Source organism: Tyto alba, unplaced genomic scaffold (assembly GCF_018691265.1).
Source record: "Tyto alba isolate M040663 unplaced genomic scaffold, T.alba_DEE_v4.0 Super-Scaffold_23, whole genome shotgun sequence".
NCBI classification, from domain to species: Eukaryota; Metazoa; Chordata; class Aves; order Strigiformes; family Tytonidae; genus Tyto; species Tyto alba.
This window is the reverse complement of record NW_024881297.1, coordinates 845,110-983,699: the sequence shown is the minus strand read 5'-3', so window position 1 is coordinate 983,699 and position 138,590 is coordinate 845,110. Positions and strand designations below refer to the sequence as shown.

At 48.0% G+C, this 138,590-nt stretch overlaps 3 protein-coding genes across 7 annotated transcripts; 1 reads left to right on the top strand and 2 right to left on the bottom strand.

Annotated features, from left to right (window-relative positions):
- Positions 1–14,002: 14,002 nt before the first annotated feature.
- On the bottom strand, positions 14,003–21,105 carry CCNG2 (cyclin G2). Its single transcript, XM_032992568.2, has 8 exons — positions 20,831–21,105; positions 20,524–20,664; positions 19,488–19,625; positions 18,239–18,489; positions 18,013–18,091; positions 17,832–17,930; positions 16,729–16,934; positions 14,003–16,201 (listed from the first exon to the last, which is right to left on the bottom strand). Exons 2-8 carry the CDS (start codon positions 20,632–20,634, stop codon positions 16,069–16,071), a joined length of 1,017 nt encoding a protein of 338 aa, XP_032848459.1. The 5' UTR covers positions 20,635–20,664; positions 20,831–21,105; the 3' UTR covers positions 14,003–16,068.
- A 16,586-nt stretch (positions 21,106–37,691) lies between these two features.
- CCNI (cyclin I) lies at positions 37,692–71,389 on the top strand. Its single transcript, XM_042796906.1, has 7 exons — positions 37,692–37,846; positions 55,566–55,722; positions 64,697–64,831; positions 67,842–67,916; positions 68,085–68,225; positions 69,155–69,385; positions 69,622–71,389. Exons 2-7 carry the CDS (start codon positions 55,609–55,611, stop codon positions 70,078–70,080), a joined length of 1,155 nt encoding a protein of 384 aa, XP_042652840.1. The 5' UTR covers positions 37,692–37,846; positions 55,566–55,608; the 3' UTR covers positions 70,081–71,389.
- On the bottom strand, positions 70,381–136,192 carry SEPTIN11 (septin 11). Of its 5 annotated transcripts, XM_042796902.1 has the most exons (11): positions 136,082–136,192; positions 106,340–106,454; positions 102,434–102,629; positions 99,765–99,951; positions 97,555–97,716; positions 95,647–95,743; positions 93,667–93,835; positions 88,695–88,827; positions 87,467–87,654; positions 85,105–85,167; positions 79,943–83,471 (listed from the first exon to the last, which is right to left on the bottom strand). In XM_042796902.1, the coding sequence occupies exons 1-10, from the start codon at positions 136,106–136,108 to the stop codon at positions 85,134–85,136; spliced, it is 1,308 nt and encodes a 435-aa protein (XP_042652836.1). In that variant the 5' UTR covers positions 136,109–136,192; the 3' UTR covers positions 79,943–83,471; positions 85,105–85,133. The 5 variants fall into 5 exon arrangements, with proteins under 5 accessions (XP_032848282.2, XP_042652838.1, XP_042652836.1 ...); XM_032992391.2 differs by lacking the exons at positions 79,943–83,471; positions 85,105–85,167 and adding an exon at positions 70,381–73,603; XM_042796904.1 differs by lacking the exons at positions 79,943–83,471; positions 85,105–85,167 and adding an exon at positions 77,169–79,228.
- Between the last annotated feature and the right edge of the window lie 2,398 nt (positions 136,193–138,590).

Sequence of the window (138,590 nt, the reverse complement as noted above, 5' to 3'; positions counted from 1 at the left end):
TCATTCTGCTTACACGTTTCCAGTGGCCCATTTTACACAGCCTTGAGGGTTGAAGGGACTCTGCAGCCAGATTTCTCCTACTTGTGTTTCAACACAGATGCAGCCCTGAGCTTGTTTTTCCCTGGCCACGATAAGGAGGATGCAGATTGCAAAAGAGGTAATTTCTCACTATTTCAGCCATTTTGTGGCAGGCTACCCAGAACAGCCCTACAATAATGCAGTAAGAAACACAGAGAGAGTTCAGATAACTGATTAAGACTGACATTGGGTACTGAAAAAATTCAAACTGCCCTTATTACTTCCTTCGTTTTTTTCTTGAAGCCTAATTCCCTGAGAACGCTAATGAAACCACAGGATAAAACATATGACTTCCAGGAGATTATTTTATTTCCTAGTCTCAAAAGGCTTTGTTTTCCTTAGTACAGATAACACTCACACCTAAAGAAAACTTTAGGAAGTTGGTGATAGGAAAGCCCTACCACAGGATTAGCCATGTTCATAGTCACCCACTCCATCAGTGGGCTGCTGGGCTTGGATCACATAACATTTGTCCACAGCACAATACCCCAGATAAAAGCAATGCCTTGGTTTAAAAAAATCCCCTTGTAGTCTGCATGTAGCTGCTTGTCAAGCCTCAAGTGCCCTGCAGGCTGCTCTTTAAAAACCTCTGTCCTAGATGATTTATCTGTCAGGTGGGTTCTTTTTTCCCCCGTGGCTCTCCTTATTCACAGGTTGTTTTCATCTGTGGAAGTTTAGTTTCTGCTGATGAGAATGAAGCTGAACCCTAGAACAAGAATCTGATTTCTAACAAGCCCACAAAGTCCCTGGAGAGCTGGTGTGAAGCCACCTAAGAAATCATTTCTCTCCACACCAATTGTCTTCCTACAATTTCTTCTCTACACGCAAGCATTTCCCTGCCATTTCCCACCAACTGCACACAGAAGACTACCATTTCTTAATCTTTGCCTTGCCTCTCTGCATTTCCACCCGGCCTTCCCTCAAATTAGCCCCCACCATTTAAAAATTACAAGCAGACACAGCCCCCTTTTTATAGGGTAATCTCTTCTAAATTTAGACACGTGAGATGGCTGGATGACTTCTCTTCACGCCTTCCTCCCCAGACAGGCTGCTTTATAGACTAGTGACAGCTGTCACTCAGCACTTCTGCCCTACGCAGCCACTGGCCCTGCAGAAGTAGGTCTATCACTCTCCCCCAGCCTAGCACGAAACATAAGCAAACAGGGAACGTCTGCGTCTCGGCTTCACCAAGAGGACATTGCAGGCATCCTTTGGCCAGCTCTCAGCTGGCAGAAGACGCGCCTATCTATGCCGTTTCAAAATCAGGAGGATGGATTTGGCTGACTATCGACGTGAGATCGCAGCAGAACGCCTGGCCTCCGGGAGGGACTGGCCCTGCGGTCTTTGCTCAGGTTTGGAGCTGAGTTGATGTCGCTGGTGTCGATCTGGGTAAGCAACACACGTGCAAAGGGAATACGACATCCTCTAAAGAGCATTTTGTGGTCGCACCGTCACCCGCTCCTATGAAGACAGGCCAGCCCACAACACAGCTGGCAAGGGGGTAGGTATGGGTGGCGGAGTCAAGCCATCTATAAAACCCCAAGAGAGGTTTGGGTGGGTGGCAGATGTAAACTTGGAAGCAAGGAGGAAAAGGAAGGCCTCCTATCTTTGTAATACACTCCTAATAAGGGATTGGCTTGCTTTTGCAAAGTGGCTGCATCTGAGTTATTGAGGGTGCTTGAAAGAAAGGGCTTGGAAGGCACCCGGCTACACTGGGTTGGATCTTTCCCAGTTGTCAACAGCAATTTCAGTGGAATACTGTCAATGAACAACCCTGGAGAAAGACACCAATCCCTCTAGGCGGCTGGGCACAGGCACCACTGTCCACGTGAGACACAGTACGTCTTGTTTGCTTCCATCTTTCTGGCTAAGGGAATAGCAGTAGCCCATAGGGTTGTACCTGCTGCTGCAAATTTATCTGCCACAGGCGAGCAAGGGCACATTGATCAGAAACTGCCTAGCGCGTTGATCGACTTTAAACTACAAATTCTACCTCTAAGCTTGGATTTCTGCCCAAATCTTTCTCACGGAAACAGTCGGATAGCTTATCTGTGGCAAGTGCCGGTATTTTGCCATTGTCAAGCAACCACATAAATAGCAAAGGCATCCTCTGTTGCTTTTTTTGTCATATCAGAACCTGTCCTTCAAGAGTTTCCCAACTCCGGGAAGGTAAAACCGCACCAAGTCCTTGTTCCCAACTCACTATTGTTTCTCTTCATTTGGCAAGATGAAAATGTTGCTGCCCTTAATAACTTAGAGCATTTTGAGAGCTTCAAACCACTGGCAGGGACTTAATTGTCCTGATTGTTTACTCAGAAGATCATGGCAGTGCTATCAGCAGGTTCAAATAAGTAATCAGTTAGCTGTCTTTCCAAACATGTACCAAAAAGATCTGCATGCCTTATTTATGTTAGAAATGGGGGAAGAAGCGCTCCCTGCGTCTGGGTTTTCATATCCCATAGGGGCTTCTATAAACCATAACAAGCCTGTTGCTCAGGTAAGACCTTACCTGGTGAAGGCCAGGGAAGGTGACAGGGAGCTGAAGAAGAAACACTGTACCAGAGCCAAAGAGAAAAAAAAAAAAAAAATTACAGCCGAGGTAAAAGGAAAGTGGAAACCACTTGCTAATACTCCATTATTAGGACACAGCAGACTACGTTGCAACATGGGACGACTGACCTCCTTCACAGGGCTCACCCGATCAGCCCCAAGTAGAGCTGGAGACCAGACTCAAGGCTGTTCCACAGGGGTGTTAACCGGGCTGGTGTAGCTTGTAGTGAGTTAGCTTTTCGCTGGGCTGGGATTTGGAGAACCAGCCACTAGCAGAGCGGATGGCTGCGCGGCACAAACTGTCCCAGCTCCACGGTATGGGGGACTTATGTTTCAAAGATGGGCCTGGCTGCATGCCAAACTGGAGATGAATCACCAGACAACCTTCATCTTTTAATTTTTTTTTTTTTTTTTTTTTTTTTAATGCTTCTCAAAACAGTTTTTTTTTCAGTCCTGTATTGAGAGAGTCTAGTGTCCAGAATCAGACATACCTTCTCTGGTCTTGCTAGGGCATGGGAAATGGCTTCTCCTAAGTCCTCACTCTCTGGAAATTGTGCTCCAGCCTAGATCTTCCTTCCTGCACATACACACAAAACAATCAGCATCACTAGTCAGCTCTAAAAATGCTTGCGACTAAAGATAAAGTGGTAAAATAGGTATTCTCTGTCTTATACTTTGTGATCTTTGCTTATATCTGTCTCTGCTCAAAACTTTCTGTTAAGACACTGGGTCTAGCCAATTAATCCCGGCTCAATTTACTGCAGGGTATTTCCACTTCTGAAATGGAAATTAAAAGACTGGCCCCGTCTCAAAGTGCAGATTTGAATTTCAGACTTCCTGAAGTTTAGGAGCATTCTTTGTTTTAATTCAGCCCACAGTAATGCAGGACAGTTCTTCTTGCTTGCTTGTTTTCAAAAAACCTGTTACTAAAGATAAGAACTTACTCGAGCAAGCATTTGCAAAACTCGGGTGTTGATTAGGTAATTTTATAGAGAAAGTTTTCCCTCTGGCATAACCCTAGGATGTACGAGACCTGAGTTTCAGAGCTCATTAATCTCTTCAGCTCCTTCAGAAAGTAGTGGCTGATGGAGGTGTTCAGCTACTAGAAAAATCACTCTCTGCACACACGTAGAAAAATGCTGCTCTTGTTTCACACCCAAATAGTCTCTGTAAATCTCTTCACCTGGGGACGTGAAGAATACTGCTCAAGAGGTTACACAGAACACGCATGCATCGTGTTGAAGGAGCAGTCTCTGCTTCAACAGCAAGCTCTACAGTTACGGCGCAGCCCGTGTTACGGCCGGAGGAGACAGGCAATCTGCCAGCCCGAGTTGGGCGCTTACGGGATCCGATGGAGGAGAACCGGCAGCCGGGTCGCAGACTGGCCGTGCTCCAGGCTTAAGATTTATTGTGACCGTGTTACAGGAACAGTTGCAAAAGTCCCTGTGGTTACCTAGCACTCCTCCTTCAGCTCCTCCAGAAATAGTGAAACCTGGGTCTCCTTGAGTAACACAATAACGCAAGGACTAATCCATTCCTTTCACTATTTCATAGCCAAGATGACACTACAAGACTGAGCCTGGCACGCACAGCACTGACAGAGGCAGGAGCCCAGGGACGTGCAGCTTCTTTCATACAGATCTAGTTGCCTTGCAAACAACCAGGCCAAATTCTGTATGCAGATGCGTGGGGGTTTCCAAGCAGGCAGGAAAGTGGCTTTACTCAGCTGGGCAGATTTCCATAGCATAAACATGCTTCTCAAAAACCAGCCTCTTGAGGTCAGGTTTGAAGCACGGACAAGAGGAAGTACAGCGAAGTGTATGCTGCTGTTAGCTACTTGAAAAAGGACTTTGATCTCCAGAACTGACAAGCCAACACCTCCAAGAAGCAATACATTTCACACGGCATTTTATTTGCCTTTTATATAATGTCAGGCACACAGGACATCAGTTGAGGGGTAAGTACCAGATACAGAGCACTGTCATCTACTACTACTTATTAGAAAAAGGAGTTATTTCCTGCTCACAGCTCAAGAAATAATGCCAAGAGATATAAACTGATCACATAGCAACAACGTCAAGCTATGGCCCGCGCAGACCTAAATGCTCCATACACCACAGCGTCTAAAAGATTGGCCTGGAATGATCTAAAGAAAGCAGTAATGTAAAATCTTGGACAGCAGTGAAGCAGAAATTATTTATGACCAGACCCTGCATGGCTTTAACCCTCTGAGGACTGAAAGCTAGATAGAAAAAGAGTTCAGGGCTGTGACTTCAGGTGGACCTTCTGTAACAGATGAATCACAGGGGCATTCAGAATGGAGGCTTCTATAACAACTGTGGTCAAAGCCCATTAAACAGAGCAGGAGAGTTAACACATTCTCCATGACACAAAGTCTCTTGCCAACATCTGTAGCAGTACAAAAAAGATTCCAAATAAACACTGTTTAAGTGCACACCAGTATACTCAGCATAGTGTAAACAGGACTTTATTTATCAGTCAAGTCCTTAAGCTGCTTTCTGGAGAAATCTGAAGCCGTGCTAATCTTTTTTTATCGAGAATTGCAAGCCAGTTACAGGTTGGCCTCTGGAGCATCCCAGATTAAATGCAAACCCCTTCCTAACCTTCTTGCGGCTGCATTTGTGTGTGATGGATACGCAGCCAAGGGGTGCATTTCTGATGGAGGCAGAGTTAGGCACGTAAAGGTGGGACCTTCCAGAAAGCCCTCAGTGGCATTAGCGACAACAGCCAGGCACAGGTTAGTGCTCAGCACCTGGGGAGAGTCCAGCCCTGCAAACGTCACTTGAGCTCATTTAGACACAAATACAGCTCACTCTGAAGAACAGTGCTCTAACAAGAAGGCTAGCTGAAGATCCTGCCCAGGGCAGTCAGATTAATTCCAGAAAAAGGAAGGCTGAAAGGCTTTGCTCATCACATCTTCCAACATTAAAAGGGAAAAGAATTACAGGACTGACAGATTTTAGAAAATTAATTCAGCGCTACATAGTTGGGAGAGAATGAATGTTGTCCCCAACTGTACAGCAACCTGCTACTCTGAAAGTCATTGTAAAAAATGGCAAAAAGCAGCAGTAAGCAACCCAGGTTCCCCCTCAGGCCGCACCTGGCAAAGCCACCTCAGATGCCTCCTTGCGGGTTGCAGCATCGATCTACCCTTGATCCTGGCACAGTCCAACTTCCCTAATGCTAGCATCAGTCTCCATAAACTCCTGAGAAGGTGACCAGGCTTCCTTCTCATTCCAGGGGCACTTTGAAATATTGGCTACTGAGACCTTTCTCCAGACTTCTGATTTGCAGAGAAAGGCTTTCCCCACTGCTCATGTCCTTGATACGGTCACACTGGTGGCTCGCGCTTCTCCCCACCGCTCCTGGGACTCCAGCACGGCGCTCTCGGAGCTGCAGCCGCCGCCCACTCTTTCCTTCAGGCCCGGAGATGTACTGATTGCTTTTAATAGCAGGGCTTATCTGCAACATTGCACACATCCAGCAGACTCTGCAACTAAAGGTCCTCCCTAAAGGAACCAAAGGTCACCCTAAAGGAACTAATAGGACCCAGATGAGCCATTTGCAGTCACTGTCTCTGACAGACACTGTCTCTTTCTGGAGAGACTAAAGAGAGGAATCCAAAGTGGTTCATTCAGGAGGAGAGAGATAATATTCTCAAGAAGAGTTTTCTAAACCCAGACATTCCATATCAGCATTCTGAACAGGAATGCCTGCTCCCACTTCCTGCTTAACTGCATCTAGCTCCCCATACTTATCTTTGGGAATATGTGCTTACTGCATGTGCAGCTGCCAGCAGCCTATCTGATCAGTCAAGTAGGAAGAAAAAGGTCCCCTTTTTCCACAGTACCCTTCTCTGATCATCAGACAGGTTAATTGCCTGCTTTTTCTTCAACTGCACATCTGAGATCCAATGTTTTTTCTGCATTGTAACCAGAGCCTGGCGAGACCAAAGCTTATCACCAAACACCCTGGGCCAAATGCCCTGCTGAGTGAAAGCTGCCTGCTGCACCCATCTTACCATAACATTAGCTGAGCTGGGCAGCAGGCTTGGCCCTGTTAAGCTCATAGTCAGATGTTTTGATCTTGCCCTCTCTCAGGTCCTAATGTCCTAGGAGCGCTGAAACAGTCCTTGGGGAAAAAGGAAGCAGGGGACAAAAACCAGAACTAGCCCCAACTCCTGATGTCTTTGGTAGCTGAATCTGGCTGGACGCTCTGGGCCAGTGAGCGGGAATGTTCACCTAGACCGAGATATTTTTGCCTCCAGGACCACCTCATGGGAGGAGCTGAAAGGTGGAAGAGAGAAACAATGGAGAACACACAGTGACATACAGCTGGGAGCTGTGGAGGAAAGGCTCTGCTGCTAAATCAACCCAGAGAAGAAAAGCTGAAGCACTACACTTGACCATAGGTGCTCAGGAGTCGGGCGTTGCTGCCAGGTTACTTGAAGAAAGCAGGGAAGCAGAGGCACTGTCGCAGAGGTGAGACACCGGTGGAAATTAAAGCCGCTGTTATTCCCCTAGAAGGAATTAATCCATATTCATCCTGGACATCTGAGAAGAGTACTAAGCTACCACTACAGGTAAGTTCTTGTTTATTAAATCAGCTAGGAGGTGAGAGGATAAGCAGCCAGACATCATTATAGCCAACAAAACAGCCCTTAATTATAGTGATCTTTTGTATTTAGCTGTATCTGAAGATACCAGGTGAGACTGCTATATGCAAATGGAAATAAGATACACTACATACACAGCAAGTAAATACACAGCACTTGATTCACTGCAATAACATGCCAAGCATGCACACACAAAAAAAAAGATAGGGAGAGATTGTCATTATAATTTTGAAAATGCGACTACGATTAGGTACATTTCTATAGGGTGGGACAGCAGCTACTCAAAAGTCATGTTGGAAACCAAAGACAAAGGTAGGAATCCAGCTCTTATCTTTACGCCAGCCAAACACCTTAATCAACCTTTCCAGTCTGTAGAAAACCACATACCTTTTAACTGCTGTGGATGACAGCAAAAAAAAAAAATGAGCTTTTCTAGAAAAGCAAGGCCACAGCCTTAGGAAACCTATCTGCAAGCAGTGACTGCATCAGTACACAACTGGTATATAAACAAAGATATTAGAAGCAAGGTCCAACACTTAGCACAGAAGTCCTCCTTCTCCTTCCCTCTTCCTTTCTGTGCGTGCAAAGATGTATAGCTGCAGAGTGGAAAGACAAATCCAAGCCCCCCCTGCCTCTAAAACCCTCCTCTAGAAAACCAAAATAATCCTATGGGAGGGGGTAGGGGGTGGTGGAAAGTTCTGTTCCTGTTAGAAACTTGTGGAAGTTCACCAGTATTCAACCATTTTCTGTACCGTCTCACTGCAAACGAGGAAACCTCAGAGTCGTGCTCATCACTGGAAGAGCTCTCTTCTGCACCGACCCTTGTCTTTACCAGCTCCTGAATGAATGTGGAAAGAAGAGTGGAAGTGCATTTTCCCTCACTTGGATATCCAAGGCATGGTACACGCTTCCATAGGCTGTCGACAAATCCAGAATGCCTTGGTCTTCGCCAGTTACCCCAAAATCAGCCTTAATAGCAAGCAATGGGAATGTAAAAACCAAAGAAAGAATGTTTTTTAGTACAGTCCCAATAGTAATATTACAGCTACCTTATTTGGAAAGAGTTGGAGAAAAGAAAATGGCACTAATTTCTAACTATACTTTTGAGCAAATCCATCAGATATGCTCTGTTCATCCAAGTAAGAACATCTCAGGACCCAGACCCTCAGATGGAAACCACCCCTCATGCCAAATGTTCACACCAGAGAACATGTTCAGAGAACACTCCCCCATTTAACATACCTTAGGCAAAGGCATCTCCCATCCAAATGATAAAACATAGATAATAGCTGCCTAGCACTCAACTGCGAACAAGCACTTGACGTGTTATATGACTGTGCATTCCTCTCTGCTTGGCAGGATAAGGTGCACGTGGGTTTTTTGCATTGAAAAAGAAATCCGTGTTTTCACAAGCATTAAGAGCCACACAGTGTACACACATACAGATCAGAGCAGTATGTGTCATCACCGTCCCTTGCTTGATGCTAAAGAAAACAGCAGCCTGAGAACTAACGTGGCATTAGAGAGCTTGGGGTGCAAGAGTGAATCTCTATCTTGGGCTTGTAAGAATACTAACAGCAGCTATTCCAGTGGCAATGGCAGGCTGTGGAGGTAACGGATCAAAGCATGCATCCTGTGAAGAGAACCAAACCAAATTCCTTCAGTGGAGCCACATTTGATTTCACAGCTGATAGAAGTAGATCGCGTTGCATTTACAGCATTGAGTGTGTGGCTTTTCCCGACCGCCAGCCAGGATCAAGGTGGCAGGATTACTTTTAACGGAACAATAAAAGCTCAGGAAAATCAGACAGATGACCTCTGGATGCACTGGACAGGGCCTCCGGTAAGATGGCACAGCTGAATTTGCCAAGCGGCATTCCAAGAGGAGGAGGGCTCGGCCTCCTGAGCAATCCACTGAAATTGCTTCTTGCAGTGTGGTGTGGGGGACAGCACAGCGCTGCTGCAGGAGCACAGGGCACCGGCTGGGACCTGCGGAGTCCCTTTGCTCTCCCGGTACAGCAAAGGGAGGAACGCGCTGCTCTGCTCTTTGTCACAGAGCAGCTTTCCCCCTCCTGTTTGCCTGCCACCATGCCAACATCTTGGGCAAGGAGCTGGCACGTAAACCGCACCCAGCTTCTGATTCTCTGTGGCACAAACCATTAGACTACCGGCCTTTGCTTCTGTAATCTTGGCAGGACAGCAAGCCAAAATCAGGGATCACCTCGAGCCCTTTTGCTCCCTAGCATAGTTAATAATTGAGCTCTGGATGAAAAAGGCTTTCTAGATCCCTGGCTCAGTCACTGTACGTGAGGAGACTGCTATTTAGACCGCAGTAATGTTTTCCAAAGTTCCTTGCAGATTTGGGATTATAAATGCAACTCTAACCTTTGAAACATTTTACCCACAACTACATGAAATCCTCAGAAAGTAAGCATGCCGGCCCTTGCAAAATAAACAGATGTTGCATTTCCACCCTGGCGTAACTTGCAGGACTGCAACTCTCTTTAGCTTGGTCCGTGCATCCACCTGTAATGCGCAGCAGGCAAAGCTCCGGGCGCACACACAGCGCTGTTCAAGGCCCGGCACAGGACCTCCCCAGCAAACGGGGGGATCCGTGCACGGAAAACGCCGAGTACATCCTCCCACAGCAACGGGGCCAGGGGGAGGATGTTACCAACCGGTCAGAACAGCAGTCCTGCCAGGGTACCAAAGGCAACGTTACATTTGAGTGGAAATCCCCAACCGGGCACATCTTTATATAGGAACACTGAAATGCTGGGAAGAAAGAGGTGGCCTAGCTCTGCTCCCACCGAAGCACGCACGCCCTACTTTCTCAGGGGCCCGTACACATCCCACCTCCCCACAACAGCTTCATAGTTCTCTGTTTTCAGCTGATTTATCCCTGACAACTGAGAACTACAGCAAGAAGCTATTCTTATCTTTGTTCTACTGAGGGGGAACAAAGGAAGCAAGCGATTCAGAAATAGAAGGTCAAGGAGGAAGCATGTGACAGAAGGAATTGCATTTGCCTTTCTAGGTCCAGGACAAAATTTCTGACCATAGGCTAGCTCTCCCGTTGACTTCATTGGGTGGGAATGAAGCCAGCACCAAGCGTTCTGGAAGTCCCATCACGAATGCCTCCTTCATTTAGATGTTTTAATGGTGTTCCCATCTCTCCGATGAAGACATACGTGCTGCAGCCAAAAAGAAAAAACCCACCAGCACTCTTTGAAGGAGAAATGAAATACTTCATTAATTCCAAACTCGTTGAGATTGCAAATCAGGAACAGAACATACAGGTCTAGAGGCAAGATTACTAATAATTCATGAGCAAAATGCTATGTTTATGCAACACTAAGGATGAGATTTTAATTGCTTATTACTCTAATTGATTTCATTCAGTTGTTATGGCAACTTTCTCCTGTTGGCATATGCACTACACTAGACAGTTAGAGGCTTAAGCCATGAAATAAGGCTATGCGACACACCACAGTTGCAACATTTAAGATAAATAATACTGATTATCTGCTCATATGACACACAGTAGACGGTGGCCATAGTTAGAGCTGCCTAAACGTTTTATTATTATATGCAGCTTCTCTCGGCTATACTGACTGATGACTTCCATGCTTATCTCCACCACTAACTATTCTTGGTTTATACAACTTGGCACTCTGCTTAAGCAACAACAGTGGCCATTTTGTGAAGAATCCAGTTAGTAATGGCAGTTTTGTCAGCACATGTTAGACATTATCTCATCTATATTGACCCTTTTCCAGAAAAGCTTTTACACAACGGGAATTCAGAGCAAGAACTTAAAACCTGACAGTTGAGACGTGAAGTTAAAACCATGCCTTTTCCTGCTTAAAAGGTATGCAGTTAAGCAACAACACCCGGCACAGGCTTTGCTCAGCTGTAGTTACACATCCATTCCTATTTATCTCCCCTGCTCAGTCTCTCCCCAGTGATGATGAAACTACTGCTCATGTGTAAACATACCTACTAACTTCTGCACAGCAAAATGGATCTTGTTCTCTGAACGTGTGTGTCAGCAAAGCACATTTTGCTGGTCCCTTGAAGCACATCCTTAAAATCTCTTTTGAGTCATCCGTCTCACACGCATCAAGATTTTTGGAGAGCTGAAAACAGCAGCTGTGAGTTCGACATCATTCAGAGATGGAAGCACCAGCGTATTCCCTTGTTGAGGGCCCTATGCAATGTACACTGAACTGGGAAGCACAGAAGCTGGTTTCTGGTCTTGCCCCAATATCTGCTGATTCACATTTCACTGAGCTCCAAAGCTGCCATAGCTAACTGGTATCACAGGAACAAGGCATTCACCCAGTATTCCAGCGCCTTCACAAGCAAGCGAAGAGACGGTGTGAGATTGTGCAGGCAGCACCGTCTTTCAGATCAACTGTTTCCTTTGCTGTTCAGCCTTTCACTCTACAGTCAAGCACAGAGCCAACAGAAACATATTGCTTATTCCACCAGAAAAAACTGGGAGCTGTTAAAGATCAGGGCCTGAACACACTGACTGATTTACGCTGAAAGATTTTATTGCTTCATGTCGCTTGTTAAGTAATCAAGTGGTAGAGAAGTCAAGTTTCCTGTTTAAAAGGCCATTATCATTATTTAATTATGGAATGAGAATTCACTAGAAACAGAAGCGGTTCCACTACCAATCCCTTGCAGCCCAGCTCAGCCCCAGCAGAGCAGGTGAGCAGCATGATAACATCTCGAGATCCTCTCAGAAACCAGGGCTCATCTTACACCCATGCAAACCTTCAGCTCCACACTTCAAATAGGTTAGGCAACGTGCTCTCTCACAAAGGCATGGGGAGGAACATCCCAGAGCTCGCACTGAAACCATAGGGCTAGGGGCTGTCCCAGGGGATGCCTTCCCCACAGCAGCATTCCCTCTCAGCCCCCACCCAAACCAGTCTTACTGACAAGGCAGTTAGGAAAATGAGCCCGTATTTAAACTCTTGAGACCGCAAGTGTTCCAAGTTTCACCTCGTGGTACAAGCAAGCCCAAAACAGCATTTAGAAATAATGTACACCTCTGCTATTAAAAACAAGTCAACCACCAAAAGTCCCATTCTTTGAACAAAGCCAGGCAAACCTCCTTTGAGGGATACACAGCTATCTGACCCGGCAAAAATCAAAGTTGAGCCTAAATTATCTAACCACAGATGTAAACCTGACAATGTTCTTGCAAGCAAATTTCTTTTCATGCTGGGACAAACTTGAAAGGGGCTGAATGTTACACCTCAAGCTTTATTAAACAATACTCATCTCACGAGCTGTTAGTAAACCCAGGGACATTGCCCATGGCTTCCTACCTTTGTAACAGCCCACCTACACAGCACACGCGCTACCTGCCGACTCCCGAGCGAGGTGGTTGCTGTACCCAAGCGACCCGAGTGGGCACCTTTGAAGTAGAAGCTGAACATCTTTGCTGCAGTAGCTTTCATGTTCAAAGCGGTCACAACAGACAGCAAGGAAGCCATGGCTCTTAAAACATTACTGTGCATGCTTCAAAGATGAACAGTTCCATTATAAAATTGACTTTTGGTGGTACATGTCAGTTAGAAGGGAATTGCATACAGAACTCTGTGTCCATCCCTCATCTGTCATACGTGGGAAGTAAGAAGCCTTGTAGTGTGTTCCTGCATTTAAAAAGAGTAGAGTAGCAATGAAGGCTGTAAAAAAAAAAAAAAAAAAAAAAAAAAAAGAATATTGTTATTACACTCGGGATTGACAGTAGCAGTGGCCCTACTCTTCCTACACATGCTCCCTGCCAGCGAGTGACAGCACTCACCGCAGCCTCAGCACCCTATTCATTCCCAGCACACACATGCTGCCAGCCCTGGAACACCCGAGGCAGATTTCCCTTCGCAGCAGCAGCCGGAGCTGCACAGGCTTCCCTGGCAGAGGGAGCATCTTCACACCTTCTCTCACTCCCATCCCTTGCATGAGGGGAGGAAAAAAAAAAAAAACAAACACACACACAAACCAAAAAGGGTCAAAGGGGAAGATCTCTATCAAGCTACTGCAAGATACAACGAGCAGGTCTATCATGATGCTTACAGCCACCTCCACAGGCAGCTGAGGGCAGGTCCTGGCTCTCTCAGGTTTTCTAGGGCTGGGTATAGCTTTCCAGTGAGAAACACTTACAGCCCTTTATTTCTTCATTTTTGCAACATAGGTGCCACTTAGAAATACTCTGGCAGGATGAGACGAAAAGGAAACCAGCTCAAGTTTGCCTTTGATGAGTTACTGTAAGTGTTTTGGATTGCCAAGATGCAGACACATCCCCAGACCAGGTTTCACTCCGAAGACTGGGAAAAGCAGCAAGCACTAATCCAGCAAAACCCCGAACACTTTGCCCAGAATAACCCCTAAGTGAACCAGTAGTGGGAGCTCCGATTTGCCAGATGGGCAAACACACCATTCCCAACGCTCACCCCAGCAGGACAGAGCCCAGCTGCAGCTGGGTGAGAAGCAGAGGATACCCCAACACCAGCTCCTACAAGTGACAGGAGCAAAGCTGAGACGAGATTCACATCCAGTAGCAAGCCATGCAGAAGTCTCTTTTTTCTTTGCAAACTGCCTACTAGAACTTCTGGGGAACCTGGAAGACAGCTGCAGTACCACACAAGCAATATAACACCACCAAAAAAAAAAAAAAGAGCAAGCCAAAAGCGTCAAGTAACCAACCGTAACTCACACCAGTTAACAAATACAGCACTTGGTTTATTTTTGAACCGAAACAAGACTCAGTAGGTTTGGTACCTGCGACCAAAGTACTCCATTTCAGAAGTGAGCTTCCAGGCACAGAGACTTGCAGTAAGAAGTCTTCAGATGTACAGTACTTATACAGAGTACACAATAAATTACTATCTACATGCAACATACCTACAAAAAGTTACATACAATGTAAAAAAATACAGTATTTTCTGTTCATTTTTTGTTTTAAATTTTTTTCTGTACATTTTTTAATTTACATTTTTATATACATTTTTGTAAACTTTTTATTTTTATAAAACTGAAATCACATAACAGTTATGAACTTACGGCATCGCTCTTACCATTCTAAAACAATGCTTGCATCTACAGAACAGCCTTTAGCTTGTTTGCTCCTTCATTTCTACTTTGGCACCAACACACTTCACACCATTAATCTGAGCTAATTATTCCGCTTGCTACCTAGCCATGTTCTCAATATTGGAGAAACACAATCATACTTCAATTTGTGCTTCAATAACAAAGTTCAGAAAAAAAACATTAACTACTTCATCAACATCACATTTACCTGATATTACTGCATAATATCAACTTTTCCTGCACTGACTGCTTTACATAAGCATGCAAACAAGTCTGATTATGACTCAATAACATGAATATACTGAAAAACAACTACAAGGGTTAAATATTAAAAGGAACGTAGACTTACCACGATTTACCATGTTAATAAGTCTAAACTAATAGTATGGATTGACATGTTAAGATTTTAAACCCACTGAAGTATACAATGTGAATTTCAGTGTAAAAACATCTGTATTAAAGAAAATATGAAATTACTCCCTGCCACACGCTTCCTACTTATCCTTTAGTGAAAACTAGTATTAAGTAGAAGCCTCCTTCTTGCCATGCATACTCCTGTTGTGACATAGGGATTCCTGAAGTCTATAAAAACCAAGCTTTAGGAAAAAAAAAAAAAACACAAGAACTACTTGGAATACACAACTCAAGATCCTGCTGAAAAGGAGCACAGCACACGAAGTGTTATAAAGCAGTTTCGGTGTTTGGCCCATTTGACAGTAAATAACTTCAGCCCGGTACTATGCATGCATATCATTCCACGTCACCTGCTCTGCCAATTTGATCTAATCCCAAAATACTAAAGAGTAGAGGTACCCTCGAGAGGGCTCTAGTCCAATTTCCTTGCTCAAAGCAGGGTTAACGCTGAATTCAAACCAAGCCCAGGGTTTTGTCATGTTGAATCCCAAGAACCTCCCAGGACAAAAACCGCACAGCCCCACTCCTGGCCCGCTCCCACGCCTGATGGTCCCCACAGAGCAAACTTCTTCCATTAACCAAGAACTTGACATTTTGATGAAAGCCTCTCACTCTTCCTGCGTGCTTTTCAGTCAAGACCCTGAAATTATCATCTCTTTCAGCAACCTCCTCTTAGATGGCTGCTGTTCAATCCCATTTTCCCCCCACAGGCGCTGTGTCAGGCTGAACAAATTCATTTTGCTTAGCCTCTCCTCACAGGACCTGTGTCCCAAATCACTTAACCGTCCTGGCAGCTTCCCATTGGACTCGCACATGTTGATCAACCTCCTGAGTCCAAGCTGGACCCTGTTCCAAAACGAGAAGGAATGCCAAGTAAAGGGCAGAAAAAAAAAAAAAAAAACAACACAACCTACTTCGCTCAGTCTATTGGTTACACTTCTGTTCACAGAGCCTAGCGTGCCATCAGCCTTCACTGCTGCCAGGGCACACTGCTCCTGTGTTCAGCTGCTGAACGCTTTGGACCACCAGGTACAGGACTACATTAATGCCTGTTGACAACAGAACTATACATGAACTTCTTTGCTGAACTAGGGACCTCAATGGGATTTTTTTTCCTTCCTTAAAATTACAACAGAAAAACCAAGGCAGGCATTCAAAGCATTGCTAGACCACAGCAGTTCTTGCCTTAATACAGTATACAGATTACCACCTCCTTTATTATTGCCAAAGGACTCTGGTGCATTAAAAATCTCAGCCTAATACAAAATCAAGACTTAATGCTAAGACCGACAGCTAAGAGTTTGCCACTTCGTTTTAGGTTTGAGTTCAAAGAAGAAGGCGCCTTCCAGATCACTCGGAGGAGAACTGCTAAGGCTCTCTTCTCCGCTGCTCATATCTTCGCAGGAGTCTTCACTAGAAGGAACAGTAGGAAAGGTAATTTCAACAAAGCACATCCCCTTGAAAATGGCAAAGTCCTCCCCAAGCCTGTGTTTTCTTGCATGCTTTTCGGTTCCTAGTATAACATCCCATCTAAATGCTTCTCAGTACTACAACTTAAAAACAAGGTACAATTTCCTTTCTTCTAATGTCAAAAATCTCCTACCAACCAAGAAACCAGTATTCAAGACATCAAATATAAATTATTTTAGAAGACTTAAAGGCTTTATAAGCCACCCTACCTTAAAAAAAACAAACCAAACCAAAAACAACCTCCCCCCACCCTGCAAAGCACTTGGACTTAAAATATATCTTAAACAGAATTTAAAAAAAAAAAAAATGGGAACTGTCATTATGGTGTTCAAAAAGTCCATTAGTATTTTCAAAGCTAGTATTTTTTTTCCAACTAGTGAAATAAGCCTAGATATACAGAGTTCCCCTTAACATTTCTAGAAAAATGAGAATTCCCAACAAATTAACCACCTGGTGTAAGTTCTACCAACCTCTCACTTTCATTGAAACATCCACCCTCTGGTATTGTTGGCAACTCAGGAACACTGTAGTAACTGTTTTGTAGATTCTGGGCTGTACGTCTTGAAACAATCCAAACTAGCTTTTTATGATCAGGCTTGCAACATTCAGGAGAAGAATAATCTGCTAGGCATTTCGAGACCAGTTCCCTCCAGTAAAGTAGGTCACTATCACTTATCTGAAAAGCAAAGAAAGAACCTATTCAGTCTACTACACACAGGCTCGTAAGATAACCCCTCCCTCCATTTTACCTTCTTGGAAGTTATTTGAAAAAAAAAAAAATCAGTCAAGATATGAGTCATAACCGATACCTTTGTCAAAGTTGGGGTGCTTTTGAAGCTAAACTCCTATACCCCTCCTAGAAACGTCCATGTTGAAGTCTGAGTTGACAGTTTGCCTATTAGTTGCTGTTATCATTTTCATTATCACTTTCAAAGGAAAAATGGAACCAAGATAATTCCATTCTAAAATAGAATAATCTCATACTTTAAGGAACTATTTCCAGTCCTCAAGAAACTGGGTTAGTTCAATTTGACAATGAGCAAAAATCTTGTTCTAGACCATCAGCTGATACAGCATGAAGTTAGAAGCTGTAAATCCTATGGTAGTTATTCAGGCAAAAAGAATAACCAGCCCAGCAGTCATTGCAGTCCTACAAACCAACAGGAAGCTTCTCTAGAACATACAGCTAGAACTGTACAAGTTCAATCAGCTGCTCGTTAAAGTATGTATTGTGTAGGCATTAGATCAGCATTTCTTCCTATTTTACACATTTAATCTAGTTTTTTTTAAACCAGCCAGGCAGCTGCCAAGATGTGCCAGTACAAAATGACTACCCGACCTCATTTCCTAAGCAGCAGTTTTTTGCATCTGGCATTCTACCAATGAAACCATATTCGTTACAAGAGTTGCACACAGACACCTAAAGACCCACTGCACTGCTTATTTCAGCTGATGCCAAACAGTACCTGTAAACATTGTACGCTGACAGCAGGGGTCCCTTAAATGTAACACTGCACATCATTAACTGTGCCAGTCCCAGCAATGTTAAAAACAATCCGCAGAAAATACCTACCTTGGAATGCTTCTGAACACGCAGAAGGATCTCAAACAGCTCAACAGATTTCAAAGTCTGAACTTCTAGAGTGAGAAGGCACAAGGCCAAGACAGATGGCTAGAAGGACAAAAAAAACCACCACTCAACATAACATGAATCAAAACCTCCACAGAAGTCAAAGAAAGCTACTTCTACTTACTTTTGCTTTAGAAAAGACTAGGCGACAGTTACAAGCTTTTAGCTGTGCTTCCAATTTGTCGAGATTCAATACTTCTTTCCTGTAAGACACCCAAGAGAAAAGCATGTGTGTCAAAAAGCACTTGTTAGGAAGTAGAAACTAAGGCGCTGCCTCGTCTAGAGCCAACGCCATAATCATTTAAGAGTCAAAGAGAAAAAGGGCTTATCCAACATGCAACTCAACTCACCTTTCTGAGGTATGGCAGAGTACAATAGTATGGTACAAGTGCAAGAAGGTTAAGGCAGTAGTAGCTTTAAATTCAAAGTGCAACTTTTCTGAAATTATCTTTTCCATCCGTTTCAGGTCAGACACAGTGCATTTACATTGGCTGATCCGGATGATCTCATGGGCAGATGGAATATTGCATTCTTCTTCAACTACTCGGGCAGCCAGCTGGAAACAACAAACTCCAATGCAAGATAAATGCTTCGGTTTCACCTAAAAATAAGAGGAAGCAGTATGAATACTTTCTCCCCTCCCCCCATAAACACCATGCTTATCAAACAACAGCGCCAACAGCTCACCCAGCCCTAGGTGATCTGTTCTGAATATTCACAGTTCAGTAGAAAGAGATTTGCTTATCTCAGCTAGACCTGATGTCAGTCAACTCATACACTTCACCTAGTCATAACTAGTTTCATCACTTAAGTTTCAGTGTAACAGAGCCAATAAAACAGTATCAGTCAGTCATAGCTAAGTTAGAGGAAGTGAAATTCAACAGCTGAGCACCCTCTATTGAAATTGTTCCACATCACTACGCAACAAAAACTGCAGTGAGAACTGCAATACCTCGCTTCTCCAAGCGGCAGTGCTCGCTTACCCTCATTTAAAGCCTATACAAATCCAGCCTGAGCCTGTTCTAGGCAGTCCTATCCCTCCACAACTTGTTCTTACCTCTGCTATTCTCTCCTGTATACCAGCATAACGTTTTGTGCAACCTCAAGGTCAGGCCAACCAGTGAACTGATGCAACTTTAGTTTTTATGCGAACTTAATAATGTCAAACAGGTTTAGGTTCAAATTACCTGCCATGAAGCAGCACAAACACAAAAAGAAAAACATCCAGGAAATGATAATTTGGTAGTAGTTCCAGGGCTCAGCTAAGCTTTAACACAGTACCTAGAAACAGTCTGTAACACACTAAATTTTATTCCTTTCTAATTCCTCCTTTCTTTGCCTTCTACATTTACTTCCTGAAGGCTACAGACTATTAAAGGAAATAAACCACACTGCTACTTGCCTTTAGAGATGAAAAGAACTGTACCCAATGCCAGGCTTACAAAGGAGGACTTCGGAAGTGTTGCTAGCATAGAATAAGTAAATAGTCACAGTTATGCCCTAGATCACAACCTTCCCATTTGTGTCAGACAAGAAAGTTCATAGGAAGCTCACATATTCCCAGCTGACACTATGGCAGGTCCTCTCCCCCCAAAATACCTTCATAAGAGCCAAGAATCTGTCCAGAATGTTAACAGCCAAAACAAACGTTTCAGTTGCAAAACCAAAAAAGTTGGTCAGACTCCAAAGATCTTCCACCTTGGCATTCCTTTGTCTTGGACACAGAGTATTTTCATGCTAGGGCAAGAGAAGCAAAGTCAGAATTATTCAGTGGCAGCAGTGATGACTGACCACTCACTTTGTAAGTCATCATTTACTTAGATCAAAGGGGAGGAATTATTTTTGTTCCTTAAATACTTTATTTCTCTTCACTTAAAAAAAATTAATTTAGATACTTGAGACTCAAAACACACCCCAGGTGCATGTATTACAGCCAGCTCCTGAGTCTCACTGGTGCAATACCCAGCACAACCACATTTCCAAGTACGCACTTGTTATTTTAAGACAATAGTTATCAAATTCGTGACTACATACTGACTCCTGACCTTACGGAAACCGAGATGACGAAACTCAGCTTATTCTCCTCTTTGCCTGCATGTCAGCATTTCAGTGACAACATTTCTGTTTTCAAAACAGAGACTGATCTCGGGTATTTTTTCTGTTAAACGTTAAGGCCTCTTCCAAAAAACCTCACAAAAATCTGAAGGAATGTAAGCCTGCCCTAAACTCTGGGAGGATCGCTCTGGTCGTTAACATGGAAATGTTTATGCTTATTTTTTTGCTGTTAAATACTAGGTTCGCTCCCCCAGGTCTTGCTAATGAAAAGCTGCTGGTCATTTCCCAATTTCTTAATTGACTATTTGACATTCCAGCTTTCCTTCAGTGGTACGACACAGTGCTAGGAAGCTCCCAAGATGAAAATGAAACACTTCTCTTGGTTCTGCGTTCACTCGAAGTATGTTAGTAACTACAGATGTTAAATCAAAAGACAAACTGTCGGTTATAGACGAGAGAATTAACTTTTAGAAGTTAACGTACACCTCCCTTGTAGCTCGGAGCTTTATTTTTTTAAAAAAATGCGCATTTCCTGCCCTTCCCTCCCTCCGCGCCCACCCCAGCCCGGCTCCCCCCTCACCTCGGCGGCGCACTCGATGAGGCTGAGCCCCTTCTCGCGGGGCTGAAACCTCCCCTCCTGCTCCAGGTGGAGATTCAGCTGCTTGAAAAGCCACAGCGCCTCGCCGCTCATCTTCTCCCCTGCCTTCGGATCCTCCTTCCCCTTCACAGCAGACACACCTCATCAAACACCGGCAGCTCTCCCTCCCGCCGGACAAAGGCGGCCGGGCGCACCCCCCACCCCCCCCCCCCCGCCTCCAGCAGTGGCGAGGAGAACAAAAGGAGCCGCCTCAGGGAGAGGGCGCGCCCGGCCGTGCCGGCACACTCACCGGGGGAGGTGGTGAGGGGGTCCCGGGCCACCCCCCGCGGCCTTCACCGCTCAGCTTCCTCTGCGGCGGGCAGGCGGGGGGTGGAGGCGAGCCCGGCTCCCGTCACCGCACGGACGCGGGTGGGCTCCGCCGCTGGCCCCGCATCCAGGCAGGGCCGCCTGCGCCCCCGGCCCCGCCCGCCTCCCCCGGCGAGTCACGGCGCTGCCCGAGGCAGCGGCACCATCCCCGGCCCTCAGCCACCGCCCCGAGCCCCGCACCAAAATGGAGGCGGCGCGGCCCCGCCCCCTTGTTTTTGTTCTGGCGGCCCGCAGATGGCCCCGCGCGGAGCGCTCCCTGCTAGGCCCGGCCGGTGAGGCGCCCCGGGAAAGTAAAATAGTCCCTCCCCAGCCGCCCACCCTCTGTAGGCGCCCCGAGAGGGCTAGGGGAGATGACGACACGACGCGACGCGACGCGACCGTCCCGCGGCACTCCCGCCCGGCGGGAAGCGGGGGTGGAGGAGGGAGCCGCGCTCGCCCGCAGAGAGCGCTCGGCACCGGCGGAGGAACAAACCCATCTGCCGCGTCGCTCCTTTAAAGGGACGCGAGCGCGGAGCCGCGGTGGCGCCTGACGCATTTTAAAAAGTCCGCCCAAACCCTCCCCTGCCCTGATTGGCCCGCGCCCCCCAGCCGCTGATTGGCCGGCGGCGCGGCTTCTCTCCTCCCCTTCCCCGCCCCGCGGGGGTGTTTTTGCTCGCTGATTGGTCGCTGACCAAAGACGAGTCTCTCCGGATTGGCCGGGCGAGCTCTACCTCCGGCCCGCCTACAGCTCCGGGCCTTAGCAACCGTGACAGGGCCGGGCGCGCGGGGTGCCAGCCGACGCTCGGCTTCGCGGCAATGGCCGCCGGGCTCCGCTTGAGCCGGCGACAAACACCTCCCGTCCCCACAGCTCTCTTGCGGTGTAATAAAGATAAACGCTGACCTGCTGCCCCGAGGAGGGGCGTGGGTGGTCTGAGGTAGCTCGGCTCCCATGGGCGTAACTCCCGGGTGCCTGTGTGGGACCTTTCTCCTCATGCTGACTCGTGAGGGTTCAAGACGCCCATCTGGATTTAAAAGCCTAAAGAGTCAAATTTATTTACAGTCTGGTGTTTTCACACTTTTTAGGACGTGCACTTCCAAGCTGCTCTTTATAGTCACAGCCCATTTGTGTGGAGTGTGAATCCAATCGGGGTCTGATGCCTCAGGTAGGAGACGGCTAACGCCTTAATATATAAGGCGCCTAATATATAAAGTGTATATAAGCTGCGCTGGTGCCTATCAAGCTCCTAGCAGATTGCAAGTCAGAGGTTGCATCAAAGGGCTTCTCAGCCTGCAGCTTAACATAGCCCGAATGACAAGATAAAACAGGATCTCACAAAATAAGTCATTGTCTGGAGGATTTGTGGGGCTGTTTCAACGCGTTCCATGTTCTATTTTTTGTGGCCAAACACAAAGGAACGAATGCCATAGGACAAAACCAACGAAACCACAGCAGCTCGTGCTGTGTACATACTGGAGACAAAAGTCTGTGGTGGCGACTCAAGCAGATTAGCATTCAGCTTGATCTAGTGAGGTTCCACAGTCTCAACAAACAGAAAATGTTTATTACATGTCACAGTCTGGAAAAATAAGCCGCCTTCTCTACAAAACACTCAGCAATGTTGCTATGCCGATTTCTATTTCTAGGCACAGTTCCTGTCTGCTGTGCCAGTGATGATGGCCAACAATTTCTTCAAGTTTATTTTGATGACAAGCTCTCTTGGATTTACCTAAACATGCACAACTTTTCCTCGGGATATTCCTGAGACGGGTGAGTGCTCTTGTAGGTACTGTCAGATACACCTGAGCGCCCTTAAACACAGCGTCCCTGCGAGGTGAATGAACTGGCATGGTGACTGATTTCTGTATGAGGCATACAACCAGTTTTAGGCTCTGAAGCAAGAGCTGTGGACCTGGTCCAGCTTGAACACCACTGGTTACTGTTACTGGAGTTGACTTCAAGCTGACTCTGCAGTGGCATCATCTAAGCGATGTTTATAGGATGAGGCTCTGAGCTCCAGTCTCTGTTATCAAAATGCCCTTGGCAGTAGCTGCTTTTTCCTCCCCCCCCATTCTGAAGTGCATCTTGCCATCACAGAGGTGGAGTATGGATGTTGTTCTTCCTCCGATTGTTGTATTAAGCCACATAGCAGAATATGTTTTGGCTTACCTAAAAGGCAAAAAAAGATTGATTTTGTAACCACATAGCATGACAATTCTAAAAATGCTAATTCTGACATCTACTTGAACACATACATTGCCTTCCCTTTACTAATTAAAACCTAATAGAACACTCTGCAAAACTGTCATTCATATATCGCGTAATTTGAGGGGGGGAAAATCCGTCACAGGAGCATGGCTGAACAGCGCTTTCTCTGCAGCCTTGCAGCAGCAGGACTCATTTTCTACAGTGGGAGAGAAGGATCCCTGCCCCATCTTTGTTCCTCTATAATTAACTGATCTGTTGCAAAGAGCTGAGTAAAACAGACACAACAGCATCGTGCAAAAAAAAAAAAACAAATAAAACCCCAAGAATCCTTACTATAACTGATGCACTCACCAGCTTTGGGGTTTTAGACAGGGAAAATTAGTCTGCTCCCTATGCTGTCAGGACCTGGCGGAATAATCAAATGTTGTGGTCAAACAAGGAGTCGTGGTAAGGTCTAGAAATAAAATTGTGGGTTTTTTTTTCACTTATGCAAGGAATAATTTTTGTTCGATGTGGCATTTATTTGTGATTAAGGGAAGTGTGTATGTCTGGGAAGAAACGAGAAACATTTGCAGTATTTTGAGGAAACACAATTTATCTATTCTGTAACATGCTGTGTTTTACAGAATAGCGGCTCCTTCCTGACAGTCTTTGGTAATGTAAAGATGCAGTAAGTGAAAATAAAGTTATAAATTCCATAGCTACAGATGCTATAGCACTCATTATTTAGAAACTGTGATGATAGCCTTTGAGAGGGGAATTACAGAGTTACAGCGAACTAGAAGGCTGGTGTGAAATCAACAAAAAAAGGAATTAGAACTGGAAGAAAACCCATCTGAAATCTTTTGGGATCCTAATAAAAATGAAGATTTATACCGAAAACCTCTGCAAGGCAAATTTTAAACTAAATAAAAATACTTGTTGTGATGTGAGCCTTTCCAATGCTGTCAAATTAAATAGGTATTATTTTCACTCGCCTTGCTAAACTATCTTCCAGTATGGTTTGGCAAAACTTGTCCTGGCACGCCTGCACAGCAATTCATTGGTAATAGTTATGGATGGCTAATAGCTGTGTATTGACTAGCAGGTGATGATATCAGAGATCTTAATTGGGCCTTGCGGCATGTGGATTTCCAAACTGAAATGGGATTACAAACCTTCATGATTAAGGGACACGTGGTAATTAACACTCTAGACAAGCAGTCTGCCCGCACAGCAATTGGACACCCAGGTAAGAACAATAGGGGTCACTTAGAACAGGAGTTTCCTTTGAACCACTTAACCAAAGAGCTCCACATGCTTTACAGCCACTAATTAATCTAAGTGCCCCACTGCTATCCTATTATACCTGTCCGGAGGACAGCCACACCAGGAAAGCAACAGTGCTGGAAACTGGAAAACAGAAGTCACACAGTTGTGGCTACTTCTCTTCCCGTAAGACCAAGATGCTGCTCTATGATGATTAGGGACTTGGCACCTAATTCTGGGGGAAAAAAATGTGTCTAGTTTGGCCAACATCCTTGTTTTCTGCAATGACGGAAGAGACAACAGCTCATGCGTGAATTAGCATTTTCTTCAAACATAATTCAAGCCTATTTGAGAATATGGGTGAAGTATCAAACATCAAGAGAGCCTGGTTCAAATGAGATTAGCCCTAAGAATCCTTTCCCCCCCTGAGAGCTGCTTATTCTTTCATAACTCCTTAAGAGGCATCATATGAAAAAAAAAAAAAAACAAACCCTCTGTTTTAATTAAATGGGATGATTTGACAGTTGGGTGTTTTCAGTTTAACCGAGGGAAGTAAAAGTATGTTCTTTAAGCAAATAATATTACCTCAGTGTGTACATTTTTATACAGAAATACACGTATTAGAAAACACGTATAAAGGCTACATACGTATGTATATGTACACACACACACACACACACATACATGTATGTATCTGAGAAATATTTTGCAGATTCTGTTGCTTTTAGAAGCAGTGGGACCAGCACCTGGTGACAAAAGCTATCAAAACTGAAGCCATTGCACAGGCTTTCCCTCACTGGGCCCTTTGTGAGGGAACAAGTCTAGGAGATGAAATGATTTGTAAATCTGCCAGAATTTAAAACTTGTTCCCCTGTCAGAAGCCCCTAAAGGAGAGTAGCATTTGATCCTCTAGTAGCCATAGGAGTAAATGTCCCCACTGGTAGAGCTCCTGTCTCCAGTACAGAGGAGTGTAATTTCACACTTTTCACCTTGTGCTCGTGGAAGCTGGTCAAGTTCAGAATTCATAAATAAATGAATTTATTCAGATTTATTACGTGCTTCCTAAAAGACAGGAGGAGAGCAAGGCTCGCCGATCAAGGATTCGTTTCAATATGAGGTTGTTGTTGGGGGAAAAGTTCACTGGCAACACCAACAAATCTACAAACAAGCAATGACAGTGCCTGTATGTTTGTCTCGGTGACCACACCCCGAGTTCCAAATAGCTGTTGAAATTAGGAAGGGAGGCTGCAGAAAAAAAAGAAACCCAGCTTGTTTGCTCAGGAGAAGGGAGCTATACTTAGCAGCAAATATTTTGAGCTGACAAGACCCAAACACAAATCAGTGGAAACTTAATAAGTTTAGGACAGACTGTAAGCTGTTAGAGACGTGATTTTTGTCTTGCTGCTGCAACATATGGCAAACCAGCACAGGAATAGCATCTAACAGTGTTAGTGGGTAGGTGTGGGTGAGTGGAAGGCACCTCACTCAAAAGAGAGAAGCAGCAATATGTTTTCTTGAGGTAAAATAATAATTTGACAGATGTTAAATTCGATGGAATTTTACAGAGCTTAACAGGGGTCTACCAAGGTTCGGTAAGTTTGGTGGCAAGGTTTACCTTATTAATTACTGCACAGAAGAAACATTAAAAGGAAAATTTGAGTTAGAACGGTGCACAGAGGCTGCAGATGCAAAGGGTAAGGAAGACCCTCCCATTGAGTCATGAGGTTCAGAGTGGACCTCCTTGCTTTCTAAACTCTTTATGGAACCTAGGTGCAGCTAGGGCCAATCTTACTCTCAGACTCAGGCAACGGTTTATGTCTAATGGAATTATCTATACAAAGTTTATAATAATTGAGTAGCTACATGGATCAGCAATGTTTCATTCGTATTAATTCAGCATGCTATCAGTCACTCGCCAAGGACCTGTCACGGGTAGGGGACCTCTCCGCCTTGGGCAAGGAAGGATCTCTTAGTCTCAGGTAAGGAATTTCAGACCTTGAGAGGCGTCGTGGCTCAAGGGGAGAGTCGCCTGGCGTGCAGTCCTGCTGCAGCTCAGGGAGAGCTCAAATTGGGCCCGTCCTGATGGTAATATTTATAAAGTTAAGTAGTTGCCTGCTAGTCAATAGTATAGACAAGATAGATGTCTTCATTTAGCTCTGGTATCTTGTTCTGTATTTTGGTTATCTTGCATTTTGGGGCTCTAAAACCACCTTTTGAAATATTTTTTCTGAGGCACCTTCATTTTGTATGTGAGCCAGGAGCTCTCCAGCTTGAAGGTTCATGGCAGGGCGTGAGGTCTGTTGCTCCTTAGTGAGCCCAAACCAAAACACTGCTAGGGGTCAAGAGTATCTGTCACATTAGGAGAGAAGAATTTCCATGACAAGAGCAAGCCCACCATAAAGGAAAACTCAAGTCAGCCTACAGAAGAAAATTTGTAACAGCACATCTAGGCTGTTTAGGTGTATTGCTGATTTGCAAAGGCAAAGTTTGCCTATTTTTTTGATGGAATGCTTCTCGGATGCATCCAGAGAGTGAGCCTGGAAGTGCCGTTTCTTCGTTGGGATCTTTATTAAGCTGTGAGGCCTGCCACAGGCGGCTGACTGCAGGGCACCTTCGGCTAAGCAGCTTGCATTTTTGGGACAGGGCAGATGCAAAGAAGCCTGGTTGTATACTGAGCTGGTTATATGTACCCTAGAAATCCAGTGTATATTTAGAGGAAGCACATATCATTCTTGTATGGGTTATAGATATTTACATGCACATAAAATTAGGTATGCATTTAAGCTGCTATAAAGCTGCCATGTACTGATACGACATACTTTGTTTAGTGAAAAAAACCCCTACTGTATTTATACCATAATATCAGTATAAGTACCCCTATACCAGCACAGCTGCATCACAGTCCTGGGACAAGAGGAAGTGTGTCTATATAACTCAAATTCCAAAACTTCCTACTACAAAGAAGGCAAAACTACAGCTAACTGCCACGGGAGCAGCATGAGACTTCTAGAGGAGATGAAATATTGATGTGAAGTGCTGAAGAGGCCTACTTCTGACCTCCGTTTTCCCTGCCTCAATTAACATTTGGTCTTTTTTCATCCAATTCATGCTGTTTTAATGCAGTGTTCTCCTGCCCACCCATTTCAACTGGTTTCATCAGAGATACTTTTGACGTTAAAGTGTGTCAGGAGGCATTTCTGAATCCCCTCTGACAACAGAGAAACCTAAATCCCAACTCCCAAAATGAGGTTACTAGAAGAGAGAGATCAAAAAGTCTACTGGAAACCAGATCTCTCCCAGAAAACGTTCTTATTCCTTGCAGAGTAGCTGGCATAAAACTTGGAACAACACAGCTAAAAATTGGATTGCTTGTAGTGTTAAAATCTTGATTCATGAAGGAAATTCCAAGTCTTCATTGAGAATTTTCACCGATGCGAAGGATTTTGTTCCAGAAATAACACCATGGATAGGCCCCTGTCTATTATTTCATGGCTCTGAGCAAGTCCATGTGCAGTATGCTGGTAACCATAGCTATCTGTGATCCCTGCTACCGACAGAGCGTGAGGAAATGGCTGGAGAGTGAGCGGCATTCTTCGGCAAGCTTGATTCTCTGCCTGTGTTTTCATTAAGACCTCTCTACACAGAGCTGAAAAGATCTAGAGTGGTGTTAAGGAGCTAACTGCCACGCTTGCAAGCACAATGTCCAGTGCAACCTACTTTTGTAACATCATCAAATCTCATTTTGGAGGCCTTGAAAACGGCTCTGGCATGAGAAGAGGAAAGGAGAACTACCCGCCCACAGCTGTGCAAACCCTCACGTAAAGACAGTGAGAAGGGGAAGGCACTTGCGGATGACTTCACTGGTGCAACGTCAAGAGTATTTGTTACTCACGAGTTGCTGTTGCCCCACCTTGTTCAAATTCCACTCTCTGTGCACTGAGAAAAAGGAAGGAACCAGGAAAGGCTTCAAATCTCTGACACACTTCATAATTTATCCAGTGAATACAATTATTATTCATGATTTCTGCACCGGGTGGGTTTCGGTACCCTTTCAATTGGTTCCCTTGCAGCTTCTTTGTGAGCTGGCTAAGTCTCACTGTTTTCCATTACAGCTATTGTCAGAAACCTATATTGCCTCTTCAAGTCTATTAAAATACTGCTTCCGGTCTTTTTTAGATAATAATATCAGATTTTCTGCAGGAAGATGTTGAAGGCATTATTTGGAATGGCAGCCAAAGATGCAGACCCAATTCTGATTCCACTGACATTGTTGTGCAGCAAGCGTAATCTTTTAGAAGCCAACAGAATTACACCAAAGGCCTGTGCAACGTGCTTCGGTGCTTTTATGGCAATAATTTGCCTTCAGTGCAAGTTAAATTGTCTGAAAGGAAGCCGTATGTTTCAATAACCTTGTGCTTGTCTAAGCATGACCACGTAACTAGCAGTTTGCTTAAAGGTCTCTTTTAATAATGATTTGTTACCGGAAAGTACGTTTCATTCACTGTGTATTTTTGTCACTTATTTCAAGTGGGTTCTTTTATTTAATTGACAAGATAATTCTAGGCAATGTTGTACTTAAGGCTTTTTAAAGTATTTTTTTAGAAAGGTAGTTGTGCATAATTTCAGAAGGCATTTTCAAAATCATAGGGATTCTGCATAAATGGAATTTAAATTAGACATTAAAAGTTAAACCAAGAAAAGAACAATCACCTTTCTGACTGTAGAACCAGTCAGCTGTTGAATAACATGATTTGCTAGAAGGCATTCGGTTATGAGGACTGGGAACGGATATTTCAAATTTATTTTCAGATTTAACATGGTTCAAATCTATTATATACAGTTTGGATTAGACACTAAGAGGCTAAAAGACCATTTGTACAAGCTTCCAGGAAACAAGAGGAAGATACGTCCATCTTGAGTTCTGGTTTTTAATCACGCAATGCAAGTAGCATGAGAGAAAATAGGTAAAATAGCAAAGTATAGGTGTTCTGTCCCACAGAGGTCATACATGGCTAGTGGGAGAGAACATGACGGGTCACACATTGCAGCTTATGCCTCATCAGCTTTCAGCAGAAACCCTGCCTCAGTAGCAGTCAGTGACAAATTTCTGGCCACCAGTCAGATATCCCCCCTCATTTCTCACCGTGCCACACTCTGCTATGTTACCGATGACTCCTTACGCACTCGCTTTTCATAGATTATTCAGTCTGAGTTCCTGAATACAACAGGCCATTGCATTTCAGCAAGCACACTTTCTAATGACCCAGGCTTGATCTGAAAACCTCAAGAGAGAAAAAGTCCCTTAATTATCTAAGGTGCTGTAAACAAAGTAGATCTTGTTACCCCTTCCCAGGGTTTCTTAAATTTACCTTGTTGCATGTCTTTTGCTAAAATTGAGTACTTTGGGGCAATATCTTTTATACTTTGCATAGGGATAACCATTAACTGTAAATAAGAAATTATGTCAACCTGTATCTTCATCCATTTATTAGGCCATACAAACACAGCCTGTCACAAATTATCACAGATGGAAGGTTTTTTTCAACTGTAAGGAATGTCACCCCTCAAGTCTAGTAGATTGGTTGTTCTTACTCAAATACCTAGCCGGTGGAGTTCTCTTCAAGTCTCACAGAGCCTGCTGATCTCACTGTATTTCCTGTGCCAGCAATGGAATATTCAATTTTTTCCCCCTCTCTTTCCAAATGATAACTACCTTTAGTCATTTCATGTCCATTGGTGCATAATGTCCTTCTCGTATTTCCCAATAACAACTTATACTTAGTTTCACAAGATTAATTGCTCTGTGCTCGTGTGAACAGAGATGTACAAATTTCCATGCACAGTACCACAGATGTTTTCCAAGTAACAGCTGCAGGAACATTTCCAGCATACTTCTATCTTAAGCTACCATATCCAGGCACATTTCATTAACATATTCTTGATAGCTGCCAGAAGAAATAATTCAGATGTACTTTCTCAGATGTACAGTCAGTAGGTAGCTCTGCCTGTCTGGAAATATCTGGGTCTAACTCAAGAGTTCAAACTGCCTAACCTTGTACTGAGGCTCACATATCACACGGCTCCCTAAATACTTAAAGGGTGTGTAAAAAATCCTCCAACACCTTGCCTAATCTGTGTCTGCTCTACTCCTGCTCTCACTGCAGTCCGTGGCAAAGCTTCCATCTCCTTCAGTGGGAGAAAAGCCAGGCCCTAGCCGTGAGCATAGGAAACGAAGACTGTGGTATCCAATTGTGCTGCCAGGCGATTTTTAGCAAATGCAACTGTATGTCACTTTTATAAAATCTGCAACCTTTCTTCTATCCAAAGAAGTGTCAGTCAACATGGTCCTGACCCACACAGAAAAGTGCAAGTCACTATGTTACTGGGCAGCAAATTATCCATTTAAAAAGGCATGTATACAAATGTCAGATACACTATTCATTTTTTCAATATTATAAACGCCTACAATGCTGTCCAGGACATAAAATATCCAATTATAGATGATGCTGTCTGCAGTGAAGTATAACCACAGTCAAGTAATTAACGTCAACTGTCTTTAAGTAGTCACATGGAGAAAAGAAACAAAATTTTTATCTTCTGAAAGGGAAAAATATAAGAAAGCCTGTATTAAATGAGCCAGAGAGAATGAATTTTTAAGGTACGGTTACGTTTTCTCCCTTCCTGAAGACAATGATAAAGTTGCTTTAGCTGAAGCCTTGTTTGGAGTAGGCATGCTCAGAGTACACAGCTGTCGTCGTCTTGATTTACCTTGATGTCTGTTCCCATGCCCTTACCCATTGGCTTTGTTATGTGCAATGTGGAAAACTATCCAGCCTCATTTAACTTTGAAGTGGGTCCTGCTCTGAGCTGGAGTTTGGCCTAGAAAACCTCCAGAGGTTACTTCCAACCTCAGTTACTCTTCGATTTTATGACTATTTATTGCAGTTAACTCCTTTGCGTTTATAACTCCTATTTACACATTGATCTTGGGTTACAAAAGAAGGTTGTTTTCTGCTTCTCCTGTATTGCTGTATTACCACTGGTTTGCTTCTAGCACTATTAAGAAAGGGCATAAGAAATTATACTGTAGTTTAGAAAGTGATTCAAGAAAACACATCTCTTCAAATTATACAAGAATTTAACTTAATGGCAAATGATGACTCTTTGAAGAGAGCTTTTAGAAAATCGGTCACTCTTTTATCCTTTAGAAGGGTGGGTCAAGAAGGTTTGGATACAGACAGTTAAACTAAGAAGGATTTTTTTTTCCCTATAGTAATTTGGATTCAGGCACATAGATCATATACATGAAACAAAATCAAGGAGAAAGGTGCATGAAATATTACTATCAGCTAGCTATTCCACTATATCACTCACACTGCGAATATTAAAAGGGTAAAATTGGAAATGCTGTCAAAGAGATACATTCCTATATGCTGCTGGCATTCCTGTGTGTTGCAATATGTGTTTCTGACCAGTTGTCTATTTTCTGGGAAGAACGGGAGATTTACAGGTGTGATCCCTAGGGTGAGGGGGGCAGTCTGAAGGTTTTACTGCTACAGAGTTAAATGGAATAGATTCGTTTTCCAAATAGTAAAGCGAACCACAGAAAATATCTGTTCTGGTTGAGAAAATTACATTATGGGGCTGTTTACTTAGTAAATCAGGTAAAAAGTTTAATTTAGTGCCGGCAGTCCTCCTCTCCGAATTAATCACTGAATGTGGAAGAGGTACTTAATTTCCTAAATATAAGCATGTATTTTGCTGTTCTGGATGAAAGCAGAAGTCTCAGTGTTTCAAGAAGTTCTGTGGTGGGAAGAGATAGTAAGGGAATCTTCTTCAGCTCCAGTAGCAGGCTTTGTTTTCCTAGTAAATAATTTATATTCCTGCCGTTAGGAAGCAGTTGCAAGAGACTGTTGGAAAGCAGCGTGGTAAAGCCATGAAGCCTTAAGAGGCTGTGAAGATGTTACACTTGATCTGGTGCTCCTGGGATTCAACCTATGATGATTTCTCATGGCAGTAGACTTCTTTTAACATGTGATTCTGCAGACTGACAATCAAAACTGAATGGCTACATACCTGAGATTGCCTCTCCCTGCATGACAGGTGATAGCTTCTGATAAGGGAGAGCACTAAAACGGACAATTGATTTAAGAGAGACAGAACAGATTGCATGCTTGCACAATTTGTTGACTATGCATGCTACACGCAGCCATGGCTGCTCTTTATTAAAAAATGGATTTAGGTATCTGAGACACTTAGTGTGCAAGCCATTTTATTTTTTTGTTAAACTTTTTTCTTCTAAAGCTGACAAGTATTTCGATAGGGAATTTACATTGCTTTTTTCCTCATCTGTTTTGGAAAAAGTAAGCCAATGTAGAGTACTTTGGAAAGGGGGCTTGCTTGCTGCTAGTCTCTCTTACTGCCCAGATACTTGTTCCTGTTCCATGCCAGGACAAAAATTTAGCTTCAGTTTCATGCATGGAACAGCTGAATTCTGCTTGTGAAACTGAAGCCAGGGTTTGTCTGTCCAGCTGCAGTGGAAATCTACATTTTAAGCTGAAAGAAATGAAGAAGCCTGCATCTAGTTTCTTTTTTTTTTTTTTTTTTTTCCTATGCCACATACTTCAGGAATACTAGATCTTTTTTTTTTTTTTTTCCAAAGGGCAGTTCATTATTGCCTGTAAGAACAAGCATAGCTAATGTACTTATAAGGTAGAACAGTCTTATATTTTGAAAAAATAACTAGTGATTTTGGATAGTTCAGTTTTCACAGAGGTTCAGTGTTCAAACCCATTTCATTCCTCTTTGAGAGTTCCTATGTGCTGATGATTTTTATTTGATGAACTCTTACTCCCAGGAAGCTGGGCAAAGTCTTGGTCGCAGGTAATTTCACCAGAAACTATTTGCTAGGATTCTCCTAATTTCTTTCTGTTGCTTTTCCCAGTGTTTGACAATATGGTTTTGCAAACTGTGCCTCTAGACAAAGAAAACAGAGTGTAACTTTCTCGGCAGCTTTTGAAAAATCCCTTCCTGAGAGCCTGTTTCATTCTAGTCTTTGAAAAAAGGAGCTCCCTCCATGAAGTCTTTCTGAGCCCTGAGTATGGTATTTCTTCAGTGCTATCAGCGTACACATCTCTCCTGATTGCTCTGGTGGGCACTCAGATCCTCTGCAAGGGCTTCCTCCACCAACGGCCCAACCTCAGCCTGCCTACCGGCAGGCAGCACAAATGCTCCAGGCTCTTCCTCTTTCATGAGGAGCATGACTTCTGCCGAGAGCTCTGCTGCTCACCAAATTTTATGTCTGAGATTGGTTTGGAAAAGAACAATAGGACTTTTTAATTCATTTTTTAAGGTTTTGTGTGCTTTGTTCTCTAACCCAACACCAATATTGCCTTCTCTGGGCTGATCGAAACTGGCTTGCTATTTTAAAGATCTCAGGTTAGCAATAAATATAGCTGAGTTATATAATGGCTGGAATCAAAGCACAAACACAGGAATAACTAGGCTTAGTCTGCCACACTACACTCAACTTGACCAGCTAAATCCAAACAGCAACTATTATTAAAAGTCTGCATGTCTCTAGCCCCTCGGGATATTCAGATGCTTTACAAAATATTTTAATTTAGCCTCACAACCAACCTGACATGAGGGTAAATTTAGCCTTGTTCTGAAGTTGCTCTCTGCATACATATATGAACTCATCAAGCTTGCTTGCCCATGCTGGACTTTGTGTGCGTGTAAGTTGGGTGGATATGAAAATTAGTATTAACCTTTGCATCTGTGGGTTTAACCGACTGGTCAAAAGTCATACAGTGAATAGTGCTTGCATCTCCAAAGCAGAACACAGAGCCAAACCACAAGACCATCTGTTTTTCCCTCTGAAGGGTGTTTAAACAGCACAGATAGAAATGTCTGCTGCAAGGATTCACGTCCTTCCCTTTTCCACATACTGGGATTTGGCTAGGAATCCTGTAGCGTCCCTTCTTTCCCTTCACTCAGTGGTAGAAAAATCAGGCACTGGATGAGCACTACAAATGCCTTACATGTGGGATTTTCTTGTTTCCACCAACGTGTATCTGGTCGAATGTTTACTGGTTTGTCACCTCCCTAGAGCCCAGCCTGCATTAAGAGGGTAGACCAAGTGTAACTAGACCAGCGGCCGCCAGTCTAGTTACACTTGTGCACTGTCACACTGTCTTGGGAGCCAGGCTGGGACACACTTCGTTTGGCTATGACCAGAGCAACCCATATTGCTGTAAGCCCCCGCACGCCTGGACAGCGAGTCTGCCGTACCTGTGACAATGCAGTTGTCCCCTCGCGTCTCTTGAAAAGAGACATGCTTCATTTCCCCTCGCCCCCGGGATGAATAGGCCTTCTCCCTGCTACCGAAGTGCACCCCTCCCGTGGCTGACACAGCACTTGGGCTCTTTACACTGTTCCAAGGCATCAGATTTTTGTGCAGTGCATCTAGCCCCTACATGCGGAACAACTGCTTGTGATGGTTCAGTGGCCTTCCTCCAGGTGCCTTTCATTACACTCACCAGGTTAATTTTTTGCCTAGGTTTAATATGGTCTCTTTTGCTTTCTCCCCAGGCCACAGGCCCAAACACACAGAGTTCTTGCTGGTTGCCTCCATCTCTTTCTCAGCAGTCTCCCTAAATCCCTCAGCCTTGGCAGCTGCTTATGGCAGCCTGCCCACCATAACCCTCCGCTGCTTTGGGCACACGCTGTGACTTTTTCTCAGAGCGTGTACAACTGTGCTGCTATTTTGACCCCTGGGTGGTTGTGCCCAGACTTAGGCCACTGCCTACAGAGGCTGGACGTGGTCCTGGGAGACCCTCGCCTTCAAGTGACCACCCTGTGAAGACGACCAGCTCCGAGGGCCCTCCCATGCCAGGTGACTTACTCCTCAGTCTCCAGGATTTCCTTGGGAAGGAGGATAGATCCGGTAGCTGACTAGTTTATTGAGCTACTTTCAACTCGGGTGCGGCCTCAACTGTCCCTTCCTAACGTTACTGAGGACAAAGGACTGTGATCCTACATATCCAGCTGAAGGCATATTCAGCACAAGACGAATAAAAGGAGCTCTGTTGCGGTATGTTAGCACTAGAGGTTCCTGCCAAACCATCAGTTCCACAGTCTTCTGGTCTGAGGATGTGCCGCACTGCCTCAGGCTCCCGGTGCTGACATGTGAAATATTCTGGGAAGGGCCCTGATGGAAATCCCTTGAGCAAATAGTCAGAATATGCAAGAACTGTGGGAGTGGAACAATCTCAGGACAGTGTTGGTCAGACTTCCAGCAAGAATTCCCCAGCCAGGAGCATCAGCTCAATTATCTTCCCTTGGTCACTGCCACAAACTACCAGTGGGCCAATGGATTTTGGGAAACCGGAACAGCTTTACAGACTTCATGAACACTGATCCTTAAACAACGAGACCCAGAAGAATTAGAATGAAATTGGGAAAGCTAGATAAAATTCCAGTGGGACCCGCCCTTCTCTGTACCTTCATAATTCTAAAAGGCATATCCTATTTCAAGATAAAAAATAAGAAAAATGGAAGGCAGCAGCACACAGCAAGCTTTGAATCACAAAGCAGTTCACCCTATGCATAGAGGAGTTTGGCTGCTGCAGCAAAAATTAATTTCAGTCTTATTAGTGTGGCCTGATAATTACTGGAGAAAGGGTTAAAAATGCTTATGACAGATGAATTTTTAGCAAACTGATTCAGAGTTCATTTGTCAGGAAATAAATAGAAAAAAAAAAAATCTATGCTCTCTCTATGCTTGATTTATGTCACTGTGCTTATTATCTCTCGAGGAAATCCTCCTTTGTGTGCTGTCTGATCAGCTAATAAGTACAGATCCTGGAAGAAGTTGAAAGAAAATGAGCTGCCTTTGCTCTGAACTTCTTTCTTTTATCTGTTAATTCTAACCTCAAGTGGTACAGCAAGGTTTTGCCACTCGTCTTCACAGCACCAGGATTTTCATGCAAAGTCTTTATTCTGTTCCTGGTCTCTACTGTACAGTATTATAACAGATCCCCAGACTCCTTTGGAAAAAAACAACCAAACAAAAAACAACAAGAACAAAAAACCCTCAACTTATATTACAAAAAATTTGAACACTCACAAGTTTAGTTGTCCAGTTCTCAACTTGAGCGGACAAAAGGAATAAATGGAGCTGTGAGAAAACATCCCGGCTTCCCTGGCACTTGAGAGGCATCTCTGGTCTCTCTGCTGTCGGCAGGACTGCCAGACAGAGCCTGCCCTCTGGAAAAGAGAAGAAAAAGGACAGTGAATCCCTCCTGCAGGCCACTCTGCTGGGGGAAGGCCTAATTAAATAAAGCAAGTTAAGGGCAGACTCCTGTTTACATCTTTCACGGCAGTAAATAAGGAAACTCTAGGGGTGGGCAGGGAGCTCCGGCCCAGCGAAGGGAGGGCGGGAGACACGGGAACTTGGCGCTTCTCCTGAGCGTCCGCACCAGAAGGTGTTTGTAAACAAACGCCTTGCGCTTCCCGTTTCGCGAGTGTTTTTAAACGCAACTTTAAAGCTTTAACCTGCCCGCTGCCAAAGCGTCGCCCAAGCTGGGGGGGGCGAACTTCAATCTCCTTTGGCGTCGGGGCTGCGGGAAGGAGCGGAGAGGCGCGGCGGGCGCGCACACCCCCGCGGGCAGGGGAACGGGGGGAGCGCGGCGGTGACAGCCCACCAGCTCCCGCTCCCCGACCGCAGCCACCGCCCGGGCTGCGACCCGCGGCCCCCTCACACCTGAAACCGGAGCCGTGTCCGTGTGAGGGGGGAAGAAACACCAAACACCGCCCCCCCCCCCCCCCAGCCGCGCCGCGGAGGGACAGCTCCCCACAGCCGCGCAGGCGCCGCGGAGGGACGGCGGGGAAGCGGTTTCCCCGCGATCCTTCCGCCGGGAGGCCCGAGGGAAGGGAGTCCGCGCGCGTCCTGTGTGTCTGTCGGTCCGTCCTCGTCTCCCCCCCCCCGCCCCCCCACCGGCACCGAGTCGTGTGCCCGCGGGCATCGGCGGCGGGAAGCGCCTCTCCCCGCGTGTGTATGCGGGGACGAACCGAGCAGAGAGGCGGCCCCCGCCGCGGCGCTGCCCCGCCCCGCCCCTGCCGGGCGGGGGTGGGCTGAGGGGGGGGGGGGGCCGGCCCTTCTTTCCCTTCCCTGTTCCCCCCCGGGAAGCGGCTGGCTGCGGGCTGCCTCTCGCTCCCCCCCTCCCCCCCTCCCTTTTAATTTTTATTTTATTTTATTTTAACCCCCCCTTCCCCTCCCCCCCCCCCTCCCTCCCCGCGGCGGCGGCGGCCCGCCTTTTCCCTCCCCTTCTCCCCCGTCGCCGCGGCCCCGCCATGGCGACATGAGCCCGCCGGCCGCCGCCGCCCCGGAGATGGGGCCCGCAGGGTGCTGAAGCGCCGCGGAGGAGCCCCCGCCGCCCCCCCCCCCCCCCCCCCCCGCCATGGGGTGCTGATGGCCGGGCACCCCGCCGCCACGCAGGGGAGGTGAGACACGGGGCGGGAACGGGGGGTGCGTGTGCGTGTGGATTCCCCGCGGCGGGATCGGGTGTGCAGGGCACCGGGGCGGGGGGGTGAGGGGCGGGGGTGTGTGCAGTGCGAAGCCGCCGTTGCGTGTGCGCGGCCGTGGGTGTGTAAGGCGCGCGTTGCACGGCGCGGGGGGTGTGGGGGGTGCGTGTGCGGCGAAGCGCGCGCTCCTGTAGCGCATCGCGACAGCGGTGCATTGTGCGGGCGCGTGTGCGTTTGCGCGCGCGCCAAGCGCGCAAAGCGTTGTGCAAAGCGTTGTGCGTGCAGCGCTCCCGGGCCCTGTTGCAGCCCTTCTCTGTGTGTGTGTGTGTGTGTGTGTGCGCGCGCGCGCGCGCACAGCGGGCGTGCAATGCCCTGTGTGTGTGTGTGCACAGTGGGCGTGCAATGCCCTCTGTGTGTGTGTGTGAGTGTGCACAGCGGGCGTGCAATGCCCTCTGTGTGTGTGCACAGCGGGCGTGCAATGCCCTCTGTGTGTGTGTGTGCACAGCGGGCGTGCAATGCCCTGTGTGTGAGTGTGCACAGCGGGCGTGCAATGCCCTCTGTGTGTGTGCACAGCGGGCGTGCAATGCCCTCTGTGTGTGTGTGTGCACAGCGGGCGTGCAATGCCCTGTGTGTGTGTGTGCACAGTGGGCGTGCAATGCCCTCTGTGTGTGTGTGTGAGTGTGCACAGCGGGCGTGCAATGCCCTCTGTGTGTGTGAGTGTGCACAGTGGGCGTGCAATGCCCTCTGTGTGTGTGCACAGCGGGCATGCAATGCCCTCTGTGTGTGTGTGTGCACAGCGGGCGTGCAATGCCCTGTGTGTGTGTGTGCACAGTGGGCGTGCAATGCCCTCTGTGTGTGTGTGTGCACAGTGGGCGTGCAATGCCCTCTGTGTGTGTGTGTGAGTGTGCACAGCGGGCGTGCAATGCCCTCTGTGTGTGTGCACAGCGGGCGTGCAATGCCCTCTGTGTGTGTGCACAGCGGGCATGCAATGCCCTCTGTGTGTGTGTGTGTGCACAGCGGGCGTGCAATGCCCTGTGTGTGTGTGTGCACAGTGGGCGTGCAATGCCCTCTGTGTGTGTGTGTGAGTGTGCACAGTGGGCGTGCAATGCCCTCTGTGTGTGTGTGTGCACAGTGGGCGTGCAATGCCCTCTGTGTGTGTGTGTGCACAGCGGGCGTGCAATGCCCTCTGTGTGTGTGTGTGTGCACAGCGGGCGTGCAATGCCCTCTGTGTGTGTGTGTGTGCACAGCAGGTGTGCAGTGCTCTGTGTGTGTGTGTGTGTGCACAGCGGGCGTGCAATGCCCTCTGTGTGTGTGTGTGCACAGCGGGCGTGCAATGCCCTCTGTGTGTGTGTGTGCACAGTGGGCGTGCAATGCCCTCTGTGTGTGTGTGTGTGTGTGCACAGTGGGTGTGCAATGCCCTCTGTGTGTGTGTGCACAGCGGGTGTGCAGTGCTCTGTGTGTGTGAGTGTGTGTGCACAGCAGGTGTGCCATGCCCTGTCCCTTGTTTTTCTCCCCCCCCCGCAGGGCTGAGCAGCCCATCTGTGCCCCGGGTGTGACTGCTTGTCACACCCCTGGGCCGGGTGACACGGCGTGGCGCACGTAATTTGTTTTTTGGTCCTCTTGTCTCCGTGTACTTTGCTTGCAGAAACGGGCTGCATTCCCCTCCCTTCCTCCTTTGCGCTCTCACCTGCAATGGAAGAAGTTTTCTTGAAAGAAGAGTGGTGTTGCATTCCAAAAAATCTCTCTCCAAAGGGGTGAACTTATCTGATGGGAACCTCACTCCTTTATTTCATGCTGGGGGTAGAAAGCAGACTTGCAAAAAATCTTCCTGAAAACTTGTCCATCGAAGAGAGAAAATCCCATTCCCTTATTCTCCTCTTTTGAGCCTGTGAAGGAGGGAAAAAGGAGCAGTCCCGCATTTTCCCCGCTCAAAAAATAAGGGAGTTAAAAGGCAGACTGTTTCTAGCCCGAATTTAAAAGTGCTTTTCAGCACCAGTCTTTGTGTGCTCCTCAAACATTCCTTCCGTGGTGTGCTGCAACAGCTTGTACGTGGCGCAGCCCCTTCTGAAGACAGAAGGCTGAGGTTTTTATATTAACAAAATGTTTTAAATTGAGCAAAAGGCACGTGGTTGCAAAGCTCCCCTTTCTGGAGTGTCTCTCACCTCTTCCCTGCAGGGGTAGCAGATGTGGCTGTTGCCCTCCCCCGCCAGCTGGGGCTGACTGCTGCCTCTGCCCCAATTTAAATCTGGGGGATTCGCCTGGAGCCCAGGCTTTGCCAGGTAAGGCTGGGTAGGAGTTTCTCTCTCAAAAAGCAAATCTCAGCATCTTTTCCTTGTCTCGAGGGTTTGATTTTGGATGATCCCTGCAGAAGATTCAGTTTTGGTTTTGAAGTCGTCAGGCTGGCTCGTAGGGCTGGGGGACGGCTTGATCTCATCCGTGCCAGCACAGACCTTGCCGTGGGATGTGGGAAGCTGATCTTTTGGCTTCTCCCCAGCAGGAATTGAACTTTCACATGGTGTGTATATATATATATATATATATATATACTTTTAATTATCCTTCACCCCTATTTAGAGCTTGTGTGTAGTTTGATATGTCAGAACTGAACTTAGATGCTCCTTTTACTGTGTCCATTCTGGATTATTTCCGAGTCCCGTGCTTTGTTTGCTCTGAGTCCTTATTTAAAATTACTCTGAGATTGCTTCTGTCGTTGCATGATAAGAGCTTTGCTCTATCAGGACCCTCTCCACAAAAGTTCCTGCTCAGTGGATGACTGCTGGGGCCGGCCTTTCCCACTGTTTCACGTCGGAGGTGTCCCGGGGGCTGCAGCGGGTGGCAAGCAGAGCAGTGCTCCTGCGGGGTGTTTCTGCCCTGGTCTTGCTGTCAGCAGCCATTCCTGGATGCAGTTGAGGGCACTGACATGCCTCTTCACAGCTCTCAGGTTGGCTCGGCAGCCCTCCCCTCTGGACTCTTCTGCACAGTCAGGTGCTAAAGGGGAATTTGGGTTGGTTCAGGAATAGTTTTAGGGAAACGGTCGTTGCTCAGTGGCCTGTATCCCTATCCCCTCGAGGCCTTGGCATCGCTTTGAGGGAATGGCCAAGTCTGGTATTTGGACCTCTGTTTTCCAGGGCAACATAGTATCGAGAGCTACAGGTCTGTCTTCTTATATTAACACGCTGATGCGATCAACATTTACTTTCTAAAATGTGTTTTCCTATTTGCAGATTATTTGTTATAGTAATATTTACAGACCTTTATCAATTTAAAGACTTCAGGCCAAGCATGAGGCTTCTCAATGCCACTGCCTTTGCTTGTGTCATTGCCCAGGGATAAACTTTTCAAGTCAGTAGGTGGACCTAAGTGTTTAACTTTTACCAGCTTTGAGCATCTCCCCTGTAATTATAGTCTTGTCCGTTTTCCCTTCTCAATTTCTATGTGCTCAGCTGCTTCTTAGCATACCTCATGCAGGCCACGGAAGTGAGAAGGTGAATGGTGTTCGTGCAGTGGAGCATGCCTTCCCCCAGGGCCTGGGTGCAAGATGCTTGCCTTTGCACACCTGTAGCAGTGCGCTGGTTAAAGCGGTAATTAATCTTGACCTCAGGCTGAACTAGCTTTTTGGGAGCACATATATTTGCAGGTTTGATGTTTGTGTCTTCACGTGGCACTTTTTAGGAAATAAGATTTGGTGCAGCTGTCATGCTGATGTAAATTATCCATCTAAACAGGGTGATACAGTGGATAGATACACAATCTGCAGTTTACTTGACACTGCTCCGTAGCCTGCCAGAGATAGATTTTAAAAAGGCTGGGCAGGGCCAGTGGCTTCAGGAAAATTAGGCATCATATTTTAACTGCCAAATGATAACCCTTAGGACTCAGTTGCTCAATCAGGGAGCAGAATGTGAGTAAAGGAGAAGAGCTGTATCTCCAGATTGGGTGAAACACGGTTGTGGGATCTGAAGGTCTTCCTCTGCAAGATCTAAAATGGGTGTCTAGAGCTAACCTGCCAAGGAACAAATTGTACCTGTTTTCCTTCTCTCGTGTGACTTTCAGAGGTGCTAGAGGAGGTACAAACCCAGGTACTCTGATGAAGAAGCAGGAAATCCGGGTTGGCCATCAAGAAGGTGGATTTCAAGGGAGATTCTGGTTCACTGAGAATAGAAAGTAGGTTTTTTTTTGAGAATTCAGCATAGCAGTAGCTATTTTCAAATGCCAAAAAACCCAGGTGAAGTCATTCAGATGGAGGGAAAATCTCAGGTGTCTTCCATCCTAGTATGAAGCAGACACTGAAATTTTCCCTTCCTGTGTGTTTGCTAACTGCAATATTATCAACACTGATTTATTAACCATAATGGGTATTTGCACTTGCTATGCAATAAACTCATCTAAAAGCTCACTCGGGAACAACATGTTACTGCAGATACTCCATTTTGCTCATCGGCCCAGACATCAAACATTTTCTTTACTGGGATGATGGGATGTGCTGGATGAACCCATTTGCCAGAGGCTTTTGCACCTTTTTGGTGGTATTTTGCTGTACACAGCAAGATCCTATTTCTTGGCTGGGGTAGCTCTTGACTACAGTTACATGAGGACTTCAGTCCCAAAAACTTCAACCTTTACCTTCCTAACAGTTTTGACTGTAAATCTTGGGGTTTAACTGCTCCTAACTGCTCCTATGCAGCTGAGAAGCCTGCTTCCTTTAGGGATGCAACTGCTGTAATAACATGACCAATAACATGCAGCTTAGTCTCCATTTATGAAAGCACATCAAATGTGCCTGTACTTGTGTTGATAGGAGCAAAGGAGGACTTTGTACAACACACCTTGTGGAAGCAGTAGCAGCACTCTAGCTGCCATTATTACATACTGCCTCAGACATACTGTTTTCTCTTTATCAGTACCCTCACCTCCCAGAGTTTCCTTCCCTGAGTTTGTTTTATTTTAGGCTGAGGACTGTGTTTCTGTTGTCTGGAACTGGGGGTATCAAGGCTGTTTCATTTGTACTGGTTGGGGAGGAGAAATGAGTATGTAGGGAAGAGCCAGGACTGTGCCCATGCCATCCTGTTTTTGCAGACAATTGGAATTAGGTCCTTTTCTTTATTGTCTCAACAAGAGGCTAATTAGTCAGCAAGCTTGAGCTCCTGGAGGATAATTAAGCATTTTAACTGTGGGTTCTCTTTGGTTGATGAGAATGAGGAGACATTACCCTCAGAGCCTAAGAATGCTGCTCTACAGCTACTGTGCTGTACCTCATAATTGATCTATTGTTTCAACAGCAGATAATTCCTCATTTCCTCATAATTATCTCTTTTTAGTGCCTCACACTGTATCCTGATATTAGCTGTAATCACTGATAATTTACCCTGAAGCCAATTGGAATCTGCAAAGCAAAATGTTGGCCTTGGTGAGCATTTATGCTTTCATATAAAATTCTCTTTTGTTGTTGTGAAGAGGAATCAAGCCATTTTAGTTACACGCTTTTTGGATGAGGGTGTTGTACTGGGTATAAACTTGTTTGGTTTTGTTGCTGTTCATTTATGTTAATGACTGAGTACTGCCGAAAGACAGAAAGAACTACTGCTGAATCCTGTTTCTGTGTTTTTGCCCATAGAGCCATTGTATTTATTTGGTTTCAGGGGATTATATTACTCAAAAGGTGGTGCACGATGCTTTAAATTCTGAATGCCTGTTGGCCCTTGCTTGTAGAGACTTAGCTTTTATGAGCTTGAAAGCCTCTGGCCCTATTTTATGAAATTACTGCTCACTCATACTTTCTGAGCTTGATTTTCCTCAGACTTCCTTCAAGTTGCTGTTGATTTATAACAAGTTATATTGGTGATGGGAGAAGTGAATCATACTCTACATGTGTTGCTTTTAGGAGACTAGCAGTGAGACATTACATAATGCCAGGTTTGGTTTGCCTTTTTTTCTTTTAAAGCCTTCCTGCTCTGCTTTCAGCGTTTGCTGCCTGAAGAACCCATGAGCTGCCCTGGGCCTGCAGCTGAGCCCTCACAACTGTGCTGCTTTGAGCCTAAAGCCCTTAAGACCATAGAGTGGTTGAGGCTGGCAAGGACCTCTGAAAGTCATCTTGTCCAACCCCCCTGCTCAAGCAGGGCCACTTAAAACCAGTGGCCCTGTACCATGTCCAGGTGCCTGTTCAGTATCTCCAGGGATGGTGACTCTCCAACTTCTCTGGGCAGCCTCTGCCAATGTTCTTTCACCCTCACAGTAAAGAAGTGGTCTTGAGGTTGAGAGGGAACATCCTCTTTTTCAGTTTGTGCCCCTTGCCCCTGGGCGCCTCTGAATAAAGCCTGGCTCCATCTTTGCACCCTCCCTTAAGCTATTTTTATATATTGGTAAGATCCACACCACCCTACCCCTCATCCCCAAACTTTCTCTTTCCTGGCTGAACAGTCCCAGCTCCCTCAGCCTTTCCTCAGAGGAGAGATGCTCCAGTGCCTTCATCACATTAGTGGTTCTTTACTGAACCCTCTCCAGTCTGTCCATGGCTCTCTTGTTCTGAGGAGCCCAGAACTGGACACAGCACTCGGGTGTGGCCCCACCAGTGCTGAGGAGAGGGGAAGGATCCCCTCCCTCAGTCTGCTGGTAGCACTCCTCCTCATGCAGCCCACAATGGCATGCACTTTCTGTGCCGCAAAGGCACACTGCTGGCTCACAGTCAGCTTGGTGTCTGCCAGGATCCCCAGGGCCTTTTCTGCAGAGCTGCTTTCTAGCCAGAAACACCCCCCCACCCCCAGCACCTGGGGTTGTTCCTCCCCAGATTCAAGACTTTGCACTTACCCTTCGTGAGGTTCCTGTCGGCCCATTTCTCCCGCATGTCAAGGTCCCTCTGGATGGCAGCACAACCCTCTGGCATATCAGCCACTCCTCCCCATTTGGTGTCATCCAGATCACTAATGAAGATGTTGAGCAGGACTGGGACCCAGTATTGACTCCTGGGGTGCACCACTAGTCACCACCTCCAGCTAGACTTTGTGCCACTGATCCCCACCCTCTGGACACAGTCATTCAGCCACTTTTCAATCCACCTCACTGTCTGCTTTCAGTAGTGTGCCCAGATTTTCCCCGGCCTTCCTTTTGTTACCTATGTACTTACTCAAGCCCCTGTTGTCTTTGACATCCCTTGCCAGATGCAATTCCAGCTGGGCTTTGGCTTTCCTAACCTCATCCCCGACTGCTCAGCATCTGGGTGTTCCTTCCAGGTTACTCATCCTTGCTTCTGCACTCTGTAACGCTTACTTTTTGTGTTTGAACTTTGCCAAGAGCTCCTTATTTACCCACACAGGCCCCCTGGCATTTTTTCCTGACTTGTTACTTGTTGGGATGGAATTCTTGAGCTTTGAGGAGGTGATCCTTGAATATTAACCAGTCTTTTTGAGCCCCTCTTCCCTCCAGGGCCTTGCCCCATAGGATATTTCCAAGAAGACCTTTGAAGAGTCCAGAGCCTGCTCATCTGAAGTCCAGGGTTGTGAGCTTGCTTCTGACCTTCCCCCTTGCCCTTAGTATCTGGAACTCCACTATCCTGTGGTCACTGCAGCCAAGGCGGCCTTTGACCTTCACATCCCCAACAAGCCCCTCTTTACAGGAGAGTATGAGGTCCAGAACTCCTCTCCTTTAGCTTCTCTGCCACTTGGGTCAAGAAGGTGTCAGTGCACTCCAGAAGCCTCCTGGATTGCTTATGCTCTGCTGTGTTATCCCTCCTGCATATGTCAGGGCAGTTGGAGTCCCCTGTGAGGACCAGGGTCTGCAAACACGAGGCTGCTTCTAGCTCTCTGTAGAAGGCCTTAGCCCCTTGTCTCTCCGCCCACTACAGTGTCACCCTTACACGTTTTCCCTTTAATCCTCACCCATCCCCAGGCATATCTTCTCACATTCCAGCTCTTCTCTCACATCAGGAGAAACTTCACCACCTTCCCTTTTCCAGCACGTCTTCCTTATAGAGCCTGTATCCTTCCGTTGCAACACTCCCAAGCATTGCAAGTCGTGGGAGCCATCCCACCACATTTCTGTGACCCCAACAAGACCGTAACCTTTTTTACGGCACACAGGTGTTTCTCACTGTGTTTATCCCCCACACTGTGTTCATAAGCATACATGCACTTCAGAGAAGCACCTCAACATCCTTATTTCCCAGAAAGGGTTTGGGGGGATTTCTTCATAATGGTACCCCACAGGCGCATCCTTGCTTACACACAAATGCTGGAAGTGACCCCGCTTAAACCTTATTTTTCATTGATTTTGTAATCCCTTCCTGTCATACCACGCCAGGCCCTTTCCTCATCAACCCTGGCCGTCGCTCTCACAGGGCTCCTGGTAACTCCATCCCTGCCCTATTATACCTAGTTTGAAGCCTTCCTCACAAGGTCAGCCATCCTACTGGCAGAAATACCTTTGCCCAGCTTGGTGGATCCCATCCCACCCAAGCAGATGCTGCTCCACAAGCAGGGTCTTGTGGTTGTAGGGCCCAAAACCCTGTCCCCAACACCGGTTCTGCAGCCAACTGTTGACCTGCACTGAGACCATCACCAGGGACCCCAAGCCTTTGACTGCTACCCCCAGATCTCTGTAGTCACTTGACACTCTCCAGGTTGCCCCAGATAGTATCACTGATGCCCACATGGAAGAACAGCAGGGGTAGCAGTTAGAATGTTGGATAAGCCCAGGCAGTCCCTCCACACCATCCCAGATCTGGGTCCCTAGCAGGCAGCAAACCACTCTAGATGATAGGTCAGGTTGTTAGGTGGGTGCCTGTTCCCTACAGCAAGGAATCACCCATTACCATCACTCACGCCTCCTTCCTAGAGGTCTTTCATGGTTTAGGGTTAGGTGGCCCACATCTTTTGCTTAAAAGCACATCTGGCTCCTCTAACGAGTGTGGTGAAACTTTTGTAGTTCAGTGCCCTTAGGTGAGGCAGGAATTTTCCTTTCAGTGCCAGAAGAAACAAAAACTCCATCCTTCCCCTTCTCCAGAAGTTTCACTTATCTTGATGGTGTGGGTAGACACTGCCTACTTTTCTGTTGCAGGTGGGAGCTGAGGCTCTTCAAGCTGCTGAGTCCCAGAGAAGGTTCTGTCTGTCTCCCATTAAACTTCTCTAAAGGTGCACAGCCTGCTCACTTCCCTTGTAACTCCTTCACTTGGCACCACAGCTCCTCCAAGACCACGTCTCCTGCAGGATAGAGGTCATCTCTCCCATCCTCTGAGAGGCCCTCTCTCCAAACCCCAGGGTTTGGAGGGCTGTGCCTATTCTCCAAAGCCCTATCTGCTTCAAAACTTCGACCCTAGCAGGGGCAGCTGCTTCAGCATCTGCTGGGGGAACTGCCCTGCAGTGTGCCACCACTATGTCCGATACTGTTTATGCTGGAACAGATGGAGCTGAGCACCACCTTCACAGCAGCCTTCACATAAACTTCAGCATTTCTGGGTGGTGCCTTGGGCCTGGCTCTTACATAGACCTTGCCCAAGCACTGGCTAAAAGGGTGCTTGACTCTCCCTAATTAGGGAGCAGCTGCACCCTATGTCAAGTGCAGCAGATCATGCTTGTTAGAAGCTGCTAGAGCTTCCTTAGGCCCACAGCCTTGTTGGCTGCCCTTACCATGTTCTTACCTAACAACTGTGCCAACCTTGGCTGGTGGCCTCTGGGAGCTGTGCTCGTGCCTTTGCCAATGGTGTGCAGTTTGGTACAGAGTTCAGCCGTTGCTTTCTTGGATTTACCTGTCATTTGGGTTGGAAACAGCACGAAAATAATAGGCATCATTTCAGCAAACAGTCATTTGTAGTTGCTTTATGCCCGTCCCATGCTTCAGTTCTAAACAAGGAGGTTACACCATCTTTTCAGTGTATGACCACCAGTTGTCCCATACGAGGGCTGTCTGCCCTTGTTGTGATACCCCAGTGCACACAATAAAGGCTCACGTTCCTGACATGGCAGCATGGCTGTTTCTGAGCATTGAGATCTGTGACCCGAACAATAACAGGGCCCATTCCTACCAAAATGTTAGCCCGAGTTCCTTGGCTGATTTTAATAAACGTTGTGAGGAGTTTACATCTTCAGGAGGCATCTTGCGTGCATGTCAGCAGCCCAATGATGAGCCCACAGTGTTGAAAGAGTGTAAAATATAAGCATTTCTTTTGCAAGTGTTCATAAAATGCCATAGAGGGGGTTTTGGTTTGCAAGGGTTTTGTTTTTGCTTAATTTAATCCATGCAAGCAAACAGCCTCCATCAGTTAATAACTTTTCCTTTGATTTTTAGGTTCAAATAAACCAAAATCTCAAAGCAGAACTCATTAAAGTATATTGAGTTTCATCTCCTCTTTGCATCAAACGCATACGTTATGCAGCTGGAGCTGGTCTCCTAGGGCTGAATTTTGAATTTACCTTTTATCCACAGTTTACTTGGTATGTTGCCACACGCTGCCTCAAAAGGGAAAGGAGCTGTGATTGAAATGGCTCGTTTGCATCACTCACGAGCTGTGGCGTGGAAAATTTAAGCTGTTGCTGACCAAAGGCCTTTCTGGGCAAATGCTGCTTGGACAGACTCATCCTGGCAGTTGCCGAGACAAAAAGGAAATGCAAAACCTCCTCTGGCATTTCCAACCGGAGCCATTAGAAAAAGGGGGTAGGGCAGGCATGGGTCTGGAAGCATGCCTGTCTCGCCAGGAGGGAAGAATGGTGACATTGTCTGAAAGTTCAGTCAGTAGTTCATCTTCTACCTTGTTTTTTAAAAAGTAGCTACTTTGGAAAATACCATTTAAGCTTCCCTTAAATAGCAAACCCTGGTGTCAATCAGGAGGCTTGGAGAATGAAGGACAGCAGAGATTTCTTGGCACTAGTCTGGTTTATGCCCCCCCGGTATAGGAGAGAAAAGGGTGGGCAGCAGGCATAGATTTTACAAAGTGGTGGCTGCAGTAAAAAAAAGAAAGAATGGCTCAGGCATGTGCCTGCAGAAACCCCCTGAGTGACAGCCATCATTCAGCAGCTTTTCACCACCACTGTCAACAGTGGCTCTGTGGCACCCTCCCTCCTATTTAAAAATGCCCTCATCCAGACTGCTTTTTTTTTTTTTTCCCCTGAATTATTCCCCCTGTTTTCGTGATGATGTTTTTTTTTTGCAACCCTTAGGGAATAGCATGAAGAACTGCAGATGTTTATGTTTTCTACCACACTGCTCTACAAATCTAAAAGTGCTGTGACAAATTCCATTTGAGTGTTCCTTTTTGAATGGCACAGAAACAGAAGATGGCCGTGAGAAGAGTGCAGTGCTGCTGGTCATGCTGCAGTCCTCTCCAAGGGCTCCTGCTCCTCCTCCATAGTTGCTAAATAGGCCCTGGGATTTCTCTGTTTCAAAACAGACTTAAAAATGCCTCCCTTCCTTCCCATCAAAACATTGCTCTGCTTTCTTTTTTTTTTTTGCAGTTGCAGGGCCGTGTTTGTAACTGGCAGGTTTCTTTAAAGTGTTTGGAAAAATTCTTCAGTTTGGAAAACCAGCACTGAAATGAGGTCAACTTTATTTGCACTCCCAGGAAAAATCTGGTTGGAAGAAAAGAAGTGGCGAGTGTGTGATGTACACGAGCCTGCCTGAGCGATGCTGCCAAAATATGTCACAGACTTGCCTTTGTAGCAGGTTGTGGGAGTTAGCCCTGGGTGAGTCATACAGACAAATGGCAAGGGCCCTCTTCATTTCCCAGCCTGCATAAAATTACCCCTTTCTGAATTTAGGTCTGTTGGCTGGCTTACACACAAGTCAAATATACTGCATGTTAAAGGTGCAATATCATATGCCTACCTGTGGCATGTTTATTTTGATACTGATGCCTTTCTCACGGGGAAACGTGTTCTTATTTTAATCTATACTAGTATTCATTCCACAGAAATCAGTTCATTGCTTCAAGTACACTCGCTTATTTAGACATTGAAATTTGAAACTGTATTCCCAAACATCTTTTTCCCAGTCATTTAACTTGAAAAAGATCACATACTGTCTTTCAACTCTGTCAAGCTATTGCCACTAACCAGGCTGCAACACAATTTGCTTTCTACAACTCAAACCAGTTGATTTTAGCCCACACTGGTCCTCTGCTTATCTCTATGGCGTCAGGTTGCGCTTTGGCAAGTTGAAAAGATGTAGAGCTAGGCATTGATTTCCCATAGTGAGGCACTCAGGGGAAGTCTTGCTCTCTAAACCACAGAAACATTGTTCTCTCCGAACTGTTTTGTGGCACAGGAATAATGTAAAATTGTAAAAATAGGTTATGCCTGCTGCTTTTTCCTTCTCACATGTAAGCAACACTGTAGGCAGTTACCTCTGTCTGGCATAAGTTTCCAGACTGCTTTACTGGCATGGGGTGAGGAAAGAGTTAAGCTAAGAGAAAGCCCCAGATACTAAAATTAACATCCACCCCATTGCCTGCCCACAGCTTTGAAATTTCTAATCACAACTTGCAGTTAGACCATTTCTTCTAGCAGTGCAAACTGTGTTTTGATCATCTGAAATCACAGATGGCTGGCTGAAGCTTGGAGGCATTCAGTCTCCTTCCTCTCTTCCTTCTGCTTCGCCTTCCTCCCCCGCCCAGAAAAGTCTGTTTTCAGGTCATCTGTAAGATTGTATTATTGCTTGCTAAAGCCGAAGCGGAGTTGGCTGCTGGTCGCTGAAAATACTTACAAGGTCTGCAGAAATGCCTGTGGTGGTTAAGCTCTTTTGGCATTATCCCTCTTGTCCAGAATACCCACCTGGATTTATGCACAATATAAAGATAGCAGCTTTTAGACTGTCTCTAGTCCTAGAAATGTTGCTAATTGTTTATGAAGTGATCTATATTTAAAAAAAAACAAAAACAAAAACAAAACAACAACCAAAACACCAAAAAAACAACCCACAACCAAAACAAAAGAGGTTTTTATTATTGCCCTGAATGATTTCAGTGATCCTATTTACAGTGCAGTTGTACAGGCACAGCTGCATTGCAACTGGAGGCAGGGGAAACTCAGGAACTGTGCTGTGAGCTGCTTCTGCCAGTGGATATAATACTTTCCTGTAACTGCATCTTTTGTCTGCAGGAGGCACTTCTTATTGTCAGTGCAAGTGATCACAAAGCCTAAAAAAAAAAAAAAAAATCATATATTATTTTGCATCCTACAAAAGCGCACACCCCTCCAAACCAGAAAGTGTTTCTGGCTAGGTAGCTGTCTGCCCCAATTACTGCAAACACGAAACTTCTTTTGAAAACCATAGCCTGCAGCACTTAACAGCCTAAAACTTCTCTAGGGAAACAGAAAGTCTCTCTTTAAGTAAAGTCAGCTATAAACTTAGATCAAAAAGAGAGATCTTTATGAGATGGGTTACATTTTATGGGCCAGTTCAGGGTATTTTTAATGGATAAGCAGGTGATTTTTAATGCCTCTTACAAGTGAAAACCTCACACCAAAGTTTTGCCTCTCTAATTTCAGAGCAAGATTCAACCTGAAGCTTGTGACCTTGCTCAAAGGAGATGTCAAAACAAAGGCAATGCGTTGACTTGTCTCACTTCTCTTTTACTAACTTTTCAACTGTTCTTTAAGAAGTTTCAGTGCAGCCAGTTGACCTTCCAGTAAAGATTAAGAAACTTTAGGAACTGTTTGAACGGTGGTTTAAAAACTCCCAAAGTGATCATGGTGGAGGAAAAAAAGAAAAAACCCAACCCCCAAAACACCACCCTGGAGCTAAGTTTCATTTTAAATCAGGGAAACAGAAGCAGAAAGCTAGGGTGAGTTAGTTTATGGTGACTGTCACAGCTTTGGCAGTTCCTCCAGCCGTGGGTCTCGGGCTCGGTTGCAGAAATATACGTGTAAGTTTTTGGCTGGAGCAGATCTTTGCTGCCAGGGCATGCTAAGCTCTCCTGATGATTCTGCTGTTCCCTGCAGAGGTGCCTGCTACACTGACAAGTATCTTTACTGCTGACGGGAGCCTTGATGTCACTTCCCTGCAATGCTCAGGTTTTGTCATCTTGAGCTGAGCAGAGAGTCCGGTCCCTCCGTGGTCTTCGCCGCCTTCTGTGCGCTGGATTTTGGGAAGCTGTGCTGGCCACCCTGTTTCTCATCCTCTCTCTGCTGTGTCTCCCTCGTGTTTTGTGGAGTGCTCCATACATGTAGAGCATGCTGGCATTTTTTTAAAATGGCGTGCATTTATCTGATTAAGAGCTATGTAAATTTAGATGCAAACTCATTTCAGCCCTCGGGGTGCTTGGCGAGTTGCCTGGCGTGCTCTCAGTGCTGGAAAAGTCTGTGCACCACTGTTGCTCCAAGGGAAACTTTCAAGCGTGTCATTCCTCTTTCTTTTTTTCCTTATAAAGGTTGTTGTGCCTCAGCCCTCATTGAATTACCTCCCTAGTTCAGAAAGGAAAGGTTATTTTTCCCTCTCTTTTCCCCTTGGCAACTCAAAAAGAGTTGCCATCACTGCTCACTAAAAATGTCCCTTGCAGGGCCACTGGTGTTTAAGGGTGCTCCAGGGACGCCCCTGAGCTCTCTGCTGGGGTCTCTGACCAGTCCAGGCAGTACACGGACAACCTAAAAAGGGATCAGGGTAACTAAAAGATCTTTTGTAGGCCCAGAGGCCTGCAAAACACACTAGTGATATAAATAGGGTGGGAATGTTTTGCCAGTCACAGCAGAAGAAAAAAGGTGCCTGAGGATGCTCACTTTGGCCTGAAATTTTTCATGTGTTTTCTCCATTGACTTGAAGAGTGGCTAATGATCCTCTCTTTCCTGCAAAACCAAGAAAGGACCATCAGTATTTCATATTAGGAGACGTGGTTGGGCTAAATATAGCTACTGCTTATCTCTGACAAGCGTGCAGCAAGGAGCTCGCTGCCTCCCGGCTCTCGGTGCTCAGCTCTGGTCCCGGGCTCTGGCCCCTCGGGTGGCTTGGCCGAGCTTTGCAGCTGGTCCTACCCTCGCTGCTTCTCCCCACGCATGTGTTTCACCTTGTGCAACGCTGAGCGTTGGCCCACGCCTTGAATCGCCGTCTTCTCCAGGTGTGGTCTGGGAGACTGTAGCTGATACCCTGTTGGAGGTTACCCGGTTAGCGTTACTTGGTATGTAGCAATTGACAATCTGCAGGCTCAGCTAAATAAAAATAAAATAAAATCACCCATCCTTTGCTCTGCGCAGGCCTGGAGAAAGCCCTTTCCTGGGGCTCTTGAGTTGCAAGGTGGGAAGGCTGCACTCCCCGATGCTGGGGTTCCCCAGCTCAAGCCCTGTCTGGTCCCCCGTGCACATTGGAGGGGACAGAATATTTCACCTGCAATTTGAACTGCTTTTGCCCATCGGTGCGGTGGTGCAGCCCTCCTTGCTGCTGTCCTCATTTCCCAGGGCGTTATGCTTCCTTTGGAAGCACTGACAGCTCTGGAAATGGTGGGTGATCCGGCCTTTGGGAAACCAGCCCAGCCCACATGGAAACCTGTAGTGCCTGATGAGATGCTAATGAGATGCTAATGAAGCCCCCCCGAGGGAATGAGCTTGGAGCAGGGAGGCGGTAAATGTGCATCCCTGTTTCCCCTTCAGCTTCACTGGCATCCCGGTTTACAGTGGTATGAGTGTCCCAGGGTTACCATGAGGTTTAAAAAAGAAATGCAAAAATTGAGGCAGCTCACATCAGCAAGGTGTGGTTTAAGCCACAGTTCTGTTTAGAGGAACGTGGTTTCACCTCCTCCCAGGCAGAGTCTCCCTCTTGTCAAGTGCTGAGTCTTTAATAGGGATTTTTCACTCCACAGAGATACTCAGTGAGCCATTTGGGGGCTGTTGGAAAGTGATTTTGGGCCCATTCAGCAATCCTGGATCCAAGGTGTTCCCTCCAGCCAGAAAATCTGTACATGGCCCCAGTCACCTTGGGTCGTTACAGTGACCGGCTGGAAACCTTGTGCAGGGGTATGCCAGGCCAGTACAGCCTCTCCTTTGTTCATGGAGAAGCATTTGTTTTATAAAAATCTAATATAAAAGGAGTTTCTGTTCAGGACTGAGAGGCTTGTCGTTTATTTGCCAGTTAAAACCTGCTTGGCTGTAAGTGGGACTTGAGTGCGGTTTTATTCCTCGTGCAGGTTCTGTGTGAATTGTGCCCATTAAAATCTTCCGTAAATTGATAAAGAAAAATATTTGTTCTGCAGTTCCCCTTAACTCCCAGAAAGCACTCTGAAGCTTCATTTGTTCAGAGCTGCTGTTGTTACTATTTTTAATAAACTGCTTGGTTTTGCCGTGAAATTTGTTTATTTTTTTCTGATTCGGCATGTTGCCTTATTTCCTGTAAATACAGTATAAGCTGTTGTATTAACAAACTGGTCTTTATAAAATAGCCTGGTTAGCGTTTGGCTGGTATCCACCTGTTGCAGATTTCACAACAGCTCGCAGAAGGAATTGAAAGTTTAAATAACTTTCCCATGGATTTACCCTTCAGGGCTGAATTATTTTGCCTAAGTGATTTAATACTGTCAAGAAATTTGCGGCCAGTGTAATGGTAGGCAGCAGTGGAACAATTTGAATAACCTCTTCAATCAGATCATCTTCTAAATTTGAAAGCAGATGGTAGAATCTGTTGTCTTTAAAATAAATAAAAAGAATCTTGCCTGTGCTTTGTTTTTCATTTCAAATTTACAAGTTTCTTGACACATTGTTACTGCTGAGTGAGGCTGCGGTAGGGCCAGGAGAACCCCTTTTTTCTGTTTTGTGTATAGCAAAGTGGTTTGCTTTAAATTATGTGACTTTTATCATCGCTTCTGCCAGTGGGAGCAGGTGTTTCTGAATACTGCAGGCCTTGCAGAAATTTTCTCCGTCACTTACCTGGCTTGTAGTCAACTCGTGCTTTGCAGAGGCTGACACTGGGTTTGCCACTTTCTACCTCCCTTAAAATACGTTTCCTAAATCTCTAAAATTAGAGATGTGCCCTAAAGTTTTGCAGGTCTAATGTATTTTCAGAGCGATCAGACTCTAGAGGAATGTTCCTGAACTCCCTGGTACGTTTGCATTGCACATGAAACAGGTCGCAGCTCCTGTGGGAAGGTACTAACAATACTGTGCAGAGAGAGAAAACATTGATCTTTTTGTTGGGCTTCAGCCTGTAAATCATTCAAATTCTCAAACAAGCGTTCCTCTGTTTTGCACAGAACTTCCTGTTGCTGCAGAGAGTACTGGGGTAAGGCTGGCACGAACCGGACTCCGAGGCTGGGATTTTTGAAAAACGTTTGTATGTCAGTTTTAACTTCCCCTGAAGTCACAGATAGACTGGTTTTTGACTTCAGGAAGCTTTGGGCCGGGGCAACCGACTTACTGAAATCCCCTTTATATTTGCTGTGTAACTCCTCCCTTTTCTCCAGGATTTTTCCTAAAACACCCCTATGTGTTAGCCCTGCTGAAGTGGGAGAGGTCTTGCCTGACTGCCTACATAACAGAGGCGGAAAACCTCACAAGTGGCAGGACTCTCCAGCCCACGTAGGTGTTGGAGACCTGTGGACGATTTTGGCCCAGCTTCATCTGAATCTGAGCCGACTGGTTTGGGTTTCCTCGCGTAGGTTTGCCAAGTAGCCGATCCCTGTGTGTTACAGATGAGTCTCTTCTGGTTTTTGCAGCTTCAGTCACCTTTGTGCTCTCTTTTGCTCAGTTCGCTGACAGGGGTGGCTCAGTATTTCACCAGGCTGTCTTTGGTTTTGCAGGTAGCTGTATCCAGCTGGGTGGCAGGTGGATCCAAGGGTTACCATGAAGTTTTCAGGACCCCTGGAGAGCCAGAGGTTGTCCCTCCTTCTTGAGACGGCAATCTCTAGGGAAGCTCAAATGTGGAAAGCACATGTGCTGAAAATTCAGCCCAATCAGGTAACGTCTCTTCTTCACATCACTCATCTTAGTAAAGGCGTGAGAGTATCCTCTGGTGTATTTTTATGTGAACAACCGAAGCTGTTGCATGAGGAGTTACCTTCTGCTTGAGACCTGGGAAATTAGCCTCTGAAGTAAGTGGTTACTTTTTTATTTGAGGGACATCCCTGCAAGCAGGGGTACAGAACACACAAGCGACAGCATACAGTGTTGGATCTCTGCTGTTGCTTGTGAAAGCACGTACATATATTGCCTTAATTAAATTAATTTAACAAATTGCGTGGACAATTTCTAGTGGGCACCAACTCTGCAACAGTTCTTAAAAACAGCTTCATTTTCTGGGACTAAGTTCACTAATAACAGCGTGGAAATGTCGGTTGCTTTCCACGTGAAACGATGTCTGCTCACTTGAGCCGTTACTGCTGGCTTAGCCCAGGCCTCCCGCTGAAACGGCGTATTCACGGCGAACGCCTGGCTTTGTCGCCTTTTCCCATTCTGAGCCGGATTCTTCCCTGGTGTAAATCAGCCTAGTTCTGCAGGGTAGGCTGTAGTAGCTGTGTTGGCTGAAGTCAGATGAGGATCTGACTTGATAAGGCTCTGTCTACTTGGGGAAGAACACCGCTGACTGGACTAGGACTATTAATGAAGCAGGGTGCAAGCTCGGGTCAAGGGAAGCAGAGCCAGGCGCTGGCCTGTTCCAGTGAGGAATGTTCTCATAGCACTGGAGGAAAATTCAGGGTGGAAGGGACCCCCGGAGGTCCGTAGTCCGACCTCGTGCTCAAGTTTTGCAGTGGGGCCAGCTGGGAGGTTGGAGCAGGTCGCTCACAGCCTGAATTGGGTTTGTGCTCCTTGTGGAGGAGGCGTCTGTCTAGCATGTGCGCTCAAAACCGCCTGTGAACTCCACCAAGTTTTGTTTAAAACAAAACGTGAAACATGAGGACGGTTGTTGTAGAGTTTCTGGTACTTTGTCGCTGGGTTGGGCAGGAATAACCACACTAATGGGCTCAGAGCCAGTCTTGCTGTTCAGGATTCGTATAAAACGTTCACGCACGTATGCCAGCTGTTGTCAAAGCTAATCACTGTGGTGTTTGTTTTTTCTGTCTGGTGAACAAGACGCTGCTGTTGTTGTGGGGTTAAACCACGACAAGGAACAAACAACGTTTTGAAGGGGCTCAGTATTAGTTTTGTTAATGCACATTTAAGCTTCCAAGTAAGTAAGTGACCTGGTTGTCAGAGGTGTGGCGTATATTGTAGCTGTGGCATTTTTGGGGCACATATAACTTAAGACCCTGGTTTATGGTAAACCAGCCTCTTATTCAGTGCTGGCAGTATTCCTGGGGCTAGTGATTATAATGTAGGGAGATGGGATTACAGGATAACAAGATAGGCTGGGGACTCGGAGTGTAACCGAACCAGATTCTTGCGTGCGGATTCCACAGCAACAAGGCGCTTGCATTTTCCCCTGGGTGAAGTCGTTCCTGGTGGCGCAGAAGCCACCGCCTCCATTGGACAGTCTTCCTAGCAATCCCTCCCTGGCAGGATGGCGTTGATGCCCTTTGAAGATGAGGTTCCCCACCTTGTGCCACGTTCGAGTGGTGGCTGCAGCAGAGGTGCTAACCTCAGCCCTGCTGGCGGTGAAGAGCAGCTGTCCTGCTGCCAGGGACTGTGAGGGGCCTCCGTGTCGCTGCGGCTGGGGTTTGTAGCAGCTCACGAAGCGTTGTCCTCGGCGGTAAATACTTGGAGAAGCTAACGGGACTTCTGACGGGGTGCCGAATATGAAACCGGGGAGGCAGCTCTGCTGCCTGCTGTGAGAAAGCAGGGTAGGATTGAGTGTGGAGACAGCCCGATGACTAAAGCCAAAGTAAAGTTTGTGCCCGATAGCAGAGCCTCGGGTCTGGCCTGGACAAATACCAAGTTTGTCCTTTTAGTGTGCAATTACGTCATGATGATGAAGGATCTCTTCCCCCCGCTCCTCCCCTGCGCTTCGACAGTGTCACTGCAGTCCGTGCTTGGGAGTGTTCCCTGGCCCTCTGTGCTTGTCCCCTAGGGTTTCTACTCTGGAATTTCCACCCCCAAAACTCTGTTCTCTTTGTAACCTTTTTGTTTTCCTACGTGTCCGTTCTGACATTGACTTTATCAGCTAGAATGCCATACTATTAAATGTTTTCTAGCAGTAAATAATGATTAAATTGGATTGAAATCTCTGTGTGCGTGTGTGTAAAATGTACAAAGGTCAGATTTAAAACAGAACATAAACACAGCTGTCTGCTCTGGGGAAATCCTGACTTACAACGCCATGGTGCAGCTGAAAACCCTCTATCTGTAGTCACGTATTTCTGTTCCTACAGTTTGTGACACCCAGTTTTTCAAGCTGTCACATGTTCTTCCACTTCTGCAGCGTTCGTTTTGTCAATGTTGCAGTCACGGACGCTCGGTGTCAATTATCCAATTTTCTGTGATATCTAGAAAACGGTCTTATTCCCTAACATCTACTGCCTTCTCCTGAAAACAGCTGCAGTAGCCTAAAACCTCACTTCTGTGAAACTGTTGTTTATTCCCCAGGACAGTCAGGAAATCTGCATCCGTCTGTCTATCAGATCTGGCAACTGGAAGCCTGTGTAACTTTCCATTCCTCGCTACAGAGGTAGACTGACTACAGGAGGGGTTTTAACAAAGTCATCTGGTTTGCAAATGAGAAAATGGGAGCACGTCTACAAAGCTCTAATGATCAGATTGGAGGTACAGTGTAACTATTTTTCAGGAGTAAACTTTCAGTGTTGACTCTTTCGGAGACGTTTTTGATTCTAATGTTTAAAACCAGAACAAATTCCGTTTCTAAATATGTCAGAGTTGAGATCTTTGAAAGGAAGAAAGAAACTAATAATTACAGAAACAGGAAGACTTCACCTTTTTAGTACAGGATGCAGAATCTGTTGGGGACTTTGGTCCTGATAATTTAATGTCTGTGATTTTTCTGTTTCATTTTTACTTTTTGTCTGAAAACTCCCATTTCCTACTGGCATGTATATGTCTTTTAGTTTCCCTTCTTTAAATGTAGGCCACTGGCTCGTGGTATTTGCAACATATCAAAGCCAGATCTCACAAGGGCCTTTCAGCCTGAAAAAATAGGTGGGCTGAGTTTGGAACCCTCCTAGTGCTTCTGAATGTATTTGGTCTTTTTTTTAATTCTTTTGGGTTTTTTCCACTCTTGGGTTATACAATACACAGATGACATTCAGGAGTTTTCATGTGATTAAGGCTTGAGAAATCAAGCAGTAAAGACTGGTCAAAGGTTGATTTTTGTACGTTACCAAGTAACTTTGCAGCAGAGCGGTAAGCCAAGGTATTTTTTTTTTGTTTTTAGTAGAAACAGAGTGTCACTTCTGTCATTTCTCCTCTCTTGCCTGTTCTGGCTCTTTCTTTCTGTCTTCTCATTTGTTCTCTGTAACTGCTGAAGAATCAGGAGACCTCAGCTTATTTCCAGGTTTTCCCCTGTCTCACTGCATGACCTTGGGGCAGCCCTTTAACCTTCTGTTTCATCCTGCGGGCGAGTCGGAGACCGACTTACCAATTTTGTAAAACACTGCGAGGTTAATGCCTCCAGCTCTTCTGCTTTGCCGAGCAGTAATCTCTCTGCCCAGTGTTTGTGCACGTTAGTGTGCAGATGGCAGAGGCTGTGCTGCTTGAGCTCTTTGCCGCGCCACTAAACCTTAGGCAAACCCTGCAAAACGCCACTTCTGCAGGGTATCAGGAGAGCACCTCTCATTCCCAACTGCTGCAAGTGAGAAGCGACCCAGTGGGCATCAGTTGGGGGTTGCTCTGGCATAAAACAAGCCCTCCTGAGACCCAAGGAAGGACTGATTCGGCTGCGGTGTTTACAGCTGCCCTTCTCAGATAAAGTCCTCGTCATAAAGTCTTGTTAAAGGTCACCTGCTTGCTCCCCAAGGAGCCCACAGCAGGACTGGGCAGAAACAAATAGGGGAAAAAGCAAAACATCTCTGCCTGGGACAGCAGACATTAAAGAAAAAAAAAAATATCAGTTAAGGTGTTTTTCCTAGATTAGGCAGCAATAAAATTGAGTCACGTTTGAGTTCACGGATATTTTTTTTTTTTAGACTGCATTTTCTGAAGGCCTCAAGGTATTGTTAGAGGAGACTCTGGAGCCTGAGTCAGGTCTTGGGCAGCGAGCGTGCAGCGGGCCCTGCGGCAGGGTTCCCGGGACAGGGAACGTGGTTCAGCTCTCGGGAGGCGAGAAGCACAGCAACAGCTCTGCGTGCCCCTCCCCAGCACCACGGCCTCACAGGCAGCTTGCTGGCAGAACGCCTAAGAAATGGCGTTTGGGGCTCTGGTTTGGGAGCTGGACAAACAAGGTACTAACCACGGTGGAGGCGGCGGGGCTTGGGGCCGTGTGTTTCATATGGGGACACTGCAGCCCCTCCCTGGGGCAGAATTACTGACCTCTGCAGTTGCTCGCTTCGGTATGGTAGAACGAGAGACGCGGTGCCGTTATTTGGCATAGTCACCCCCCGGGGCCATTGTGTTGACTGGCCTCGTGTTGTGCTATTTAAAATAGCTGTCAGGAAGCTTCCTGTTCACTGACAGCACGCTCACCGGTAGAGTAAGTGACAGACAGGATGTTGCTTGATAAGGAATTGAGCAGATAATGGCAGGAAGCAAGTCAAGGTGATGAACCACCTGCTTTACATAAGGAAGAGAGAGAAGGTGATGTCCCTCTGCTTCCCCATTTGTGTCCCAAACACATTCTTTTAGCTCCATAGTTCCTACAAGTTCCTTATTTGCGTTCGTGCTGAAACAAAACCGATGGGCTTACACCCACCGTTGTGCTCTGAAAAAGCTGGGGGTTCGCATCGCGTCCCTCGGGTGTCCTGTGTCGAGCTGGTGCCAGCAGGGCTTGCCGAGGGCCCACTGCTCCCACCGGCCTCCCGAGGGATGGAGGAATTCGTGCGCTCCGTGGGCGGAGGACGGGAGAAGAGATGCAGAAACCTCTTCCCTTATTTTACGGAGGTGCCGAGCAGGACTAAGCAGGCTGGAGAGGGAGGAGTGGTTGATCCTGAGCTCTGGAGGAGCACTGACACGTTCCCCTGTCAGCCAGGCTCAGGGCAGACGAAGAAATAGCTGCAAGCAAACGGGTGTGAAGGGGGCAGGTAACACCCGCAGCGGCACGCGGGGCTGCGGCTCGCTCGGGCGGTTGTGCCGAAGAGCTGGGAGTGCCGTCGCTTTTCTGGTGGCAGGGGTCGTGGCGGCACGTCTGCTAACCTTTGGTGCTGGGACAGGCAGCCCGATCGGTGGGTCAGGCCTTGCGCTGATCTGGCCTCCCCTCCAAAAATTTAAAAAAAAAAAAAAAAAAAAAAGCTGGGGGGGAGAAGCACCAGCCGGAGGAAGTGGATTGTCCTTGAGTCCCGAGGGTGGTTGGTAGGTCTGTCTCAGAGCAACCTGCTGCTGCTCTGTGAAAGTGGAATCTGCCGTTGCCGGGCTTGGGTTAATTTTCCCTAATTAAAGCCGTTATGCTAGGCTAGTGTGCTCTTCCACCCTGGGGGTTAAGTTCTGCAGCGGGTGGATTTGTGGCAACAGGACAAAGAGCTGGCCACACGCAGACACGGCGAGCGGCAGCAGGTGACGCAGCCCCCAGGAAAGCACCGCCGCACCAAAGAGGAACCTCTGCTTTCCAGCCCACGGGGACATTTTTACTTTCAGCCACCGTAGCGCCTCATTTTTGCTTTTAATTTTACCGGGACTAAGGAACAGTGACCTCGCTGCTTAAAATTCTACCGCGCTGCATTCCTTACTCGTGCTGCTGCGGTGAGACGGGTACACCTTGGCGGGAGAGCGCCGAGCGGGAAGCTCCTCGCCCTGCCTGGCAGCAGCAGTGGGGTTCCTGGGTGCGGTGGGAGCCGCTCTCATTCCCGCTGCCCGGCTCGCACCGAGGAACTTTCCCAGTGCTGATGGGGGGGCAGCCGAAATGCACCTCGGCTTTCGGTGGCAGGGAACTCTCCCCCCCGGCCCTTGTGCTCCTTTTGTTGCTGTTCTCTGTGTTACAGCCTTGCCGTTTAAAGCTAACTCCCGAGGCTGAAATTCTGCCTTTTGGCCTGGGGATGCCCAGGAAGGGTGAGAAGAGACGAGGACAGATCTTGGGAGGGCTGAACACTGAGAGGCAGCGTGGAAAGACGCCGTTACCCTTCCCACCCACGCCGGTTTTAGGAGAAGGCCTAACCTTCCGCTTGGGCAGGCCCGGGACAGGCAGCGCCAGGAGGGGTGTGCCAAGAACAGGAGGGGATGGGGAAAATCCCCCCCCGTGGCACTGAGGCAGGGCCCTGCCCCCCCAGCAAGGAGCGGGAGAGGTGCCGTTGTCACCCCCCTCCTCCAGAGCAGCCGAGGGGCTGCGGCGGGGAGGAGACGGGGGCTGGTGCCCTGAGCACGCGGCCTCCCCCTCGCCGGCTTCCCCGTAACGCTGCGGCGGCAGGGCCGGGGCGGTGATGGCAGAGGCAGGGGCAGGTTTTTAAAGTCAAACTGATTTGGTTGGATGGAGTGGTTTCAGGCTGGCTGTCAGCGGGTAGACACAGAGCTTATCTGCTGGCTTCACCCAGGGGCTGCGTTTCCAGAATTACGCTGCTTGAAACCTTTTAAGTCCACAATATCGTCCCAGCCTGGCTGTGGTTATAAGCCCTTTTGTATGGCTTTGTCTCCTTCCATGTAAAACCAGGCACAATTAATAAAGCAGTAAGGAACTTCATCTTAGCTATCGCTCCTCCCTTTTCTGCCTGTTTTAGGTTCAGCTGTGCCGGCCTCGCTTTGCTGCAGAAGTATGCTCTATTAAGAACAGCCACTGTTTAACACAGCCTTTCTCTTTTTTCTCCCCGTTCTCTAGGTCCCTATCCCACTGTCCAAAAGATGTTTTTAGCAGAGCATTTAATAAAACTCGTTGCTGCTGTGGGGTGCATTCATTATACTCCCGGTGCGTGTCAAACTAGCGTTTCTGGAAGGAGTGCAAGGCGTTGCAGGCACCGGCTGTCCTGCCCCTGGTGGGGCTCGGATTTCACCCTTAAATTGCAATAACGATTTTCGACAGAATCCTTATTTCTTAGAATTGAGAAAATTAACTTTCTCTTCTCTCCAGAAAAACGGTAGGGGCTTTTTAAAAAGCCACGCTATAATCAAGTGGCGGCCAGAGGTGTGTCTGGATCAGAGCCGGTCCTGCTGACGCTGCTGCACCGGGGCGGCTTCGGGAGAGAGAGAGAAGGAGGCAGGGCTGTGTTCTGCTGGGGGCAGCACCTGCTAGAGCGCTGGAGGCACCTGGTGCGGGCAGAGGTAGTATCACTTTATCAGCCCAGCTCGTACAGCTGGCACCGACGGCTCTGGATTGCACAACCCCGTGTCTTTAGAGCCCATCCCTGCCACAGCAGCTCCAGGACTGCTGTACTTCTTCTGAGGGAGGGGGAGCGGCTGCATTTTGGCGGCCACGCAGCCCGGAATTCAGCTCTGGGGCTCGAGCTCTGCCACCTTCCCTGCCACTCCCGTCCCCCTCGGCGGGGAAGGTGGAGCTCGGCACCGGGGAGAGAGTTAAGCACAAAGACGTCATACTGCAAGTAACAGCGAGAGGTGTGAAGTTGGTGTCCTCGTGGGAACCCCGGTGTAATTACAGCTCTGCCTACAACGCTCTGCTTTTCACACACGTTCTTGACTCCGAGGCAGGACAGGCAGCAGAGCTCTAAGAAAGCACGTTACCGTGTACGGAAGGCAGGCAGTAGCTACTTGGGTGATAGATGTAGCCCCAAGTACTTATTTTGCATTGATGGTGGGTATTTTTATTTGCCAATTCTGCTACTTTTCCTCTCCCCGTGTTACTGTTGGGAGGACAGCTACAACCCAGCCCACCGGTGATGTTTGCTTACGCAAATGCTTAGCTTGCTTTCACACAGTAACAGGTCAGCCAGGATTTCATTCGTTTCTTTCTCTTAAACCATCTCAGCCATAGCCAAAAGAGAAGGACCCTGATCATAGCAGAAGAAATGTGTTTGGTTTCACTTCCCACTTCAGGACGCAGCCTCTCTAATCACCATGAATAATCCCCGCTGAAGTGAGGCCAGACAGTTACTGGGGTGAATAGAAAGGCTCTAGAAAAGCTTTAAATAGTGCTGAAGAATGTTACAGAAGAAGATTTTATGTCAACGACTGATCTGTAGGTGTGGTCGAAATTCAGCTATTGTCCGAACACATCAACAGGGGCAACTTGGGCCAAAAATATATAAAAAAACAAAAAAACAAAAAAACAAACAAACAAAAAACAAAGAAAAAAAAAAAACAAAACAAAAAACAACAAACCCCAACTTTTTATGGTGAAATTGTACCTGCTTTACTCCAGTTTACAGCTAACTGTACTGCTAAAAGGCTTTTGTAGGCTGTTTGGAATTTTCTTTTTTTAACATATACTGAGCTAAAAATATCCCCATCATTTGAAGGAAAAATGAACCTTTCCTCTCACAACATCAACTCGGTCCCTCCCCTGTTTTGTTTGTCAGGAGCTGAGCACGCGCCTGGCTCCCATAGCATCTCTGGTTTTAGCCAAGGTGGGCATTTCTCTCTACCTCCAAGGTTAAAAAAAAATATCAAAATCTCTTAGAGCCAAACCAGCGAATACCCTGTCAGTACTTAAGAAACTGCAAGGCATCCTTCCTCTTCCCCAGCTCCCCCCCACCCCCCCACCCCCCACCCCATACAGTGAAATTTGAGTGATGTTTGAGGTTGCTGTAAGGACAGTTGTCTTTTCCAAGACTGAGTTCTTGGGATGGGGTAAGTAGCTGGAAGAACAAAGCAGTGATTCAGGCTGGCTCGGGGCCCCCCCTTTCCAAAGGAGCCTTTGTTTCCATGCTGAGTAACTCCAGTGGAGGTAAAATGTTTGGTCTTCTCTGACTTGCTCAGCCTGTGTATAAGAATAGTTTGTTTTTCTCTCCAACAGGATGTAGCCATTTCTCCAAAGCAGAGGGATGAGGTCATTCAGTGGCTGGCCAAGCTCAAATACCAGTTCCACCTTTATCCAGAAACGCTCGCCCTGGCCATCAGCCTTTTGGACAGGTTTTTAGCTGCAGTAAAGGTAAATATTTGCAGATACATAAACTGAAATAGATGGATACCACCTACTCAGCTCTTTCTGTGTACAGTCCCAGTGGTGTGGCTGTACGGAAACGCTTACTTCCCCCTCTGCTCTCACAGCCTCTTCCTTCTCACACATGGTTAGGATGGTACCCGCACTACTCTGGGAGCTTAATTTGGGGTTGCGGAACTGGCAGCACCCACCAGGAATTTTTGGAGGTAGATTCTTTCCGTAGTCATTTTTCACCTGATGGAAGGAGCCATTGCTTTAACAGGAACCTGCAGTTGTCGGGGAACTGACCCAGTACTTACTCCTCCCAAGAATATTTCTCCTCTTTTGTCTGTTCTGCCCATTTCCTTCACGTAAGGCAGCTTGTTAGCTTAATTGTATATTAACCTAAGAGAAAAGCAGCACCCTTCCTCTTCAACTACATGCTCGCTCCTAACCTGGTTTGAGTGTTGAATTTGCTTCAGCAGAGCGCCTGTTCCTTTTCAGCAATCAGAAACGAGAGGCTGAGCAGAGGTAATGCTTTAAATAAAAAGAGAGCAGTCTCTACCTTAACCTAAATTGACTCATAAAGCTAAAGGAAATGCCTGCTAGCCCGCAGTTAGACACCTAGGCCCAGTGCCCTCTGACAGAAAAGTCAGGGAAGTCCCTGCTCCCCTCTTAAATTTATCTGGTGTTTTAGCTGCATTTAATCTCAGTCGTGCCACCTAGAAGCGCTGGGAGCACCTGCTAGCAGTGAACTAGCTGGAGGAAATATAAATGTTTGAGGACAGGTTTGGGCCTGGCCAGTGTGCCAGTGCAGGGAAATGGAAAAAAAGTAAAAAAAAAAAAAAAAAAAAAATGAGGGGGGGGGACAGGGGGAAGAAAATGGATCCAGAGGGGATTGCTTCTGGGGGGAGTAGTTCACCACTAACCTGCTGGGTAGGCAGGCTGTGCTGTCGAGCCAGGCAGACGTGCCGGGGAGAGGGAGGGGAGGCGAGTGACTGGACGAGGTGCGGGTCGGCCCCAGAGCCCCGGGTGAAGCCAGGCCTGGGGCAGCCTTCGCTCTGACCCCGCCGGGCTCAGCCGCTGTCCGTGCTCAATATTAATAAATATTGATAATGTTTTAATTACAAGCCATGGAAGTTTTTATTTTTGAAGGAGATCTTAAAGTAGCTGATTTACTGAAACGGGAAATACATTTAAAGATCTCGACAGCTAATGCCCTCGAGCGCAGTTTTTCTTTCAGTAATTAGCAGCAGCCAAGGAGTCTGCAAAGAAAGCATGAGAACATGAGTCAGGAGTCCACAGCGAGCTTCAGGCACGGGGCAAGAATGTGGAAAGGTGTTTTGTCTGGGTGAGCACTGTTCAAACAGCTCAGGGCTTTGTGCTCCCTCCCCCAGAAAGCTGTCATCCCGCCGGTGCAGCTTAACTAACTCCTTTGGGGTTTTTTTTGTTTGGTTTTTTTTTTTTTTTTTACCATGCGCTACCGTGTGGGAGTTTATTGTTAAGACAACTTGTCCCTTCCCTTCACCATGCACACACCGAGATAGCTCAGTGTCCAGCCCTCAGCAAGGTGGGGGTTGCAGCCCGGCGCGGCAGCGCGTGCGGGCAGCGGGCGAGGCAGGGAGAGGCTCCCGGAGGAGCCCAGGATGGGTGACTGGGTTTTAATACGCTTGGGCAAGAGACAGCTGCTCCCCCCAGGTCAGTCTCTAGAGGGGAGGCATGTGGGGGGGGAAAAAAAAAAAAAAAAAAAGAGGAAGCACGATTATTGTTAAAAATAATGGGGAGAATAAGCTTCCTTGAGTGTAGGAACCTGCTCTAGACACCAGCTGTTCCCAGTACGCAGAGCAGGAGGCGTCTTATTGCTGAACATTACTTGGTGCCAACTCAGCAGTTTTGTTTGAACCTGCCTGCTGTGGCCAAGCACAAGTGCCAGTCCTGCCCTAAGGGAATTCGGTCTCCTGGCTCTCGGTGACACCTGACTGCACAAGCAGACCTGCGCAGGCAGCCCCCCCTGCCCCCAAGGGTGAGGGCGTATTGAAATGGAAGTGGCACCACAAGCCAAAGCTCCAGGCGTAGCACGGCCCTTTTTACATAAGTGAGGCTGAATGTAGGTAAAAATCTTCAAGTTGGACGCAATCCCATGTTCTTTGGGTGCTTTCTGGAAACAGTGCTCTGCATTTCTTGACAGCTCATCGTTGCATGAGTGTAACGTGCAGCATCTAACCGGCTTCGACCACCCCCTAAGCTCTGTCACATCTACTAAAATCCACCCAGCGAGTATAAACCACGGCAGCCGTTGAGGCTGTAGGCAGACTTTCACATTCAGGGCAGGATTTATTTTCCCTTACCTTGGCTTGCGGCATCTCCCAGCGCAGGCAGAAGAGGTTCCAGCTGGACACCTCCCGTGGTTTTTGTGCCGACGGTGGAAGCACGGTCAGTCCTTCGTCAGTCAGACTGGGAGAGGTCGCTGCAAAAACTCCCAGCGGCTGGGCCACGTTCACGGCGCGTGTGCTTAGCCTGGGCCAGCGCAGGGATGGTCTGAGCACTGACGGCCCGTGCAGCCCGGCTTCCCTCCTCACCCCCCCGGCCGAGGCCCGCGGAAGGAGTGCTTGATGCACGTGCTAAATCACCCTTCCCCCTCCCAATTTCTCTTACCTCGCCTGAAACAATTCGCTGCAGAAAAGACCAGCTCCCCCTCGATAATCCCCGGGCCGCACTCTGGGGAACTGCAGTGCGAAATTACAGGTGGCAGTTTTTATGGGGGGGGGGGGGGGAGTTTTATACTTTCCCTAAGCAGGGACAGGTACTGTCCCGGGGCCGGCAGATCCCTCTTCTGCCGTACGTCGCGGAGGAGGGATTTGTGCCACCGCGGCGGCGGAGCTGGGGGTCAGCCTGCTGATCCGGGACACGCTGCGTGGGCAGCCCCGACCCTGGGGCTCAGGGTGTCCGGCCAGAAAGAATTAGGCATAATTTTGGTATGACAGTCACACAGAGACGTCTCTGCTCTTCCTTACCCTAGGCCCGTCCAAAGTACTTGAACTGTATTGCAATCAGCTGCTTCTTCCTTGCTGCAAAGACCATCGAGGAAGATGAGGTAATTTTTTTGTTCTTACTACCTTAGCATTGTCTGAATTTACACTCTTCCAGTCCTGCCTTTGCTTGCACGTGGTGGCTGACGCTTGCCGGGACAGGAATGAAGCGTTTTGCATGATTTCTATAATGATTGGTTTTCTCGTTTCTTTTTTTGCATTGGCTTTTACAGAGGATTCCAGTACTGAAGGTGTTGGCTCGGGATAGCTTTTGTGGTTGTTCTCCAGCTGAAATTCGCAGAATGGAGAAGATTATCCTGGATAAACTGAACTGGGATCTTCACATGGCAACACCACTGGATTTCCTTCACATTGTAAGGGGCTATTTACATACTTTGTTGTCTTGGTGTAAGTAAGTAATGTATCAAGAGGTACCTAGACAAAAACTCTGCCTGTAGGAGAGCGAAGGCCTCAGGATGTGTTCGTAATGCCTGCGTCCAAGTAATTTCTGAAAGAAAAAGCCTTGCCAGAGTGTTTCAGATGATACTTGTGACGCTTCAGGCACCATTTCCAAAACGTGGGCCTGCCAGCTGACCATCCGGCCTGTTCTGAGCAATGTTAAGCCACATGCTAGGACTCACAGCTCCTGACAACCTGGCCCCTGAGTCTCGACTGCTGGTGGTTTTGCTCAGAGCGAAGTGCCAGGCAGCACAAACCCGCTGAGTAGAACCGAGGAGAAAGCACTGGCTACAGCATGGCACGGCCAGAGAGCCGCGTTCACGGATGAGCCACGACAAAGGGAGTGGAAGTCTCCTGAGGTTCCCTGTTGAGTTTCTCCACTCGCTCGAGAAGGAGTTTTTGTCTAGGACACCTGAGCTGCCAGACCTGTGTTGTTGAGAAGGGTGGCTGGGGACAGCCTTTGGCAGGGCCCCGAGAAGCCCGCGCCCCAGGCAGCTGATGTGGATGGCAGCAGGTCGCGCCAGAAAGGCCGTGCCAAGCCGGTGGTGGGGTCAACGCCTTGGGTTTGGGTTTTTTTTTTTTTTTTTTTTTGTTTTGTTTGTTTGTTTGTTTGTTTTTGGGTTTTTTTGTTGTCTTTTTTTTTTTGTTTTTGGTTTTTTTTTTGTTTGTTTTGTTTTGTTATTTTTTGTTGTTTTTTTTTTTTCCCCATGGCATGGAAAATGCCTTGAAGGTTAGAGCTAGAGGTTCCTCGTGCATCCCAGCGTGTCGCGAGGTCCGAGCTGGCCTTGCCCGCGGGCGACGCCAGCTGCCTCACGCGCTTGTTTCTCCCCGCTCTCCTCCCCAGTTCCACGCAGTTGCGGTGTCCAACAGGCCTCAGCTGCTGACCATCCTGCCCAAGCCCAGTCCCTCACAGCACGTGGCGGCGCTCACCAAGCAGCTGCTGCACTGCATGGCCTGTTACCAGCTGCTGCAGTTCAAGGGCTCCATGCTGGCGCTGGCCATCGTCAGCCTGGAGCTGGAGAAGCTGCTCCCCGACTGGCTGGCTCTCATCATCGAGCTGCTCCGGGAGGCCCAGGTGAGATGGGGGTGCTGGTGAGGGGGGGGGGGGGGTGCTGGCACCGCCCAGCGCGGCGGGGAGGGCTCTGCACTTCACAAAGGCGGCGTGGCGGGGGCTTTCTCGGTCCTTCAGCGCTTGCTGAAGGTGGTGGGAGCCCCGGCCCTGCCCCGCCGGCAGCCTCCCCCGGCCGTGGCAGCCATCCCACAACACCTGTGTCTTTGCTTGTCTTCCCCCCCCCCCCCCCCCCCCCCAAGATGGATAGCTCGCAGCTGATCCACTGCCGGGAGCTGGTGGCACATCACCTTTCCACTCTGCAGCCTTCTCTGCTGCCCAACTCTGTATATGTCTACAGTCCCCTCCAGCACACCCTGGTGACCTGTAACAGAGGAGCGTTCAAACGCCAGCCCTCCTCTGTCCCAGGGCCGGGGTTCTCCAAGGACAACGGCGGGCCAGAAGTGCCAGTCACAGGTACAGCCGCGCTCTACCAGCGTCTGCCAGCTCCCAGCGGGTGCAAGCAAGCCTCTGCCAAGCGTAAAGTGGAAGAGATGGAAGTGGACGACTTCTACGATGGGATCAAGCGTCTCTACAACGAAGACACCGCTCCGGAGGTAGTGGCGCTTGAAAACGTGGGCTCTGCGTGTGGCGCTGACGTCTCGAGGCAGGAGGGCAACGTTTCCCCTTGTCCGCCTTTACAGCCGGTGTCTGTGATGTAGCTGTGAGCAGGCACCACCCGCTGCGCCACAGCTCCGCCAGAAACCACGCGGAACCCGGCATCCCGGCCTCGCGGGGGGGGGAAAGGGGCCATACCTTGTCAGGCTGAACTGAAGGGAGCCAAAAAACAGAAAAGGAAAAAAAAAAAAAAAAAAAAAAAAAAATCCCAACCCTTTTTTGAATTTTTTTTCTCGTGCGGCTAATTATAGTTCCACTATTTAAGCACTTAAAAACACAAAAAAGTATAAAAATCTAAAAAAAGACCCAAAAACCAAACAAAAAAAGTAGCAAAAAATTGTTTCTTTCTAGTGTTGTCAGTTCTACTGTTTTTCTGCTCCTGTGTATTGTAACCCATTCTCCATCTCCCAGAGCTCACATCAGCCGTGCAGGCTTGTTCCAGGTTTCCCAGCCAACTAACACCTCTCTGGTCCGAATTCCATCTGTTCCGTGCTCTCTCCTCTCGCTCCTCTTTTAATTCTCAGCAAGTCTTGTGCATGATGTTCTGTACTACCTGACCCTCACCTCAGCTTTCTTTTTCCTTTCGAAAGAAAAAGACCTTTTTTGTTTTGTTAGCACTTTGGTGTTTAAATGTGATAATATTTAAAAACTGGATTTAAAGAAAAGGTTAGTCAGGGAAAAAAAAAAAAAAAAACAAACAACAAAACAACACAAAAAAGCCCAACACTTGCAAGCTGCTCTGCACTTCAGTAACAGCCACAGAACACGAGGGCAGCCGGCCACTGCGCTCTGTACCTTACGCAGAGACTTCACCAAGTTAAAACAGTTTGCATTTTCAAACACAGAAAGCAGTTAATGGATCTTGTATCACTTGAACAAAAATGTTTTTGGTTGGTTTTTCTGTTTTTTTTTTTTTTTTTTTTTTCTCTTGTTTGCACCAAGGAACATTGCACTCAGTGTAGATTTTCACCCATGCTCGACTCTCGATGTCAAGCAGAAACCTTAAATTCTGCAGAGTCTCTTTTTTTTTCCCGTATGTTTCTAAGCTTAGCGTGTGACCAGCACTGCTCCGCGAGGTGCTGGGGCAGCCACGTCCGCCTGGGGTTTGAAAGGTGTGTAATTATCAGCCACAAAACCAAACCAAAAAGACCCTAACCCTAAAGTTTTGTGTTCCTGTCACTTCTAACCAAGAGTAAAACCTTTAAAAACTTGTCTCTTAAATGTTACACCTCTGTTTCTCACAATGACCTGTCCCAATTGTAAGCTCTCTCCACAGCCCTGAGGAAGGTATCGTATTTGGAGCCATTGTACTGATGAAAGCCTTCTGGTAGCAATAAAGAAAGTTGTCCTGGATTCCGAGTCTCCTCCTGTGCTTTTCGCCCCAGTCCAGGATCGGTTTGTGCCCGGAGGCTGCACGGGAGCTGCTCCCTGCCAGAGAGCAGCTTTCTCGGGGCGGGGTGGCCGGGGTGCCAGGAACTCGTTGCCTGTAGAGCGGGTCCAGCTGTAGCCACAGCTCCGGCGTCCCTCGGTCCCTCCTCGGTGCCCCGGCTGTTCCCTGCCCAGCGGAGCACTGGCCGCGGCGCGTGGCTGGCACCCTGCTCCATCTCGCCTGTCCTGCAACCATCATCTTCCTAGCCCGAGAGCGGGCGAGTCCGGCTTCCCACACCCAGGCTGGCTGTAGATTCCTGCTTTGCCTGACATCCCTTCCACTGAAACCCACATCTGGTAACGCAAAGGTTAGTCCAGGTTTCGCCTCTGCTCTTTGGAAGCTCATGGATTACAGAATGGATTCTGTTCTGTCACCATCTTCCCGCCTGGCCTATATCTTGTGCGCTTCAGGCAGAGCCGGCCCCTTCTGCCTCACGTCTCTGCTGCCCTTTTTGTTCCGCACAGTCGGCCGTGACAAACTTTCCTCCCGTTTGCAGCTTTCTTCCTGCCCCCGTGTCCTGGAAACCACCTCCCGAGGCCGCCTTCCTCAAAGGGGTGCGCGCCTTCCTTCCCTTCCAGTCATCCTCAGGCCTCTTCTCTCCTGCCAGCGCTCAGTTCCGCCGCGCGCGCTCGGGGCTGCACCCCCGCCACACCAGCGCTCGCTGCCTCAAACCCAGCACGTGCCTCTCTCCGTTAAATCCCACGGCGCAGCAGCTCTGAGTAACAACCACTGCCCCGATTCCCAACGCTAAGGTCCAACGATGTCAGCAGGGCAAGGATGAGAGCCAGGTGACTTTCGGCACCCCTCAGCAGCCGCGGTTTTGGGGCGGGAGGGGGGGTCTTGCCACACGCCAGCAGCGATTCCCAGCGTCCCGCTGATCCCGAAGGGAGCGGTTGCCTAGAAGCTCCGGCCACGCGCGCCGTCAGGGAGAGGTGAGCCAGGACTCTCGTCACTCCGCCAACAGCAGTGGCCTGCGCCGTACGAACCCGTGGAGAGAGTTTTGCGGGACGACAGCTTGTTCCAGTTGGCTTCCAGCAGTACAAGACGCGCGGCGCAGCGGGGGGGAGAAGAGAAGGCGAGGACCGAAGCGCCACAGCAGCAGCAGCAGCATCCCACAGCGACAGAGCTAAGCCTTGCCTTCCGTTGGCTTCTCTCCCCCTCCCAGCTGAAAGGACACGTTCCCCCGCCCCACTTTGGCAGCGTGGGCACACGGGCACCGGGGAGGAATACAGCCCAAAGCCCTCTGCAGGCGCACCCAAGGAGGGGAGTTGGCGTGGGGCTGGGAAAAGGAAGGTGCTCGCTTGTGCTGGGACAGAAGGGAGGGAAGCCGGGCGTATGGAGGGAGAGCGAGGTGCTGCTGGAGCAGTTCTTCCCTAACAGATGCGCTGCAGCCACGGCCCTAAGTTGCTTGGTGAGAGGAGTTTTCCTTCTCGCTGCTCTCTCCTCCCCAAAAGCGACGGGCGAGGAGCAGGTCCTGCGCTGCCCCAAGAGCTCTGTGCTGAGCGTGTCTCAGCCCTGGGTGCCCCGCAGGAAAGGAGCCTCTTTTTTTTTTGTCAGCGCGTTGAGGAAAAGCAGCAACTTTTTGTGGCAAAGCGGCGGGGAGCTCTCTAGCGGGAAGTAGCTTGGCAGTCAGTTGATTTTACCGTATCATCGACTGCCTTTGGATCTCTGCTCGATAAACACAGTGTGACTCCTGGCTCTCGCAGTATTAAGAGCAACGCTGGGCAGGGTCAGTGCCCAGAAACCCTCGGAGCCTCCCCGTGCTGCGCCGCGGGGCTGACTCAGCCGATCCCTCCAGAGGCAGGACCCGAGGCCGCCCCTCGCTGCCACGGGAGCTTTCGTGCTCCCAAGCCCCGAACGCACAGGCGATCCCCCAGCCCCAGGTTGAGCAGGTTGCCTTTTTATTTTCTCGGCGCTACACACGCATCCCCACCGATGGGTCTTTTGCTTGGATACAGGCAACTCCACTGACAAAGCAAGGTTCAGACAGCCAAAACCCGGCCCGTGTGGGGTAGACCTACCTCTGCAGGGTCCTGCTGACAGGCTGGGGCCCAGCTGTCCTCCCGCAGGCCCTGCGACACTTGTGGGCCAGCTCTGGGGCTGTGTTGCCCAGCACCACCCTGTTGCCTTCTGCTCTTCTGGATGGGAAAAGAAAAAAAAAAAAACCCCGTCTTCGCCACTGCAAACGCGCTGCTTGAACTTGTCTCTTTCCTTCTTCTCTCCCTTCGCTGTGAACACCCCAGTTTCCAACACGCCCTTTCAACCCACCACCACGTACGGAACGCACCCGCTAAGGAAACCCCCCGGTTGTCCCTGTGGTGCCTTGACCCACCCAGGAGCCTGGCTGCCCCCTCTGGGTGCGTGGCCGCGGGAGGGTGCAGGGATTCCCTTTCAGGAGCCACCCACGCCCCAGGTGCAGGCGCCCGGGCTCTGCAGCGAGCCGTGGGCCACGCGCAGCCAGGCGTAGCGTGCACCAGCTCACCCCCCCCCGCCACGTGCCAACTGCGGCTTCGGGGACCGGCCAGCCCAAGCTCTCCGAGCCCAGAGCTGGCACACGAGCCTCCGCAGGCGACCGCAGCAACGTCACGAGGTGGTCTTGGGCTTTGGGGCTCTCCTGCCGCTGCGGGTGCTGCGGCCGCCTGCGTGCCGGGCCAGCTGGGGCCGGGGAGGAGCCCAAGGAACGCGGGTCTGCACCGCTGGCTCACTGGTGGACAGATTTATGGTGTTTCACAGCTGAAGCGATGCTCAAAGACAGGCGTGCCTTTCAAAATGAGGCACGTCCCAGCAACATCAGCTCCCCCGTGTAGCAAGATGCAGCTGGTTTGGAAGCAACCTGCATTGCCAGCGAGAGGAAAAACCATTTCCCACTTCCCACGTTCCCTCCCCGCAAAGCCCCCGGGTGATGATGCAGCCCGAACGTGGCCCCCCCGCGCAGCAGCAGGCTGGCGGTGAGCTGCTCCCGCTGTCAGAGCACAGGACCGTCCTGGGGCCCTGCCAGGGCTCCCCGCTCCCCACAGGAGAACATCTCCTGATGCCTCCGACTCCTCACAGTCGTGGGGCCTCCCCAAAAGCTTCACAGCACCCCGAGGCTTCATGCCACGGACCTGCCGAAGACGCCAAGCGCGGGGTCGGCCCGTTCTAGTGGGGCCCAGAGCGGTGAAGGCAGGAGTCCTGCAGTTCCCTGCTGCCTCACGTCCCTCACGAGCACTGGGGTAAAAACCATCGCGTTCATAAACCCACGCGTGTTACTCCTTCAGCACGGTCCCCCAAAACCCAGGGCTGCCCGGCAGCCGCGTTTCAGCAGAGCGCTGCTACTCGTTTCAAGTGCCTTCTAGCAGTAACCCCCGCTCACCTTCCCACACCGCACGGCCGTTCCTCCCTGCAACACCCTGGTCTTCCCCCAGTGCCCCCGCAGGGTTTGCTTCGGCGATGCGAGAGCAGCAGCCCCCTCGCCCATTTTCTCCACGGCGCTGCCTCGGGGAGATGCTGATAGCCCTCCTCCACCTCACCTAGCTCGGGGGACCGTTCACGAAGCGTTTCTCTCTCACGCAAGACCTGCAGGGGCCGAACGTGGGCGAGATGCTCGCTCCTCGAGGAGCTGGTGGGTCGCCCCCTCGGGCCTCTCCCGCCGGCGCACCGCGAGCCAGCCCCAACCTGGGAGCTGTTCCTAGCTCTGGGGTTTGGGAGCCCCTGCAAGTTTGTTTTTCACCCTCCAGCAGCAACAGGAGGGTTAAGCCCACAAGCGTGCTTATAAACTCGGGCACCCGCTCCTGCGGGTGAAGCAGCTTTCCCAGCTCAGCGGGGGGACATTCGGCGACACCCAGTGACAAATAACCTCCCTGGACTGTCCCAACACGACAGGTCTCACGCTGCTGTGTGTGTCCCCCCCCCCCCCAAGCCGACACCTCTCGCCCCGCCGGCCGCCTGCCGCGGAGGAGGCGAGCCGAAGGGCACGTCGCCATCCCTCCCCGGGGGACCCCCGCCACGCTCAGCCCCCCCGGCCGACGCGCGTGCCCGGCTGCCCCCGCCGCTCGCAGTGCCCCTACGCGCTCCCTGCGCTGCTCCCCTCCCTCCGGCCCAGTGTCCACCTCCACCACGCTATCAATGTCGGGTGTTTCACCGTTTTTGCCCCACTTTAAAATTCCTCATGGCTCAGTTTCCCATGAATTTACGTTTGTTTTTTTGGTTTTTTTGTTTTTTTTTTTTTTTTTAAAAAACAAAACAAAACAAAACAAAAAAAACCCCCAACCCAAACAACCCACTCTAAGCTCTTCTACTGATACCATCTGTCTGGGTCAACAAATTCCAGAAGTTTGCTACCTGCTCTGTAAGAAACTCACTCCATCTTTTAAGCCCATTCCCTTCTAAGTGCCCCTCTGGGGGGCTAGTTCTGACCATTTGGTCACTAGCAGGTCGGCATGCACCATCATCACAGCTTAGCAGATTTTATAACACAGAAACACAAATAAATTTAGGCTGGAAGGGACCTCTAGAGGACATCTGCCGCAACCTCCAGCTCACAGCAGGGCTGACCCTCCCTCTCACCTCAGCCTTTCCCTCCCCAAACCAAGGCCTCCAAACCTCTGCGGTCTCACCTGGCAGGCTGCTGCTCCGTCCCATTTATCATTAGTGCCCTTCTCTAACTCCACTACGTCTTTCTGGAGGCAAGAAGGTGCCTGCAGGACTCAAGGCACCAGCACAGCAACACTCTAGAGCTGCAAAATAAAGGCAGTTCCCTTAAGTGCTGGCATTTGGTTTGTGCCCACCAGCTTCTCTTTATAGAAAACTTGACTAAAAAAATTATATTGGGAGTTTAGAAGTCAACCAACAGAAGCGTTTTGCCCCTCTTCAAACCTTCTTGACACAGCAGCACTGCTGGTGGGTCACCTGGCCCTGAGCCCCTCCAGCTGATGAGGAACCACCTCCTCCAGTGCAGCCCAACACTTGCAAAGGGTGGGAGAAAAGCCCTGGAAGTCAAGATCTTGAGATCTGCTTGAAAAGCCGAGGGCTGACCGGCGGATGGGAGCCTGTCAGGATACTTCTTCAGTGTTGCCGACCTGCAAATTTGGCCGTGACTTCCTGCTGTCACACACAAGATTCCAGAGAGTCACGGGGCACAGCTACACGGGTCAGACGATGGGGTTACTAGTGCTTTTTCTCCTTAATTGCAGTTAATGATGCCCAGCCACCCACGACTGAGCCTGGGTCCCATGCCACTGTCATCAGCAAAACACGGGTGACCTGACACGAGGTACAGCCCTGCAGAATAGCTCTTTGCCCATCCACGATCGTGAGCTAAGCAATAATGTGTGACTGACGATTTCAAGAGGGAGGCTACAGCACCATGGTGGGATTGGACAGGCTAGACTCCTACCACCAGAAAAACCCACGCTGCAATTTTTAAATGGAAAAAAAAAACAAGTCCAAGGAATGAGAGAAACACAAGGAGAGGACTCCCTCCCCAAAACAGGGGCACCAGGGAGGGTCTCACCGCACGGGATGCCACAGGAGCCATCCGGCGGGTGGGCTGGCCTCTGGGCAAGTAACCAGCAGGGTGGTTTGGCAACTCGGAGGCTACCACGGAGGGGGGTTGCACAGATGAGCCACAAGAAGACCCCCCAGGCCCGGGGCGGTGGTCCCTGACGCTGCAGACTGGCCTAGGTGCCAGCGCTGAAAAAAAAAAAAAAAAAGACACAGCACTCGTAAACAGGGTGTTTTAATGGGCAGAACATTTTCTTGGTAAACAGCGACCGCCTTCATGCACAGAGACCTTGGGCTGGAGGCGACACTCGCCCCGCCTGAGGCACAGGGGTGGCTCAAGGAGCAGCGCGCCCCAATCCCGCTGCAGCCCTTGGCTGCAAAGTTAAATGACCGATTTCAAAAAATACGTGGCTTGACCTGCTGCTTTTTGCTAGGTATGGGTGGCCTGGTGCACTGCTGTCTAAGCCCTGTCAGAACTAGGAGGATTCCCTCCTCCAAGTGGTGCAACCTGTTCCCAGTTAGCAGAGCACCCCCGGAGTTCTGCAGAATAAGAGAGGAATTAACACAGGCAAGGCTTAACTCATCAATACCCTCGAGGCCTCAACCCATGAGGCATTAGCTACTCGGTTTTGTCCTCAGAACGTGAAAGATTCTGAACGTTTTGTCCACAGAATGTGAAAAGTTTTCTAGATCTGGCTGTCTCATGGGAAGCACTGGTGGCTGGAGAGCAGACCCTGGGCTGGTACCAGCTGAGACCACCGAAGCCTGGAAAACGAGGCAGGCTCTCTTTTTTTGGTATGAATGCAAATTCTGTCCTAAGCTACATTTGTGCAAACAGTCACACCCCTTCAGTCTGGGCAACGGTCAGCAATTCCATTTACATATGAGGTAAATCATTACAGCATCTGCACAAGGCCAATATTCAATAATCTTTCCGACTGCATCTATGAAGTCACTTAGTTGGTTGCAAAGGCTTCCAGAGTGAACAGTTTTTCTGCTACTTTATAGTGATCTAACCCTTGTCACTGAAGAGTGCTGAAAAATATTGTGCTTCTGAAAAAAAAAAATAAAAAACAACCCAGCAGATTTCAGCAGAGACCCTTGGCAGCTTGCGCTTCACTCACAGATTGGCAGAGGCAAAATCTAGATGATTTAATAGTACCCTTTTGATGTCAGGTTAAAGGAGGTAAATTCATTGATTAAAGTTCACAGATGGAAAGACTAAATCACCAGTATTCGGTTAAAAAACAAACAAAAAAAAAGTGCATCACCCTATATGAAAAAACATCCTGAGAGGATCAGGCTGTCTCCTTCCATCCATCCATCCCAAACCAGCTAGAGGTCACTACACACCAAGCTTACGAGCTTTGCATTCACCTTCAAGCAGCACTCTGGCTCTTCTCAGGCGTTTTGACTGACTTCACTTCCAAAGTAAGGAAGTTAGAAAGTTTAACAACTATCCCACATTCAGGATTTTTTAAAAAACTAATTGCTAATTTGGCTTCATGAAAATAAAAAAGTCCTCAATCCAAGCACAAGTCAGTGCAGCTCGGCTGTAGAAGAAGAGATACCTACTTTGCTCGTACAGAGGCAGATCAGCCAGAAAATAAGGCCGTGACTGTCCAGCACAGGCTCCATCAGTGCAACAGTACGCAACGCCGGCCACCTCCACTTCACGCGGCTGCACACGCAAAACAAGAAGTCACCTAGGCCTAAGGACTTATTTTCAGCACATGTCAGAGGAGCACAGGACATACTTGTGGTGAAGTCGTGGTGTCCAAAGCAGCCAGACTTGATCTTTGGAGGCAGGAGTGGAGTCCTCCGGCTGGGCACACTCGCCCTCACCCACAGTCTGTCATTTTGTTTGTCATCAGCAACACGTGCGTATTATGGCAGAAGGAAAGATAATGGGGAGGGAGGAGAAAAAATAAAAATACCTGAACAAAACCAAAGGCCACCTAACCCAGTGCAATATCTCACATTATGGCCAAGGTCTCTCCTCCAGCCGTTACCTCTGTCGTTTTTGGTAGCCTCAATTCTGTCGGAGACGCGCCGGGAGCAGACAGATCCCGCACAGAGACACATGGCACAGCGCACCCTCAGACGCGACGCACAGGTGACAAACAAAAAGGGAAGGAGAGAAGGGCAGACGTGACGGAAGAATGAGATGGCTCTTCTCCTGGCGGGGGTGCTCGTGGCCGCAGGCTCTTCCAGTGCCCTACTGTCCACTGGGAGAGAGGGTGTGGGGGCTTTGGCAAGATGATGGTTACATAAAGAAGAAGCTACAGAAAAAGAGAAAAACAGAAAAGAAAAGACACGGAGGTTCAGAATTGAAATGAAAAAGTGAGAGAGAAAAAAGAAAAAAGAAAAAAAAAAAAAGGAGGAACAACATTTTAAAGGAAGACCTGAATGGAAGAGTGCACTGAGGAGGCGCCATGCAAGCCAAATACACTAGAGAGGCCTGGACCTCTTCAAGACACCGACTGGTTTGGAGAACAAGCTCACAACCACCACAAGAAGCGACTGACAAACACCAGCACAAACCTAGAGAGGCATCTCAAAGGCACAAAACAACCTGTCGGGAAACCCGTTATTTCCTCAGCCCCCTCTTGTCGCACCGTTACAAGATGGCAACAGCGGAACAAAGTCTCAAAGGCCACGTGAAGACCAAAGCGTTTGGGTAAAAATATATTTCCTCTCCCCACTTCAAGTGTTGGCACTATTTGTATATGTAACCTAAAGCATGTACAAGAAATAACTGAGCTTATGCTATAAGGTTATTCAATTTGTAATTCAAAAACTGAAATATTTTTAACATCAAATAAAGTGACAATATCTAACAGATGCATACATATAATTTGCATTAACACTGTATGTAGGTTACACAATTATTTAGTTACAAACATGGGTTATTTTCAAATAGCAAGGTAATAAAGTTCTACATCTATAGTTTAAGGCAATCAGGATATTAAAAATGTATACAAATACAATATTTCTACCGCTGTTCACAGCTTTATTTTCTGTTAATTAAAAAAACCCTTCATAATATTTGTACAGTTCCATGCTGATACACGCTGATGAGAGCATCACGGACATCGTATACTGCAAATGCAACCAGGGTCCTCGGAGAAGAGACAAATACACACTCTTGTAACATCTTAGAAGGGCAAACGGTAACTGGATTCAAATGGACATATCCGATATGATCACACACAAAAAGACATTTCCATTCTCACTTGGACATTTTAGGAGAAGCAGAATGAGAGCTACCCGGAGAAACACTGGTCATGTTAAATAAAGACGTGGATAAAGAGAGACACAGAGATATGCATCTCCTTGACGGGACTTCAAGCCGTCCAAGGGGCGCAGAGGGTTTGACCCGAGTTGCAGTTCTCAGGCAGCAGAGGAGCCGGGGGTGGGTGCCAGTCACTGCTCCCCCCTCCCCGGCAGCACCCCGCGCCGCAGGAGATGCAAGGCGATGCATTTAACGGCCACAGGCTCCCCGGGCTCCTCCCCTCTTACTGCCCTCCCGGAAGGCGAGTGGGCGACCCCAGCGAGGTTTGGGGGGAGCGAACCCTTAGTCACCTCCGCCTTTTCGGCTGGCTGCCAGACACACGCGTGCCCACCTCTACAGAGCACCCGCCGCCCCTCTCAGCGACCTCCCTCTGGTTCGTTTTCCCACTCCTGGGGCTCATCCCAGGCCCCGGGCACACCCTCAACCCAGAAAACACACCTTTACGCGTGCCTTCCTGCTCCTTTACATTATTCTACGGCTGGCACGCCGCCCCAGGACCTGGCAGCCCGTTACCATCGCTGCCCAGTGCACGTCCGAGGCTGCAGAGCCGCTCCAGCAAGGTGTCGTGCTCCCTACGGCCTCTCGGCAACCTCTCGGCAAAAGCAGGTTATTGCAGAAAGTTTTCAAGTCGCTTTAACCGTGCCACTCGTAAGTAAGCGGACTTAAAGAACTCCCCAGAAACACACACCTGGTTTCATGTCAGTAGTGAGGCAGAAATGGTGAGTCCCTTACTACTGTACTTACATGCAAAGGTGGAAGCGCATCCAACTAGATTTGAGTGTATCATTTACTCCATGCAGAGTCAGGGGCTACTGTGAAAAAAGGCGTAAGTAAAGAAAAGAAATAAGTGCAGCAGCAACAGGCTAAACATGGCCCAGGGGGGTCAAGGAGAAAAAAAGTCATTAACATCTCCTTCGGCAAAAAAACAACCAGTACCTTTAGCTTTTGCAAGTTTACCGTTTATTCCTGGTTTCTCTACAAAACAGCTGGCTTTTTGCTGGAGAAAGAAACTCAACCAAAAATACATTGATGCACTTGGTCACAGCTTTCTGTTAAAAAAAAAAAAAAAAATTCTTTTAAAATATATATAGCTAGACTCAGCTGATTTCCCCTGCCAAGCATCCCTTGAAAGGGCTGTTAAATGAAGCAGGAAAAATAAATGTTAAAATTTTTTCTACTTGGCACAATATGCTGGTAATTAAAAAGAGGACATGTACAGAGACAGCTGAAACAAAGCATACCGCCATGAGCATTCAGTGATGTGCATATGATGCGACTGTAAAAAAAACCTCATGCCAAGAACCAAATTTCTTCCTTGATAAGTCAAAATTTTAAAGCCGGGATTGCCAGAAGCCACCAGAACCATAGTTTCATTTTTCCAAACAACCCCATAGCAAACCTATGTAACTTGACAGAAAGTGCATCATGGTTGATAAAACCAGGAGGTGTGATTAAAAAAAAAAAACAAAACAAAAACAACAAAACAAACCAGAACAAAACAAAATAAAAACAACAAAACAACTGAAGAAAAAAACAGAAAAGGCTCAACTACTTTATTTCCAACTTCTTTATCTCCAATCAATTTTTGCTGTCTGTCCAAGACATCATATTTAGATATCTTCTTCCCAAAGCCATGTTTAAGCAGCAAGGGTTAAAAAGCAAGACAACCCAAAAGCTAACCCCCAGACACACTTCCCAATCCAATACTTCAGAAAAGATGATAATTCTGCCTTTTTTTTTTTTTTTTTTTTTTCCCTCCCCCCCCCGAGAGAGGAAAGAAATTCTATGCTGGAAACAAGCAAAGAACTGCAGTGCATGAGACTTAGGTGGAAAGAGTTATTTTAAGAATGCTTTAAAGAAAGAAACAGACCACTTAGCTAGGAGCAGCGGAAACGCTGGCTGAACATCAGCAGAAGAGAAAGAAATGCAGAAGTTGGAAGGTAAGCATGGCTCGCCACTTCTTGGGAAGGAAGAGAAGACTCTATCCAAAAAGCGATGGCATAGAAAATGCACGTTAAACAGACCCATTTCCACCCCGCACTGGCCACAGAGCGGGGCCTGGCTTGCACTAAATCTCCTTTGCATGCTCGAGGGATGTCTAGATGGGACGTTGCCCGTGGTGCCGGAGGGCTGGGGAGGAGGAAGCACGGGGAATGTGTGCCCGGGCACCCTCTCTCCCTTCACATGAAATTCGGGATCCCGCAGCTCTGAAGTCTGTGCTTAAGTGTGTGCAGGAATCCTCCCGGAGGCTACGTCCTCCCCCCCTGCCCAGGCATTTGATGCCAAAAGGGCTGCTAAGTCTTGCTAAGATTGTGCACATTGGAAACCGGGTACTATTTTAAGTGAGGTTTCAAAGGTTACGGTCAGGCAAGTAATACATGGAAAGCAGTAACCAGCCATGGTCCTTCTCCCAGGCACCTGCAGCGGCCGCTCAGCTCCCACCGCAGTGTTCAGCAGGTAGCTACTACACTGAGCTGGAAGGGTGGCTGTAAAAATAGGCCAGCACATGACAATAAATCCAAGCCAACTAGTACAATCAAGTCAGACAACAAAACCAGGGACTAATAAACACAAGTATCATGCAAGTGTAATGGCATGCAAGGTGAGTTAAACTTTTGTTATCTATACACACATACCCCCCTCCCTCTCCCCCAGCAGCGGGACTGGGGCTGCTCTAATGCATTAACTACTGAAGGAACGTGGGTCAAGACTAAACCCCGGGGTCTGGCCACGCCGGGGACTGGGCTGTGACCCTCGTAGAGCAGGAATTCCCCGAGGCTGGTTTCTGCAGAACCAAGGAGCCCTTCAGCACAGGGCTACGGCTACCAGCCCTCCGAGAGCTGGGTAGGCCAGCAGCACCGAGGACCTGATCCAGTCAACAATGCTCACCCGGGCTGCTGACATCCAGCCCGGACTCTCAGTTCAAATTTGGGGCCAGGAATGATTTACTGCTGCTGGTTTTGATGAGAAAAATACATGGTATAGTTTCCTTGCCCCTCCACCCACCCCTGAACTTCCAGTTGCATACAGTCCTGTACCCAATCCTTCCTCCTCCTTGTTCCCACTATGTTATTAGATGAGTTAATAGTTATTCATGTTAAAAAAAATGGGAAAAAAAAAAAAAAAAAAAAAAGAAAAAAGAAAGAAAACAGATGGCAGAGACACATTACTGCAAAAGCAGGTGAATGCAGGAACATCCTTGGCTTGACAGGCTTTATGTGAAGCTTGCACTGCAAGTTAAAAAAAGAACAAAAAACAAAAAAGTTAGCAATAATTGAACTCAAAATGGAAAAAAAAAAAAAAAAAACAAAACCAAAAAAACCAAGACAAAATCAAGGAAAGCTTGGAGAGCCAACACCAGCAACCAGCTCTGGTGGGTGGGCATGCAGATGGATTATGGAATTATAAAGGAATCAAACCTCAGGGCTGGGCTCTACTCCAGCCTATGACAAGCAAAAGCAAAAAGAAAAACTGAGGGGGCAGAAGTACTGAACATCCAACCGCATAAGTTAGTCAAGGTTACACTCTGTAACCACAGAGCGGTTGGTGTCTTTAAGCTTCATTTTTGGGGGATGTGCGTGGCTGGGGGGGGATGGCTGCAGGTGTCCAGTTTGGGTTACTTCACACGGGCGCTCCTGCAGAAGGCTGCGTGCTCAGCCTTGACCCAAACTCGGGTCCTCTCAGCCCTGGGCACCCCCCATGTCTCCCAGCACTTCAGCACATCAGCTTTCAGACCCAAGTCAGACCCTTCGGACGGCAACAAACCCTTCTTGTTACAGGGTGGTGGGCCGGGACCTGAAATGGGTGTTACGGCTCAGGACATGGCTGCGTGTTAGAGCTCAGGGACTGCTTTGGGACTAAGCACGGCCCATGGTGGCCAGACCAGTCACACCAGACTGGAAACTACTATATTGAAAGGAAACGGGGAAAAAAAAAAAAAAAGGTTTTCATCTGGTTTTCAGAAGTAGCTTGAAATAAACAGAAACAGAGCCCAAACAGATGGCCCCGGCTCCTGGGGGGGGGGGGGGGGGGTTGAGGATGAGCTAGTAACACAACAGCATGTGTTGAGGCATGCATGTGGCCATCTACCAAACAACAGGCAAGCACCAGGCGGCCATTTGCTGCTCCTATTTGGTTTTGCCAAGTCCACTGCCAGGAACCATCTCCAGATTGTTCAGGTTTGAAGCACAGTCCCATCCTGAAATTATGGCGGGGGGCTTGATAAGTATGCTCAGCCCCACATTCAGGGAAGTACTTGAGCACGTGTCTATTCTACAGTCACACAAGTGTCTGAGGTACACAGATGAGCTGTCCCGAAAACAGCACATTTCTGTCATCAGGCCAGAGCTGCAACAATTTTAGATGAAAAAAAAAAGCATAAACTACAGGAATCTGAGAAATGTATTACAAAAAAAATGTATAAAAAGACAAGTTGTTCCTATGGGAATAGTCTGGAAATCAAAGGGCCAAGTTCTCCCTCATGGAGTTTGGCCAGCAGCAGATTTCACCCCAAGCCTTCCCTCCAGCTTGCACAGCACAGCAGAAAGTCTCTGTTGTCCAAGTTGGAGAAATCTGATCCCACCTTGAGAAAAAAGCATTGCCATGAATTCATTTCTGGGGAGGCTACAAGGATCGTGCATGGCAAGGATTTCCTCTGGCAACTGCACAAGAACCACCATGTCAGCACAGAGAAAGGTTGAAAGCCTTACCTACACAAACTGCAGCTTTTCGTTAGCGTGCAAGGAGAAACTTAAAGCCTTTAGAAAAACCAAGGTGTGCTACCAGGCAGAAGCATCCGCATTTCCCTTTAAAGCCTCCGTTAGTAATTCAGACACTAAAGAACATTTGAAGCGGTTACAGCACCTGGTGTGGAGCAACACTGACAGGACACACTAAAACACGTGCACGTTCCTCATGACAGGATTTCTGTGAATGCATCAGCAAAGCAGAAACTGGGTTTGTCACAGTGGCTAGAAACATCCATGTATCACACCCACAACATTGTGCATGTGCCAGCCAACTTCATAGAAGCAAGTAGTAGCTAAGACTGACTAACAAAAGTTACAAAACTCCCCAGACCGTTACGTACTGCACTGGTCTCATATCTAAGAGGTGAAAAAACTGACTGCAGAGTTCTGAAAAATATTAAGCTACCAACTCTGTTTAAAAGGTAAGAAAAAAGGGTCTTCACAGATTTTCTCGTCTTTTTTGGCAACAGGTCACCATGTCTGAATTCTCACATGAGAGAAGACCGGTGTTTCAGCCCGTCCTGCTGACGGGCGTCGTCGCAGAGCGGTATTGCGGTGTGCTTGGAGGTTAGCTGCCCACACGTCCCGTTTCTACAGCTCAGCACGACACTGATCGGTCTGCAATGATTCCTTTACCCAAGCAGAGCATGCAGCACACAAGCACTCCAGGCATTTCAGCGGGTGCCGAAGGCCAGGTTCTCAGTTAGCATAAAGCAGCACAGCTCCATAGGAGCTACATCAATTTACATCAGCTGAGGAACTGGCCCTGTGCTCTCCCCACCTTCCCCGGGGAAGCCAGGGGCAGAAGCAACAAATGACGGGCACGGAACCAGCAGTAGAGACTGGGGACATGCAGTGAGCGTCAGCGTAACTTCCCGAAGTGTGAAAAGGTACGAGTATCTACGCCGTACGACAGAACCTCAGAGGCTCACACTGTAAGGCAGCTCAGGCCTGGCTTAACTTCACAGGTTAGCAAGGGAGACAGGTGTCTATACCGCATCCCTACTAGCATTTTGGTTCTTTCAGCAGTGATGGCTTAGCGTGCATCGAGTAGGTTACCCCGTCAGAGCCTAAGGATTGCACCCCTTCGCTGTCAGCTATTAAGAGACGCGTGGAACTGTCGGTGGGGGGGGCTAAAGCAGCGCTTTCCAGTGAGATTTGCTGCATTACCATCTTTACAGCTTTCCCAACTAGTTATCAGCTAGCGCCGTTACCACAGATGATCCAGAAGGGCCTTGCACGGGTATCCCCTTACTAGGTGCGGAAAGAGCGAATGGGAATTACGGCAGGAGGCCTCAAAGCAGCCTCCGTTACAGCAACCTGCCTTGCTGCGCTACACAAACAAGCCGCACGCCGTCTACTTCACCTCCGCAAGGTTTGTCTGGCTTCACTGCACGTATCACATCTAAGTGGCCCTTGCGTTTTGTTTTTTAAAACACGGTGAAGTAGCCAGGATCATGTAATAAATAGGGGTCTCTTGCACTAACAGCAAGCTAAGAGTAGCCACCTCCACGTGCAGGCTGCGAGAAGGAGGTTACGTCAATTTGGATCGATCCGGAGCTCAGGGTTTTCAGCAGAGCTCAGCAGTGACTTAAGTCTGAGCCCAAGTCAACGGCAATGCTCCTCCAGCTTCCACAGAAGCAGAGCTAGGTCCAAACTGAGCACACCTGAAAGTCCCACCTCTAAACACTGGCCATGGGACAGACTCTGTCCACAGATACACTTAGTGCCTATTTAGTTGCTGGAATCTCAGACTACTGGAGGGTATAGGATTATACTCCTAGCATACAAATATAAAATAGTAGAAAACAGTGCCATTATCTTTACTAAAAGCTATGGGTTTCTTAGCTTATTATGTCAACTCGATACAACCACAAATGCCATCTACCTGCAATCATGGTACCATAGTAATTTTTTTTTTTTTTTTCAAAAAAAACAACAAAACAAAACAAAACCAAAACAAAACTTCTTGTCTGCAAAGCAAGCTTCCAAGTATTCACTTTTGGCAGTAGCATTTCCCATGTAAAAATAGCATGGTGGTTTTAGTTTCTCATCTACTCCTACTTAGAACTGCAACCTTGAGAAATGGGAATGGGAGACTACTCTTGGATGAAGGAAAGGACGGGTAGAGACTCCCTTAATAATTTTGGCTCAGGCAGATAAATCTGAGTCCAGAACATCACAGAGCTGTTCCAGAAGATGCCAGACAGATCACAGGTCAAACCTCTACCGTCCAGCTGCTCTCCCATACCAGTCAGACTTCAACATAAAATTAGATGGTACTCTTCTGGAGAAAAATTCAGATCATGTCCCTGGCCCACCCTTTAGAAAAAAATATTTTATTTGATCAGGCTGATAAAAGCCCAGTTTCCAGTCTGGTAATTGGGAAAAGCAAATACAGGCATGCAGCAAGAAAGAAAAAACAACCTCCCAAACTGTAATAAACCCTACAAAGGATGTGGGTGACATCCGCTTACTTTTTCTTGTCCTTGTCTTTCTTGGTTTGTTGAGAACCTGCCTGCTGAGCCTGTGACTGTAATAGCTGAGCCGCTGCCTTCTTCTTTTGAAAGTTGTTCAGCTCTTCCTCAAGTTCCTTCTTTTTGTCTTCCACTTTTTTCTTCTCTTCTTGGTGAGTCCTCTTTAGATGGTCAAACTTTTCGTGAAGCTGCCAGGACAGAGACAGTGAGAATTGGACGGGAAGAGGAGAACGTTTCACCCCAATTACTGGTAGCGATGCCCGACGCGGTTCCGCTGGCACCGAGGCCTCGCTGCATTAATAATGAGTCACTGGCCTGCCCCAAGCATGCCTGAGTCTGTGAGAAAAGCTCAGCAATTAACACACCCTGGCACACACAGATGGCGGGAGTTTAAGCTGCTGTAGGAACATGACAGGTCTCTGGACGCTTCCAAACCCCCATGTTCCATCCCTCAACTGCTTTGTACCTAGCAGACTCTCCCATGCAAAGCAAGAAAACGTGGCCATTCGGGGCGATCTGCTTCTCTGGGGCTCTTCTCTGGACCTCTGTAGAAGCACACACTCCTCCGTGAGGCCCAGCTCCCTCCCCCAGCAGGACATCTGCATTTTCTCTGTCCCACAGTAATCAGCGCTGACCCACGCACCCTGAGCAAGGGGCTGGTAGGGCAGCTCTCTAAGAGCTCTGTCACTCCCTCTACAACTATCCTGAGAGGGACTCGCTGCCCTCTGAGAAGTCCTCATCTACTTACTGAAGGTCTCCAGTAAGGTGTGACTGCTGTACCACACCTGAAAACCCACTGCAAATCAACATGTAAACTTACTCTCTCCTTCGGAGGAGACGGAAGAGGTGGGAGAGCAGAGAGGACTCCCACAGCACAGCAAGGCTGGCACTTCTGCGGGCTACGTAGCCGCAGCTACTGTCACACTGCAGCACCTCCCACACGCTCCATGGTATATATCCTCCCCCAGCCACCCAAAATCAGGGAATACCCCTGGCTCCATTTTACAGGCACAGGAAAGTGGCAGAGGACTTGTGTGATGAGGTCGCACCACAAGTCTGTGGCAGGACTGGGAAACTAGTTCACAGCTGCTTCTTGAGACTGTTTATGCACAGTAAGCACCTTCGCAGGACAGATGTTGGAATCTGGATGCTCACCTTCCCAAGGCTCTCTTGGAAAAGCCCCAGCCTAAACCCTCACAACATAGTCTTCGAGTTACAATATACTCACATCTTTCTCTGCTTCCTTCAGCTCTGCTTCCTTCTCCTTCACCCGCATGACAAACATCTGCCTCATTTCATCCTCCTTCTTCTGAAGCTCACCCAGAAATTCGTTCCTCTTTGCTTCGTAAGTCTCTTGGAGACTGTTAAAAACACAGAAAAAACAGTCAGCGCTGCATTTCAAGCACAGCCATGGGTTTCCAGCCTTTGGTGACCTTACCACATTGTCTTGTCACAAAACATTGCCCGAGGTCCCTCACCACAACAGAGGCATCATCACCTCCACCAAAACCAGTCCCAGCTTGCTAGGTGGCAGCAGTGGCAGACAAACTGTCTAGAGAAAAAACCTAAGCACACTGTTCAGGACCCTGTAAGTCACTTAGCGGGCAGGATTACTGTCCTCAAAAAATAAACAGCCGCTACATCAGCATCTACAGCAATCCCTGATGCCAACACGGCTTGTGATCGCCTTGAGTCGCACCTTCTCCCACTGTTGGTCCCGAATCTCTTCATTTGGAGCACAAGGTGTGTGGAACAGACACGGGCACATCAGCGTGCAAAATCCAGCTTTATGTCATTCATTAAGCATAACACTGTCACACAGCAAACCTAGTTTCCACTACTCTCTGCTAACAGATTCAGATCAGGGGCTTATTTAGGATCAAGCCACCTCGGGAGACTTCTCTTTTTCCTTTAGCTGTCAAGGGAGGCGAAGCCTTTGCAAACAAGCAGCAGCATTCCTCCCCCAAATAACCACATTGCTGGATTCCTTCATTCCTTTATTCCCCCTCTACTTCTTGGCATTCCTTTATTTCCCCAGTACTGAGATACCGCAGCAAAGATTTGGGACACAAAATATGTTGTCCATGCACCTCTGAGATTTTCAGATCCTCTTAGGAACTCTGGATGCCAAATTCCTCTTCATTTTATTCCTTAAATGGATTTAGAAATTTCAGCCATAATGATAGTGTGGGAATGATAACTATTTCCCCCAAGATGCTTTTTGGAAAATGCATTTTTTTTTCAACAAAAAACTCCACTGATATCACACAGATACATTGCATCCATGCGCCTACAGAACCCTTTAACCACTGAGCTAGTGGAACATCTTAATCCCATCAAAGCCAAGCTTTTGCCTTTCTTGGCATGTGGTGGAGGTTTTGGTGGCTTTTCTGTTTTGTTTTGTTGTTTTTGTTGTTGCTGTTAAGCTTGTTTGGTTTTATTTTTGTTTTGGTTTTTTAATTATTTGGGGGGGGATGTTGGGAGAGTGTTTAACTGGGGAACAAAACTTACAAAACTTGACAGATAAATGCAACTCTTGCATTTAATGCTGCTAATCGATGGGCACTTCAGTTGCTTCATAAAATATTTCACAGAAAGGATGCCCAGAGCTGTTCTTGCACTGCACTGGCCACGCTGCAGGAATCACACGATTCCAGCTGACCATGCCAGCTTCCCACACATAGAAGCAAAAAAGCTGAGTCTACAAATGACAAAAATCTTTTCATGGGAAAACAGGGCAAAAGGCATCTTTGGATTCTTGACTAGATCAAGGACCAGACCACTCACAGCAGATACACATCAGGAGATGTGAAACAAAACCTCCCTAAAATTCAGCCTTGGATTTAATCCTCTGACTGTGGACAGTGAAACTTAGGGTCATAAAACCTTCTGAAAGATCTGGCTAGAGCCTAGGAAAACCCTGAGGGCAGATCAGCCTTCACTGCTCAAGGAGCAAAAATTGAATCTGCAATTAATGACACACTATACTAGGGAGCAGCAAAGCCTTACGGACCAAAACTGAAAACTCTGCACACTGCTAATCGTGTCCTGTACTGCAAACAATTTCTTGCAAAGCTCATTTCCAAAAACACAATGCTGGGAGACAGGCAAGCAGGAGAAGGCTGGCAGGAGCAAGGGTGGCAGGGGCTTGCTGTTAAATTGTACCAGATTCAAAGCTAATCCCAGCCTCAAGCTTAAAGATTTACCACTAACCTAAAACCAGAAAGCTTAATTCTCTACTGAAGTGACTCCGACCTCCAGAGAAGCAAAGTTCTCAGAGAAACTGGCCCAGCAACTCCAGGCTGCATATGAGAAAAACCACTTAGAGCCCTAAGGAATAACAGTCCAAACCGACTGGGATCCCTGCAGCTTCTCACAGACAAAGATGACAAAGGAATTTGCTTTTTAAGTATACAAACTTATGAACCTAGATTACAAGAGTAACTCTCTTTCCCAACACACACCCACACACCGACTGATGCCCTTGCAAATAAAATAATGTAAAAAAAAAGTATTTTGAGAAAATTAACCAGAGCAGCAGAGAAACCAGCCCACAGATGCAGGGCAGCAGAAGGGTCTTCGTACAGAGGACCCCATTTCACGGGGCAGATGCCTCACAGGGGCACTGGTGCTCCCTCCTCACCTCCTGCAGCTTGGACAAGCGGTGGGGGCTCTTTGTCAGCAAGGTGGGTCTCACAACCACCGCCAGCCTCCCTTTTTCACACCTCGTGCAAGCGCCTACACAGCACCAATGGTTTGCTGGGGTCTTTTGCCCTGCTCACCCCGGGATTTAGAAAAGGCTCCCTGCTCCTGGCCGAAGAGCGGTGGTCCCTGCGGCTCCCAGGGCCCAGACCCGGGGGAAAGGCATGCTTTTGATCCCTGGCCTCAGAAGGAAAAACAGAAAGAACCAAACCTACTGTTTTCCTCATTTCAGACATACATCAGCCTCAGCCAAACAGCTTGGGATCATGGGTTTTGTTTGTTTATTGGAGGGAGGAGGCACCCAGAGTGAACTGTTCTGAACTAGCACATACCAGATGGAGAAATTCTGTACGTTTTCATTTCCTTTCTACTTATAGCTTGGTCTAAAGAGGCCTCGTGTACAGGAAGCAATGGAAATTCCTCAGATTCCTCATAGGGAAGGGCTGAGCCCATCTTAAGCCATTGCTCTCCAGAAAGGAAATCCAATAAAGCTTCACACTCGGGCTTAGTAACAGAACTGGGCTCGACTGATTCCAGCAGAGTTTCTGTGCTGCAAAAGAAACACAGCTACATAAACTCAGCAAGTCACAAATAAAACCCCGAACCGATGCAAACGCCATGGTGTAGCGCAGACCTTGCTCAGCTCACCACAGAGTGCTGTTTTCCCAAAACATGAACCCAAGGCTCCCACTCTGGTTTCTGCTCTGGAGCCCACCCGGCTTTCCCCTGTTGAGTATGAGAGGTGAACCACGTCCGTGGCGATCTGCACAAGCCAGCTGCCCGGCTGCCGTCTCGGGGACTGGCCCACTAATTCTTGACACACGTGTGTTACGGGGGTAAATCCACCCTGGTACACACTTAATTCTGACTAACTTCCCTTGGGGCAGAGAGGAGCGTGGGATGCTGCTAAGGCAGCGGGTGCATTTATTGGGGAAAAGCTGGGGAGGAATGGGAAACAGGAAATGAAAGGAGAACAAACACACTCCCTCCCAAATTCCCACACAGCTGTTGTCCCTGGTTAATGACTTGGGCTTCAGACCAACAAAGCTGCCAGAGCGTAAACTCTGTCTTTAGTAAAAAGCCAAACTTCAAGCATCAGATCACGGCACCCTCTTCACAGTGCACCTTGGACCAGCTGTGAAAAGCTCTTCGGGGGGTCAACAACAACATTTATCTCAGGATCTCCCCTGTGGTAACCAGTTATACCTCAACACGCGAGTTGCCTTCACCTTCAGCACGGACACAGCCGCCCTTCTCAAGCCCAGTGACTGTACACTGCCCTGACTTGTAGTCGAGCAAGCTGGCTGCAACACACAGGCCGGTCTGCAGTGGGGGAAAGGGGGAAGCTGACCATCTCAAACCCTGCCCCACTCCAAGGGCAAAAAGTGTCAGGAGGAATTCCTGAAGTGATTTAATGAACTTGCTATTCAGATTCACTCAAGTCTCCACAAAGCTCATAATACTGCAGTAGGCAAGATGAGCGTAAGCTTCACTTAAGACTAGACAGTTCGCAGGTTTTAGGAAAGCAACAGCAAGGCTGGAGAAACAAAAAAATTTTTAAAAACAAACTTCCCAACCCCAAAATGAGATTCTCCCAGCTTGAAACAATAAGTCAACAAAGCCAGACATCAGTTAGCTGTTCCAAATCAGACATGCTTACAAGCCTTAATTACCTAATACCACCAACTCTCTCACTGCATCTTACAAAAACATGCCCCCTTCCATGACACTGAGGACACAAAGAAGCCAGGAAACAGTAGCAGTCCTCACGGCAGGCTCTGCGTTTACAGCAGCCTCTCGCCCACGTAGAGCAACGGACAGTTTGAAGAGTCCCGTGAGGAACTGCCCTCCACACTGAGGGACAGGAGGAGCATTTAGAAACCAATCCTTTCGACATTTGCTAGCACTGGCTGACAGATGACAGGTAGGAGATAGACTGAAAAGCACACACCTGAGAGCAGGGGCCAGCACACACCTGAGAGCAGGGGCCAGCACACACCTGAGAGCAGGGGCCAGCAGCTTCTGTTTCATGGCAGTGCAAGAGATACTGAGAGCAAGGTGCAAAGAAAACTGATACAACTTAAGCTACAGGGTGCAGACAGATCTGCAGACACGTGCTTCTTCCTCCTATGCTTCCCAGGTTGATCTGAAGTGGGTCATATTCTGCCCGCGAAACACATCACCTACAAGCACTCCATGACATTTTGCAGGCTCCAGAAAGCCTGTAACAGCCCTGCTGCAGGGTTGCAGACATTTTCAAAATGTTAAGGCAAGAATGGGCTTTCTCAGCCACCCAAGCTTCTCCTGTGCTGCTCTTGTACAAATCCTAGGCCTTGAGGGCAAGACTGCATTGCAGGAGGTTTTCCTCCCCAGCCACACTTTAGATCTCAGCTGCTCTAAGTGATCGTGGCCATTCTCTTCCTGGTTCTTGCACATATCAGCAACCCCAAAACCTCTGATCTCTCTGGCTGTACGAGGCCTGAGTTATGCTTTCCCACCTGAACGGCTTGCTGTCTGGATCTGTGTCCTTGAATCCCATCTCTTCAAGTTTGCATCGCCTGTACAGCTCATAGTGTCGGGTGTGCGTCTGCTCTCTCAAGTCCTCCATGTTCACTCGGATCAGCATCTCCCGCAGCTTCACAAAGTCACAGTGATTTTCATTTTCAACTGCAAAAAAGACAGGCCGTCCAGAGAGAGCATTAAACCCAGGATCCAGGCCCCGGTTTAGCAAGCCTGAGAGCTCTTCAGGTACGCAAGCACAACTTTGAGCCAGCCTGCACCAAAATGCCTTGCTGAACTGGGGGTGAAACCATCCCACGCCAACCCATGGGCACCAGTTCAAGGCCTTTGAGTGGATTTGCAAGATCTCCGTGCTGCCCATCTGTCACAGAGCTCCCGTCTCCCCATGCATTTCTGCACCAGCAAGGTGATGATCCTTCTGAACATACGATTTCACTTCCCACTCACATCCACTCTAAATCCAAGTCACCAACCATGGCCCAGGTGGGCAGCAAAATCTCAGTTTGTGGCAGCGGTGAAAAGAAGGGTTATGAGGAGACCCCCACCAGGGATGCTGTACCACCTCCACACCTGCTAGCTTTACAAAAGTGCCTTAAACCACTGCTTCTAGGCACTGAAGGGAGGCAGCACACAGAGCATAACGTGGCTTCCCATAACAACTTTTATCCAGAGCAGGGTCTGTGGTGCCACAGGCAGCCCGTGGGCGAGGAAGCTGTTCAGCTTGCGAAGGGCCTGCGTCCAGAGGGCTGCATGCTTCAGTGCAGGCAAACAGTTTGGGTATGCTGAAAGACAAGGGGTGGAAAATTCTCTCTTTAGGATGCAGTGGCAAGCAGCAGGCGCCTCTGCTGCTAACGGAAAACTCTGCAGCATGCCTCCGGGGACACAGGCAAGCGCTCCAGCTGCTCCCCTTCAGCCCAGAGCAGCTGTCTCTGCAAAGGGGCAGCTCGGGGCCAGATATTCAAAGTCTCTCTGGCACTCAACTAAATCTCTTCCACTACCTGGTCCTAGTTTCCTGGGAACAGCAAGAACCCAGCAGGATACGTGTCAAGTCCAAGACTTGCCAAATATACCAACTTCTTTCCTAATTGTGAGTTATTCCCAGTATTATCTTCTGGTGTACACAGCTGGAAACAGTAAATCTGAAGCTGCTCCAGGATCAGCTTCCATTACTGAGAAAAACTCAGTCGGTTTTGCTGAATTGCCCTGCGAATGTTACCCTGCAGCTTGCTGGGCTGCTCTCCAAGTGGATACACAGCCGAAGCCGCGAGCAGACCACCACCAGCTCAACCCTGTACTTCTCAGTGCTGGCTGGGAAAGCAAGAACCAGCCCTACCTCTGGCAGCTTCGGTACAGCCTGAGTTGCAACCACAGCCCTAAGCCAAACTCTGCTCCTCTGCAGGAAGGAACTCTTGGTTGACTTTAGGGGGGGCTGCATACTTAAGCCGTAGGTCCTGTTGTGGTATCCTAAACCGTGGACAGGCCAAGCAGGCAGGGTTGAGTTAATTCCGCTCCCACTTTGAGTTGAGAGGACAGAGCACCTGCCAACCGCCCTGGAAAATCCCCCAGCTATGCGCTTGCACTCAGACCCATCTGAAAGGTCCAAACCGAACCGCTCTGCTGCCCAAGCCCCCCGCATTGCTCACGCGTTTTTTTGCTGGCAGAAAAGCGTAAGGAACAGAAAATGGCAAGTTTTCATTTTTCAAGCTTGTTATTTAACATCTCCTAGTAATGTTACCCTGCTCCTTCCCAAAGCCAACGGCTAGGTTGATGTCACCACCCTGCTGCCAAACCCCCTCCATGTCTAGCTCTAGGTTGCAGAGCCCTGATTTTAAGAAGCCTTAGAGCTGTGATCTTGCTTTCTCAAGACAGATTTTGATAAGGACCACCCAGAGAGCAGTGTATCTTTCATCAGAAGGAGACAGGATGACAAGGCCTTATTTGTGCTTTCGGTAACATACCCTGCACAACACCCCAGGGGTACTGCCTGGCCTTTGCCATCTTATTGCCGATCTTCACTTCTTCAGTGCTGCCAACTACAGCAAAAGGAAGGTGGACCTACAAAAGGAAAGGGACAACGAGGTTAGGGATTTCCTTTGTTGCCTTGCCAGGGATTGTTTCTGAAGCAAGCTGTTTACTGTGGCAGCTGTGCTACATTTAAGTTGCTTAAACGTCTTTCCAATCCATCTGGTGTTTTAGAAAGAGCAACAGGACAATCTGGATGAGAAACCCACTAGGACTTAAAAGCCCAAAATTGTTATGTCCTAAAAATACAAGAGATGTACATATTTTTTAGGTTATCACAAAGCACAACTGTTTGAAGCACAGAAGAAGTCTTACCAACTGGAATCGAATTCGAACACTTCGGAAAAATAGTCGTCAGTGAATAAAAGAAAATAAAGTACGTCCTCCAAAGGAAGGTAGGCTCAAAATTCAGGGGGTTTCTGCTGCTAGAAATAACTCCTAATGCTTCCTCATAAGAAGGGCAAAGCTGTGAGCAAGGGGAAGAGCGGAGATGGCCCGGCCCTGGGCCGAGACGTCCGAGACACCGAGCCCTGCTACGTCCCAGTCTCCCCGCAGGTGTGTTGGCAACAGTCAGGGATCGACTCCCCGCAGCCTGGGTGCTGCCAGGAGGGAGCTGGCCTCTGCCGCCGGCCCAGCCCCGCGGTGCCCACCCTGCCTTACGAGCACCCCGAAGGGCTGGGTGCAAGCGCCGGGAGCAGGTGCTGCACTGGCCAGGCCGTGGTCACGGGCTGGGCGGGAGGGGAAGCGGCCAAGCGGCGGCCGAGATGTGATTAACTGGCAGAGGAGTTTCCCGGCAGCCGGGCTGCACCAGAGGAAGCCAAACACACACACTGCCCTCTGGCAGAGACACGTCCCTTCTCTGGGTCAGCTTCTCCCTGCGGAGAACACAACACAGACAGGGGAAAAGAGGCAACACAGAGGTTTGGAGAGGGTCCGATACCTGGCTAGATGTGACAACTGCCCACCTACAAGGAGCTGTGCAGGGAAACACACAAAAGCCTGCAAGTTGCAAGGAAATAGCTTAATCTCGATGCCTCCGTTCCCTGTAAAAAAGGCGGGTAACTCAGCCCTGTCCTTGCATTTGCTATCGAGTGCACTTGCTTTGGGGTTGGCACATCCTCTTGGGTGTTAGTCACCCTGCTAAGGCCACCCAGAAGCCCTGTCAGCATGGCTGTGATGCACGTCACTGCCAGAAACCCTGAGCTCAGGTTCTTCCCCTTGCGCTCCAAGTCAGGCCCTTGGGAAACGGTTGCTTCCCTCTATAAAACCCACTGAAAGGTTTTGTCTACCCCAGCCCTGTTTGCCCTCAAATCCCACTCCTATCACTAAAGGAAAAGGAAAGGAGGTGAGAACCAGAGCCCTCACCCCTGAACGCCACCAGCCCTATGGAGAGCTGGGACATCACTGAGGACAACCCTGTTCTCACCGGAAAGCGAAACAAAGGCAGAAGTGAATCACCCCCCACTGAGCAGCAAGTGGTCGTCTGGGACAGGAAAGCCAAAGCCCAGCCCTTTGCTCTGACCGCATTGGGGCCCTGCCTCCCTTCCTCTTCCTTTCCCGAGATGGGAATAGTGCAATAGGGGAAGGATATGAAAAAAAAAATGCTCAGAGGAAAATCATTTGTCAGACAATGAAGTGTATCAGGCCAAGCAGCCCATGTGTGACAGGTATCTCCAGCTCCAAAAGCCTTCTGGCCAACCTGGTATCCGTGCTTCGACTGCACTTTTAAAGCTAAAAGAAACACAGTACAATGTGCCCTCCCATTAAGGATGGGCCCATGCAAACCAAAGCAAGGAAAAACACACACACTCCCCCCCCAACCCCCCCCCCCAAAAAAAACATACACTCATCGTGGCATTTATCTCAGCCACTGTCTCTTCATCCGTTGGGAACTGGTAGATCTGGACGCCGTTGCTGACCAGCTCGCTCATGATTTTACTCTTGAACTTGTGCAGCTCATTTTTTGCAATGGTGTCAGCCTTGGCAATGATGGGGATGATGTTCACCTGCAAGACAGAGACAGCACCTCCACAATGCAGGACTGCGCACGTTGTGTCACTGGGAGAGGGTGGAGAGCAGCACACATCCTGCGGCAACGGCCCTAAAAATGCCACCAGCCACCGCCCCCGCAGCGGAAAACCATCCCCGGAGCTGCTGCTGCCAGCACCACTGCCTTAGACAGGATTTTCAGGCAGCAGCAATGATGGCCTTAAAAAGAAGTCAAATGCAATCTGGCAACGTGCTACTTCCTGTCCTGTTGTATTCCCCTCCTCGTCTGAATTGGCTGGACAGGAAACGCTTTCATAAATTATTATAAGCTGCTCAAAAAAAAAAAAAAAAAAAAAAAAAAGAAATTACCACCTAGGCATGGGGTGGGGCTGGCAGTAACACTGGCACCGGCACACGCCCACGTGCTCCCCGCACTGCTGATCTATCCCTGCACAGCTCTAAGACATTCATCCAAAGGAACCCCGCAATGGGGTTAGTGCAGAAATGGGAGTTACTGGCTCTCCTCCCTGGGCAGGCTGTCTGCAGCACTGGCAGCAGGGTGGCAAACAGCAACACCATCTAGGAGCCAAGGGGAGATCGCACCGCACCCGCGGTACAGCTGAACGGATCCGATGCACAGCGAGCATTGCGCAAGCGTCCCCTTTGCTGGGAGAGGGCAAGAAGGCATTAGGAGGAATCATCCTGCTTTCTTTCCCCTTCTACTCCCGCCAGATGGGCCATTTCTGCTTTTGATCTTGCAGGACTTGCTTTTCCTCACAACAGCAGTCTGAAATCGTAAGGAGGAAGATGCTGATATTGACCTATATGAAGGGATTTTAACTACAGTACTTGAAAATCCTCTTACGTTACATCGGTTAATTCTGTTCAGAGGATGGCCTGGAGTTATTAAATCCTCCTTTGCCGAAAGACAGAATATGAATGCCAATTAGCTCACTTGGGATAAACCTCTATAACCCTCTTTTAAGTCGAACAGAGCAGGGATCCTCCTCCATCACAGCATAAAACCCAATTGATAGGTCGCTGTAGGAAATAAAGAATCATTGTCATCATTTATCTTCTCCAGAATCAGGGTCCAATGAGCCAAAGGTGCAAGGCAGACCAACTTAAGTTGCTTAATCATGACGTAAAGCAGCACAGAGAAAGCTCAGTTTAAATACTCAGGTTTTACATTTGTACCTTGATTATGTTCCCTAAAAGAAACGAGATGAAATCTTCTTGCAAGTATCTAGTAAAATACCATGCTTTAAACCAAGCTTGGTTCCCATTCTTGCTAGTCAGGAGGGTAACTGAAAAAAGCACATGTGGAGTAAGGTATTTATTCAGATTCTTCTCGTTTATCAGATCGTGGTTAGAATAACACTACATTTGCCATAGAAGATCAAATCACTGTTTGTGTCCAGCTGGATGTGCTCAGAGCATGCAGACACAGCATTTTGATTTGTTTTTCATTGATTAATAAGATGACCTGAAGTGTTTTAGATGTACTTCTCATCTCATATACTTACCAAATCAGGTTTTGTACGAGAACCTAATTAACCTGTTAGACAAAGTGAAACAGAGATGGCAACCAGGTCTTTGAGTGCTAGAACTAGCAGAGCTCGACGTCAAGCTCTCGTTTTTACTTATGCATTTAAGGAAGAAAACACACTTTTCTCTCTTTTTCAACAGCCAACTGATCTTTCAGTTGCGAACAAACCTGTCAGCAAACTTGGCTGAGTCAACCCACAGCAAAGCAAAAAGAACGGTGGTCTCCTAATGCATCCTCATCAAGTTTCCTGCTCTCAGACTGCTACCTTCATAGCACAGCTGGGGAGCAAGCCGCCAAGTTTCCTAACCCAAGCTGGGACTGGAAGAGGGTCGGAGCCCAAACTCTTAATAAATTCCTGCAGCATATGAACCAGTGAATGGTGGCCAATTCTAGCAGCTAGCTCAAGGTGAAGTTTTCACACGGCGTCTGTGTGATTCCTCACTGCTAAAAACAGTGGCAAGATCATAAAACCACTAGGTAGGGCCATGCAAGGGTCGTAACATGAGCAGCAAGTACCTTACTGTCGAGCTTCTTCATGGTGACCAAGTCTAGGGACTTCAACGAGTGTCCAGTTGGTGCAATGAAATACAGGCAGGCATGAATTCTGGTGTCGTGGTAATTAAACAGGGACCGTTTGATCTTCAGCTCCTCTTGTAGGTAGGCTTCAAACTGCGCATCGATATATTCTACTATGGGCTTGTAGCTGAAGAGGGAAAACACGGCACAAAGAAAACCAGAGCATTCACTGCTGGGACAACACACATCACTGATCCACACTCGGGAAGCTTCATGGGTGCTCTGTATATTACAGGACAAGCACTGCTCTTAGCACCCTCCTCACTCAACCCACGGGCCCTCCTGAGCAAGTGTGTTTCTGCTCGGTTCACAGGGAGAATACTATGGCCATATTAGCAAGATAAAGTGTCAGAGACCCCGGACTTTAGGTTCATGGAAACCACACAAGGCTGCTACCCTGAAAAAAAAACAATATATTTTGCAGTCTCTCCAATTAAAGTCTGAGCTGCTACTCTGTCAATGTCTGAGGATCATCCAATATAAGAAAATTTAAACTTGAAACCACCACCTACCCTAGCTTGTCCAAAATCTTGTTCGTGATCTTAAAAGAAGGGAAATTCACACGGCACTAAAAGGAACTTTTCAGAAACTGAAGCCTGTAAGCAAAGGTCAGGAGGCAACTGCACTGTTCATCTACTTTGAGGGGACCATTTTGCTGGAGAAGAAAAAGCTGCTGCAGTGTAACATGTCTTGATCTGACTAACTGATCGTGCTTCTGGAAAGCAAACTCTTCTGTTTGTTCCTCCCTCCACCACGGGCAGCCTCAGGACCTCCAGCCCAAGGAATTTTCTGAATGAGGGCACTGAGACAACACTGCCACTGCCTTGAGCGCTAGATTCACAGCAGCGTTAATGCCTGCCCTCAAAAGCAGTTGTGAGGAGGAACTAGACCATCGGGAGTTTTCAGGTCCTCCAGAAACACCCTTCTGACAGGCAGCCAGCAAGGCTCTGGTCTGGCCCCTCTGCTCCAGGTGCCAGTGCAGCTGCTTGAGCAGTTGCTCAAAACCCTCGGTGAAGCAGAGCAGACTTGTACTTGATTTACCAAGCAAGAGCTAGAGCAAAAGACAGCCAGTGCTGTGTGAGGGCTGTCAATAGCAGGGACCCATAAGATGGTACCGAGCAGAGCTTGTTAATTTGCAGGCACAGAGCAAGTCATGAATATGACTAGGTGGGTTTATAACGTGACTGCTGCTCTGGTTTCTTCGCTTTTGCAAGTTCTGTCTCTGACCATGAGATGCCAAAAATCTCCCACAGAGGCGTGTTGCAAAGAAAGCACTGTGGCCTTACACTGGGAGATTATAGTGAAGAAAGCACTGTAAAAAAGCAGAGCAAAAAAAAGACTGGGGGGGACTCAAGCGAGGAGCACAGAGAAAATCCCACCCACTGCAGCCATCTGTGTCGGCACACAGCAGGAGGACAAAAGCTGTCCCTAAACCCTGTGTCCCCGTGACCACCTCTCTCTCCAACTGCCCGAGAGAGAAGTTGGAGGGGCTTCACCACCGACACCGCCAGCTCCTCCTGTCTGCCCAACGAAGCAAATGTAAAAATTGACCCAGCAGCAACGAGCTGCAGAGCATCCCCGCTCCGAGCACCTGCTCCTCCTCCGAGCAGCTTCTGCTCTCGCCCAGGAGCATATGGCAGTGCCCAACGTGCAGAGCTCGCCCTCCGGCCACCACGCACCCCTCGCCGCTTTGGCTCTGCAGCTTTCACCAGGAGCAGGAGCCCCAAAGCCGGGGCAACAATTGCCTTTCGGTGTCAGGTTAAGCAGCAAGGAAGCGTTACAGAAATCAAGCATTGTAAAACCTTTTTCTAAAATCTGCAGTTTTCCTTATGGAACGGGAAGCGGGATCTGCTCAATCTCCATGCTAATGGGGATTCTGGAGGAAAGTCTGATGTTAAGCTTACATTTTCAAAGAGCTTACGCTGCCCATCTGCCCAGTGCCCTAACAGCTTTTGGTCAGCACCACCACCCACCCCCCCCCCAGCACTTGGCAAGGTGCAGAGAAGAGGATCGCAAACAACCTTCCAGAGGGAGCTGGGATTACAGCAACAAGGGAGCATATGGCTCTAAGATATAGGAAATGCATTAATTAGCATATTAGCTGTGAACACAGAATGACTAGTTCTAACACTACTGCAAAGGTCCGTATGGATGGACACAAGGGATTGCGTAGGCTGCCCAGAATTTTTACTTCTTGCATATAATGTGAAAATCAGCACCTAAGCACAATGTTAAAGTAAAACCCACTTCAACTTCAACACTGCAGGGCGGTGTGAACAGAACTAGAATTTGAGTTCCAGCTTCCTAAAAGACGCAATGTAATTGCAATTTGAACTCATGCTTTCAAATATTTACACGTTTCAACTCAAGCAGAGACTTCAGCTACGCTGAAAGTTTCTGCTCCAAGGAGGGCAGAAACACAGTGTCTGTTCTGTAGCCTCGTCGATCTCTCTGTTCTTCAGTTTCTCATCACTTGTACCTGTCTCCTGGGGCAACTGATGCTTGCTGCCACACCTGGATCGGGGAACAACCCCAGGAATAGCGAGGGTCCTACTGATCTTGGAGCACAACAGGGCAAGGATTCCTTCTCCTGACAGAAATAAATTTACCTGTCATCTTTGTTAATTTGATCGCCAAATCCAACTGTGTCGACAATAGTCAGCTTCAGACGGACATTACTCTCCTGGAGCTCGTAACTCCGGGCTTTCAATCTCACGCCAGGCTCGTTGTGCGTCGCAGGTTCACTTTCAAACTTGGTGTTGAACAGAGTGTCCATCAACGTTGATTTGCCAATGCCAGTTTCACCTGAGCAGACAAAGGTAACGTTAGTATGGTCCGACTGCTTTTCCTCATCTCATTCTCAAGCACATTCGCCAGGCTAAGGAGTTTTTCTGCTCGGGTAGCAGTGGAATTAGGCTATGTGCACATGGCTAGGCAAAACAATCCCTGCAGGAACAGATGTCTTTTGAGGCAGTCCTCATCTTTATAAATCCCCCAGGACTGAACCAGGGACTTTGTGGACGCTGGGTGGTGACAGCAGTTCTGGCTTCTGCTGCTGGGCTCCACCTGATTTCCTCCGCAGGTCACACCGCCGGAGTCTCTGCAGCACGCCTCGCAGACATACCCGATCAAAGCGCCAGACGCTGGGGATGCGAATCCGAAATGAGCCCCTGCTGTGCAAAACCTGCTACCCTGACAGACACCAGGATTAACCAAATGCCTTCAGAGCTAAAAGTCATCACCCGCAAGTGAAGAGCTAGGCAGCTGTGCTGGGAACAGCAAGGGAAATCTGTGGGCTGGCTTTTCCAGGGAGGTGTACCACAATCACAGGCGAGGACACTGAAAGGGGCATCACCAGAGATACTAAGCCCCACTGACCTCAGGGATTTTTCATTATTTTGGGGAAGAGAAGGAGGTTATTACACACACACACACACACACACACACACACACACACACACAGAGGCACAGTCTTTTCCGGTAATATTACTGTTAATGTTTCCCATAGGAAATGGAGGAATTGGAGAGGACAGGCTGAGGCTTATGAGACTCCCTGAAGAGAAGGTACTAAACGGGAAGGAAGGTGGCGGGGAACAAGTGAGAAAAGAAATAAAAAAGAAAAAAATAGAATCACAATAGCTTTAAGAATAGTTACTTAGACATTTGCTGAGTGAGCCTCCTTCCTTGGAGAAAGGAAAGGACTCCTTCCAGGATGAACCAGCAAATGCCTGCTGCTGCCAGAACCCTGTTACTGGACTTGCTACACTGGCAGTGCAGGAGAGACAAACAATTATTCCCTTCCCATAAAAGCATTTGCTTTCAGCAGTTGCCTGTGGTTTTTATGTTGGTATGATGTGACTGATGATGCAGGCTCCCTGCTGCTCGATAGCATGAAGAGCCCCAATCCCCCCACCTTGCCAGTGATATCAGTATTCAGAACAGCAAGAAAATGTTTTTACTTGAGAAATACTTAATTACCTTTTTAATAGTGTAGGCTAAGTCCTAGTTCTGATATAACTTTCTTTACAGAAGCAAGTTGTAAATTCTCTCAGCTCTGACTTTGATTCCCAAGGAGATATCTGATTCTCTACATGTTTGTATGCCTTTTTTTTTTTTTTTCCCCCAGCTCAGTTTGCATTCCTGTTTCAAGAGGATCACAAAAAACCCCTTAGTGCAACTTGAGCAATGAAAATTTGAGACAGCAGTTTTAAAAAAATCTAAAATAGCACACTACTTGAATACCGACTTTTAGACTGAGTTCACTAATCCCCAGTTCAACGAGTAACATGGATGAAAGCATTAGCCTAAATCCCATTTTTAAGTCAAAAGTGTTTGCTTAGCAATTACATTCTTTAACTGCTACTGCTCCCCATGCTGTGAGCAGGGTTGGGCTGAGGTAATGTCCTGAAGTTTCTCCAGCTGAAGAGATGCTGAGATCTGGGACAGAGCTCCTGGACTGCAGTGGGCAGCCCTGCCATTTGCAGGTCAGGCTTGTGCGGGTGTCCTATCCCAACCTCTTAAACACCCCCAAAATATCAAGTAGAAGTGAATAATAGAAAAGCAATACAAAATGTATCAGGTGGGAGAGGAGAACCTGCAGCTGGGATTGCCCTCAAACATCTCTCTAGGCTGTATGCAGCTCTCCTAGCATGAAAATCTCTCTCAAAATATGCAAAACTCCCACTTAGAAGAACTCTAGAAAACCATACAGTATTTGTGTCCACAGAAACAAATACCACTACTCAGCAACAGCCTGTTGCTCTGTGATACTCGACAGATCATTTTGCTGGCTTTGACCATTTTCATGCTAGGCTCAGGAAGGTAAGTGATTACTTACAGCCCAGTAAAATAATCCAGCAGAGATGCTTGCCGCAGCATTCCTACCCTGGGAAGCTGCAGGACATAAAGCAAGCTTTTAAAAAAGAATGAACAAATGAAAGAGGGGGAAGACAGAAAGTATCCATCGACATTACAGCTCAAAATCTAGGCCCTCATAGAGCGCAACCCCCACTAGAAGACCAGTCCTAAACCGATGGCACAGACTGTTGATATCTGAAGCTACATATGTGAGCGAGCTCCTGATGCGAATGCAGTGCCGCTGCATGCTGTGCTGGACAAGCTTTGCAGCATTTTATCCATGCACACCACAATTAAAAGTCTCATGTTACAATGCCAAAGTTAATTGTATCCCTTCTCAAAACAGAATTTCAAAAAAGTTGTTTTAGTTTTTTCTTTATTTTTTTAAAAGGGGGAGATTCCTATTCCTTGGACAGCTGCAGCAATTTGTGCAAAATTTTAATTTGGGGTGAAAAATGGTTGATCAGCACATTTTACAATAGGAAAAGAGTTGGATCAAATTACTATGTTAATGGAGACATATCAAGTCACGCTAAGAGAGGAATATTTATTGCAAGAGAAAAAAGGCAATTAATTTATGCCATTTTGGTCAAAGAGCTGCCTGCTAATCAGGCTGTTCCCTGCTGAATTTTAAATGGTTTCATGCTGCTAACAGAGTCACATGAGGGCTGGTAGCTTGAGCGTGCAGAAGTATGACTATTCTCTTATCTCATTCTTCAACATGCAAAGCTAGAGGGGAGTCTTGTTTGTTTGCCAGATTTCTTCTCCGACTGTTCACTCTGCACTGCAGACAGAAATTCTCAACTTGTTATAGAAGAAAAAAAAAAAAAAAAAAAAATCACAGTCAGAGGGTTCTGCCAAAATTAAGAGTAAAACCCAACATTTTTGCAATTTATAGAACTACATTCTGGGGTATCTTGAAGAGGTGTACCAGTTGGTCAAATCTGTTTTGGCACAGAGCTCTCCCAGGGCTGAACAAAGGATTTCCAATTGCATAGTATCCATACAGTACCCAGACAGCAGGCATCTCTCTACAGCCAAGAGAAGAAGTTGCCTCACCATATTTCACCCTCCGAACAACTTGGGAAAAGTAACACAGTAAGCCAGGCTATAAAACCAACTTGCAGCACTCAAATTAAGTATAGCAGAGAACAGGTGACAGGCTTTGTTCTCAAGTACATCATCTGGTGACTAAAAACAGCATCACTTCCAACTGGAGAAACTAAGAATATAACGAGGCAGGCAGGCAAAGCCTGGAAGGGAAGGAATGCAATTTAGTGAGAAACAGCCTCTGTGTCCAACCCAGAGAAAGGCAGATTTAAGTTAACGTTCTTTTAAAAATACATTGAGTTCCCAAGTTAGCTCAGTTTCCTTATGGGCAGCCCTTGAGGAAAGCAGAATCACAGGACGATCGAAAGGATATATTTTAACAGCTAGAAATTTCCATGTTTTGACTCAGGGGACAGGGTAGAGAAAAGGAAAAAAGGGATACTAGATTTTACCCTGGAGCAGCTCTGGGAAGAAACTGTCCCTTCCCTGCCACAGTGGTCCCCACTGGCTCAGATCCTACCCTTTGCAGGACGCAGAAGGTGCTAATTTGTGCGTACTAATGCAACCTTTGGTGTGAGCTAACCCCCCAGCAGTGTGGGATGACTTACCCACGCAGAGGATGTTGAAGCAGAAGCCCTGCGACGTTGACTTGTTGACCAGCTGATCAGGGAGGCTGTCGAAGCCCACATGGCCGGAGAGGGACAGGTTCCTAAGGTCATCGCTCTGTAAGACCAAGAAGAAAGGCATTTAACAGGGTTGCAGCACCCCTGTCAGGGAAGAAGGCTGTGCCTAGTCCTGTCAGAACTGTGTAATGACGCAGGAGTTTTCATGACATGGGATCTTTCTGTCTTAGGTTTGCCTCCAAAACATGATCTCCTTTTATCTCTATCCTACTCTCCACTGCGGGGCTTAGAAGCTAAAACATCCCCGACCCCAAGGCACTCAAGCACCACCAGACTGTTTCTCCATGCCTGCGACTCTGTACCAATATGCAACACCCAAACATTGTTTCTGAGGCCTCAGCATCACATATCCCTAAGGTTACCCAAAGATTATTTGGGCAGACACCTGGAAGAGACACAGTGAAACACAGTCACAGCTGTGAGCAGATCAATTGCTGTTTAATTGGTGCAGCAGCTGAATCTGCCTCCTCTGTGTCTTCTGTACAGCTCTACGGCAGAAACCAGCCCGCTTCCCCTTCCAGAATTTCCCACAGGACTTCCCCAAACCACCCAGCGAGGCCAGCTCTCCCAAACAGCACATGAAAGACTGATGCGGGTTGCGATGCTGTCCTGGTTGCAACTCCAAAATCTATTCCTGATAGAAACCTGTGTAGGCCAGCAGAGAGGCAAGCTCGTGCTCTCCTCGGCTCAGTTTGCCAAAGGGAAGGAAAAGCTCTCTCAGACTTGCTCTATCCTCCCAGCAGAAAAAGGGAAACTCTGACATGCTTGCGCTTTTCCTGCAACCTTTTGGTACGGCCACAGCAGGACACAGCTTACATGGTGACACCACCTCTAAAGCCAGCCTAATCTCTTCCCAGCTTTTACAGGCCTTGACCGGGAGGCAAAAAAAGCAGGCATGCTGCCCTGCGGATGCCTTGGTTTACAAATAGCCTCATCCGACACGAGGTGAGAAAGCAGGGCACCACTCCCCGAGTTTCGTGGGTGACCTACAAAGCCCATTGTACTGCAGGTCTTTGGCAGGGAAAAAACCCAGGCCAGGCACCCAGAGGTTGCAAGTCACCCCTCGTGACCCGCTCTCCTCCTCCAGGCTGTCCAGGGGCCTTGAGCTGATACCATCAAACACCCCCAAGACCATTTTGTGGAGGGTAATGGGGGAGCACAGACCTCGAAGAAGGGGGGTTTGAAACAACTCCAAGATTATATTTAGGATTTTTCCACAACAGCTGTACAGTAATTCACAGACAGGCTTGGAAAAAGCAGCCAGCCCAGTTATCTCTTCCCCAACAAATTGCAGTAATGACAATATCCTCAGAGCAGATAAAACAACAAACAAACAAAAAAACCCCACCAACTCTGTAGACCCAGAGCAGCTCTGCTGTTATTTCACACAATGTTTTCCTCCAAAAGTTTGTTGTCCTTAGGATACTAACCCAAACACTTCCAGCACAGTTACTCCACAGAGGCCATACTGCTGAACTAAATTACAGTCGTGGGCAGCCTTAGCCAAGTTTAAAAATGCTGGAAGCACCAGCTTCTCTTCCACAAAATCAGTGGGCTTTGGACCAGACATGGAAAAAGACACTCTTTGGTTGTTAAAATAAGAATCCAAACCAGGGAACAACTTCCCACACTCTGCACAATTGCTGAGCATCTCCACTGCCCTCCTCAAAACATACAGACCAGCCAACCATTGCAGGAAGAAATAAGTGATATCTAGGCTAAGCGCTGATGAAAATACCACTTACACTTAAAGAAAAAAAAAAAAAAAAAAAAAAAACAAACAAAGAGAGAAATTCTCCAAAATGCAACATCTCCAGGTAAAAATGTCTAAGTCTGTGCCATTACCACATGGCACAAAGGGGCAAAGGGCTCCTTTTTGCCACACTGGCATATGCAGCTTGACACCTGTGCTAGATACCCGACTCTTCTCTTAACATCTGAACCAGGCTTGTCTGAAGGCTTAGTGCCGGTACACCAGACTGCTCATCTCCACCCCTCTGTTTACTGGACGGCTCTTCACCAGCATGGTAAAACAGAAGCTTCAGGTGATTAAGAGATGCCACCTCCTTCACTCAGGCTAGGTGAAAAAAACATCAGAGACCACTACCTCATTTACCTGCAACAGTGATTTTTGTGGAAAAGCCCCAGGCAATGGAAGGAGATCCTGGGAATGGCTTAAATTAAATATCTGTAGTATTAGTATTTTCTAAAATGCCAGTGGACTTGGATTCATGATTAAGTAAAAGGAGCTCAGAGCAGATCTCAGAAAGCAATAGGTACCCATGACTCACAGGCTTCACAGAAAGCAGTAGGTGTTGAACATCTCTCACCACAGCACCAGTATCTCTTTCCTTGATATATTTTGGGAAAGCAAGTACTGCCTCATCATCAGTTACTCAGCAGGAACAGGAGCTAGACTCATCTCTTGCATCTGTGTCAGTTATTTTTTGCTGCATACCTACGTTGGTTTAGTTCCCTCCCCTCGCTTTCTTTTTTTTCCTGCAAGTGGCAAACAGTGGAAAAAAACCAAAAACTATCTCTACACTTCTCAGTGCCAAGTATTTTTCACAAGCTGTGCTGCATAACAAGAGGCAGAAGTGTAGTCTGATATCTGCCTGATACACCAAAACACTCACAAAAAGCTCAGAGGCCCAAGGCATGGGCAGAGATGAAAGGCAAACCCAAGTCTCCACCTCCCTCAGTATTCCCCAGACTGTAGCACACGTCATGGAGAGGATACAGAAAATACGTGCACTTCTACCAAAGTATCACAGATACACATTTTGCACGAGGCAGGAGAGCCAAAAGCACTAGAGTTTCTAAATATCTCCCTCCACACACACAAACGAAAGCATCATGCAACTTAACAGTCAGTTCCAGCACACACAGATGGACTCGGAGAGCTGGCACGTTTTGGGGGGAGATGCAGGCTGCTCCTCTCTGAGAAGAAGGATTAAAGGGAGGCACGCACGCTGCATAACCTCTTACCGCTGCAGCCAGGCCTCTGCTCTTGCTTTCACCGTCTTCAAGGAGACAGAGTTTAATCCTGCCCAGTGACTACAGGGGCCCTGACACAAGAGAGAAGAACCCTGCCTCCTTTCTCTGCTTTCCCCCCAGGAGAGGCTGGTAGCCGCAGGACCCCCCCATGAGGCTCTATGGCCCCTTTAGCCAAGGCACAGGGCTGCCAAGGATGCTAATCAGCAAGACCACAAATAGCCTGACTGCATTGGACTGGGCAGTTTTAGCTTCATTAGCTCAACAGTGCTCCAGCCTTCAGCCCTCAGGCTGCCCGAGGAGGGGGCAAGGACTGAAACTCCTGCAAACTCAGGAGTAGCTCATGAGCTCAGGTTTTGTCCACATGGAAAGGAAGCCTCTGCTGGAGAGCAACAAGCGTGATTGCTCAGTGTATAATTAGCAGAACAGGCAAGTGATTCACGCTTTCAGTCTGGCAAAACAGAAGTGTTTTAAAAACAACGGGATGCTAAGTCAGATGGCCAGGCTGCTCCGGCTGTGAATCCCTGTGACAAGCTCCTCCGAAGAGTCAGTGGGCTGGGTTTTGATCTCAAGTGAGTCATCCCACTGTGAACTGGGTGCCTCCAGCTGAAGAGTCATCAAAGGCTGACATGGGTGAGGGCTCCTGCCCCACAGAGACAAGCCCCAAGCCCCCCTGTTCACCCAAGAAGCTGGGGGAGCAATGCTACAAGCATTGATTTATTCTTCCTGCCACAGGGGTCTTCCTTCTTCCAGAGGAAGGCAGCAGTGCTACCCAGGCACTTTACCCCCAGCCAAAAGGCATATCAGCACCCTGCCTCACTGATTTCTAACCAAGGGTATTCCTCATTTTCCCTCGGAAGATAAACAGAGCTCAGCATGCCTTGGAGTTCAGCACAACTCCTCTCTTTCCCCAATACTGCACCTAAACACACTCCTGGACTACAACAACTCCTCAGCTGTCACTCCCTGTGGCACAGTCCTAAGAGATGCCTTATTAATGCACAGAGAAGTCACTGTACTGGGAAGCGCTGACCTCTTACAAGCATGCTAAAAGAAGAGCTGTTTGCCAAGCGCCCCTCCTTGCCTGCAGCTTCAAGAGCAACGGACAAGATCAGCACGTGTAAAACTGCAGCTCCACAGACTTCTATAAAGATCAGCCAATTTGTACCAGATACGCTGCTAGACTTGGGTGTCTGGATAATCTCAGATGTCAGAGAGCTTAAGACATCCCAAGAGCAGGCTTTATTTTTAAACTCTTCTTTAAGACAGTCGTGTCTCCCTTACTGAACCCCACATTATAGAGCAAATCTTCCCTCCCTCTTTACATACCATCCACATAAGTGAGAAGCGATTCTGAACCTCCAGAGCCATATGCTAACCCCTACAAAAACTACAGAGTAACAGGAACAATTAAGTGCTTGTTTATTGGGAAAGGTGCTGATCACTTTTCTTTGCAGAGTGACCTACAAGGAGGCATCTCACAGTTGATATTTCTTGGGTTAACAACAATCTTTCAGATGCTGTTATCACAGCTGCTGGTTTTAGCTCTAGCAGAGTAAGGGGAGGGTAGGAGGGGTAAGTAGAGCAGACAGCACCTGCTATGTACTATAGAGAGATCAATTGCCAGGACCCTATGTCCTACTGCTCTTCTTTTAAGGGAAAAAAAGAAAAAACTGCCTTGCAAAAGACAAGACAGGGTTTGCAAGCCGAGAGCCCTGTCAAATCCACTTCACATCTGGCTTTCTTCATACATAGCTCCTGGTGGCAAAGGTTTTATAGGTCAAGCAAAGCCGTAACGGATGCTCTGTGGCAAACAGTGGGTTTGCCTGGATGTAATTCAGTGAAGCTTTATAACACAATTTGGCTGACGAGGCACGTGCAAGGAGAGAATCGGCTCATTCCTCCTAAGCCACGGTGGCTTGGCAGGGCTAGCAGGAATAAGAGGAAAGTTATTTTCCTGATTGGAGTCAGCAACGGTACGCCTGTGTGTGGATGGGGAGGTAGATATAAAGGTGGGTCCCATAATTACAAATGTATCACTTCTCCAGAGACAGCACAAAGGAGAGCCATGTCCTTACACTCCAGAAAGTGTGTGGTAGCTGATCTGAGATAAAGCAGTCGCTCTTCTCCTAGGTAGAAACAAGGTGTCACTCCAAAATGCTGAGAAGAGAGGGCCCACAAGGACACCTGCATTTATTGCTCCAGTCTGTTCTCCTCACTCAGGACTTAATCATGATGATGGCTGTTCCCTCAAGACAAATAAGCTTCTAGCTGAGCCCCTTATGCTCTAATGCTGCTGGCAAAATATTCCCCTGCAGCCCCCCCCCCCAGCCCACTGCTCCTGGCTGCTGGGGGTCACTTTCACACGGCCTCCCAAGAGTTAAAGAAAACAAAAACCAGTCTCAAATTCTAGAGGGGAAAAATGCTGGTATGCAAAATGTTGAGCTCAACCACAAATATGAAGCAAGTGTTTAGTTATTTGAGGCCACACGACTTTGGAGGCACCTTTAAGAAATTCTGAAAGCTTTTATTGTTGTCAGCAGCTCAGGCCAGCTACATTTTTGCCCTGTTACTAGGTGCACGTTCCCGCATTTCTGAAGTAATCCTAGATGCTGCATCCAAAGCCAGGGACCTCGGAGATACTTTAGTCTGCTCATACAAAAAAGGTGGCTCAGGCAAGAGCTGTGAGGACAGAAGCACAGAGTAGTCAGCAAGAGACAAATCTGTCCTACCCTCTCCCTGGATGAAACCCAAGAGCCGGGGTCCCTGCCGACAGGACACAAAGTATTCCCAGTGCCTACGCCAGAGCCAGGCTCACTGTTCACATTCCTTGAAACACCACCCACAACCCCCATCCCTTTCCTTATACAGATTTAAGTGATGGTTAAACCCGTAATTCTTGGACAAGGGAACCCAAGTATAATCGTATGGGGGAGCACAAGAAGAAAGGACAATTCCTTTCCTCTCCTTGCCATAGCTAGTGCAGTCATGCGGCAAGAAAACAGCCCATAGCAATCAAACAGTTAATCAAGAACGGAAGGACTTCTTTCTGTTGCTTTAGGCTAGGATAACCATCAGTGTCACCAGCAGAAGAGGGGGAGTTCCTGTCTCCATGCTTCTGCTGCTGGCTGGCTGCAGACTCAGGCAGGTATATCCACAAGCTACTGAAGTCTTGGACGTCTTTTTTTTTTCTGCTTCTCTCTCAACAGGAAGACATATGCTCATTCTGTAGCTTAAAATGTCAAGCAAGCCATGAAGATCCATCAGAGCCGTTGGCACGTTGGATGGCTAACGCCTCCCGCTCTGCCACCAGCCCCCTGAGTGACTCCCTGCTGCAGCTACTGCTCCCAAGGGCTGGCCCTCAGTAAACAATCCTATTCTTCCCGGGTAAAAGCTGGCACCAGCTCTAGCTGCTTAGGGGCACACAGCTTCTCCATCGAGTGTGCTTTGTTCAGTAAGTCCCCTGCCCCAGCCCTCCAGCAAGATCTAAAACAAGAGCAAGGAGCCACGTCTCCCTACTCCCAGTAACAAGAAATACCATCAACAAAGTGTTATGCCACAGTTGGCTCCCTCACTCAGTAACCATGGAGGTCACAGGGAACACAAAAAGGCTCTCCTTGAATGTACTGGCTTTTCCTTTTAATCCTGGAGAATTGGGATAGCAGAAAAGGTTATTTTGTGGGAGGAAGGCTGGAAGCAATTTGGCGAACGAAGCACCCATCAGCAGCAGATGGGGAAGGGTAGGTGTGGGTCTCGTGCTGCCCCTCCTTGCACAGAATATTGCTCTGCAGATACATGAAGTTTTATCTGGGGAACCAGCAGCCAAAGGAGGCTGCCAGCGAGCCAAGGCAAGGGGTTCCCCCGAGGGGACACCCTCAGAGACGGGGCGCTGCTGGACATTACGTCAGTGTGGCAGTAACACGCAGAAGCGATGGGGAAGGAACCGTCCTCTCTGAGGCTGGCTCCCTTCTCCTGCCAGAAGAAAAGAAAATCCACCCGAATGAAACCCCCGCCCCAATCCCAGCTCCCCCAGCAGCGGATGCAGCACGGGGTGGGGAGCACAAGGCCCGTCTCCCTGGCATCTGGTGCCAGATATCCCAGTGGTGGCCAGCGGCTCGCAATGGCGACTTGCGGCCGCTGCCAGGCGGCAAGGACACGCTGCCTGCCGCGGCCGTAGCCACCGCCACTCCCGCGCCTCCCAAGCGCGCTGCTGGTGGGGAGGCGAAGGGAACTGCTTACATTGGCAAGCTGCAGCAACTCCGCAGGAGGATGGAGAAAAAAAGGATGCAGTCGCATTCTTCTGGGAAGAGGGAAGTCAGCAAAATCTGACAATTCAGGAGTGGCTGTAGAGAGCGGGAAAGAACATTTGTCTTCCAGGCAAAATGTTTGGCTAAAGGTCAGTACAAGCTCAGAGCACTAGCAGTTCCATTTATGCCAAGAACTAACATAAAAGACATTTTCCTTCATAGGTTTCCAAAAACCACGGATTTTTCTATTTGGAGTAGAAGTGACTAATGCTTCTAACAGCCCCTGATGTCACAAACTGCTAACCAGCAAAAAAAAAAAAAAAAAAAAAATGCTGGACTTTGGGGATGATAAGGACCATATGTGCATTCCAGCAAGGCTTGTAAACTCACTGAAGGGGGGGAGGGGGGGGAAGGGAGGGAAAAAAAAAAAAAAAGAGAAAAAAGAGAGGAAGAAGGAAGGGAGGGGGGGAAAAAAGAGTTCTAATGTGACAAAAAAGAATGAAGACCATCCAAAGGCAGAGCCCAATGAGAACCAGATGCTCTTCACTTCTCTGCCCAACCTCTCTCCTGACAGGAGGGTGATGTGCAACTAACTGCCTTTTTGACCACTCATATGAGGTTGATGAAATAAGATGTGAATTATTATTCAGTGCCAGACGCCCCAGTCTGAAATGCTCCACTCCTGTTTCAAAAAACAGCACACGATTTTATTGCAACTTCCCCATCTTTTGTCTTCTGAGGCGCCGCATGCAGGGAAAGGCAAATATATCCCTTTTAGCATCCCCAGCCATCCTCCCGCAGCCAGGCACAGCTGAGAAAGTTGGAGGATCCTTCACACCAGCCCTGAACAAAATGTTTTTGGGGGGTCAGAGGCCCAGCAGACCACCAGCTGCTGCACAGCGACACAGCATGTGAGCCAGTCTGTAACACGAGGCGAGTTTACACCAGCAAGTATTGGAGAACGTAGAGTTTTTGTTCATCTTGAGAACGTGTGATCTTGAAGAGTTAAAAACAACTCAAATCAGTAGGGTAGAAGTGAACTGGAAGATGGCAGGAAGGCACGTTGCTATATGGACAGTAGAAACACTCCTCCTTCCCCCTCCCCCAGTTCTTTTGCCCCTTTTCCAGCTCTTCTGGCTACACAGTCCCATACCACCACAGACACCGTCCAAGACAGCAAAGAGGAAAAAAAACAACAGCCATTTCCTTCTGTATTCCACTGTCATGCACTTAAAATAGCCCTGAAACAGCTGCATCACAGGCCATTAAATAAGTGGATTTATACTTTGATAAAAGCCTTTAGCTGGAGGCACAGTGCAATATGGGACTTGACACAGATGAAAGTGGGATAGATGAACTCGGCAAGACTCCCAGTTACACTAACACAGAGGCCGGCTGCAGGGAGCTCTTTGGGACACTGATCCTGGGCCCAAGAAGGCAGAATTAACACAAACCCAGGAACAAAGCAGCTGATCCCATTGCCAGGTTCTCCTCAAACCTTCCCCAGGCTTCCAAAAACTCCAGTCCAGTTAGGGGTGTGAACACAACCGGAGCAAAAATACAGAGATTTTTAGAAAGGAAAGCAGCCCATAGGGCTCGCTTATAAAACTGTAACAAGGCAGCACTGTTCCAATACCTGAATCAAATTAAGGGCCACTCCAAACATAAAAAGAAGCAGCTTTCCTTGGGAGGTGGTGCAGGCGCAGCCGAGAAGGGCTGGCTTGCAACTCCTTAACCCTGTGTTTTCTTTCCTACAAAACTAGAGCTGCACATCAAGGGTACAATTTGTCAGCTCCTATTCAGCAAGCTCCGGGACTGAAAGGTGCCCCACATCGTGCTCTGGATAATTAATTAGCCCTGGGACTTACCACCAGGATCTGCATTAATACCGTGCCCTGCTGGTTTGCTCAGAGGCAGGCAGGGAACACCACGGCATGGACAGGCTACAGTCGTCTGCACAGACCCAATTTCCAAGTAGGGCACATAGAGCTGTGTGTATAAAGGCACCCAGCTTCAGATCGTTTATTTACTAGTTCTCTTGAGTCTGGACTAAACAGTTCAGATTTATCACAGTAATTGTCTTCCTATCAAAATCCTAAGACGTACATATATGGTTTCTTCAGTGCCCAGGTACCATGACAGTATGAACGGGTCTCAAGTCAAAAAAATCATCATTCAGCTACGTCATTTCACACGGTCAGTGCCCTGGCAACTTGTTTTGTGCTTGGAGTTACTACAGGACCTAAAGGAACCAGGTACACATACTCCTTAGAAAATCCCTACTACCAGGACTTTTAGGGTCCCTGCAAGTGCTAGATAAACACTGGAAATCCTCAGGGAAACTTTACTGTATCAACTGGATTGAGGAGCTCGCTCAGACCAGCTCTTAAATTCATATGCAACATGCATATATGACAATAAGGATATTAAATAAAAGGCCAGAGAAAATATTTCAGATTTAGCCGAGTCCAGTGTTTTTACTTTTGCTAGCCATGGGTACACTTGAGTCCTGACAAAGTAATGCACACAACAACAACAAAGCAGGAAAACTTGATTTTAATGCGTTCATGGTATGGTCTAATTTTGAGTGTTAAGTCATAGCCCTCACATTTGCTTAGAAAATGAAAAGGGTACGTGCACAGCCCCTTATGGTACATGAAGCTCTTCTAGGGCACCACAGAAGTCATTGATCATTGATAAGAAAAGGTCAGCAATCAAAGAATATAGAGAACTACAAATAATGTTGTTTGCCTTAGTGTGCAGTTTACTGTCTTCAGCAGGAGTGAAAGTGGAATTAAGTTGAATCGAATCTGCGTGCAGAGGAAAAGGTCAAGGTTTACTGAATTATTCAGATGAGAGTTTTGAAACATTAGTCTGTAGACTTCAAGCTCTCAACTGCCTCAACAGCAACAATGTTCCCCACTTCACTTCATCAAGATTTCATTTTCCTGCCTTTAACAGGGAAAGCCTATAAACAAATTTTAATAAATAGGACATACTTCAAGAAGCAATTCCCTATTTTAGCTGAAGTACTTCCTTCCCTCCGCCTCATTAATTCCATATTTTTGTGGCTGCCTTGAAAGATTGTATTTTGTCTTCCCAAAAAAAAATGTTAATTGGCCAGAGTTCTTCCAGAGGAAAGCACGTCTAATCTATGTCTGTGGCAGTCATAACATTGGTATCATCGGGAGGAGATGGGACTAGAAGGACACCCTACTCCAGGCTTTTTACCCTACTCGTGTTTCGCTGCACTGATAAGAACTGCTACAGAACTTAACATTTCTGGACTCGATAGGCAATGCAAGACAAAACATCTTCCTCGCATGGAGCTCACAGACGGGAATGTTCCCACAGTTCTCTCTACGTCCATCACTTGCAAAGGGGCAGGATCACAAAGGCATCTGATGACCAACACAGTCCTGGTGATGCTCCAAGTCCTCCAAGACAGGACACCGGCAATTGCCCAGCATACACTCAAAAATGTTTGAACTCCATAAATGCACAAGAGACTGCTAAATAAATATTTACAGCACCAGAGGAAAGGATTAACTCTCTAGTCACAAAGAATCCAAGGATAAGCTTTACAGCTCCAGTTTTTGGGTTGTGGCAGAGATAAGCCTTTTATTACAGAGATCTAAACCAAATCCCATAAACATGAGGAGTCCCACTCCTCTCCACACCTATTTTTTGCACCAGAGTTTACATTGAGCTATTCCCCACCACACGCCAAAAAGGAAAAAGGCTTTCCCTGCACTCCAGCTGCCCGTGACTACAAGTAACACAATGTGAAAGCTGTTACAGAACTGCAAGTCCCCACCACAGGCACAGGCCACCAAGGCCTCTTCCACAGCACAGCCAAACTCCCTTCTAAAGGTGAACATTTCTGCTCTCTCCAAATCACATCCTCAGCCTCCACTGCAAACAGACCAGCAAGAAAATCCAACCCCCAGGACTATTTTTTTTTTGCCTGGGCCAGAGATGCTAGCTACAAATTCACAGAGATGTTCCACCAAGCAGATGTCTCCAAGAGGGAAACGAGAGCCTTGGAATCGCATCTCCCACTGGAGTCAGCCTGGGCAGACTCAGCTAGCACCAAAGCAGGAAAAAACATCCCTTTTTCTCCCTTTACCTCTCAAGCCCCACACATCAGACCTCCCATGACTGCAGACAGCGAAGCATGGGCACCATCAAATTCATCTGCTATTTAACGCAGGAGGAACCTGTGTCAGCAAGCAAGTAAAGACAGCCCAAATTAAACCCGCTACCTACCATTTGGAACAAGCCAGCCAGAATGAGGTTTTGCGGATACTACAGCCAATGCAGAAAAACCTTGTGTTGCCTCCCTGCCCTGTGCTGCGCCACAGCACCATAATTCAAGGGGATCTTGACAGTGCTGCCAACCAGCATCAGCAAGGGACTCCTTCAGCTCCGCCTGCTCTCACCTCATGCTTCACTGGCTGTAGGACATCCACAGACAGGGATCAAAAGGAGCAGGTTGCTTGCGAGGCTGAATCCCTCCGGAGGCACTGGAAAAGTGGAAGCCTTTTCTCAGAAACACCTTTACACCATTCACAAAACAGACAGCAATACTGTTTCCTCCCTCCTCCGGGTGCTCTCACCTCCAAAGGTGGCTCAGGCAGACTCCATCACCCTAAAACAAGAGCAGGGTTTTCCCGCTGGAGATGGGCCTGGGAACTTGGCCCAGCAGGGAGGCATCTTTCTGCCAATTACAGACAACGACACCTAACATTAGGCTTGCCTGACAAGTTTCTTTTGCAGGGACCTATTTTCCTAACATCTCTATTACCAAGTCAGGAATTCCTGGGGAATAAAATAAATAGTTTCATTGGTACAACTGGGAATATATTATAAAGGCAATGAGGCCACACCACAGCTCACTGCATGCACGAGGTTCCCAAGCTGTTTGAGCACAGCTTCCACCCTGGGGCTGGATCCTGGCAAGAGGCAGGGGGTCTGTGACAGCACAGAGGGTAGGGGGTTCACATGCAACCCCTGGCCTGCTAAGAAGCATAACAGGAAGGCAGTGTCAGCACCAGACCCCCAATTCCTGCTGTGTGCCCAGCCCCGGCACACAGCACGCTCCTGGCAGAGCCTCCAAGCCCGCCCTGCACAAGTACACGCAGCACTTGCATTGCTCCTAGCTGCATTTGAGCTTGCAATCATCAGCCTTTGAAAGTCTGGGTAAGCTCTCCCAGCAGAGCAAGCTCAGATCACACCAGGAACTCCAGTTCCCATAGTCACCTCAGCTTTCCTCACCCTTTTTATACAAGCTGTGATGATTTCCTCAACGCAGCTTACTTCGCAGTGAGGTGCTCCTTGGCAGGAGAAGACATGTTCTAGGCCAGCTGTAGAACTTAATTTCTGAAGGCTACCATTTCATCACCTTGAGTAAAAGCAGCAACCTTGCCTATGTGAGAGATGTCTAGAAGGGAAAAGCTGCAGAGGTGACAGGACCTGAATAAGCAGATAACTCCATGGCACTCAGAATAAGAAACAGCCAAACAATTTGCTTTTATTTTTTGCGCCTCTACCTGTAATCAGGCAGGAACAGCTACTGAGGCAACTGAAATAAAGCCTACCTGAGTTGGGGGAAATCCAGGCCTTAAATTCTTGGCAAAATGAATGAACACAAACCTGTAATTTTAAAAATGCTGTGGCTACACACCCACCTGACTTGAGGGCTATAGGCAGGCCTGACAATGACTAAGAGGTTTGGTATCATGAACTAATACTAGTTGTGGCTTTGGCTAAAGCTCAGAAGTGACTTTTACCCTTCTCCCTGCCTCTGTCTTCTCTCCTCCTTTGCCAGGGCTAATACTTGCTACCAGGCTTTCCACCAAGACACTAACAATTTCTAAGCAGCCGAGCTCAAACAGAGCCCACTGTGTGTCCTCCAGTCCCCAGTATATTTCTGCGGTCTCCAAGCAAACACATGCATAATTTTGGACATCTGAAAACTGCCTGCCAGCTGCCACTTAAAAAAAAAAAAAAAAAAAGCCATGTAAGAGCACGTCTCAAAGACGGACAGATGAGTAGTGTCTTCAGTGGTGGTACTTCACGAAGAGACCACTGCTCTCCTCTGCAACAGCACTCAGCCCCTTGCCCATTGACTACAGTATTTGGAGAGAAGCCAATAAAGCAAACTGCCTCAGTCTCTACAAGAAAGACACAGCTCAGAGCCTCTGTGTGTGTGTATGTGTGCAGGGGTGGTGTCCACCCAGCCAGGCTGCCAAGTTCTGACAAGAGTCAAGTGATCATGTAGTCGTTCGTAGTTCAAGGGCAGCTTTGAGACTAGCACTTCCCCAACGCCCCTGGAAGTCCAGAGAACACCACACTGCCTTTGCTGTGAGGTTAAGCTCAACGCTGTAAATTAAATTTGTCTGTACACAAATGCAAGCCAACAGAACAACTTTTTACTGAAATCAATGTGAACTCCGCAACAACTCCCCATTTCATACCGAGCACTGTACTGCAAGAAAATCTAAAGCCTGCAGTGAAGGCAAATGTCAGGCTTAATATAAAAAGCTAAGTCACCTGTGATAACCCACTAGGAAAAGAAGGCCGGAGATCGAGTGTGCAGTACAAGCTTTATAAAATGTCATGCAGACCAGACACCCAGCCTGCAGAAAGCCTTTCCTCAGCAACACAGTGCTGGCAAATGGCAATTTCCCAACATCAAGGATTTAAAACAGATTTATTAGTTTAATCCTAATAATGCAAATAAAGCCAGATGCAAAACTGGCATAAGTCGCTACATGTGGAAAAACCTGCCTATAACCCCCCTTCAGGAAGTTCTCGTAATAAAGCCTGTACAGTTACCCTTTTCTTCCTTCCCCATCTGGAAGCTGAGCCAGCTTGGTGCTACCAGGCTGGGTGCGCAGGGGGGGGCATGGCTGGCACAGGTGCCACTGCAGTAGCTCATTTCTCTCCCAGTAAAGACACTTCTGCACTCAGATCTAGCTGGATGTCCCATCACTTGAGACCAAACTCAACGTTCGCATGCAGGGATATACCTTCAGGGTTGATGTTTCTTCTCTCAAAATTCAATCCCTAACAGGGAGGCTCCAAGCCCCCCTGCTAACAGCAAGCACTTCGGAAGCTCAAGTGATACACCCAAGTCACACTCCATTTCTCCTTTCCCCGTCCCACTCTTTGGGGTCAGACGACCAACAGTTAGGATCCCACTCAAAGGCAAATGCAAGGACACCGATTACTGTCGGCTAAAGGATTCAGAGAGGGGCTGCCACGAAGAAAGAGACAGCGAAGCCCCTCACTGCCCAAGCGGTAAGTCCTCGCCGCTGCAGTGCCCGAGGAGGCTCGGTTGCTCTGGGCGTGAAACGCAGCACCGTGGCATTGCCACATCAGAACTGGGAGACACCAACTATCATTAATGTTGCGCTTGCTCCAGGTAGTTGCATATTTTACAGCCTGCAATCTGCTTGCCCGTATTTCATGCTCAGCAGCGCTAGAAACTTGCTGAGGGTATTCACTAAGCAGCATATCTAGATTTCAGGGGAGGAAGCTCATTCTTTAAGAGGGGAAACTAATCCCACATTCAGTTTCCCACAAACACCAGTAACGCATCAGCATTACTGCTGCAAAAATATGATGAAAAGAAAAGGCACCACATTAAATTCCAGGGGTGGGAATGAGAAACCTCTCCAAGGCTGTCCAACATGAAATGAAAAATAAATAAATAAAAATTCAAGGTCCCACAATTCCCCTCATGCAAGCAAGTTCAGATGCTACCAGACCCTGAATCTTCAGCCAACTGGTGTGTTTTCATAAACTTAGATTTTCCGAGTGAACAATTTTAATTTTTGCTCTAGAAAAAGCAACCTACATACCCCAAAACAAAAAACCCCAATGGGAACAGTGTATAAATGCACAACATAAGGAAATAAGCAAGGGAAAAATATTTTTCTTTTGGCTGTTGCTGAGTTTTATTAACACTAAGTATTATTTTTAATAACTACATGTACAAAACAAAAACTCTTAAAGGAAAATACTAACAGTATTTCTATAAACAAATTTACATCAGTGGCTAAATTCCAGACACTAATTAAATGCATCCTGTAACCATAAAAATCCTGGTTTTACTTACAAATAATTCTGAAACCTTGATGCAAAACTTACTATCAACTTTCAAGGGCCCAATGCTACAGCCCATCAGGAAAACAAAAACAAACAGAAAGGGGAATAAAAAAAAAAAAATCCCCCAAAACCTCAGGAAGCATACTGCACGCTAACCTGACAAAAATCACAAAGGTTTTCCAGTACTAAGAGCCCTATGGTCAGCAAGTCTGTTCTCAGAAAACAGGGTACACTGGCAGGAAAGGAAACGGCCCCGTCTTCTGGGGGCTTATTCTTGAATTTCCCCTCGTGTCAGCAAGGGAAATCAGCCCCTGCTGCACACTCCAAGAATACATCCAGTATCACCCATGCAGTAAGCGGATGAAAGATGTTGCAGTCACATATTTAACAGCACAGAAGAGCAAATTGATTTATAAACTCAAAAGGGGAAGCAGCCATGTATTAACACCACCATATACACTTAATCAAATTAATTCATTTAATGATGAATAACTGTCTAATACACACAGCTACGCTCTGCATGGTTTCCCATGACTAGTCTGAGATCCTGCTGATGAAACATAATGCACGTCCATAACTCAGCAGCAGGTTCACCAAAGCCTGTAATTCTATGGTCTGTAGCAGTGATTTGCCGTTTTCCAGGTGCTTAAGAGGAAGAAGGACCCATGGCCTTTGGCCAGCACTCCGAGCAACGTAAATCAGCAGGCACAGCTCTCATCTGCTAACTCTCTGCGCTCTGGACATCAGAGAGAAGTCCCCTTAGAATCTGTGACAAAAATATAACACACAGCTTTATACCTTTTGACCAACATGACCTGATCAGAGTACGGAGACTTGTATCTCTCAAACAAAGGAACCTTGCTTTCTAGTAATTGGATTTTTTCCCCCCACACCTATTACTATCAGTAAGACCGTTTTGTGTTTGGTCATGCCATCCCCCCCCTCACAGGCAAATGTTCCAGAAACAGCCTTCCTATAGCTATTTCTTCCAAAGCTCTCCGTCTCAACAGTCCCTAGCAGAGCCGCACGTTCAGTGATCTCATGGCACATGTCAAAGCACCAAAACATTTCAACCTGTCCACTAGAAAGACCGACATTTGTAGCAAGAGACGCAGTAAGCAATCATTTGCACACATCGTAGGAGGAACACTTGGCCTGGAAATGAGAGGGGGGATGCTTTCACAGCAGGTAAAGGGATTAAGCTCCACAAGAACGGCAAACAAGTTATCCAAGGCTTCTGAAAGCAGCAGCTGCCAACGTAGCTGGGTGCACGCAGCCCCCGACATCCTCGCTGAGCACACCAACTGTGGACCTAGCTTATTTTATCACAGCTATGGGGGTAGCTGCAAACATCATTTTTCTTCCTAGGAAACGGAACATTTACCGGCAACGGTCTGCTGGCCATAAACACTTCATCGTGCTTCCCAGCACCATGGCTCTGTCAGGAAAAGGCCTGCAGTAAAAACGTGGCTTGGTTATCAGTCTCCTTCACAAGAAGACCCTGTGGGTTACAGCCAACACTTATTTAAAGGATTGCATGCTTTATGGGAACACGGGGTCTTGAACCAGAGAACAGTGAACTTGCATGGGAGCACTGACCCCCGCTACAGGCAACGCAGCGGTTCTCACTGCTTCAGCAGTGAGCCTGCCCCACCGGCACGGCCCCGCTGAGCTCCAGCAGCCCCGGGGTAAGGCAGGCAGCACTCTGTGCTGGCCCCTTCCCTATGGGTGACAGCTACAGGCTGAGCTACAAACCTGCAAAGTGCCCTGTCTCAGGGAAAAACACCCTGCCAGCCCCTGCGGGTTCTTGCAGGAGTTTCTGCTTGGCAGGTTTCCATATCTGATGCAACAGCCCAACCTCCACGAATAAACCTGACACAGGAGTTTCACCCTCCCGTCTGAAGGCTGTGCCTCCTCCATCCAGTAGCTGAGGCGATGAACCACAAGATGATCCTGGGCTCTAACACCACCAAAATACCCCAGCAGAAGGCAACCACTCCAGCTGCTCAGATGCAAGCACTCCTCTATTGGGTGACCACCTCTGGAGGCATAAGGTGCAAAGACACACCAGGTAATACAGATTAACTACAAGTCTCCTTGTAGCTTCCTGTAATTATTCTCAAAGCAACAAAGATTCTCACAGCTAAATGGTGCACATGAACTTTTGCAAACAGTGAGGCACCGAGAGCTTGCAGAAGGGTAGCTATCATCCAACATGCTCCTCAGATGTGAGGATACACTTTGTGATTACAACCAACATGAGGGGAAAATGCCACACTTCAGTGGGGCGCTGCCACAGGGCGGGCTGGATGAGCAGAGAGCAAACAAACCACAATTAGTGGGAAGCAGGCACTGACCTTGCCCTACGCTCCGTCAAAGGCTTCCCATCCGCATACCAAGGCTCCCAACGCCTTTGGGGGCTGGACCTTTGGCTTCTGGTATCTCGGTCCTGCTCTGCCTGCAGTGTCGCGACAGTTTAATTAAAAGCAGGAGGCTGAAAAGCTGGAAACAGGCAGGGGAGTGCTGCTGTGTTCACATCTGGCTCTCGAGTCTGGCGCTGAGGGCAAGGCTTCCATTTCTTCAGCTGCAGAAAAGGCACCCAACACCAAGCTCCTGAGCCAGGTGACAGGTAATGGTACCGAGCTGCCTTGGAGCTGGGAGATCAAGCGACCTGGCACTTGCCCAGACAGTCCAAGTACCTGAAATAAGGTAATTTTCTTCCCAAAGGACAGAGATATTTGCAAAGGCTGCTTGGGAAAAGCCGGTAGCCACAAATGTCTCCCCATGTTGCCTCCCACTTCTTGTCTGATGCAGGAGGAGTACTCATATTTAATACCTTTCTGCTTACTTCAGAATATCCTGCCTCAAGCCCAGGGCTGCTTTGCAGAAGCGCCAGTCTTTAGGAACTAAGTGTGACACTTCTAAACATTACCCTGAGCTAATCCAATGTTATTTTTCCTGCAGCAGGCCACTACTCACAAGACCACTGGCAGAGATTTGCGAACCACTGGCATTCACCCACGTGCTCACTGGAATCGTGTTCTTCCAAATTCATAAATTATTCCATACACAGGCTGCTGCAACATCCATTAGCTGTCAATGGAGCCCTGCTAAAAGGTGAAACTGGAGCCAGTATCCACCCCCACAGAAAAATTAATGTTGGCCACCACATCATTGCTTTGACTGTCCACCCTAGTCACGCTTGTGCTTTAAAAGAAAGCAAAAGTAGTCAGATCCAGATTTACTTTTCATTTCTTCCCTCCTGTGAGGACTTGTGCTGTAGCAATCCATGCCACTGCTTGTAACAGACTACTGTTAAATTAAACCCACATATCCAATGTCTTTCTTTGATACACCCCAAAAGCGAACAAAAATTCTTTAGTGTACTACCCATGTGAACAGTCCAGCTGCTCAGACTTCTCCCAGACAGTCAAGCTAAACACATACCTGGTAGAATTCAAAGTCTTGCAACCTCATGAGAACAGACAATACATATTGCACTCCACTTGGTTGAAACACATAGCTCAAGGACAACTTTTGGAAGGGAAGAATGGAACATTTTGCAAGGCTGTTTCTTTGAATAACAATAATAAACAAGAGGATTTGCCATTAGCTTGCACCTCCTGCAGTTACTTTATGCTGTAGCTTTGTATATTCCCATTACTCAGGTTTCTCACCCTCTTTTCCCCCTAAGAGGTGTCACTCCAGAGGAGTGTGACCCAGCCACCTCTCATCCCACCACCTTGGCAGGAGAGTGCAGAGGCAGCTCACGACAGGCTGCTCTCCCACAAAATTTGCCAAAGCAGAGCGCCAGGCCAGCACAAGGCCCTGTTACCTCACGGCCCACACAGGTCTCGGGCTGCCCATACTAAAGCCCATTTTCTAGGCTTGATCTCGATTCCTCATTTTTTTTCCTGGAGGCACCAGAATAGGCAGCAGGGCATGTCAGGTATCCCTCTGTAAGCAAAGCACTGAAGTGTTCAGCTTGGCCAACTAATGATGCCAGCACATACCAACACCTGAGCACGAGTCGACCATGGAGCAGGAACGACTGTGACAGGCGAGGAGGGCTGCTGCCAAGCGAGCAGGCTCTACCACACTGTGCTTCATCTCTCTGCAGCAGCAAGGCTTTAAAGGCCTAACAGAGCAGGTAAATCCTGTCACAACTTTATGGAGCCAAACCTAAGGTTTCGGGAAGACAAACATACCCAACGGCAAATTCAGTCTGCTCCGAGCAAGCGCTTCCAGCAGAGGACTAGGCAAGGTTAGTTCACATGAAGGAGCTCCCTGCTCTGACATGCTCTACAACTCCAAGTGCTGCAGAACTGCCTATCCCAAAACCAGGGCACAATCCCCATGCACGGTGCATGTTTTTTTACCCATGGCTTGAGTTGTTTAATGAGAGATACCAAAGCAAGTGATCCACTGCTGCATAGCCCTTATTAAACTCTGCAAAGGCTGGAGATGCAGCAGTCTTCACCTCCGCATTGCTCAGAGCAGTAAGGGATGTGTGAAGCCACGAGCAGCACCGCATGGGTTGCTTATACTCCAGAGTAGCTGGGGTCTGCTGACAGGTAAGTAACTGCTCTGGGAACTTGGTAAGCCTTCAAAGAGGCAGGCTAATGCCCAGCTCTTCCTCTCCACTGCCCAGGAGAAAGAGCTGGGTCGGTACATGCAGCGTTAAGGCTCCCACTCTGCACACCACAGCACCCACACAGCACCAGAGCCCGGTCCTGCGGCAGCCCAGCTCATGTTGGCTCTGGGAGAGTCAGTGCAGGCAGGAGAGCCACCCTTCCTTGGGTGCATGTTGTTTTTTACTCTCATCTCCTTGGGCCACTCTGTAGCACCGAAGGGTGCAAATTGGAGCGTAAACCTCAAGAGCAGGCTTGCACACTCTTCCTACTTGTATAGAAGCCAGGAAGATGGCGCCCATCCAGCCATCTCCATCTTCCTTCCTACCATTCAGCACCAGTGAACCCAAAACGCTGGGCCATGACCCTCCTCTGCAAGGCACTGCACCAAACCAGAAATACCAGGTCCCCTGCCCTGAACAGCTTTCAACTGCCAAGATATTTTAGCACACACAGTCCACAAAAAGCCCCATTTACCACAGTTAGTGTGGATGGAGACAGCACCTGCACGCTCCTCTTGGGACTCCTTACTGTGTATTTTACATAGAGACCAACCACCTACTTCATGCCAGAAACATCAACCATTTTTTAGCCTGTGTGAACTTTATACTTCCCTTCATTGCATGTAAGCTGTACCACAGCTAGCCTGCCTGGATTTATACTGCTAGCTTTCTGGCTCATCCCACTGGAAGAAATCATCAGGTTGCTTGGTTAGGGTATTAAAAAATACTGCTTTCCTCAGGTTATATCAAAAACAAGTAATGCACATCCCGTGGAAGAAAAATGCTTTTCTTATCTCCATTCCTGAGAAGGCCAAACCAGGGGGAATCATAGCCGTGCTCAGTAACAGACAATAGTCACACGTCAGACTGCAATTTCAAATAAAGTCTTTGTTTGAACAACAAAACCAAAACACCTCTGGCTTTGATGTTTAAGTGGTTCTAGCCTACAACAGAGAAATTCACCATGTCTTAGGAATGCTCTGCATGAAAATTGCCCTCAACTGCATTTACGTAAGCCCAGAGAAACAAGGCCAGTGGAGTTACTCACACCGCCCACTTTTAAACTCTTCTTTATTCAAATTACTTGTTAAATCTCCTTGAAAACATAACTTGCACATCACTCTAACTGAATAGCTATTTTCTTGAAAATGCTTTTAATTAAAAGCATTAGTCTGGTAATGCTTCTGTGTCACAAGATACGGTGCAACAGGGCTAGGTTTGTAAAGGTGACTATGGCCATGCTATTAATTCATTGATCACAGCTTTGCACTTTACAAAGCAAGAAAGGGAATTATCATCTGCTTTAATCACAGAGCAAAGGCATGCCAAAATTAAGGTATTTGCCCAAGACCACCCATCAAATCAAGAGCTGAAACATTTGCAGCACGCCAGCCACACAAGCCCTAATCCCAAGCGGCTCTTGTAATTAGTGAGCTAGTAATGAACAATTGCTTAACTCCAAATGCTGAATAGCAAAAGTGTTTTCCAGTAGGATGAATATTCAGCTACCTGGAAACACAACCCAAGATGCCCTGACACTAGTACTTTCCGGCAGATATATATCAGAAACCAAACTAAATAATTCTAATCGTTCAGCGACCATCGACTGCCCATCGCAGAAGTTGTTTATTTTCAACTCTCAGCCCAGCTCCTTTGTAATCCAGAGCATCAGGAAAGGTTTACCACTGCCTCACTGAAGAGCTGCACCAAGGCAGAGACTTGGATGCATGTTCTCCCCAGCATGAAGCAACTCCCAGATCTGGTGCCACTTTCCACCTCCACTGGAACCAGGGGCTTGTGTTGCAATGACTAAGCCCTCCCCTTGCCCACAAGACTGAGCCAGGCCTAAGAGACGGGTAAGAGAGCCCCGCAAGAGCTCGCTCAAAGCCAGGAGGGAGGGCTGCCTCCCGACTCTGCCCAAGGACTCATTTCATGACTTCCAAAATGAGTCTGATATCTTCCAGGGGTGGAGGCAGCACCCTCTGACCCTGCTCATGGTGGGTTCCCATGGGGACCCCTCACACATCAGCCTTGCCAGCGACTGGGGGTAGCACCCTCAGGCCCCCAACAGCCTGCTCCCCAAAGACACTTAGCACCTCTCACCCCCACGGGTGCTCAGAGGACTGACTGGCACCAAGTACCTTCTCCAAAGCAGGCTGAAGGCTCAGAAATCTTGATGACTAACCAACATCTGAAGACAGATTTGAGGGGGCAGGGGGAGAGAAAACCATAAATTAGGTCAAATGCTCCTGGAAAACGCTAATTTTACTTTATATATAGCAGATTGCATTCGGATGTCATTTAATCTCAGCTTGCCGTTGTCAGATATTAGCTGAAACTCCCTGCTTTGCTTTGGCTGCCACTTTGAAGCGCCACGTATTCAATATTAATGAGACAGATGAAACAGAATGAGACTAGGTTGGTATTTTCTGTGATAAAAGATACTTTGTGGCAGAAAAGAATTCATTTAAAAGCAGGAAGGATTTTTCTTGGCTTGCAAATTACATACAACATACAGGAAATGAACGAACCCATTCTCAACCATCAGATTCTGTAAGGTAATGAATTGTTGATTCATCATTTCTTCTGTTAAAAACAACAGCAGCAAGTTGAGTTACCTGGCCACAACTAGGGAAAGTTTTACAGACAAAACTGTTGAGACAGGCTTTGAAAAATGACTCCCCCGTCCCCCCCATCATCTACATGCAGGCAAAAAATTTCAGAGCACCAAACTCTGACTGACCAAGGGAGAGCAGGCACCACAAGACCTACCACAGCTCAACACGGACACGAAACAGATTTGGGGGAGGAAAAAGCAGCAGCCAACAGATGCGGTAGTGGTGTCATTTACCACTAGAGCAAGTCACCAGGAGATCCAGCAAAATCCTTGCTCCTCTTGGGGTCTCAACATGAAGATTTGAGGACTGTGCATATATTCCGTCTCAGATGGATGCGTTAAGCCTTATAATCACTGCTAGTATTTACAGCTAGCAATGTACCTGCTCACAGTATGACAACCTAATCTTTTCACCGTAAAAGCTGAGAATAAATGAGAACTCTTTCCAGTTACTTAATTCAGCAATTTCTGAAAATAACAGTCTTAATATTTCAAGCTAGGAACAAAACAAAAACAGACTGTTGAAATATCTTGGGCCATGCTGTTCCTAAATTCATTCTGCAGATATCCAAGAAACTTAAATTCAACCAATTACAACAGGAGGCAAAAGAGAAAAAAATCTTTAATTGTATGAAGCAAGAAAAGTAAAGTCCAACTACATTTATACACAACCTTTTTATTGGCAACCCTGTACATTTCCTACACACACCTGAAGGATGCGGGGTAATCCACATTACTGCAGAGAGATGCCAAGAACCAGTGTCAGTGATAACCAGATATTTTCACCTGTCCAGGTTGCACATTTCTTATTTCCAAGCTAGGCTGTTGCCTGCCAAATTTTGTCCTGGAAAAATAAAGCTAGGACCGACACCCTGCTATCCTTCATTCATCCAAAAGCCGCCAAAAGCTCCTAGGCTGACTCACATTGGAGGAGACGGGTTTTCAAGGGGCTGAAAAGGAGATGATTTGTGTGCTTCAAAATGCAAAGACTTGGCTGTGGCTACAAGTGGGAACCTCTATCTGAAAGAATAAAACCAGACTTGCAATTCGATCCCTACTGCAGTCTGTGCTCCTGCACTTCACTGCAAACCAGTCCCTGTGCTGCCCTGCAGAAGAGGGAAATACAAGCTCGCGCTGTCACCGAGCAAGCCGTCTACCAAACTTGCTCCTCTCCCACCTCAGTTCTCCTTACAGACAAAACCAGAGGCTGCCACCACCAGGCTCCCAGAAACCTAATTCAAGACATGTTAATGTGCTTAAGCAAAGCATTTCATACACTCGGTGCATTCACTGCATGTCTGGCAAATAGATTCTGTTGAGTCTCTTGCTTACACAGGACATCATACTTTGCTTTGGACCCAGCTAACGCCCCGGTGAAACACTCAGACTTCGCAGAACACCTTCAGATCCACAGACAGCCCCAAACAGTCCTGTAAATCATTTACAAAAGTCCCTCTCGGCATTCAAAACGCTTTCTCTCCTTCCACTCTCAACATGTGCGAGAGGTTAATATAATTTCTGAATGAAATACATGAGATGCATGCACATTTCCAGAAACAATTCACATTGGAACTACTGCTGTGCTGAGGAATCAGTTCTCAGGAGCCGCTGGCAAAGTGGGCAACATCTGTGGCAAAACAAAAATGTTTCTAAAACAAGTCTTTTTCTATTAGCTTGTGCCAAGTATTCATGACCAGATCTGGTAAAGAAATAACCCACAATTACCATACTTCAATAACGTATTACCATCAGCTAGATGCCATTTGCAAATAAATCTAGGATGCAGAAATGGTAACAGAAAATCCAATTAGATAATAGAATGATCTGAAGGAGCTATAAGCTGAGTTGGAAAACAAACAAACCAACCCACCCCAAACCCAGTAGTAGTCTTCTCTTCACCATCACCTTACGTGGGATGTTATGAATGAAAACAAAAAGCCTGAGCCTGCAAGAAAAAGATTCAGATCCTCCGTATTTTCAGCAACTTCAAAAGCTTTAATTGCAAATTCAGATCCTAAGGCTACTTAGCCACAGTCTGTATTTTTAAATAAGGAGACCCAAAGATAGCTCAAGACTTATAAATTGCAGAGCTCAGCAAAAGAATTGTATTACTAGTGAAATGGTGATAATAGCCTTGGGACTACATTTCATGCCAACAGTGGGTGTCACTTCTATTGGATGAGCAAAGAGTGCAGCCACAGGGGGGAAAGCTTGCAGAAGGGCTGGGTATTGCTAATGGAAAACCACAGGGAGCTTTTCCTCCTTCTCCCAACTCTTTCTCCACCACCTCATGCAAGTCCAAGTGGGCCTTGCCTACACCCACATTAATCACACCTGGCCAAACTGTGGATGAAAACAACTCTGGTGACTCCTGCAAGTCCTGGCCCACATACATCTAAACCAGGCACCACAGCATAGAGGAGGGGGAAAGGCATCCACATGTAACAAAGCAGCCAAGAAAGAGCATCTCCTATTCCCATCTCACTGACTACATCACGTAGCAGCAGGCAAACTTGCACTTACAGGGAGAAAGAACAACATTTGGGGTAAATTTTTGTTACTGCTGCTGCTAGCTAAGACAGCAAGACTCTGAATTTGGTTTTCTGTCTCTGACCGGGAGCAGCCTCCACCAGCATTAATGCTGAGCACTAACAGCACAGTGGCGTTCGTCTGAACCGTTGTTACACATCACTTACTACAGTAGGATGGAGAGCTGTTCACAGATTTGGAAGTGAAGGCAGCTAGACAGTGTACCTAAAAAAAAAAAAGCTTTAAGTACTATTGTGGGGCTTTTTTTTTTGTTGTTCCTTTTTAAATCATCTGGTTGCACCCAACTCTTCTAAGCTGAAACTGCTTCTTTTTCTGCACGAGTCACTGTACCTTATAGAACTGAAGCCTAGAGCCAAAGCAAGCCAACAAATAAATAGGCTGGACAAGGCAGAAGCATTCGCCAAGCCAAGAGAAGACTCTGTCCCCTTGGCACCTCTCCTGCAAAGCAAGCCACAAGCTACCAAGCAGCCTCATGCCCACGCTCTCGGCATAACTTCTCAAGGAAGAGGCATACCGCAGGCACTAAAGTGGCGACAACCCTCAAATTGCTCCAGAGCAGGCAGCCAGACAGCAAAGCCATCTCTCTTGGGGGCTGCAGGGGTGGGAAGGGGACATATGAGACATGCCTCAGCTCTGAGTAAATATTTTACTTTCATATTCATGCTGCTTGCTTAATCAATCCCCATCGCCATTTCAGAGGCCCTACACGGGACACTAAAATTGATTCCCTGTGATCTCATCTACACAAAATAAGGATTTTCCAATTATATCTATCAGATCCTGACTCTCGAGTCAGCTCACTTCATGCTGGAAAAGTGAGAGGCCCCGAGCTTGTGGTGGGCTGGACACAAAACCTGGCCCATGACTGAGGCTGTGCTGAAAACAAGGCAAGGAGGAGGCAGGTTCCCACCATTGTTAACATCAACGGGAGCAACAAGAATTGTCTGAAAGAATTTCCTACTGCAAACAAGGCACCGAGGTGAATAAAGGAAATTAAGAGTTCACAAACTAAAATACAGTCCCCTGTGTGCACCACCCAGGTCTGCTTCCCTGGCATGGGCAGCTGAGCCTGGCCAGACCCAAAAAGCCACACTTTGCAGCTGAAAGCAGGCAAGGAAGCCAAAAGCCCTGCCCCTGGCCATCTCAGCAACCCCAGCAGTGCCACGCTCACGGGGACCAGAGTCTGCAGCCCTGCAACACTCCCTGGACAATACCCGACAGCAAGGACAGCTCAGCCTTGCAGCAAACTCGGAAGGGACAGGCTGCAAAGTCCCAGGGCACGTGCCAGGAGCGTGGCGATCCACTCGCTGCCCCGGGGTCCATCCCCGACCCGCCTTGCCCCCCATAACCTCTCGCAGTCTCAGCTCTCCGCCTGCAATGGCTCTTCTCCCGCCCGGTTGCGCCATCGCCAGTGAAGACGGCCAGACACTCGGCTAGCAAGAGCACAGAAATGCTCACAGGGACAAGGGTGTATCCCCTTTCCTGGTGCTCCTCTCGCCGTCTAAAACCAGAGGTCACTGTGGCCCTGCTCCACCCAGCAACACACAGGGATGGGGCTTTCCAACAGCGCTGCCCCACAGCTCTCGCTAACCCCAGCGGGTGTTGATAAATCTGCTGCTCCGAGAAAGACAGAGCACAGAGTCTTCAGCTCCTCAGCCCTGATCTACCTTCTTGTCTTTCTCTTTCACTCCCTCCCCTCCATGGAAACTGGCAGTCTCTCATTATCAAGTATTTTTAAAACAGATGGAAGAATACACCGTGCCATTTTCATCTCTCAGATAATGTTTTCCATGGTCCCCATGTAAAATTTGTATTCCAGCTTCACTTTCCATCAATTTTTGTTTGACTTGTGGACAAGTATATACATGAGTAAACATTAATTTTGCTCCTTTAACTAGACCAAGCTACCATTCTGTAAACATTTAGGATTGACAAATAATGAGAAGGGTCAGGAGGCCAGAGCCCTCTTCCATGCTCTGAACTACCAAGAAACCATCCAGGTCTGGTCAGGATGCTGGGAATTAACCCAGGATGAGGAAGGGGGTCCCCTACCTAGTACATCTCAACAGTTTCCAGCCTGTAAGTGGCTTATCTCACGCCGAGCCCAGCTGACCACATGCATCCTTCCACCCTGATGAAAGCCATGCATATGCTTAAACACACAGCAGCTGAGAGGTCCCATGGCAGCTTCTTGGCACCAACCCTGCCAAAACCTTGCTTATGCATGCCTTTACATTTACATACCGAGATCAGTCTCTATTAAGTCAAATGAAATTACAGGCAGCGCATTACACATGTGCCTTCACATCTGTGGGATCAGGGCCTTAAAACCAAAGCCGCCCATGCTACCAAAACACGCCCTGCTTGGCTACAATTAAACACAGACACTTCAGAGCAGTTTGCTGCAGTTATATTTTATGCATGCTTTTACAATTAACATAATGTCATATCCTGCCAGGACGTAAAAGGTTGTGACTCAGGAACGTTATCATAGTTTTAAGTCAAACTGACTAGTTTTTCGTTTCATTCCTTCTCTTTCCCCCTTCCTTTAATTCCCATGCTCCCTCCAACAAGATGCATACCACTCAGGGCCCTTATAAAATATGATTATTATGTTAAGAGCTTGATAGGCAAATGTTCATCAGCCTTGCCTTGCTCTACCATATAATTAACTATTTCTTCAAACTCCCTACCATCCCCCCAGCAACACAACAGCAGCATGCAAAGCGGCAGCAGAGAGGATTAGATAAGAAGGTACATCAGACAAAACGCCCCCAACATCTACTGAATACGAGCCCGCTGTCTTTTCTTCTCTTATCACCCCAAGATAAAACAACTCTCCTCTCCAAAAACCACCAATTCTGGAGGATGAAGGTTCTGCCCACCAGCTGCTTACGAGGAAGCTAAGTGGCCTCACTCTTCCCTCTCCCCTACACACATGCTTCTCACCCTGAAGGATGCTCTGAGTCCAGTCAGTCCCACTGGACCGGACTCAGTGACACACATATGATTTTAACTGGTGTGAAGCCCTCCATGGATGCTCTTTTGGGTTTGCTCGTGCACTTCAATTAACCAAAAACGGGAGAGGTTGAGTAGCGGTGTCAGTTTTGTATAATGACAGAAAAATAAAGCAAAACACATACACAAGAACAAATGGCAATCATGTCCTGCAATAAGTCACATCTCTGAGCCTATTCATGCTGCAAGGTTGCTACTCTACACAAAGCAAAGCAGCTCTGCTGGGCAATACCCTTCAGCCTGCCCTAAGCACCAGCTGGAGTAGTGATTTCAATGCATCTTCTTACACTGAAAGAAAAACTTCAATTTCCAAGCATGCTTTAGACCTTAATGATCAAGGAATACATTTCAGAAGCAGCTTTACAAACAGCTGGTATAATTTATAGGTATTCTGTTGACAAACAACAGCTCTTATTTTGCTTAGTAGCATAACTTCCCCACCTCCTGTAACATCACTAACCCCATCTTCATACATTTGCTTTGCCACATCAGAAGAACCGTATAGCCCCGCAGATCTTTAAGTGCATCGTAAATGCATCCTGGTCACATCTTGAACACAGACCCTTTTCTTATTACGAGAAGGAGCCACATTCAAGTCCTCTGCTCATGGGCAACATCTGTTTTACTCGCAAGCACTGAAAAAGTTGCCGGGAAGTCAGTTGAGTCTCTCTCCCTCCCGTGGCCAATGATGCATAAAAGCGCATTCAGTCTGGTCATGGTGGAGTTTCATTCATGTTACTGCAAGCTGGATGTGAGACTTTTTTTTTTTTTTTTTTCTCTCAGGAACAGCATCTGTTAGTTTCTGTGGGTTTGAGGATTTTTGTTTTGTTTTTCCCCTTTCTCCCTCTAAAGGGGAAAGCTTTTGTCTTTCTCAACATGGATGTAAAAAAAAAAAAAAAAAAAAAAAAAAAAGACAAAACAAACAAACAAACAAAAAACTCCTGGCCACCACACCCCCAGAAAAACGGTCACGCTGGAAGACGCAAAACACGCGTGCCCCTCGGAAGGCTTGCAGCCCGGGATTTCCACGCCTGCTGCTCGCCTCCGAGCAGCGCCCAAAGCCTCTCCCCGGGGCCCGCGGGCTCTTCCCGCCCACCCGGCTGCCCACCCAGCGCGAAGCACAGCACTCCCCACTCCCAAGCTTTCCCACCCACGGGAACCGGCGGGGCAGAACCACCCGCGGCAAGCCACCGAAGGCGGCCGCAGCCCCCGGCGGGAGCAGCCGGGAGCCGGTCCCCGCTGTCTCCCCGCACCGACGGGCTCCGGGAGGAGCTGCCCAGCCCCGCTACAACAAAGAGCCGCGCGGCCCCAAACCGGGGAGGAAAAAAAAAGTTTCGCGCGGTCCCGCGAACGGGCACAAGCGGCAGCGTCCCCCCCTCCCCGTTACACCCGGGGCGCTGCCCCCCTACACTCCGCGCCGCGGCATCCCCGGCACCGCGCCCCCCCTTTCCCACCCACCCCCCCCCCCGCTCCCCAGCCCTGCCCGCACCCACCGCCGGTCTCCCCACGGCCACGGCCATCGCGGTTGCAGGGCGCTGCGCTCTCCCCGGCCCGCCGCCTCCGCGCTGGCTGCTAGGACTGCAACATGGCCACCCGGCGGGGAGGGCCCATGCGCAATGCAAAGGGGCCGGGCGGCGAGGCGGGACCCCCCCCCCGGCCCTCCCCCGGGGGAGCGCGGCCGAGAGGCGCCGGGCCGGCCTCCCGCAGCCCCGCCGACGCGCGGGGAACCCCGAAAGTCCACTGGAGGCCGCGGCGGAGCGGGGGGGGGGTGCACCGGGACTGCGGTCAATCCCCTAGCAGTAACTGTAATGAAGCCGGCTCTCGGCGAGCCCCCGCCACCCCCGGGGGGGGCCGCGCTGCTCTGCCCCGCAGCCCCGGTGGTCTGGGGAGGGGGAGCTCGGCCTCAGCCCTGCCCGCACCCTCGTACCCATCCCCTTCACGCTCCTACGCCGGGACAGCCGAAAGCCTCCTCTGCTCCGGGGGGGCCCCGCAAAGAGATGGCCAAGCAAGCGACTGGCGAGCTTGTCCTCCTCCCAGTTTGGTTAAGGAGGAGGATGGGGGCAGAGGGATCGGATCGATAACGGGGGCCCAGACAGGAGCTCCCGCAGCTCGGGCTGTTTGCCAGCAGGAGCCCCCAACGCCCTCGTGTAACAGCACAAAGGGCAAAACCCAGCACCTCGTTCCTCTTGTTTCTCTGAGGTCTCCCCTCCTGCCTGGCACACCAATACCCCATTTTCAAACGAACTGGCTCTGCCAAACACCAGCTGGGGTGGCCAGTTGCTCTCCTGCTCCAATAAGGGATTTCCAGGGATGAAGTGAAGCACAGCCAGCTCCTATCTGCTCCAACTGGCAAAATGCTTAACATCCTTCTGACACACCTCTACCTGCAGAGGTGGGAGTCCAAGGGCTAAATCCAACACGCCTGCTCACAAGCCTGCAACAAAGGAAGGGCCTTGTTGGCTCAGGTCCTGGGGTGTTTTGCAAGGCATGAAACCCCAAAAGGCTACAAAGAACAGAGACCTGATTTGCCACACACATCAAGGCCATGTTGGATTACAGACCTATCAGAGCTACCCCCTTACATGAGCATCCACAGAAGCAAAACAAAAAAGCCAAAAGGATAAAAGCTGAGAGCACCTCCTACAAGTAAATGACCCGAGGCAGTAAGTAAATAGATCTCAGCAGTACACTTACTGTTTGCACATCCTTCAACATAAAGCTTTCACCTTTATATTCCTAAAAGCCATCTTTGTACTGGTGTGAAGAAACGTGGCTGTTTGTAGAGAGCTACAAAGTCCAAGCATATCCTTCCCACTGCTCTTTTTACTGTGTGTTGAAGGACTTGGGTGCTGCTATTTGATAGAGGTCACCTATGCCTGCTCCCATGACCCCAAGCTCTGAAAGAAGCGCAGAGCCCCTTCCCTGCACCACTCCTCATTGGGACCCTTATCTGGGCACAGCTGCAGCCATCGTTAGCAGAGCTGCTACACCAAAAAACCCTAATGGGTTTCTACCAGTAAAATTTTGCAAGCATAGTTGATGCGATGCTTTTATTACACTAAGGTATCAGGCATCACTGCTAATTTTTGAGGGAGGTTGCTTTATTAGAGTCGTGTTCTTGCTCTTGTAGCAAATTCCTCCTGCGTGCATGGCTCCGGGTGAGGAGGTGCTGAGCGTGCCCATACTGGGAAATGTGCTCAGACCAGTGCAGCCTCTGGTGGAAACCTGATGATCGTATCTAAAGAGTTGCCCTCGTTGCACCTCTGGGTTAGGCAGAAGCAGCTTCTCCTTGTCTGAATTAGAGACATGCGTGATACCCCTGCATCAGCATAACTTAACTAATGCAAAGATCTTCTGCCTTTGCAAAACCCGAATGTGATTCACCATGTCCTTCCTCGGCCCGAAGCTGGGAGAGCTGTGGCCGAGTTTTCTCTGGGATACTCATGCATACGGACCTTTCTGGGCATGGCTGTTCATGTGGAAAGAGTAGGGGGAAAACAAAACAAACAAAGCATCAAGACAAAGACATGTTCTGCAATCTTTCTAGATCTCAGCTAGCACAGCTCCTTGCATTCCTGGTGTTCAACAGGAAGAAGCAGACCCCTCACTCCTGAAAGTTTCATAAGTGCTGCTAACAAATCAGTACCCGTGGGAAGGGAATTGCCTGTCCCTCATTCCAGAGACCCTGCGGGAACCACCTCCGTTTTTCCAAAGCTGTTTTGCATCATTCTGCAGATACAGCACGTCAATGCTTTAGTAACCTTTTGTGTCAGCTGCGGGGCAATTTGTCAGATTATAAGCGATGAGAAAATACACAAGTAGATGCAGAACTTGGGTTAACTTACCTCTTGTTTAAAAACAAACACAGGTATATAGCTCCCTAAGGGCAACATCTTCTCGCACAACAATAGGAAGCTACAGGACTAAGTGGTGGGCTTATTCGCTTTTTTTTTTTTTGTTTTAATGTTGAAGTAATGCTTGATCCTGCCTCCATTTTGTAAC

Bases quoted from the DNA above. Each gene is read 5' to 3' on its own strand.
- CCNG2 (XM_032992568.2), bottom strand. From the start codon at position 20,634: ATGAGCGGCGAGGCGCTGTGGCTTTTCAAGCAGCTGAATCTCCACCTG. The intron at 19,626-20,523 runs GTGAGGGGGGAG...CTCTTGCCCTAG, and splicing joins TCATCGAGTGCGCCGCCGAG to CATGAAAATACTCTGTGTCC. The intron at 17,931-18,012 runs GTAAGTAGAAGT...TTGTCCTTCTAG, and splicing joins TAGTCTTTTCTAAAGCAAAA to CCATCTGTCTTGGCCTTGTG.
- CCNI (XM_042796906.1), top strand. From the start codon at position 55,609: ATGAAGTTTTCAGGACCCCTGGAGAGCCAGAGGTTGTCCCTCCTTCTT. The intron at 55,723-64,696 runs GTAACGTCTCTT...TCTCTCCAACAG, and splicing joins TGAAAATTCAGCCCAATCAG to GATGTAGCCATTTCTCCAAA. The intron at 64,832-67,841 runs GTAAATATTTGC...TCCTTACCCTAG, and splicing joins GGTTTTTAGCTGCAGTAAAG to GCCCGTCCAAAGTACTTGAA.
- SEPTIN11 (XM_032992391.2), bottom strand. From the start codon at position 136,108: ATGGCCGTGGCCGTGGGGAGACCGGCG. The intron at 99,952-102,433 runs GTAAATTTATTT...TTCCCTCTTCAG, and splicing joins CAAATTAACAAAGATGACAG to CTACAAGCCCATAGTAGAAT. The intron at 95,744-97,554 runs GTATGTTTTTTT...TTCCTTTTGTAG, and splicing joins AGATAAATGCCACGATGAGT to GTCCACCTTCCTTTTGCTGT.